The sequence below is a fragment of the Haemorhous mexicanus genome, chromosome 12 (assembly GCF_027477595.1).
Source record: "Haemorhous mexicanus isolate bHaeMex1 chromosome 12, bHaeMex1.pri, whole genome shotgun sequence".
Classification (NCBI taxonomy): domain Eukaryota; kingdom Metazoa; phylum Chordata; class Aves; order Passeriformes; family Fringillidae; genus Haemorhous; species Haemorhous mexicanus.
In genome coordinates, this window is record NC_082352.1 from 3,099,684 (window position 1) to 3,224,047 (window position 124,364).

Genomic DNA, 124,364 nt, shown 5'->3' on the forward strand with positions numbered 1-124,364 from the left:
CCTCTCCTGGAGAAGACTCCTGCCAGCAGCTGAGTGAGATTTGGTAACAGATGGTGAAGGACAAACTTCAGTCCTGTTGCCTGTATCCTGTTTTCCACAGCCTATGGAATTGCCTCGTGAGAAATGTTAAATTAACCACAATTCACTGCACATATTGGCCTGCCCTCTTCCCTCTACAAGCCCAAGCAAAACAAAACAAGATTGTGAAAGCCCCTGAAACCTTTTGTATTTTTATTGGGCATTCTGTAAGTGCTCAGAGATATCACACAAGACTGTATGGATCATGTTGTCCACATATGGCACATGTAAGAGGCAGACAGATCCCCAAAAGTTTTCATAGGTTAACTCAGACACAAATTCCATCAAATAGTATTATCTCATTCTAGACAAAGCAAAGCACAGAAAGTATCTCTGATCACATAGAAGAAAGGCACTGAAACTGAGAAGGAACTGAAACAGACCTTTTCAAAGTCTGTTCCACAAAAAATATTGTGTGCTTCTCACAACTCTTAGATTAAAAATTGTATTAATCTAGTTAGAGATTGTCATCTTGAAGTTCCCAATTCCAAAGAAATTCAAGTGTAGCTTTCAGAAAATAGGTACAAAGGAAATCAACCAACCTCCTTTTTCCTCTTTCAAAATAAATAAATTGCCAGACCAAGTCGTCACAGATTACTCTTCTTTCCTTCATGTACAGATGCATATAAATTAATAAAGTCATTCTCAGAGGATGAAATTAAGTTGTCAAGATCATAATCCACTTCAAAGGTAGGTCTCTCTCCAAAAATTACAAGAGCAAGAAATACAGCAAAGTGTGCAGTCAGTCCCCATATCTTGAATGACCTTTTATGTTCCTGGTCATGGTATATGAAGCAGTGTACGCGAGTTGAGTGACCTGAGGAGGTTTTATAAGAGAAGGTCTTGTAATTTAAGGGCTTGACAAAGTACTCCAAAGGCACAAGAAAAACCTCGCTCACTTCATCTGGGTTAGGGGTGGCCTGGAATGTATCCTCTATAAATCCCACAACTGGTGTCACCAAGTTATTCATCTAAAAAGAGAGAAAAAAACCTCCATTAAATAAGTAAATTTTTAACAATCAACAAAACCCTCAAACACTTATGCTTGTACCAAGTAAAAATGTTCATACTCAAAAAAAACATTTCATTGTTACAAAATGAGTACAAGAAGCCTATGAACTATTTTCAACTGCAATGCAATTTAGTCCCCCTAATGGCAAGCTATGTAATTTGACTTGAAGAATTTGAACCCATATTTTTGTATTCCTCAAAAATGACATAACAAATACTCAGTTCATCCTGTATAATCATAGAGCAGTTAAAAAGGCTTGCCAGTTTGCTACAGAAGTAAAAAAGCATGCCTGCTTTCCCATGGCTCTTCCTTATTGACATTTTCTAATTCTGATTTTAATCCAGATTTTCCCTATCATTCATCACATTTCTGTATTGTTTTCCCGGGATATACGAATTTTCCAGAATATGGAAGTATTTTTCTAAAGGTACAGAAATATTATTGCAATGTATTTAGCCATAAAATGTAACAATTTTTGAAACACCTTATTTATGGACATTTTAATTCTAAATGTAATCCTTTCTTCCATGGGAAGGCAAAATCACTGAAATCATACCTTGCATCAAGGGAACACCAAAATTCTCTAGGATACATTGCTAGTTCTGTTTATTCACACTAACAAAGACCACTGTCCTGTAGAAAGGAGGAAGAGCAAAACAGTGTTTGTGGTATTTGATTCAAGTCTGGAAAGACTCCGTCCAAGTCAGAAGCACCTGGAATGTATGTACTGAGGAGCCAGAGTATCATCTGACATGTACAATATTCATGGTTCAAACCCCACACCATCTCTCCTACTGACTGAAGTAATTGGCTGGAAAACAGGGAAAATTTGATCCTTTTGACACACTACCTCTGAGCTATGTGATTTTAAGGTTATCTGTACAAAAATTATAATTTAAGAAGTTAAATAAAGCTTAAATAAAGCTTTTTGCAGTACAATTTCAAAAGTAGTTTTTTCCTTTTTTAATGGGGAGAGGATATTGCCATCAGATAGAAGAACAGGATGCATAGTAATAATGTGCTACCTGGTGAACAAAAATAGTCTTCAGAAGCAGCAATTCCTCTGTTCTGTGGGAAAACTGATCCTATGTAACACTGAACTCTGCTACTGAAATTGAGAACCTGTAATTTACAAACGGTGACCCACACTCCAAAGACACCTCGGGGAGTCTCCCTGCTAGAGGAAGATGATGCACACAACCCCAGCGCACATCCCCTCTGGTGCTCCCTCTCTGTCTGCACAGCCCTGGAGTCAGCAGACACCACACGAGACAGCTGTGAGGCTGCAGCAGCCTGCTGTGACCCTGCCTGGGTGAGCGAGCTCTGCACAGCTCCAGGGGTGGAGATGATGCAGCCTGTCAGGAACATCTGCCCCACTTCTGGGCTGACCTCATGGTGAAGAGGATTTCTTTCTTGCATCTCATCAAAATGTCCGTGCTGCTGCTCTGTCCATTGCCTCAAGAAGAGTTCTGGTATTGCCCCCTCTCTGACACCCCAGGAGAAGAAAGCAGCCAAATCCCCTGGTAGCCTTCCAGCTGGGGAAGCCCACCTCCCTCAGCCTGTCTGCTCAGCACCCACTCGCTGCAGCCCCGTGACTGCGCTCACGGCTCTCTGCTGGACCTGCCAGGGCAGCGCTGTCTGTGGGGGGCTCCAGAGCCACTGATGGTGCCCCAGAGCTGCTCTCACAAACACCAAACCCTGAGCCAGAGCCCTTTCCTGGGCTCTGCTGGACACACGGGCTGTGCACGCGAAGAAGCGGCGCCTCTTGGCAGTTCCAGGTTTGAAAAGGTCACTGCCAACCACACAAAAGAAAAGCACCCAAACTTATTCTGTACTGATATGCTGACTTACTTTATCAATTCCAGGCATCAGCCTACAGATGACTTCCACCTTCTCTGGCTGAAGACCCACTTCTTCTTTAGCTTCTCGGAGAGCAGTGTCAATGTCATCTTTATCAGTGGCTTCCCTTTTGCCTCCTGGAAAACACACTTCCCCTGGTGATCTTCTCAGCTAGAATGTAAAGGAGTACTAGTGTTAAATAGAACAAGGTTTTTGTTTCTTATTGGATCCACACAGATGCATGTTGGTATTGCAGCATCCCTTCATGTTTATCTTTCCAGTCAAAGAAGCTAGAAATGGTGGTTAAGGATTCTGCAGACCAGAAGAAACATGCCTTGGCAAGAGGAGCTACCTAAGAAAACACTGAGGCTATCCCCTGCTAATCCATAAATCCTCACTATCAAAAAAACCCCTGTACCTGGACAGCGTTGTGTAATTCATACAAAAACTTCTGCTTGAGTATGTCAAAGTTCACATTTTGCATCATCTTGTTTACATAAATGACTGACAGATGAATCTGGACAGACAACTTGTAGAGCAAGATTAAAATAAGAGCAGAAACTTTTGAAAGACACAATTAAATAATGTACCCGTGAGAGAGAAAATAACATTTTGCTTCAGCCCAAAAAGGTTATGGAGCAATAGAATGGAAATGCCTTTTTCTGTTTCCTATCTGTTGTTGTCTATAGTTAGGGTGTGTTTTGTTTAATTGGTTGAGTGTTGTTGAGAACTGGGAGAGGGCTGGGTTGAAGACATGACCAGAACAGGAAGAAGGATGAGAAGGGAAGGGACAGAAGAGTTGGTAGAGCCTGAGTTCCTGAGTAGCCATTCAATGGGAAAGGGGACAGGACCAGCCCAGCCTCGAAAGGGGATAAAGATCACCGTTCTGTCAAAGTGTGTGTGTGTGTTTTCACCTCTGGGGAGGGAGACACGCACCCGACTCAGCTGGCTCATTACAAATTAAATTATTTAGTTATTACTGCAAAGACTGTGTCCCCTCCTGACTGTATCAAAAAGTGAGTTATTTCTAAGACGCCTTTAAATACATTCCAGTAGTAGGCTTGTGCATCATGGATCAGTAACAAACACATTTACAATCAATTTAACAGCGATGTTACTGTGATTATTTGATTTTTAAGCAAGACCCAGCAACGGAAAAAAGTAATTCCTGAGTACAGGCAGTTGATGTGACACAGGGATGGAAAACCAGAGCTGTAATAGAAAACAAAATGCTGGAGAAAGAGTTCTGGCAGTCTTGGGTTGTTGCCTTTTATGCACTAAAGGGAGAGAAGAGTAATATTAACTGCAGACTGAAAAACCTCATTTAATAAAGCTGCGCTCCAGGGTCGGTTTCCTTATTTAAGTAAGCAATCCTTGCCGACTGTGCAAATGATAATTTCCTGTCACGGGTTTCCGGGATCCCGGCATGTTCCTGGCACGCAAACTCGGAGTCACGGCAGTGTAAAACCTGCCGGCCGTGCCCTTGGATCGAGGGGCGGCACTGGGGGCGCGCAGATGGCGGGAGCGCGCACGCCGCTGGCTCCCGGCAAGGACCGCGCCCCCCGGAGCCCCCGGTACCTGCAGGGAGCGCACGGGGAGCAGCAGCTGCAGCCGCCCCCCTCGCACCATCAGCGGCAGCAGCACGGCGGCTCTGGGCAGCGGCAAGCGGGAGAACCTGTCCCCGACATCGAAGTCCCTCAGGCGGTGCCGGGCCTGCTCCATGAGCCCAGGGGCGGGCAGAGCGGAGCACCGGCACCCTCCGGCCGCGCCCCGCTCATCCCCCGCGGCCCCTGGGCAGGGACAGGGCCCGGCTCCTCCCGCTCCGCCGCCCGGCACCGCCCCCGGCCCGGCAGGGACGCGGCTCCGCCAGGCAGCGCTCGATCGTTCCCTTTCCCTTTTCCCTTCCCGCTCCGGGCCGGTCCCTGCGCCGGGAGCTGCGGGGCCGCGCTGCCCCAGACATGCGGCGGCTCCACCGGTTCCGTCCCGTCCCGCCTGAACCCCGGCATGGAGCGGCTCGCAGCGGGAGGAGGACCGTGAAAGTGCTGCCTTCGTGACCAGTCATAGAACCATAGAACATGGAAGGGACCTTAAAGATCACCTTATTCCTCCTCCATGGTGTTAGAAATGCACTAACTTTTGGATACAATTCAATTGGGAGAAACTGTCGAAGCAAAAAAAAACCTCTTTATTAGTAAAACCTCTTTATATGCTTCAGCTGAGCCAGGTGTGTCTCCCTTCCCCAAGAGACGAACACACACCTTCTCTGAGAAGATGGTTTCTTTTTATACCTTTTCCTGGCAGGGGTGGTCCCTGTCCCCTTTCCCATTGGATGGGTACTCGGGAACTTGCGTTCTCTACCGACCACCAACTTTTCACAGAATCACAGAATTAATTAGGTTGTGTGTGATCATTGTGTGTGATCATCTCGTGCTACCTATAACCTAACAGCTCCTCATCAATTAAACCATGGCACTGAGTGCCACATCTAGTCTTTTTTTAAACGTGTCCAGGGTTGGTGACTCCACCACCTCCCTGGGCAGGCGATTCCAGTGTGCCATCACTCTTTCAGTGAAGAACTTTTTCCTAATATCCCACCTAAACTTCCCCTGGCGCAGCTTGAGACTGTGCCCTCTGGTTCTGTCACTTGTTGCCTGGGAGCAGAGACTGACCCCCACCTGACTACAACTGTCCTTTCAGGGAGTTGTAGAGAGTGGTAAGGTCACCTCTGATCTCCTTTTGTCCAGGCTGAGCACCCCCAGCTCCCTCAGATGTTCCTCACAGGGTTTGTGTTCCAGCATCCCAACGTCCTTCCCAAACTGAGGGGCCAGACTGGACACAGCACTCCAGGTGTGCCCTCACCAGTGCTGAGTACAGGGGCAGAGTGACCTCCCTGCTCCTGCTGGCCACACCATTCCTGATCCAGGCCAGGAGCCATTGGCCTTCTTGGCCACCAGGGCACACTGCTGGCTCATGTCCAGCCTGCTGTCCACCAGTACCCCCAGGTGCCTTTCTGCCTGGGCACTCTCCAGCCACTCTGTCCCCAGTCAATTTGTAGGCCAACGTGCAGGACTCGGAACTTGGACTGGTTAAACTTCATCTGATTGGACTCAGCCCATCTATCCATCCTGTCCAGGTCCCTCTGCAGAGCCCTCCTTCAGCAGATTGACACATGCTCCCAGCTTGGTATCATCTGCAAATTTATGGTCCCCTCCCCTCTCATCCTACTTCTTTTTTAGTCACTTCTTCAACCCCCCCCCCCCCCAGCCAATGGCAACACTCAACCAACCAACCAGAACAAATCCAAACAATTCAAACAACAACACATAGAACCAACACCTTTCATTCTTTAGCTAATAACCTTTTGGCTTCAGTAAAATATCACCTCACTTCTCACAATCCACCCTTTCCTTGTATCATCCATTTTACCTGAAGCACTTGATTTCATTATTCTGTCTGGTCAGCACAAACTTGTGGTATTCACATGCCCTATGAACAGAGAGAAGCTGTGAGAGAAGCAAAGAACGATCAAAACAATTCTTACCTCATTTCCTGCTCCTGTGTTTGTGCACAGGTGGAATGTGTTGGAAGATTGATTATCTGAAGGAATTTGGTAATTGGATTCTGCTGAGGATTGTTTTGTTTCCTTGGCTATTGGAGTAATTTCCAATATAGCCAGCCAGGATTTGCCTGAGCTTGTCTGGCCCTCGCTGCTGCACCAAAAAATGGCAACTGTGGTGTTTTCACCCCAGAGACACTTTTGGCCAGCTGGGTGCTGCAGCTGTGTGCTTTGAGGCAAGTCCAGGCATGCAGGAGCTCCAATGGCTGCAGGATGGAGCTTTCCCCCATAACAGGGTCTGCTCCTCGGGTTTATCTCTGGTGGAGAAGCTTTAAAGCGATGGTGAAGGAAAGGAGTCGGTTCTGATGGAGGGTTTCAATCCAGAGCTTTATTCTGGCCCACAGGCCTCTGAATCCAGCACCAGCTCCAACAGAACTCCTGAACCACGTGGTTGCTGGCTCTCTTAACCCTGGGGAGAGGGGGAGGGAAGGACTAGGAAGCCACCAACCAGGTACAGGAGAGCAGCTCTTAAGGGACAAAGGACACCTGGATGGCCTAATGCCCCCCCAGAGGTAGAGGGCATCCTTCGAATCTGCCCAATCACTCCACGCCCTTCTGGAATGCCAGGACTGACAGACAGCACTCAGCAGGGGGCAAGGGAGGGGGAAGGAGAGGTGACTGACACACCTGGCAGGAAATTATCAGGGGAGGGGCCCGAAGTTCTGAGGTAGATCCTGAAATCACACCGCAACACTTGGCCAATCAGTCAAAGCTGTGTCCTGACTCTCGGGCAGAGAGTCATGAGTTTTCTTTAGTATTCTTTAGTATTCTTAGTAGTAAGTATGATAGTATAGTAATCTCTCTTTAAATAGTTGTAATGTAAAATAGTATAGTTTTAATAAAGCAAGTGTTCAGCATTCCGAAGCCTTGGAGTCAGATGCCAGTCATTTCCTTCATTGGGGGTCGCTTGTAATTACTCTACAAACTGGCTCCTTTTGTGAAGTAGTTATAAAGAAGATGAATCAGTCTTTTATTAGGTTGGTGTTAAATTCAGTCTGTTTAAAAGTTCCTGAGCTTTGGGATCATGTTGCTGTCCATAGTTCTCTTCCAACTCAACTAAAGTCGGATGTAGATACACTTGTGTGCAGTGCCTTCCATAGCAGTTCCTCTGTGCTTGCTGGGATGATGCAAACCTCAGATTTTAACTGTAGCATCAAAGGTTACCTTCGCTCCTGCTTCCCAAGCTCTGTGCCCTAGAACAGCACACTGCAGGGATATAGAGGTGAAGCACAGAGGCCATGACACTCCGCCCAGCAATTTCCAGAGTCTTAGAATATCATTTCCTATTCCTCTTTAGTCAAGGTCTGGTTTGACTTCTATTTCCACTGCTCAACACCCAAGGGATTGCAGCCCACAGTGGAGCAAAAGGCTTTCTGGTGGCAAATACAGAGGTCAGTCCAGTCTTGCCCATGATTGTTTACTATTAAGTCATCTTTTGAATATTAACTTTGAAGGGTTATCTTGTTATGAATTGAAGCAAACTCCAATAAGCTTAGTCCAATTGGAATTTATTAATTACAGCAAGCAAGGCATAAGCAAAATCAGCGCTGGGCGACAGGGGAGCCTCCGCTCGCCAAGGACTGCCCACCCACTGTTCGATCCAGTCTAACTTTTATACTGTATCTCTTCTCGTTGGGGACGGGTCCAGAAAGTTCTCTGCCCATGTGTCTTCTTGGTGCTAAGGGGTCCTCCTCTGCTGGTCGTTGTCTGATGAAGGCTGCTAGTCCTCCCCGGCTGTCCTCCGGTCGACTCCTCCTCCTCTAGTGGTCATACCTAAAATTCTAGAACTTATGGTTTATTGAGCAAGCATTTATTAAGCAAGAATATACTTGTGATTGTATGCGGTTTTGGTTACACTTGGTTTTAGGTCTAAGTGTTTTATTCCCTCTATCTTTAGCCCTTTAGTGAACAGAACATGAACAAAACACACCAGGTTCCACCACAATCTCCTTGTACCACTGTCCAAATTTGCAGAGGAGTTTCCACTGGCCCTTTGACTTGAGAGGAGTTAGACCAACCACTCCTTTTCTGCACTCCTGGTAACTGTTTCAGTTGTTAAAAGTACCTAAAAGGGACCTTCCATGCTGCTGTTAAGGTATCATCATTCCAAGATTTTATTAGAACCCAATCTCCTGGTTTTACCTGGTGTATAGAAAGTCTAGAGGTGATGTTTGGGGTAACTACTCTTTTCTTCTAAGATCCGTGAGAGAAAGTGCAATTGCCTGCAAATAATTTTTGAGATGTAAGTCATTCGTTTCAGCCACTGGCAACCCCTCCTCCCTTCCCAGATAAGGTAACCCAACTAACATTTCATTGGGAGAAACTCCCATGTCCTTTCTTGGAGCAGTTCTGATCCGTAATAATGCTAATCTGGTTCAAAAATTAATTTGGTAATATGGTTCTTAAGGATAGCATTCATTCTCTCCACACATCTAGAGCTTTGAGGGTGCCATGGGGTATGGAATTCCCAATTTATGTCTAATACAACACATAGAATGCACAATTTTTGAAGTAAAGTGTGTTCCCTTATCTAGTCCATTCTTTCAGTTATCCCATATCTGGGAATGATTTGTTCTAATAGCATCTTAGCCACTTTGGAGGTAGTTGCAGTTGAGGTAACAAAGACTACCAGTGGGTGAGGTGATCAACTCTTCCAAGAAGATATTTCCATCTCTGTATTTTGGGGAAATCAGTGTAATCTATTTGCATATTTTGAAAGGGTCTAAGGGCTAGGGCTCTTCCCTCACTAGGGTGTTTTCTCATTACTTATTTAACAACTTGAGCATTGTCCAGTCACTATTTGGCTACTGTAGAGACTCCCTCACAGCAATAAGTTCTTCAGAATTGATCACATAGTGCTTGAGCTCTCCAGAGTATTCCTTGGTTCCTTACTCCTTAAATAAAATTTCTGTAGCAATTGCTTTATTCATTATTTGCCTCCCTTTCCCAGTCCAGCTGTGACTGGAACTGCACCAAAAAGAAAGTGCCTGCAGCCAAGGGAAGGCTGAGGTTGGGTATCTGGTTCTGTTTGTTTTTGCTGCCAGCATTGTTGTTTGTTTGCCTTGTTGTACATACTGGCAAAGAACTTCTCCCTTATCTTTGCCTGAAAGCCCCTTAATTTCAAAGTTATAATAATTTGGAGAGAAGGAGGTCACATTCCCCATTCCACAGAGGTCCTGCAGACACCTGTCTTTTAAACCAAGACAAGCTGACAGTTAGCAATTTATTAACGATTAACAATTTATTGACAATCATGAATTAATTATCAATATAATAACCAGTCAATAACCTAGGTAATTAAAGGTAAGATTGAGGTGTTCACTGGAGCTCAGAAGAGTAGCTGCAGAGGTCTCTGGTGAAGGGTGGGAGACCATGAGCAGCAGAAGGCACGATGTTGCTGGTTCCTTCAGGAGACTCCAGCTGACGCAAATGCTGCCCCTTAGGTGCTGGTTTCCAGAGCCCCTGATCCTTGGCTCCCTGGCCTTTCTCTCTCTGCTTTATCAAGAATCTTCTGCTCCCGGGCTCTGCCTTTCACAATCACCTGCTTCATCTTCTGATTTGGCTTCATGTTAGGAATCCTAGGAAGAAAGGGACTGGTATTAGCCAGACAGACATTCTCAGCCAGTTGCTCTGCAGCTTGCTGCATCCTTTCCTTGTGCAAGCAGCGAGCAGCAAATTAAACAAATGTACTCGCTGCATGGAAGCTGCAGAGGTGCAAGGGCAGGAACATGACCAGTAAAGTGCCTGGGGACCAACTACAGCACTCAGGGTTCCATGTAGAGAAGCAGGCCTTGCTTGTCCCAAAAGAAAGCAGAGCTAGGGACTTGCTGGTTCCTGGATCTCTTCTTCCAGATTTTGCAACCTTCCCAGTGTCTCCCTACCAAGGCCAGATGATCTTTTTCTGCTCCTGTGGGTGTTTCTGCCGCCTCTCTGGGGCTGCCTGTCTCCAGGCTCACCTCCTCATCCCAGTCAGAGGGACTGAAGGGAGGGTATTAGGGGATGAACCAGGCTCTGCTTGGTGGTGCCCAGCAATGGGACAAGAGGCAATGGCAGAACCCGAACAGGAAATTCCACCTGAACCTGAGGAAGAACTTCTTTCCTGTGCAGGTGGCAGGTTGCCCAGAGAGGGTGTGGAGTGTCCCTCACTGGAATTATTCCAGAGCCCTCTGGACACAACCCTGTGCCATGTGCACTAGGATGAGCATGCTTACACAGGGAAGTGGGACCAGATGATCTACTGTGGTCCCTTCCACCCTGTCCCACCCTGCGATCCCCCAGCGATACCCATCAAAAGCATGAGTTGACAAGTGCTAAATGTTTCCCACCTGCACTGCAGGGTGGTCTCAAACGTCCCCTCACACTTTGGGGAGAACCGCACTTGAAAGGCCTGCTTCTGGCCAGGGGCGATGATGCCGTGGCAGGGCTTGATGGAGAACAGTGGCAGGTCATGGAAGGGATCTGGCAGGATTTCCAGGGCGGAACCAACACGCCTTGAGCGGCACAGCTTGGGATGGTCCTGCTGCTCGGGCTGCTGCTGCTGCTGCTGCTCAGAATCCTGCTGCTGCTGCAGCCGCTTGGCCAGCTGATGCAGCAGCTGCAGCCCAGAAGATTGAGTTTCAAAAGGACGATCCGGCTGCCACCCAAAACGATGCAGCATCTTTCTGCAACGCTTTAAAGTTTCAGAGGAGAGGAAATGACCTGCAGAGAGGAAGAGGACACCTTTCAAAGATAAAATCCTGTCATTGGAGCGCCAGCAACTCTGCCTCCCACTGCAGGTAGTTGGAGGAGAGCTGGGATGCACTTGGAGCATCTCTGGCCAATTACTTTCAGCAGGAAATAGAGCATCTGGGAGCAGGGTCTCTGCATGCAGCACAAACTCCTGTGCCAAAGCAGGAGAGTTGGTTTTAGACGGTGACTTTGCATTTGCCCTGGAGTGGGGAACTGCACACAGACAGTGGCTACAGGTCAGCTCACTTGTTACACCATTGTTTTTCCCAGTCTCAGACTTTTCAAAGAGTCTGAGATGTCCCTGATGTCCCCCTTCCCAGTCCTTCCCAGTCCACCCAGCACGTGGCTCTCCCCAGAGCCTGGCTCAGCTCCTCTGCAGAGCAGAAGTGGCAGAGGAAGAACAGAAGGGAATGAACAGCAGATAGGGACAAAAACTCTCCGGCTGCAGCTGGGAAGATGCTGATGAAAGTGGACGTGTGGGCAAGGATGAAAGAGCAATTCATGTTTTGGAGTGAAGTGGCAGAGTCTTCTCCCCAGGCCCTCAGCTACCAAGTGAAATGCCCTTACGCATCAGAGCAGATGAGTATTGCTTCTTCACTGCTTCACTGTCTTCAGCTTCCTCCCAGGAGTATTCCAGGGCTACCTTCCCTGTGTTGGATAGCCTGAAACTGAAAAGCCAGAAGGAGGAATAAAAAAAATGTCCAATAAATATAAAGGAAATAGTACAGTAACATTGTCTGATGGACTCCTGGTACCACTTTCTGCTGAGGAGCATCTTCTACCCCAGGCAACCCTGCCATGCTCAGATTGCTGTCCCAGGTGGCCCAAAAAAGTATTTTAAAGCCTGGAAGTTTAAGAGGAAAGGGCCAACATGGTACCCAGGACACTGAAGCTAAGGGGCTTACTCTGGACTTTAGGTCTTGGTTTGACTGCAAACTTATTCCTGAGCAGATGAGGACAGGTGACATGCAGTGAGGGCAAAGCCATGGCTGTCCTCAGCAGAAAGGTGTGGCAGCACTGAGGCTCTCCTGAGCACCTCCACCTGCTTGGCTTTGTGTGCACATAAATGGGCCTGTGCTGGTTTGGGCTGGGGCAGAGTTCTGGCAAGCAGGCCCTGGGCCAGCCCTGGGCAAGGTCAGCTGCTGTCCCCAGGGCCCTGCCTGGCCTCCAGCACTCACGTGGCTATCCTTGTCTGCAAGGGGGAGGTATCCTTGAACTGAACCACGGTTGTGCTCAGTTTGAACTGGGTGTAGAAAACAATGGCACTGAGGTACACCTCAGCCTCCTGGCTGCTCTTCTCCAGCACAGTGTGAGCTGGTTCCGGGACTGTCTCGACCACCTGCAAACAGAGGAAGGAGAAATCACTAAGCAGAGCCCAGAAGGTCAGGCTGAGAAGGGAATCTTCTGGCCTCCAAGATCAGCCTCCTAAGGGACTAGAAAGGACCATTCACTTTTACTTCCCTGGAAAGATGACAAAATTGGGAGTGTTCTGCTCGGTAGTTTGTTCTACCGACTGATCCAAGCGATCACTACCACAGCTGTTAATATCCCCATGGAGACTATAGCTGTGTTCTAGTCCCTGTACTTCAACCTTGTAGAGGGACTGGCTTTTTTCCTGTCCCCTATAAATCCAGCAGGTCTCAAAATAGGGATAAGTTCCCCTGCTGGAGCTCTGTGGATGGAGACTGAAGAGCTCTAGAGAGCACCTTCTTGTCTTAGGGGTAAGTGCTCTCCAGATGTCATGTCTGGAGCAACAGCCACGCTGCTGGGAGCTGGGGATGGGCATTTTGGGGTGTGAAAGATCTCACTAGGAAAGTCTTCAACCGCAGATGTTCTGATAGAAAAGAGGATGGTTTTTAGAGGCCTTAAAATGGTCCAGAAACCCAGAAAGAACCTTCACCCACGATGAGTGTTTGTGGCAATAATGGCAATAAAAGCAAGAGTCTCTGGAGATGGTCCTTCTCTGGACTCCTCCATAGTCATACAGTGCCTGGGCTACTTCATGAAGAGATATCCCACACAATACAGAGACCACAACCAAATTCTCTGGTATCCATGCAGACAAAACTTGGAGTTCACCAGCATATGCAGGAGAAGTGTATTTCTCTCCACTTTAAAAGAAGAGACAGAGTGCAGCAGACTTAACTCCTTGTTGGTGAAAAGGCACCACATGAGATGAAGAGATTTCAAACACCATAAAATGGGATAAAATCATAAAGCATTGCCTTCCATTCAACATGGGCTGCAACACTTGTGCTTGTGGCACAGCCTGATAGTTGAGTGTGGCTAAAGGTCTCTTGTCAAAAGGCTTCCCCATCTTGTGTGAGTGTATCTGGTCACTGTGCATCCACCTCTCCCCTGGAATGCACTGCTGGTGAACCTCTTGGCTGTCCAATGTCAGAGGAAGCAGGAGCTGCTCAGCCAGCAGTGATGGTGCTATGGTGGTTCTTTCTGTAAAAGCTGGATTGCCTTTCTTTGCTGTTCTGCTTCTTACCCTCTCTTTTTTAAACCATCTGGCTGCCAGGTCTTTCCTGGGGATATCCTTCCACGTCACAATGCACATTTGGTCATCCCAGTCTGGAACCTTCCTTCGTGGCCGCTTGAAGTTGATCTTGGTCACCTTACATTTCACAAGGCGCCTCCTGAAGGTGCCTGGGACATCTGCTTTCAAGGTCACTGTGATGCCCTTGGCACAGCCAGGATGGAGGTGTCCCACCTAGGGAGAATCAGGGAGGGAGTCGGGACCAAACTGGAAGCACTGCCAAAGGCAGGCCTGACAGCAAAAGGGACTGATGTGGTGAACAGCTGTGCCAGGAATCTGCACCTCAGAGAGGATTTATGTGAAATTTGACAGACAAAAGTATAAACAGAAGGTGCCACCTCCCATAACATGAAGCCTTTTCAGCAAGGCTGGCTGCCTTGGTCCAGCCAAGCCAGGGACTGCATCTCCTGCGTGGCACTGGAATGGGCTATCAGTGGCATGTGAGGATTCCCTGCCAGCTCCTGGGAACACCAGGAGCTTGAGCAATGGGGAAAGGAAGAGCAGTCCATGCTCACCTTGGGGGAGAACTGGAATATGGCATCTGCGTCCCACACAAAGCGCATGAACTGCGTACGGGTGTGGTTGGTGATGGTGAAGGTCCTGCGGCAGCGCTTCCCGACAGGACAGTGCCCAAACTGGATGTGATTTGCTCTGACAGCTGTAAAGGAGGAGAGCAAGGGATCTCAGCATGCAGGGAGCTCCACCTGCCTCCTCACGTGCACAGACACCTTTATGTTCAATGCTTCCTTACTCCAAGCCTTCCTCCCTCTTGAGGGAGTTCCCCAGGCAGTTCCCCATCCCACCACCTTCAGGGAAACACCCTGGCACACCCCTAAGCCAGTGATGTGCAGCACAGCACTCACTGCTCTGCATGCATGGCTGCCACCCCCACAGGCCGGCAAGTCCCATGGGTGACAGCCCAGGCCTGGCTAGAGGGAGGACACACGTGATCAGACGTTGTCCTCTTCCTTGCTCCACCTTGGCAGCCTCTCCTCTCTTACCATCAATGATGTCTTTCTTTAGACTGCTCTTGGCATTCCTCTCCTGGGGGTCTTCCTTTAACCCATCAAGGGTGAATTCATCCATGTGGCCTTCACCCACCAGCTCGGTTAGGGTCAGGCGGGAGTCCCCCACTAACAGACAAATCTTCCCTTCCAGACGTTGAGCCAGGGTGGGTTTGAAAATGACATCAAACTCTGCCGATTGCCCATGACGCAGAAGAAAGAAAGGCTGCTTTGCGGGCTTGCTCTCTGCACAGCAATGGAAATCAGAGTTAATTAATACAGCTGTACTGAGGAAATATTTCCATAGGATAGATGAGGAATAAGAGGTGAAACCAGCTGCCTTCTAAGCACAGATTCTACCCACAGTGGTTCCAGACCCTCTTCCTATGTTCACAAGACTGCCACCTCCAGTTACAGCACCGCTTAAGCAGCTTAACCTCAGGCTGATGCCCAGCCCTCATTCCATCTACTTCCAGCCAGCTCCAGCCATATGCCAAGCTCAGCCAAAGAGTGCTTTTGGCTTCTGCTGGCTGGCTGTGTGCTCAAGGGCTGTGTCTGTTCAGGCTGGTACCTTCCCACATGCAGCAAATGCCTCAGAGGGTCCACTGAGATAGTGACAGTCCCCCACAACTCAACCCACCACGTCTAGAAGAACAGAACAACTTCCTACAACTTGCCAGGAGAAGACCCTGCAAAAAGCCCCCAAGAAAAGCTTGGGGGACAGAGAGCCCAAAGAATGAAACTGTGCCTAACACCTGGCTGCTGCTCAGAGAAGCCAAGAGCAGGGCACACGTCTTCCCTCTGCATGATCACACTTCATGGTTAATGAATTTACCGTTTCTGACGGAGTCCCCTTCCACATTTCCAGTTTGGAATGTCTTGAATGTGGAGGCCCTGCCTTTCAACAAGAACACTCCATGCTCATCCTCCAGGTGTAACATAAACTGAGAAAAGGGAAGCCAGAGCACAATGATGCTGGTGTGAGTACAGGACGGCACAGAGACTGACACCACAGTGCTGCTGGTCCCGCATGGCAGCCCAGCACCTCTCCCACTACAAACAGCACTTAGCACAAAAGTTAAGTCAAACCAGCTGAGAAAAAAGGGTGTTCAGAGGCATCTGGATAGAACTGACACAGAACCACACAGGACAGAAAGTAATGAGCAGAGTGTGATTAAACCACAACTAAGTTTACTTAAAATATAGTAAACTGGGATTAAATACAATCTATGGAACTGGGAAACCACACATGTTCATGAGAACAAAAGGTGACCTGAGAGACAGGAAAATACTCCACCACCTTTCTTGTGTTCAACTTAAAGAAAAAGGACTGGATGGAAAATTTCCAAGAACTCCCTTTTTGGAGATGTCAGCTACACGCTTAAAAAGAATTTCTGACACCTCTTCCCTGTGGCTGACAGCCTGGTCAGAGAGCAAGAAACGACATTAGTTTCTCACAGTGGACTTGTGAGACTTTTTAGGGAGTTGTAGAAACGATGATAACTTGTTAGTATAAATGACCTGCAGGTGGTGTTTTTCTACTCTGTTTTTCTGTTCTTCTCAAGGATTGTTTGTGAGAAAGACGTTTCTGTTAATTAGCCAATCAAGAAGAATGTGTCAAACCTGTCTATAAAAAGAGAGAGCTTTTTGTATTAAACTTCTGCAATTCAGTCTCCTGGTGAATTTGCGTCATTTCGGGCTCAACGGAGACACCTCTTCCCAGGTCTGCCATGTTTTTTGGGACCCTTCCCCTGTGGGACAAGCCTTTGTTCCCAACCAGATCCTTCCTTGAGCAGGTGCTCCTCACCTTGACAGGTTTGATGCCGTTGTTACGGATGACCAGGGGGAGCATCTCTGTATCCTCCAGCTGGAGCCTTTTGAAGCGCAGCACGGCTATTTCCCTCTTGCTGCGAGCACTTGGGCGCACGACTGTCACCGGCAGTTCCTGCCCCTTCCCACTGATGGTGAAGGTCAGGATTTGGGGTTTCACTTCCACAGAGCTGCAGGAGAGGCGCGGAAACAATTTCAGCTGGCACTAACCCATTTCCCACTGGGCAAGCGAAGCACCAAGGGCCACCCACCTACAGTGTTTTCCCTGCCTGGTACTCCTGTACCCCACAAAACACAGGCCCCCACCAGCCTCTTCCCAATCCACTCAGGACCATTCACAAGAGGAATCTGCTCCAAAGAGCCAGAGCCTTCCACAATAACAGTTAAAAATAATTTCATTTAATTGAATTATGCAGTACAGCAGGTAAATAAGGAGGCACCAGATGAGATATGGCAAATCCCCTTGCTGCAGTGAGATGAGACTTATGAAACAAGCAAAGGCACAGCACGAAAGCAGTACAAAAGCAAGAAGGCAGAAATAAATCATTGTCACCATCAGTAAAGATCATTTCCAAGAACAGTAAAAAAGCAATTGCTTATTAGCAATTGGACTTGTCTTGTTCCAATTCAGCCACTAAAGGGTTGAGGAAGGGCAGGTCAAAGCCCCAGTACACAGGTCCCAGGGCAGAGGAACTGGGCTCCTCTTTCATATCAGCTCCAATCACTCACATAAAATAGCCTAATGAATGCCAGGGAACCACAGAGGATCACTTAATTTTACAGAAGCAAAGAGGAAAATGTGACTGCTGTCTTGCTGGCACAGAAACCGCTTCTTCTAAACCTTTGTCCGTGGAAACGCCCAGGTCAGCTGCAGCACATCTGGGTAACTTCCAGTTGGCTACCTAGTATTTCCCTGTCTTGACAGTTCTTCATACAGAATAAACCATCAGCCTCATTTTTCTACTCTAAGAGTTACTCCCAGATCATCTCATGCCTAAGGCTACTGAAAGCATTACAGCTAACAAGAGGCCTGTGCCTTCCCAGGGGAGAGAGAGGCAGCTATCAGTGAGGCCTCCCCCAATATTTCACAGGGTCAGTTACCCCTTGGGCATCTCAAGGGAAGCCTCAAAGGTGCAGTCGTAGCTCTGCTTGTCTGGCGGAGTGAAGGTCACCGTAGCAACGGCAGAGGACGAGCCACGAATGGACATCTTGACTGGATCCAGCTTGAAAATGTTGTTGATAAGGCTTTGTTCCTTGGGGGAACCCAGAGAGCAGTGTTAGGAGAAAACACCTTTCAACATGACACAGTTTTATTCATAAATGCATTACTGAGAACAGCCCCAGACATTGTGTCTTTCTTCCTGCTTCCCCGGGCAGGCTCCCATCCTCCCGGGGAATGCTGACCTTGTGCTAAAGCATTGGGTGTTTGAGTGCAGGAGGCTGCCCCAGCCTATATGGGAGATGGGCACTGCGTGGAAGACTCTGCAAATAACCCAGAACTGGCCTTCAAAGAGAAGGAAAAGCCAGGGAGCCTGAGGAGATGCTCTGCTTTGAGCCCTGACATGTCAGTTCATAACAGCCCCTCTCTGCGTGTGCTTCCAGGAGAGCTTCAGAAGGATTCACTTCTCCCACCAAAGACCCAGAGGTGTGAGCCAAACCTCTCCTGAGACATGCAGAATTCTACACAACTGTTCCCTGGCTCTGCTGCTCTCCCCTGCAGTCTGACCTGCACTGAGCTAGACTAGTCTGGGCCACAGGCAACAATGCATCTGGAGAACAAAACAGGCACTCGCACAGCCCTTAGAGGGCAACCACCACCTTGGCCTCCTGTTCTTACCTCTCCAGGCAGGGGTTTGATGGAGAGGGCCACGTCACATGGCAGACGGCAAGCATTGCAGATACTGAAATGGGCTTCTGCCTCTTGCCCAACCTGAACCTTGCTGAAGATGAATCTATTCTCATCTCTGACAAAGAGGCCCGTGCCTTTCACCGACTGCAGCTGGTGGCTGAGGTCGGCGCTGCTGCAGATCGGATACTCCTTGAAGATTGACGTGACATTCTCAACAAGTCCTGTGGACACACCAGAGGGATGAGCACGGAGAAGCCTCCCTGATGAATTTGTCTAGACCCTGCTGGCCTCTCAGAAGGCTCGATAAGCCCTTTCTGCCCGGGTGACTGCTAAACCCAGCCTTGGGTGGGGGAGCTGGCTGTGAGGATGGAGCCCAGTCAACCTCAGTCTTAGAGAGCACTGCTTTCCTTTTATCCTTCCATGCATCCCTCCCAGCCTGGGAGGGATAATGAGTGAACTGGTGGACTTGAAGAGGGCTGGAACCTCTGAGGATTTTAAGGTGGGACACCAAGGCTAGCGTGCCTCTCTATCCAAGCAGCAAGTTGAGGTGCTGATCAGCAGCAAGTGTGACCAAGGGCACTGTGGGCAGTATGTACCTGGGACGCAGGTCTCGACAATCAGGGTGAAGGGAATGCCGAGGGGATTGTCTGTGGGGTCTCTGTCCATGATGTCAATGTAGATCTGCTCCTCCCATGTCCCCTCCTGCTCTGCGAGGCACTCCACTTTGATCAACTGCATGCGCGACGGATGGACGGAGCCGGAGCAGGGGGACACTGTGAACATGCCAAGCCTGAGGTGACCCTGCAGAAAAAGTTCCAGGAGAGGCTGATGGCTAATAGCTGTGCCTTGAGCACCCCAGTAAAGAGTACGTCCTGCCTTGGCCTCCAGATGGGCCCAAGCAGCCAGTCCCAGGGCAGGGAAGGATGACTCCATGGCCCAAAGGTAGCCCCAGGCTGAGAGCAACAAGCCAAGAGGAGCTGCAAGCCTGTCCCAAGTGGCAGAGAGAAAGGAGTTGGGAGTGTAAAGAATGAACGTGGTAGCTGTGATCCTTCAACCTCAGAGGTAATACAGGAGAGCAGAAATAGCTGTGAGAAATGATGGGAGACAGATAGGGGACTGGGAAGAAGAAAAAGTAATGTCTGAGCTCTGTGGACTGGGAGTTCAGTGGGGGATGTTTTTGCTTCTGAGGTGTTCACAGACCTATGCTGGCTAGCAGCTACCAAACACAGGACCTGCTCCCCTCTGTTGACCCCATAACTCCAGGTCACAGCCAGAGTACAGGACTGTCAGTAGGACTGAGCAGATACTGGTCTTGTAGACCACATCCCACCCTATGGCGATGAGCCCCAGCCTGGGCAAAGCAGCATCTTCTCACATCCCCTGCAGCAGCAGCAGGGCAGCAGGAGTCACCCACCTGTGTCGAGGAGCCTGATTTCCTTCCTTTTGAGCGCTTTTTAGCTGATGGAGCAGATTCCCCTTGCTTTGAACTGAGAGGAGAAAACAGAGGTATCTGTCATGCTGAGCTCCCCTGCCTCAAAGGCCAAAGCTGGCCTTCCTCCTCACAGAGGAAAGCCTTCCTGCTCCTGATGGCTCCCAGAGAGCAGCCAGCAGCTCCTATTGCTGGACTGAGCAGCTCAGTCACCAGCTTTGTACTATACATGGGGATACTGAGGTGTTTTTTTGCTCCCTCTCCCCAAGCCAGGGACGCAAATGGACGATAGCCCAAGTCTCCTGGCTGCATGCCACATACCAGCTGTGGCGTGTATGACAGGAAGGGTGGTGCAGGGCTTCTCATACCTTTTGCTTTCCAATGCAGATGCAAGCTTGGGTTCTCGGCGGATGTGGAATTTGAAGCTGAGCGTGCCGTTGTTCTTCAGCACAACAGTCCGGCTCTTCTTGGTGCCCTTGATCATGGCTCCGAAGTCGGTGGGTGAGGCAGGCACAATGCTGTACTTGCTGTACTCGGCTTTGGCCGACACTCTTATTGGGATGTTGGTAACAGCCTGGCCTCCTTCACCTGAGCTGGCATCTATCACCTGTGTCCACAGGAAGGATGGTAAACAATAAAGATGCCGGCCAGAGTCTCAGCTCCACTTAGGAAGCCTCCCAAATGGTGCTGAAAGACTTTGTTTGTGTACGTAGGAGAGAGGATTCTCCAGTAAAGCCCTCCTCCCATTAGAAACCTATCCTGTTTACGCTCCCAAAACACCATGTGATAACACAGCCTGGCCCAGGCAGCTCACCTGGCAGTACAGGATGGGTATGTTCTTGAGGAGGATTTCACTTGTGGGGTGGAAGATTATCTCAACACTCGCATCAGGGTGGGAGGCATTCACCATGCCCGACTGAGGTGTAACAGTGAAGTAGGATGCCAAGTCTTGCATCCTGGGACCTGCACCCTTCAGCGTGAACCTGGGGAGAAAGGGAAGGAAGGAGAGCTCTGCAGTTACAAGTACAGGTGCCACCAGCACAGCCAGGACTTTGCATAGGACCAGAAAAAAAAGGGAGAGTCCAGCTCTGCTCAGGGAATCCTGGATCTTGACAGAGAGTGCAGACAATCACAAGATTACTGCAAAAAATTTTTCATTCACTTCTTTACAGAGTCTCAGAAAGAGAAAGGAAGGAGGTGACCACCAAAGAACGGCAATGAATCTCAGCATTTCAGTGGCTGAAATTTCTGGGGCTCTCCTTTGGCCTCCAGCTGAGCTGTGAAGAACTGCTGGTTTGTGGCTGAATTCTCTGGTAAAATAATTGAGATCAGAGAGCCCAGGTTTTGTATATACCATGAGGTAGCCAGCATGGAAACAGGTTCTAGCCATTGACAGAGGGAGAATGAAGGCCTGGGAAATGCTCACTACCAGGCAGCTGGACTCACCTGTACTCAATCCTGTATATCCCTTTGATCTTTAGACTCAGGACTTTCTTCACCTTATCCAGGACATTAATTGTTCCAAATTCCAAGCTTCCATCTGCACCTGCAGAAAATCCACAGCGTGAGGTCAAACACAGTATTTGTGAGCTGCTGCAGAATACACCAGCTCACAAGCAACATGGAGGTCTCGGTGCAAAACCCTTTTCAGCAAGTTTCCATTCTTGAAAGTGTTTTCCAACTACTTGTCTGCCCTTTCTCTTCTTACCCAAAGTATCTGCAGGCTTAGTAGCAAAAGAGCTCGGCTCCCATTTCCTCACTCCCAAGCACAAATCCAATTACTTTATATGCTGCACTGAGCCTGTGGGCGTTGCCTGTTCACATCACTGTTGTTTCAAAGCCCCCAAATCCAATCTGCACATGAAGCTGCACACTTCAAAGTTCAGAGGGGAAAGACTTAGGGCTGTCAGAGCCCTGACAACGCTTTATTCCACGCAGCTTGCAGAGTATGTGCTTTACGTATCCGTGCCTTCCTTGCATGCTGTCCCATCCCACCCCATCCCATCAAGTGCTTTGGTTGCCCACCTCCCAAGATAATGCAGTGCACCTGGACTGCTTTGTTTGGGAGGCATCCACTGACCTTCAGGCATGTCAATGCCCAGAGAAACATCATAGACCTCTGCAGAGATTTTGATGTTTTCTGTCTGAACAACCCCCAGGATGTTTTCTGCATCTGAAACCTGAGGCAGCAAGAAACAAACATTGTTCAGATTATTCTTCTGGTAGACAGCCTGTAAAGTCCTTGTCTCTGCTGGCTGCTTTCCCTATGGCCTCCCTGGCTTCACAACCATTGGCGGACTCCCAAGCTTTGTTAACCTGTTCCTCTCATGGGCTGTCCCAGTGGGATTCTGCTGCAGTAAAAAACCCTATCAGCCCAACTCTGCACTCCTACAGCAGGGAATGCTGCTGCTAAAGCATCCTTGAGAGGCACAGGGGTGTAAGAACAACCACAAGAAGTATGAGGTGTCTCAGAGCAGTGGCATTGACAACCCTCCCAAATCACCTAGCACCCTGTCTGAAGGGCAGCCCCTAAACAGGGGGCCAGGGAACAAAATCCCACAGGGAGAGTTTGTTGTACTATGCAAGAGCTTCAGACAAAGTCCAGGAGGAATACAGAGATCACGCTGCAGTCTGTACAACCAGACAACAACCTTCAACCATTCACAGGGACGAGGTGGTTGTGGTACAGGCTCAGGATGCAGTGTCTGCTTGTCTGGGGGGATGTGGATGCACTGCATGTTCTGGCAAATGCTGTGTAGTGGCAGAAGTTGGGGTCACAGCACCCTTGTGTCTGGCGGGTGCAGCTCTTCCTGACTCTGTCCCTAGCAGCACATGGCTGCTCACTGTGCCCTGCTCTGCCAGGCAGGCCACAGTCCCTCTCACCTCTAGTCGGAGGGTCTTCTCAATGCTGCCAATCTGCTCAGCCTTGAAATGCAGTGTCACTTCAAACTCTGAGCGGGGATCAAGGATGCCATTATTTTGTGACAAGAAGAAGTTCTCAACAAGGTCATCCAGCCCACGGAGCTGCCAGGCCATGGGCAGCATGCTGTTGTTTTTCAGGACTAAGGTCCTGCAGTCAGTCCTGCAGAGACAGGAGGGCACTTGGCATTAGCTGCTGGATGGTCACACCGGCCTCGCCACTGAATGCAACTTGGGGCAGCTCCATCCATGCCCCAGAAACCAGAGTCAAACGTTTTCTCTTTGTCACAAGTTTTGGATTGCTACCTTCCCTGTGTTGCATAGCCTGAAACTGAAAAGCCAGAAGAAGGAATAACCAAAATGTCCAATAAATATAAAGGAAATAATACAGTAACATTGTCTGATGGACTGGTACCACTTTCTGCTGAGAATCATCTTCTTCCCCAGGCAACCCTGCCATGCTCAGACTGCTATCCTGGGAGGCTCAGAAAAGGATTTCAAAGTCTGAAAGTTGAAGGGCAAAGGGCACACATGGTGCCCAGGACATTGAAGCTAAGGGGCTTACTCTGGACTTTAGGTCTTGGTTTGACTGCAGACTTATTCCTGAGCAGATGAGGACAGGTGACATGCAGTGAGAGCAAAGCCATGGCTGTTCTCAGCAGAAAGGTGTGGCAGCACTGAGGCTCTCCTGAGCACCTCCACCTGCTTGGCTTTGTGTGCACATAAATGGGCCTGTGCTGGTTTGGGCTGGGGCAGAGTTCTGGCAAGCAAGCCCTGGGCCAGCCCTGGGCAAAGGCAGTGGCTGCCCCCAGGGCCCTGCCTGGCCTCCAGCACTCACATGGCTGTCCTTGTCTGCAAGGGGGAGGTATCCTTGAACTGAACCACAACTGGGCTCAGTTTGAACTGAGCAAAAGTAACAACGGCACTGAGGTACACCTCAGCCTCCTGGCTGCTCTTCTCCAGCACAGTGTGAGCTGGTTCTGGGAGTGGTGTGAACAGAAGGTGCCACCTCCCATAACATGAAGCCTTTTCTGCAAGGCTGGCAGCCTCTGCCCAGCAAAGTCAGGGACTGCATCTCCTGCGTGGCACTGCCACAGGCTGTCACTCGTATGTGAGGATTCCCTGCCAGCTCCTGGGAACACCAGGACAGGGCTTGAGCAATGGGGAAAGGCAGAGCAGTCCATGCTCACTTTGGGGCAGAACTGGAATGGGTCATCTGCCTCCCACTCAAAGCCCATGAACCGGTGACAGGTGTGGTTGGTGATGGTAAATGTCCTGCGGCAGCACTTCCCAACAGGACAGTGCCCAAACTGGAAGCGATTCCCTCTGATAGCTGTAAAGGAGGAGAGCAAGGGATCTCAGCATGCAGGAAGCTCCACCTGCCCGCTCACGTGCACAGACACCTTTATGTTCAATGCTTCCTTGCTCCAAGCCTTCCTCCCTCTGGAGTTTCGGGTGGCGTCAGCTCGGGTCTGGAAGGCATCCTGCGCAATGCGGAATTCCAGCAGGCGGCCGGCAACTTTGTGCCTCAGGCCTCTGAACAAGACTTCAGGCCTTTTCCCCAGGAAACAACACTGACCAGTGCCGGTTCCTGGTGGCAGTTTGCAAGAGGCACTTGGCACTATCAAAGCAGCTTGAGTAGGCAGTGGTGGCAGCTGGGGTCTGGGAGGCATCCTGCGCAATGCGGAATTCCAGCAGGCAGCCGTCCACTCCGGGGCACCGGCCTCTGAACACCACTGCTGGCCCATTTCCCTGGGAAACAAAACATACCAGCTCAGGTTCCTGGTGGCAGTTTGCAGGAGGCACTTGGCAGTATCAAACCAGTCCAGGTTGGCACTGGTGGAAGCTGGGGTCTGGGAGGCATCCTGTGCAATGCGGAATTCCAGCAGGCAGCCAGCCATTTTGGGCCTCAGACCCCTGCACAACATTTCAGGCCGTTATGCCAGGCAAACAAAACTGACCAGCCCAGGGTCCTGGTGCCAGTTTCCAGGCGGCATTTGGCACTGTCAAACCAGCCATAGCTTCTAGTGGTGGCAGCTTGCGGAGCATCTTCTTCCCCAGGCAACCCTGCCATGCTCAGACTTCTATCCTGGGAGACTCAGAAAAGGATTTCAAAGTCTGAAAGTTGAAGGGCAAAGGGCACACGTGATGCCCAGGACAATGAAGCTAAGGGGCTTACTCTGGACTTTAGGTCTTGGTTTGACTGCAGACTTATTCCTGAGCAGATGAGGACAGGTGACATGCAGTGAGGGCAAAGCCATGGCTGTCCTCAGGAGAAAGGTGTGGCAGCACTGAGGCTCTCCTGAGCACCTCCACCTGCTTGGCTTTGTGTGCACATAAATGGGCCTGTGCTGGTTTGGGCTGGGGCAGAGTTCTGGCAAGCAGGCCCTGGGCCAGCCCTGGGCAAAGGCAGTGGCCGCCCCCAGGGCCCTGCCTGGCCTCCAGCACTCACATGGCTGTCCTTGTCCTTGTCCAGTTCAAACTGAGCCCAGTTGTGGTTCAGTTCAAGGATACCTTCAAGGATACCTTGCCCTTTGATAGTTGGCACTATCAAAGCAGCTTGAGCTGGCAGTGGTGGCAGCTGGGGTCTGGGAGGCATTCTGCGCAATGCGCAATTCCAGCAGGCAGCCATCCACTCCGGGGCACCGGCCCCTGAACACACCTGCCGGCCCATTTCCCTGGGAAGCAAAACTGAGCAGCCCAGGTGACAAACAGAGGACGACGCCCCCAGCGGCTGTACTGGAGCACAGAAGGTTTCCGCATCTTCCAGCGCTGCACTCGTCCCCCTGGCCATTGTGGCCCCAAAAGCAAAGATGCTTCCCAGATCCCCAGACCTGGCAGCCCCGTGTTTAAGCTGTGGCTGCTGCAGGTGGACCTGCGGCCAGGCCAGACTGTGGCCATGGTGCTGGAAGGCTGCTCTAGCACTGCCCAGGTGAGGCCCCTGCCAAGGGCTGAGCCTTCCCCATCAGATCCCCTCCACTGCAGCTGCTTCTGCAGCCCCTTGACATTTACCTGTGAAAAGGAGCAAGTGGCTTCAAGAAACATTTTTAATGCCAGTTGCTTTCCTTGCTGGCCACCATCAGTTGCTAAGGCTCTTTTGTGTTTCCCTAGCTACCATAAACCCAACTTGCTGATCCCAAAATACAGGCTGAAGGAAGTACTGCTCCTTTGGGCAAACACTGCTTACCTGTGTCATGTGCTGAGGCAGAAAGGAAGAGCAGGGCAAAGAAGTTGCACTTAGACTAGAAGTCCAGGCAGGAAGCCAATTAAATTACTGTCAAGTGTTTTTTCTGAGGGAAAAACCCTTTATCCAGGGAGTAAAACAAAAGCCCTGGGAATGGCAGGAGTGCCTGGGAGTAGCATTGCTTTTCCTCTGAAGACAAACATGGGCACAGGGCTGCTCTAGCTATGAGTCCTGGAGGGGGAAAACGCAGTGTGCCAGCTCTAATGATCAGTGCGATGTCCATCCAGGCAGGAAACTGTTCCCAGGGTTCATCAGAATTGACAAATTGACTTTGGTCATCTTTCCTATTCCTGCTTGCCCCAGTCTCTCAGCCAGCCCTGGTGTCCCAGGGGCAGCCAGGTTTTGCAGTACCCCTGGAGAGCAACTCATAGGGGAGATTTCAGCAGAGTCTGGGAGCGTTCTCCTACCTGGACCTTTCTTTCCAGGGGAAATGAAACTCTGCAGAGAAGCTGCCAGCTAAGTCTGGTATGCATTCCCTGGCTCCAGGACCCCTGGGCACAGATATTTAGAATAAATAGGTGGCAGCACAGAAGAAAAGAGAGCCATTGAGGAGAGCAGAGACTAATTACAGTCCCTAATAATAAGTGACAGGAATAGGGCCCGTGGGTGGGTGACAAGCCAGTGTGGGGTGTTGGGCCTGCCAGCATGCACTGGGAGACAAGTGAATCTTGGATGCAGGAGGTGAAGGAGCAGCTGCTGTGTCACGCTGTGGTGGGGAAAGAGACAGCAAAGAAGCAGATCATGCAAGTGGATGTCACCTGCAACTTCATTTGCCCTGTTGTGGAAATGTCTTCCAGAGCAATCACTTTCCATGTGGAAAAGGTAAGTCACTAGATTCCATCCTGGCATTTAAAGGTGCAACTCTTAAATTGGCTGGAAGTAAATAGAAATATATGCACTTTTGGTGTTGAAAAATGTGAAATGCATTGGAAGGGGAAGGAGGTCTATGGCACTTGACATTGCTTTCCCTTGTCTCCTGTTTCTGTAGAAACCCAGCGATGTCTTGACACTGCAGCACCAGCCTTTGTCTTTAAAAAAACACCAGCTCCCTGCCACTCAGCATTGTGCTGGATGTGGAACAGCCATTCCTGATCTGCAATGTGCACAAGCGACCCCTCCCTGCAGATTCCAAGGTGAGCCTCTGTGGGCTTGTTCAGTGGGGTTTGAGGAGGAGGGATGTGGTGGTGCACTTCTGTTGGGAGGTCTTCAAGTTGAGAAGTTTATTCTATAGTGTCAGCAGTGGATTGGCCTGAACCAAATCAGCAGAGCTGCTGAAAGAATCAAAATCTTATCTGAATTGGTAACATCCATGCTGGCTCTAAAACATGAGGAGAGGGAAACAGGAAAGCAGATCGAGGAAAGCCATGCAGTAAAGGTGTCTCCTGGAAAGCATGCCAGCTCTTCAGCAGCCACTCCCTTGTATTGGGGCTGAGCACAGAAACGGGAGCCTGAGGGAATCCTGGACTGGACTGTGGTGCCTGCAGACAGACTCCTGCTGTAGAGAAATGAACCATGAACTGAGAATCCAATGCTGGGGTCACACTTTGAATGTTTACTGTTTCCTGCTGTCAAGACCTTGGGACATCATCCCAGAGGTGATTAATTACTGTTCCTGTCCTTGCAGCCTGTGAGAGTGGATGTAGGGGAGGAACTTCGTCTCTGGATCCAGTTTAACCCAGCTTATAAAGACAATCTGAATAGCTGGGTGGCAAAGAAGGTTTTCAGCGTGCGCTTCATGGAGCATCCTCATGTGGAGAAGATCCCTGTTCGGGGAGAAGTCTACTTCCCAAATCTCCACCTCCAGGCCGAGGCTGTGGACTTTGGCTGCATCATAAATGACACAGAACAAGTTCTGCACATGGAGATGACCAACTGCAGCCCACGACACGTCAACTACCCCGGTCATTCCTGACAGACAGCCGGGTGAACACCATAAGGTACGAGCATCATCCCTGTGCTGCTCTGAGCATGGACCTGCTCCAGCCTGGTTTTGGAGTGGCTCTTACTGAGCTCACCACACCAGCACCCAGCCAGGGGCTGCATTGCAGGGAGGAGCTGCTCTTGCAGGCACCTCTCTCTCCCACTACAGGTCCACCATCGTAGTTATGTTATTTTCCAGGTTCATCCCTTCACCACCTAAATTCAAACCACAGTCATCAAAGAGGAAGGGAGTGTTTCCATGGAGATACTACAGGACTGAAAGTGTGGAGGAGCCAACCGAAACCCCGGAAACAGTGCAGGATTCTGCCCAGGAGGATTCTGCCCTGGAAGATCCTGCCCTGGAAGATCCTGCCCAGGAAGATTCTGCCCAGGAGGATTCTGCCCTGGAGGTTTCTGCCCAGGACGATTCTGCCCTGGAAGATCCTGCCCTGGAAGATCCTGCCCAGGAGGATTCTGCCCAGGAGGATTCTGCCCTGGAAGATCTACCCCGGATGATCCTGACCAGGAGGATCCTGACCAGGAGGATTCTGCTCAAGAAGATCCTGCTCAAGAGGACTCTGATCAGGAGCCAGCAGATGCAGAGCATTCCCTGGAAACAGAGGTGGATTTTCTTGCGCACCTACCACTTGCTTTGCCTCCTCAACTTGCCACCAAAAAAATCATACTTGTGCCAGCCTCCCTTTTTGCTGCCCTTCTGTCCTGTGCTCTGAAAGTGGCAGTTGGACATGGGGTGTCTGGGGAGGCAGAAATAGGAAAGTGTTGCTTAGAGAAGCTCAATCAGATCCTACAGACCTATGCTGAGTTTGGGATTTTTTGGCTTATTTTCTTTACAGTGTAAAATGAGGTCTTTATCTGCATCATGATGAGAAGGCTTCCAGCCTCCAATGTGTGTCAGTCCATGAAGAGTCCTGATCTCCACGAACCCCCTTCCCAACCCAGCTAGAGTGCTCACATCTCTGCCTTCACCCAAAAGCTGGTATTGCACTGACAGCTCCAGAGCTGTCTTTTATAAAGCAAGACTTTGCAAAGTCACTGTCTCTTCCTCCAAACAAGGAAAAAGGCCTTTGATCTGCCAACTTGCCTGGTGAGCATTACTACTTTGGAGTGGGAAGTGGCCCCTTGTTCTGCATTAGGGGGAACAGAAGCTGCTCATGGGGCAATAAAAAAAATACGTAAGGAAGCAGAAGAGTTTCTCAAAAGCCCAGTGTTGGCATTAAGTTTATGGAGAATGGTTGTACCTGCTCACACACAAATACCAGTTGTTTAAACACTGCACAGTTTTTCTGAATCAGGAGAAACAAAGCCCTATAGGTGCAATGAACACTATGGCTGAATGTTTTCAAAGAGAAGCACAAAATCATCTTTATTTCCTGGTTGTTGCCATGTATACACAAGTAAACCAGGGAAATTCAAGTGGCCATCCTGGAATCCTGGAATGGTTTGGCTTGGAAGGGACTTTCAGAGATTATGTAGTTCCAACCCTCCCTGCCTGAGTGCTGGGGACACCCAGTTCCCTCAGGCAAGTTTGATGTAGGAAGTGCAGATGGAGCCCAGGTCTCATCTGTGGGTGGGCTTGGACCCGCACTTGTCTGATGGCCTGGACATTTTCACACTTGATTTGTGCCCAGGTCCCTTTTCAGCTGCTCCTGGTGTGGTGAGGTGCTGGAGCCTGCAGCAGAGTGATCTTGCTCAGACCAGCCAGCTCACTGCAGCCCGTGGTGCTTGTTCTCCAGGTGCTCTCATCCACTCCTGGGGAGTCTCAGACGCCGGTGAGGATGCGGGCGTTGAGTCGGTTGACAGAGATGGAGCACCCCAAGGTGGGAATGCAGGAGGTAAGTGGGAATTTGTCTCATATCCATGTATCCAATGTGGGAAGAGGTACTGTAGGCCCACTGCCACTGGTGGCCCTCAGCACTGCTCACAGAGGGGCCTCACATCCCTCCAAGTCCATCACAAAGCTCTGATGAAGCAAGTGGTCACTGGAGAGGCCATGTGGGACGTTTTGCAGGGCTGTCCCAGGATGCTCCCAATGCAGCACCTGTGGAGGGCATTGCTCCCATTTACCTCATCAGGTGGTTGACAGGACATTTTTCTAGGAACTTTGGCTCTAGCAGCTTGAGAGAACAGCACATAAGTCAGAGAGAGGGAGAAAGGCCTCAGAAGTCAGATGAGCCTTCCCCCAGCTCGAAGGGCTCCCACCTCCAAGTCTCCTGTTTTTCTGAAGACATTGAGAAGGGTTTCCAAAGACAAGTTCTGCAGCAGAGAGAATTTCTTGCTGCCAGGAGACATTCCAGTTGGCTTTAATGTAGTGTATACTCATGGAAAAGTGATTATGGGAGATTTTCCCCATGGTCCCTCCACTAGTCAGTGGGATGGACACAGGATGAGATTAGGATGATTCTGGCTATGTTTGGGGAATAGGCCCCTCCAGCTATGACTCCACTTTGACACAGCTGCTCTTCTGCATCCATTTCCACTCTCAACATCTCGATCTCTCCTCCTCTCCCTCCAGGCTTTTGATGTCCTGCCACTGTGGGGTGAGCTGCAGCCAGGAGAGAGCCAGCAGGTCACCTTTACCTTCTTTGGCTTTGCCAACATCGTGGCCCGTGTCACGGCGCTGTGCCACGTGGAGGGAGGCCCCACCTACAAGGTGGTGCTGACCGGGCAGGCTTCGTGCCCCAGCTACCAACTGGACGTGGAGGAGATTGACTGGGGGCTGCAGGTACCACAGGCTGCTCCTGGCACAGCTCCTTGTCTCAGCACCATGGCCACCTCAATCCCAGGCTCTCTCCCTTTCTCAGCTCCTTTGCTGGCTCTGGGGCTTAGAGTACAACCTTTGAGAGACATGTCAGCATCCAAGCTGGTTTAAAATGGCCATCCCCACCCCTCTCCTCCCTTCCCCCTGGCTGAGGGACATGACACTGTCCTCTTCAATGCACCTGAGACATCCCTCCACTGATCGGCTCCTAAAGCTGAGCTCCAAGGAGATGCTCTTGTCAAATGCTCTTGCTTGATCCACAGAATAATCCAGGGAGGAAGTTGGCCTTTCAGTCACTTCAGTAGCTGAAAACAATGTCCCAGAATAATCCCCACTTTACTTCTTTTCACTTTAAAGTCCAAGATACTTCTAGTTGCTGGCACTGCCTGTGTTGTCCTGTGTGTCTCTCTTGTCACCTGTATGTTTCTTGCCAATATTTGCATGCAGGTGCCTTTTCTTCTGGAATGCCTCTCAGAAAGGCACTAACTTTTAGATAGAATTCAATGGGGACAAAGTTGTCAAAGCAAAACAAGACTGTTCATTAGTAGTGCTTCAGCTGAGCCTGGTGTGTGTCTCCCTGCCCCCAGAGACGAGCAAACACACCCTCCAACGAAAAGGCAATCTTTCTATCCCCTTTGTACCCAGCTGGGGCAGTCCCTGGCCCCTTTCTCCCTGGAGGGGTACTAGGGAGCTTCCACTCTCTCTGATGCCAACTTTTCTGTCCCCTCCCCTCTTATCCTCCTTCCTTTTGGTCAGGTCTTCAACCCCGTTCCTCTGGCAGCTCACAGCAACACCCAACAAACCAACCTGAACAAATCCAAACCACAAACAACAACATGGAGAACCAACAACTTTCATTCTTTAACATGATAAGCTTTTGGCTTCATCTCACACATTTCAGTGCCACCTCCTCTGTTTCTCCTGGCTGTTGGTGACCCCTCAGAGTGCAGAGGACCCGGTCCCCTGGTTCATTTATTACTGGCCTTTACATGGCTTTACCACCTCTCTGTAGTTGAGTGGTTGCATTGTGGCTGTGTGCTTTCAACGCCATGAAAGAGGAAGGAGACTGCCAGCATCAGTATCTGTAACTTCTCACTCCTCTGTCCTCTCCCCAGGTGTTTAACATCTGTAACTTCTCACTCGTCTGTCCTCTCTCCAGGTGTTTAACATCTGTAACTTCTCACTCCTCTGTCCTCTCCCCAGGTGTTTAACATCTGTAACTTCTCACTCCTCTGTCCTCTCCCCAGGTGTTTAACATCTGTAACTTCTCACTCCTCTGTCCTCTCCCCAGGTGTTTAACAAAGTCCTCAAAGCAGAAGTCACCCTGCGGAACACCGGGGTTATGGAATTCCCCTACATGGTGCCAAACTCCAGCACTGGCACTGCAGCAAAGCCTCTGCCTGGTGTGCCCATGGTCGTGCCCAGCACAGTGAGTAGCACAAGTCCATGGCTCTGGCCCTGTGTCAGGCGGCCCAGGAGAGAATTAAAGGAAAAAACTGGGGAGGAGAAACCCCACAGCTGTGCTGGGGCTGCAGCCTTGTGAGAGTTCAGGAGGACACACTGCACCCCAGGGTTGGAGGTGCAAGTTTTTGGGCACAAGGAAGGTAGATAGTGATGTGGTCTGATGGTTTCTTCTAGATGAGAACCCGTCTTCTCAGCCTGTCTGTCCCCTGAGCCATGCCACATCAAAGCTTTGATGCAGTCCCTTCCTCCTCTCCTGTCCCTGCAGGGTTCCATTGCACCCGGCGAGAAGCAAGTGCTGAAAGTCTATTATCTGCCAGGAGAGCTAGGAGTCTTCCACAAGACTTTCCAGGTCCAAGTGGCTTATCTGGAACCAGCAGAAATCATCCTGAAAGGAAAGGGGACCTTCCCTAGGGTTACCAAGAACGTCCCCAAGGTGTTGGAAGGTGAGCACTATCTGTTGTCTCCCAGGAAGATCCCCTGGTTTTTCCCCCTACCATCGCACATCGGGCAGCTCACACCCATCTCCACAAGTCTGGAAGTTGCAGGGATGACAGACCAACACTTTGGCCTCTCTGGTTGCTTCCTGAGTTTTGAGCAGTTGAGTCCATTGAGGCTTTTCCCCAGGACCTTGCCAGCACATTGTTGCAGGCCTGGAAAGATGATGGCTAGGCAGAAAAGCTGGGGAAAGCTGTAAGAGAGGCTGGCAGGGCTTTTGGCAGGGTTGGATGTGCGTGGCATTGCAGGGGATGACATGATCCCCTGTGAGTGAGAGTGAACATGAGGATTCAGAGAGGAGCAGCAGCATCCATTGTTTCTGGGAGAGGCCAGTGTTAGGGAAGTGGGACTTCTCAGCTTAAATAGGATTGGCAATGTGCCTGTCTTCTATTTATGGATCATTTTTTCCTTCAGAAGAGGAGGAGATACTGCAAGAAGAAGAAAAAATCCCAGAGGAAGAAGAAAAGGAAAGGGATGAATCATCATCGCCATCTATGGTCATGGAGTCTCTGATGGAGTCATGATTGTCACAGCTGAACAGGCTAGTGTCCAACATCTGCCCAGGGCCTCTTCAGCTGAGGGGCTCCCCCAGCAGCACACTGGTTCTGGTGGAAGAGGTGGGAGGGTTATTCCCACTTGGGAAATTGGAGGAGTAGCAGCTGTGCTCCCTCCCAAAGTTGCCTTTGCTTGTGGCCAGCCCATCCTCCATACATGGAGCTCTCAGATAGGTACTGCCATAATGAGATTATAAGATTTCTGGGCCACTTGCTGAATTTGGAGAGCTTGTGGTGTGTTCTCTTTTGTGACTGAGAGAAATATTTGTATTCAAGTGTTTATACCTATAAAGTGAGCAGAATATTCAGAGTCAGTGAAGGGCCAAGCACCAGCAAACTCTTCTTCATTTGCTGTGTAAATGGCAAGAAAGGCAACTGAACTGGTGAACTTTGTGATCTCCAAATGGCTTTATTCATGATAGCCCTCATTTACTTTTTTTATTGGTTATGATTCCACAAAGCATTTATCTCCTGTTCTGGAATACAGAGGTTAAGTGGAAAAAAATATTATTAAAAAAAAAAAAGGCAATTTCTACACCTGTATGACAGGAAAGACGTGGTTTCTTCTCCAGTGATACTGCCAGCCTTGAGATTTCAGCTGAGGATAAAGAAACTAAATCATCCAAATAAATCTTCAGAAGACGAACCTTGAGAAGACCAAGGGAGACTAGGAAGCTCTTTGAAGAACCTACTGAGCGATAAGAACCTCGAGGATTGGCAGTGGCACACCTTGTTTACCAATAAAGCAGGGAAAATTATGTCTTATGAGGAGAAATCTGTGAAGGCTGAGCTCTCTGCCCATGCATGGTGCAAATTTCATGTCATCCTATGCAGTGTTCTTCTTCTAGTCTTCTTCTCCCAGATGAAGCTTTTCAGGACAGAGAACTGGATTCTTTCCACCTCTGTGAAGCACCTGGAGCTTTTATAGCCAGCCTTAACCACTCCTTGAAGTCCCACCATGTCCTTCACCACTGGAATTGGACAGCTAATACTCAACCCCTATCATGAAGCCAGTGACACCCTGATGATGGTCATGGATGACAGTCTGATAGCAAACACATTACCTTGGATCCTTATGCCTAAACTTATGGCTAATATAGTGTCTAAACATTGTCAATGCAGTATAAAATATAAGCAGGTCAAAAGGGCTATAAAATGAGCAGGTTTGGCTAGAAACCTGCAGGTTTACAGACTTTGGAACTGCAGAACTCGCAGGGAGAAAGCAACAAAGCACCTGTGGAGCTACTTCAGGATTTTATCTCTGGACATGACTGGATCTTAGTTGGATCTGCAGTCAGAGGCACCAGGAAGCCTGCTGGGGCATGCAAGGAGCTCAAGTGACCCAGGAGGAGGGTGGCATGAGCCTTTCAGCACGTGCTCCTTGCCAGATTCCAGGGAACCCTGCAAGGCTTGGCTTGATGCTCTTCCTCTACCTTCTGGACGCTTTCCCATCAATAATGGGATTTCAGACTCCAGAAGAGCATCCTCTGTGAGGTGCACTCCCAAAGGCAAAGGTATTCTAAAGTGAAAATCACTGCTCCATCTTGTGCCACTTTGCTTCTGAGTTTAACAAGAGGAGCACCCCCACAGCACCCATTTTTGCAGCTCTCCTGCTCCCAACTAACTGCCCACGTGCCAGCTGTGCCAAGGAATGGGGATTTCTAGCTGTGATCACTTACTTGCCAGATTGTGCTATCATGGTAATTGATTTTGAGAGGAATGGCAGATTTGTCTTTACAAACAAGCTGTGGGTCTGCTAGTAGATAAAAGTAGCACTGGGAGATAAAAGAAGCAATGGGAAGGATTCCACTGATTGATGATTGGGAAAAGATATTTGCTTTTACAAATAAGCTTTAGGTTTGCTGATAAATGAAATTAGACATTGAAAGATGAAAGAAACAATAAGGAAGAAAACCCCCTAAATTCCATAAGAATTAAAAATTAAAAGGGAGGGTTATACCTTGGAGGGAAATCTTTGGGATCAGGCATATTGGGAAGTCTGAACCTCTCAAGTACCTCAGCCTAGGGGGAAAGAGAGAAGGGAAATGTAGCTGGAAAATTGGGATAAAAAGGGAGGCTGCATCCTCCAAAAATTCGAGAGACCCCAGGGGAATGCCCCATGGCCTCTCCCTTTATTCAAATAAAGAAAAAGGACTCCTCTGCCTCCTTTTTGGACATAAACCTCTGGTGTTTGTGGATTAATCTTCCTAACAACCTCTCAACTCAAATTTATACTGCTGTATCTTGTCTTCAGGTTACAGTGTGGTTTTGGCTGGAGCATTCGGTCATGCCATGTTCAGAGGCTCTTGCTGTGCACTGTCGGTCTCTGACGATTCTCCAGGGGCTGTTTTGCAGGTTCTGAACCCCTCTCTGTTGTTCTGTATTTGGTGGGTTGTCCTCGTGAATCCTCACCTCCACTGTCCTCTCCTGGAGAAGACTCCTGCCAGCAGCTGAGTGAGATTTGGTAACAGATGGTGAAGGACAAACTTCAGTCCTGTTGCCTGTATCCTGTTTTCCACAGCCTATGGAATTGCCTCGTGAGAAATGTTAAATTAACCACAATTCACTGCACATATTGGCCTGCCCTCTTCCCTCTACAAGCCCAAGCAAAACAAAACAAGATTGTGAAAGCCCCTGAAACCTTTTGTATTTTTATTGGGCATTCTGTAAGTGCTCAGAGATATCACACAAGACTGTATGGATCATGTTGTCCACATATGGCACATGTAAGAGGCAGACAGATCCCCAAAAGTTTTCATAGGTTAACTCAGACACAAATTCCATCAAATAGTATTATCTCATTCTAGACAAAGCAAAGCACAGAAAGTATCTCTGATCACATAGAAGAAAGGCACTGAAACTGAGAAGGAACTGAAACAGACCTTTTCAAAGTCTGTTCCACAAAAAATATTGTGTGCTTCTCACAACTCTTAGATTAAAAATTGTATTAATCTAGTTAGAGATTGTCATCTTGAAGTTCCCAATTCCAAAGAAATTCAAGTGTAGCTTTCAGAAAATAGGTACAAAGGAAATCAACCAACCTCCTTTTTCCTCTTTCAAAATAAATAAATTGCCAGACCAAGTCGTCACAGATTACTCTTCTTTCCTTCATGTACAGATGCATATAAATTAATAAAGTCATTCTCAGAGGATGAAATTAAGTTGTCAAGATCATAATCCACTTCAAAGGTAGGTCTCTCTCCAAAAATTACAAGAGCAAGAAATACAGCAAAGTGTGCAGTCAGTCCCCATATCTTGAATGACCTTTTATGTTCCTGGTCATGGTATATGAAGCAGTGTACGCGAGTTGAGTGACCTGAGGAGGTTTTATAAGAGAAGGTCTTGTAATTTAAGGGCTTGACAAAGTACTCCAAAGGCACAAGAAAAACCTCGCTCACTTCATCTGGGTTAGGGGTGGCCTGGAATGTATCCTCTATAAATCCCACAACTGGTGTCACCAAGTTATTCATCTAAAAAGAGAGAAAAAAACCTCCATTAAATAAGTAAATTTTTAACAATCAACAAAACCCTCAAACACTTATGCTTGTACCAAGTAAAAATGTTCATACTCAAAAAAAACATTTCATTGTTACAAAATGAGTACAAGAAGCCTATGAACTATTTTCAACTGCAATGCAATTTAGTCCCCCTAATGGCAAGCTATGTAATTTGACTTGAAGAATTTGAACCCATATTTTTGTATTCCTCAAAAATGACATAACAAATACTCAGTTCATCCTGTATAATCATAGAGCAGTTAAAAAGGCTTGCCAGTTTGCTACAGAAGTAAAAAAGCATGCCTGCTTTCCCATGGCTCTTCCTTATTGACATTTTCTAATTCTGATTTTAATCCAGATTTTCCCTATCATTCATCACATTTCTGTATTGTTTTCCCGGGATATACGAATTTTCCAGAATATGGAAGTATTTTTCTAAAGGTACAGAAATATTATTGCAATGTATTTAGCCATAAAATGTAACAATTTTTGAAACACCTTATTTATGGACATTTTAATTCTAAATGTAATCCTTTCTTCCATGGGAAGGCAAAATCACTGAAATCATACCTTGCATCAAGGGAACACCAAAATTCTCTAGGATACATTGCTAGTTCTGTTTATTCACACTAACAAAGACCACTGTCCTGTAGAAAGGAGGAAGAGCAAAACAGTGTTTGTGGTATTTGATTCAAGTCTGGAAAGACTCCGTCCAAGTCAGAAGCACCTGGAATGTATGTACTGAGGAGCCAGAGTATCATCTGACATGTACAATATTCATGGTTCAAACCCCACACCATCTCTCCTACTGACTGAAGTAATTGGCTGGAAAACAGGGAAAATTTGATCCTTTTGACACACTACCTCTGAGCTATGTGATTTTAAGGTTATCTGTACAAAAATTATAATTTAAGAAGTTAAATAAAGCTTAAATAAAGCTTTTTGCAGTACAATTTCAAAAGTAGTTTTTTCCTTTTTTAATGGGGAGAGGATATTGCCATCAGATAGAAGAACAGGATGCATAGTAATAATGTGCTACCTGGTGAACAAAAATAGTCTTCAGAAGCAGCAATTCCTCTGTTCTGTGGGAAAACTGATCCTATGTAACACTGAACTCTGCTACTGAAATTGAGAACCTGTAATTTACAAACGGTGACCCACACTCCAAAGACACCTCGGGGAGTCTCCCTGCTAGAGGAAGATGATGCACACAACCCCAGCGCACATCCCCTCTGGTGCTCCCTCTCTGTCTGCACAGCCCTGGAGTCAGCAGACACCACACGAGACAGCTGTGAGGCTGCAGCAGCCTGCTGTGACCCTGCCTGGGTGAGCGAGCTCTGCACAGCTCCAGGGGTGGAGATGATGCAGCCTGTCAGGAACATCTGCCCCACTTCTGGGCTGACCTCATGGTGAAGAGGATTTCTTTCTTGCATCTCATCAAAATGTCCGTGCTGCTGCTCTGTCCATTGCCTCAAGAAGAGTTCTGGTATTGCCCCCTCTCTGACACCCCAGGAGAAGAAAGCAGCCAAATCCCCTGGTAGCCTTCCAGCTGGGGAAGCCCACCTCCCTCAGCCTGTCTGCTCAGCACCCACTCGCTGCAGCCCCGTGACTGCGCTCACGGCTCTCTGCTGGACCTGCCAGGGCAGCGCTGTCTGTGGGGGGCTCCAGAGCCACTGATGGTGCCCCAGAGCTGCTCTCACAAACACCAAACCCTGAGCCAGAGCCCTTTCCTGGGCTCTGCTGGACACACGGGCTGTGCACGCGAAGAAGCGGCGCCTCTTGGCAGTTCCAGGTTTGAAAAGGTCACTGCCAACCACACAAAAGAAAAGCACCCAAACTTATTCTGTACTGATATGCTGACTTACTTTATCAATTCCAGGCATCAGCCTACAGATGACTTCCACCTTCTCTGGCTGAAGACCCACTTCTTCTTTAGCTTCTCGGAGAGCAGTGTCAATGTCATCTTTATCAGTGGCTTCCCTTTTGCCTCCTGGAAAACACACTTCCCCTGGTGATCTTCTCAGCTAGAATGTAAAGGAGTACTAGTGTTAAATAGAACAAGGTTTTTGTTTCTTATTGGATCCACACAGATGCATGTTGGTATTGCAGCATCCCTTCATGTTTATCTTTCCAGTCAAAGAAGCTAGAAATGGTGGTTAAGGATTCTGCAGACCAGAAGAAACATGCCTTGGCAAGAGGAGCTACCTAAGAAAACACTGAGGCTATCCCCTGCTAATCCATAAATCCTCACTATCAAAAAAACCCCTGTACCTGGACAGCGTTGTGTAATTCATACAAAAACTTCTGCTTGAGTATGTCAAAGTTCACATTTTGCATCATCTTGTTTACATAAATGACTGACAGATGAATCTGGACAGACAACTTGTAGAGCAAGATTAAAATAAGAGCAGAAACTTTTGAAAGACACAATTAAATAATGTACCCGTGAGAGAGAAAATAACATTTTGCTTCAGCCCAAAAAGGTTATGGAGCAATAGAATGGAAATGCCTTTTTCTGTTTCCTATCTGTTGTTGTCTATAGTTAGGGTGTGTTTTGTTTAATTGGTTGAGTGTTGTTGAGAACTGGGAGAGGGCTGGGTTGAAGACATGACCAGAACAGGAAGAAGGATGAGAAGGGAAGGGACAGAAGAGTTGGTAGAGCCTGAGTTCCTGAGTAGCCATTCAATGGGAAAGGGGACAGGACCAGCCCAGCCTCGAAAGGGGATAAAGATCACCGTTCTGTCAAAGTGTGTGTGTGTGTTTTCACCTCTGGGGAGGGAGACACGCACCCGACTCAGCTGGCTCATTACAAATTAAATTATTTAGTTATTACTGCAAAGACTGTGTCCCCTCCTGACTGTATCAAAAAGTGAGTTATTTCTAAGACGCCTTTAAATACATTCCAGTAGTAGGCTTGTGCATCATGGATCAGTAACAAACACATTTACAATCAATTTAACAGCGATGTTACTGTGATTATTTGATTTTTAAGCAAGACCCAGCAACGGAAAAAAGTAATTCCTGAGTACAGGCAGTTGATGTGACACAGGGATGGAAAACCAGAGCTGTAATAGAAAACAAAATGCTGGAGAAAGAGTTCTGGCAGTCTTGGGTTGTTGCCTTTTATGCACTAAAGGGAGAGAAGAGTAATATTAACTGCAGACTGAAAAACCTCATTTAATAAAGCTGCGCTCCAGGGTCGGTTTCCTTATTTAAGTAAGCAATCCTTGCCGACTGTGCAAATGATAATTTCCTGTCACGGGTTTCCGGGATCCCGGCATGTTCCTGGCACGCAAACTCGGAGTCACGGCAGTGTAAAACCTGCCGGCCGTGCCCTTGGATCGAGGGGCGGCACTGGGGGCGCGCAGATGGCGGGAGCGCGCACGCCGCTGGCTCCCGGCAAGGACCGCGCCCCCCGGAGCCCCCGGTACCTGCAGGGAGCGCACGGGGAGCAGCAGCTGCAGCCGCCCCCCTCGCACCATCAGCGGCAGCAGCACGGCGGCTCTGGGCAGCGGCAAGCGGGAGAACCTGTCCCCGACATCGAAGTCCCTCAGGCGGTGCCGGGCCTGCTCCATGAGCCCAGGGGCGGGCAGAGCGGAGCACCGGCACCCTCCGGCCGCGCCCCGCTCATCCCCCGCGGCCCCTGGGCAGGGACAGGGCCCGGCTCCTCCCGCTCCGCCGCCCCGCACCGCCCCCGGCCCGGCAGGGACGCGGCTCCGCCAGGCAGCGCTCGATCGTTCCCTTTCCCTTTTCCCTTCCCGCTCCGGGCCGGTCCCTGCGCCGGGAGCTGCGGGGCCGCGCTGCCCCAGACATGCGGCGGCTCCACCGGTTCCGTCCCGTCCCGCCTGAACCCCGGCATGGAGCGGCTCGCAGCGGGAGGAGGACCGTGAAAGTGCTGCCTTCGTGACCAGTCATAGAACCATAGAACATGGAAGGGACCTTAAAGATCACCTTATTCCTCCTCCATGGTGTTAGAAATGCACTAACTTTTGGATACAATTCAATTGGGAGAAACTGTCGAAGCAAAAAAAAACCTCTTTATTAGTAAAACCTCTTTATATGCTTCAGCTGAGCCAGGTGTGTCTCCCTTCCCCAAGAGACGAACACACACCTTCTCTGAGAAGATGGTTTCTTTTTATACCTTTTCCTGGCAGGGGTGGTCCCTGTCCCCTTTCCCATTGGATGGGTACTCGGGAACTTGCGTTCTCTACCGACCACCAACTTTTCACAGAATCACAGAATTAATTAGGTTGTGTGTGATCATTGTGTGTGATCATCTCGTGCTACCTATAACCTAACAGCTCCTCATCAATTAAACCATGGCACTGAGTGCCACATCTAGTCTTTTTTTAAACGTGTCCAGGGTTGGTGACTCCACCACCTCCCTGGGCAGGCGATTCCAGTGTGCCATCACTCTTTCAGTGAAGAACTTTTTCCTAATATCCCACCTAAACTTCCCCTGGCGCAGCTTGAGACTGTGCCCTCTGGTTCTGTCACTTGTTGCCTGGGAGCAGAGACTGACCCCCACCTGACTACAACTGTCCTTTCAGGGAGTTGTAGAGAGTGGTAAGGTCACCTCTGATCTCCTTTTGTCCAGGCTGAGCACCCCCAGCTCCCTCAGATGTTCCTCACAGGGTTTGTGTTCCAGCATCCCAACGTCCTTCCCAAACTGAGGGGCCAGACTGGACACAGCACTCCAGGTGTGCCCTCACCAGTGCTGAGTACAGGGGCAGAGTGACCTCCCTGCTCCTGCTGGCCACACCATTCCTGATCCAGGCCAGGAGCCATTGGCCTTCTTGGCCACCAGGGCACACTGCTGGCTCATGTCCAGCCTGCTGTCCACCAGTACCCCCAGGTGCCTTTCTGCCTGGGCACTCTCCAGCCACTCTGTCCCCAGTCAATTTGTAGGCCAACGTGCAGGACTCGGAACTTGGACTGGTTAAACTTCATCTGATTGGACTCAGCCCATCTATCCATCCTGTCCAGGTCCCTCTGCAGAGCCCTCCTTCAGCAGATTGACACATGCTCCCAGCTTGGTATCATCTGCAAATTTATGGTCCCCTCCCCTCTCATCCTACTTCTTTTTTAGTCACTTCTTCAACCCCCCCCCCCCCCAGCCAATGGCAACACTCAACCAACCAACCAGAACAAATCCAAACAATTCAAACAACAACACATAGAACCAACACCTTTCATTCTTTAGCTAATAACCTTTTGGCTTCAGTAAAATATCACCTCACTTCTCACAATCCACCCTTTCCTTGTATCATCCATTTTACCTGAAGCACTTGATTTCATTATTCTGTCTGGTCAGCACAAACTTGTGGTATTCACATGCCCTATGAACAGAGAGAAGCTGTGAGAGAAGCAAAGAACGATCAAAACAATTCTTACCTCATTTCCTGCTCCTGTGTTTGTGCACAGGTGGAATGTGTTGGAAGATTGATTATCTGAAGGAATTTGGTAATTGGATTCTGCTGAGGATTGTTTTGTTTCCTTGGCTATTGGAGTAATTTCCAATATAGCCAGCCAGGATTTGCCTGAGCTTGTCTGGCCCTCGCTGCTGCACCAAAAAATGGCAACTGTGGTGTTTTCACCCCAGAGACACTTTTGGCCAGCTGGGTGCTGCAGCTGTGTGCTTTGAGGCAAGTCCAGGCATGCAGGAGCTCCAATGGCTGCAGGATGGAGCTTTCCCCCATAACAGGGTCTGCTCCTCGGGTTTATCTCTGGTGGAGAAGCTTTAAAGCGATGGTGAAGGAAAGGAGTCGGTTCTGATGGAGGGTTTCAATCCAGAGCTTTATTCTGGCCCACAGGCCTCTGAATCCAGCACCAGCTCCAACAGAACTCCTGAACCACGTGGTTGCTGGCTCTCTTAACCCTGGGGAGAGGGGGAGGGAAGGACTAGGAAGCCACCAACCAGGTACAGGAGAGCAGCTCTTAAGGGACAAAGGACACCTGGATGGCCTAATGCCCCCCCAGAGGTAGAGGGCATCCTTCGAATCTGCCCAATCACTCCACGCCCTTCTGGAATGCCAGGACTGACAGACAGCACTCAGCAGGGGGCAAGGGAGGGGGAAGGAGAGGTGACTGACACACCTGGCAGGAAATTATCAGGGGAGGGGCCCGAAGTTCTGAGGTAGATCCTGAAATCACACCGCAACACTTGGCCAATCAGTCAAAGCTGTGTCCTGACTCTCGGGCAGAGAGTCATGAGTTTTCTTTAGTATTCTTTAGTATTCTTAGTAGTAAGTATGATAGTATAGTAATCTCTCTTTAAATAGTTGTAATGTAAAATAGTATAGTTTTAATAAAGCAAGTGTTCAGCATTCCGAAGCCTTGGAGTCAGATGCCAGTCATTTCCTTCATTGGGGGTCGCTTGTAATTACTCTACAAACTGGCTCCTTTTGTGAAGTAGTTATAAAGAAGATGAATCAGTCTTTTATTAGGTTGGTGTTAAATTCAGTCTGTTTAAAAGTTCCTGAGCTTTGGGATCATGTTGCTGTCCATAGTTCTCTTCCAACTCAACTAAAGTCGGATGTAGATACACTTGTGTGCAGTGCCTTCCATAGCAGTTCCTCTGTGCTTGCTGGGATGATGCAAACCTCAGATTTTAACTGTAGCATCAAAGGTTACCTTCGCTCCTGCTTCCCAAGCTCTGTGCCCTAGAACAGCACACTGCAGGGATATAGAGGTGAAGCACAGAGGCCATGACACTCCGCCCAGCAATTTCCAGAGTCTTAGAATATCATTTCCTATTCCTCTTTAGTCAAGGTCTGGTTTGACTTCTATTTCCACTGCTCAACACCCAAGGGATTGCAGCCCACAGTGGAGCAAAAGGCTTTCTGGTGGCAAATACAGAGGTCAGTCCAGTCTTGCCCATGATTGTTTACTATTAAGTCATCTTTTGAATATTAACTTTGAAGGGTTATCTTGTTATGAATTGAAGCAAACTCCAATAAGCTTAGTCCAATTGGAATTTATTAATTACAGCAAGCAAGGCATAAGCAAAATCAGCGCTGGGCGACAGGGGAGCCTCCGCTCGCCAAGGACTGCCCACCCACTGTTCGATCCAGTCTAACTTTTATACTGTATCTCTTCTCGTTGGGGACGGGTCCAGAAAGTTCTCTGCCCATGTGTCTTCTTGGTGCTAAGGGGTCCTCCTCTGCTGGTCGTTGTCTGATGAAGGCTGCTAGTCCTCCCCGGCTGTCCTCCGGTCGACTCCTCCTCCTCTAGTGGTCATACCTAAAATTCTAGAACTTATGGTTTATTGAGCAAGCATTTATTAAGCAAGAATATACTTGTGATTGTATGCGGTTTTGGTTACACTTGGTTTTAGGTCTAAGTGTTTTATTCCCTCTATCTTTAGCCCTTTAGTGAACAGAACATGAACAAAACACACCAGGTTCCACCACAATCTCCTTGTACCACTGTCCAAATTTGCAGAGGAGTTTCCACTGGCCCTTTGACTTGAGAGGAGTTAGACCAACCACTCCTTTTCTGCACTCCTGGTAACTGTTTCAGTTGTTAAAAGTACCTAAAAGGGACCTTCCATGCTGCTGTTAAGGTATCATCATTCCAAGATTTTATTAGAACCCAATCTCCTGGTTTTACCTGGTGTATAGAAAGTCTAGAGGTGATGTTTGGGGTAACTACTCTTTTCTTCTAAGATCCGTGAGAGAAAGTGCAATTGCCTGCAAATAATTTTTGAGATGTAAGTCATTCGTTTCAGCCACTGGCAACCCCTCCTCCCTTCCCAGATAAGGTAACCCAACTAACATTTCATTGGGAGAAACTCCCATGTCCTTTCTTGGAGCAGTTCTGATCCGTAATAATGCTAATCTGGTTCAAAAATTAATTTGGTAATATGGTTCTTAAGGATAGCATTCATTCTCTCCACACATCTAGAGCTTTGAGGGTGCCATGGGGTATGGAATTCCCAATTTATGTCTAATACAACACATAGAATGCACAATTTTTGAAGTAAAGTGTGTTCCCTTATCTAGTCCATTCTTTCAGTTATCCCATATCTGGGAATGATTTGTTCTAATAGCATCTTAGCCACTTTGGAGGTAGTTGCAGTTGAGGTAACAAAGACTACCAGTGGGTGAGGTGATCAACTCTTCCAAGAAGATATTTCCATCTCTGTATTTTGGGGAAATCAGTGTAATCTATTTGCATATTTTGAAAGGGTCTAAGGGCTAGGGCTCTTCCCTCACTAGGGTGTTTTCTCATTACTTATTTAACAACTTGAGCATTGTCCAGTCACTATTTGGCTACTGTAGAGACTCCCTCACAGCAATAAGTTCTTCAGAATTGATCACATAGTGCTTGAGCTCTCCAGAGTATTCCTTGGTTCCTTACTCCTTAAATAAAATTTCTGTAGCAATTGCTTTATTCATTATTTGCCTCCCTTTCCCAGTCCAGCTGTGACTGGAACTGCACCAAAAAGAAAGTGCCTGCAGCCAAGGGAAGGCTGAGGTTGGGTATCTGGTTCTGTTTGTTTTTGCTGCCAGCATTGTTGTTTGTTTGCCTTGTTGTACATACTGGCAAAGAACTTCTCCCTTATCTTTGCCTGAAAGCCCCTTAATTTCAAAGTTATAATAATTTGGAGAGAAGGAGGTCACATTCCCCATTCCACAGAGGTCCTGCAGACACCTGTCTTTTAAACCAAGACAAGCTGACAGTTAGCAATTTATTAACGATTAACAATTTATTGACAATCATGAATTAATTATCAATATAATAACCAGTCAATAACCTAGGTAATTAAAGGTAAGATTGAGGTGTTCACTGGAGCTCAGAAGAGTAGCTGCAGAGGTCTCTGGTGAAGGGTGGGAGACCATGAGCAGCAGAAGGCACGATGTTGCTGGTTCCTTCAGGAGACTCCAGCTGACGCAAATGCTGCCCCTTAGGTGCTGGTTTCCAGAGCCCCTGATCCTTGGCTCCCTGGCCTTTCTCTCTCTGCTTTATCAAGAATCTTCTGCTCCCGGGCTCTGCCTTTCACAATCACCTGCTTCATCTTCTGATTTGGCTTCATGTTAGGAATCCTAGGAAGAAAGGGACTGGTATTAGCCAGACAGACATTCTCAGCCAGTTGCTCTGCAGCTTGCTGCATCCTTTCCTTGTGCAAGCAGCGAGCAGCAAATTAAACAAATGTACTCGCTGCATGGAAGCTGCAGAGGTGCAAGGGCAGGAACATGACCAGTAAAGTGCCTGGGGACCAACTACAGCACTCAGGGTTCCATGTAGAGAAGCAGGCCTTGCTTGTCCCAAAAGAAAGCAGAGCTAGGGACTTGCTGGTTCCTGGATCTCTTCTTCCAGATTTTGCAACCTTCCCAGTGTCTCCCTACCAAGGCCAGATGATCTTTTTCTGCTCCTGTGGGTGTTTCTGCCGCCTCTCTGGGGCTGCCTGTCTCCAGGCTCACCTCCTCATCCCAGTCAGAGGGACTGAAGGGAGGGTATTAGGGGATGAACCAGGCTCTGCTTGGTGGTGCCCAGCAATGGGACAAGAGGCAATGGCAGAACCCGAACAGGAAATTCCACCTGAACCTGAGGAAGAACTTCTTTCCTGTGCAGGTGGCAGGTTGCCCAGAGAGGGTGTGGAGTGTCCCTCACTGGAATTATTCCAGAGCCCTCTGGACACAACCCTGTGCCATGTGCACTAGGATGAGCATGCTTACACAGGGAAGTGGGACCAGATGATCTACTGTGGTCCCTTCCACCCTGTCCCACCCTGCGATCCCCCAGCGATACCCATCAAAAGCATGAGTTGACAAGTGCTAAATGTTTCCCACCTGCACTGCAGGGTGGTCTCAAACGTCCCCTCACACTTTGGGGAGAACCGCACTTGAAAGGCCTGCTTCTGGCCAGGGGCGATGATGCCGTGGCAGGGCTTGATGGAGAACAGTGGCAGGTCATGGAAGGGATCTGGCAGGATTTCCAGGGCGGAACCAACACGCCTTGAGCGGCACAGCTTGGGATGGTCCTGCTGCTCGGGCTGCTGCTGCTGCTGCTGCTCAGAATCCTGCTGCTGCTGCAGCCGCTTGGCCAGCTGATGCAGCAGCTGCAGCCCAGAAGATTGAGTTTCAAAAGGACGATCCGGCTGCCACCCAAAACGATGCAGCATCTTTCTGCAACGCTTTAAAGTTTCAGAGGAGAGGAAATGACCTGCAGAGAGGAAGAGGACACCTTTCAAAGATAAAATCCTGTCATTGGAGCGCCAGCAACTCTGCCTCCCACTGCAGGTAGTTGGAGGAGAGCTGGGATGCACTTGGAGCATCTCTGGCCAATTACTTTCAGCAGGAAATAGAGCATCTGGGAGCAGGGTCTCTGCATGCAGCACAAACTCCTGTGCCAAAGCAGGAGAGTTGGTTTTAGACGGTGACTTTGCATTTGCCCTGGAGTGGGGAACTGCACACAGACAGTGGCTACAGGTCAGCTCACTTGTTACACCATTGTTTTTCCCAGTCTCAGACTTTTCAAAGAGTCTGAGATGTCCCTGATGTCCCCCTTCCCAGTCCTTCCCAGTCCACCCAGCACGTGGCTCTCCCCAGAGCCTGGCTCAGCTCCTCTGCAGAGCAGAAGTGGCAGAGGAAGAACAGAAGGGAATGAACAGCAGATAGGGACAAAAACTCTCCGGCTGCAGCTGGGAAGATGCTGATGAAAGTGGACGTGTGGGCAAGGATGAAAGAGCAATTCATGTTTTGGAGTGAAGTGGCAGAGTCTTCTCCCCAGGCCCTCAGCTACCAAGTGAAATGCCCTTACGCATCAGAGCAGATGAGTATTGCTTCTTCACTGCTTCACTGTCTTCAGCTTCCTCCCAGGAGTATTCCAGGGCTACCTTCCCTGTGTTGGATAGCCTGAAACTGAAAAGCCAGAAGGAGGAATAAAAAAAATGTCCAATAAATATAAAGGAAATAGTACAGTAACATTGTCTGATGGACTCCTGGTACCACTTTCTGCTGAGGAGCATCTTCTACCCCAGGCAACCCTGCCATGCTCAGATTGCTGTCCCAGGTGGCCCAAAAAAGTATTTTAAAGCCTGGAAGTTTAAGAGGAAAGGGCCAACATGGTACCCAGGACACTGAAGCTAAGGGGCTTACTCTGGACTTTAGGTCTTGGTTTGACTGCAAACTTATTCCTGAGCAGATGAGGACAGGTGACATGCAGTGAGGGCAAAGCCATGGCTGTCCTCAGCAGAAAGGTGTGGCAGCACTGAGGCTCTCCTGAGCACCTCCACCTGCTTGGCTTTGTGTGCACATAAATGGGCCTGTGCTGGTTTGGGCTGGGGCAGAGTTCTGGCAAGCAGGCCCTGGGCCAGCCCTGGGCAAGGTCAGCTGCTGTCCCCAGGGCCCTGCCTGGCCTCCAGCACTCACGTGGCTATCCTTGTCTGCAAGGGGGAGGTATCCTTGAACTGAACCACGGTTGTGCTCAGTTTGAACTGGGTGTAGAAAACAATGGCACTGAGGTACACCTCAGCCTCCTGGCTGCTCTTCTCCAGCACAGTGTGAGCTGGTTCCGGGACTGTCTCGACCACCTGCAAACAGAGGAAGGAGAAATCACTAAGCAGAGCCCAGAAGGTCAGGCTGAGAAGGGAATCTTCTGGCCTCCAAGATCAGCCTCCTAAGGGACTAGAAAGGACCATTCACTTTTACTTCCCTGGAAAGATGACAAAATTGGGAGTGTTCTGCTCGGTAGTTTGTTCTACCGACTGATCCAAGCGATCACTACCACAGCTGTTAATATCCCCATGGAGACTATAGCTGTGTTCTAGTCCCTGTACTTCAACCTTGTAGAGGGACTGGCTTTTTTCCTGTCCCCTATAAATCCAGCAGGTCTCAAAATAGGGATAAGTTCCCCTGCTGGAGCTCTGTGGATGGAGACTGAAGAGCTCTAGAGAGCACCTTCTTGTCTTAGGGGTAAGTGCTCTCCAGATGTCATGTCTGGAGCAACAGCCACGCTGCTGGGAGCTGGGGATGGGCATTTTGGGGTGTGAAAGATCTCACTAGGAAAGTCTTCAACCGCAGATGTTCTGATAGAAAAGAGGATGGTTTTTAGAGGCCTTAAAATGGTCCAGAAACCCAGAAAGAACCTTCACCCACGATGAGTGTTTGTGGCAATAATGGCAATAAAAGCAAGAGTCTCTGGAGATGGTCCTTCTCTGGACTCCTCCATAGTCATACAGTGCCTGGGCTACTTCATGAAGAGATATCCCACACAATACAGAGACCACAACCAAATTCTCTGGTATCCATGCAGACAAAACTTGGAGTTCACCAGCATATGCAGGAGAAGTGTATTTCTCTCCACTTTAAAAGAAGAGACAGAGTGCAGCAGACTTAACTCCTTGTTGGTGAAAAGGCACCACATGAGATGAAGAGATTTCAAACACCATAAAATGGGATAAAATCATAAAGCATTGCCTTCCATTCAACATGGGCTGCAACACTTGTGCTTGTGGCACAGCCTGATAGTTGAGTGTGGCTAAAGGTCTCTTGTCAAAAGGCTTCCCCATCTTGTGTGAGTGTATCTGGTCACTGTGCATCCACCTCTCCCCTGGAATGCACTGCTGGTGAACCTCTTGGCTGTCCAATGTCAGAGGAAGCAGGAGCTGCTCAGCCAGCAGTGATGGTGCTATGGTGGTTCTTTCTGTAAAAGCTGGATTGCCTTTCTTTGCTGTTCTGCTTCTTACCCTCTCTTTTTTAAACCATCTGGCTGCCAGGTCTTTCCTGGGGATATCCTTCCACGTCACAATGCACATTTGGTCATCCCAGTCTGGAACCTTCCTTCGTGGCCGCTTGAAGTTGATCTTGGTCACCTTACATTTCACAAGGCGCCTCCTGAAGGTGCCTGGGACATCTGCTTTCAAGGTCACTGTGATGCCCTTGGCACAGCCAGGATGGAGGTGTCCCACCTAGGGAGAATCAGGGAGGGAGTCGGGACCAAACTGGAAGCACTGCCAAAGGCAGGCCTGACAGCAAAAGGGACTGATGTGGTGAACAGCTGTGCCAGGAATCTGCACCTCAGAGAGGATTTATGTGAAATTTGACAGACAAAAGTATAAACAGAAGGTGCCACCTCCCATAACATGAAGCCTTTTCAGCAAGGCTGGCTGCCTTGGTCCAGCCAAGCCAGGGACTGCATCTCCTGCGTGGCACTGGAATGGGCTATCAGTGGCATGTGAGGATTCCCTGCCAGCTCCTGGGAACACCAGGAGCTTGAGCAATGGGGAAAGGAAGAGCAGTCCATGCTCACCTTGGGGGAGAACTGGAATATGGCATCTGCGTCCCACACAAAGCGCATGAACTGCGTACGGGTGTGGTTGGTGATGGTGAAGGTCCTGCGGCAGCGCTTCCCGACAGGACAGTGCCCAAACTGGATGTGATTTGCTCTGACAGCTGTAAAGGAGGAGAGCAAGGGATCTCAGCATGCAGGGAGCTCCACCTGCCTCCTCACGTGCACAGACACCTTTATGTTCAATGCTTCCTTACTCCAAGCCTTCCTCCCTCTTGAGGGAGTTCCCCAGGCAGTTCCCCATCCCACCACCTTCAGGGAAACACCCTGGCACACCCCTAAGCCAGTGATGTGCAGCACAGCACTCACTGCTCTGCATGCATGGCTGCCACCCCCACAGGCCGGCAAGTCCCATGGGTGACAGCCCAGGCCTGGCTAGAGGGAGGACACACGTGATCAGACGTTGTCCTCTTCCTTGCTCCACCTTGGCAGCCTCTCCTCTCTTACCATCAATGATGTCTTTCTTTAGACTGCTCTTGGCATTCCTCTCCTGGGGGTCTTCCTTTAACCCATCAAGGGTGAATTCATCCATGTGGCCTTCACCCACCAGCTCGGTTAGGGTCAGGCGGGAGTCCCCCACTAACAGACAAATCTTCCCTTCCAGACGTTGAGCCAGGGTGGGTTTGAAAATGACATCAAACTCTGCCGATTGCCCATGACGCAGAAGAAAGAAAGGCTGCTTTGCGGGCTTGCTCTCTGCACAGCAATGGAAATCAGAGTTAATTAATACAGCTGTACTGAGGAAATATTTCCATAGGATAGATGAGGAATAAGAGGTGAAACCAGCTGCCTTCTAAGCACAGATTCTACCCACAGTGGTTCCAGACCCTCTTCCTATGTTCACAAGACTGCCACCTCCAGTTACAGCACCGCTTAAGCAGCTTAACCTCAGGCTGATGCCCAGCCCTCATTCCATCTACTTCCAGCCAGCTCCAGCCATATGCCAAGCTCAGCCAAAGAGTGCTTTTGGCTTCTGCTGGCTGGCTGTGTGCTCAAGGGCTGTGTCTGTTCAGGCTGGTACCTTCCCACATGCAGCAAATGCCTCAGAGGGTCCACTGAGATAGTGACAGTCCCCCACAACTCAACCCACCACGTCTAGAAGAACAGAACAACTTCCTACAACTTGCCAGGAGAAGACCCTGCAAAAAGCCCCCAAGAAAAGCTTGGGGGACAGAGAGCCCAAAGAATGAAACTGTGCCTAACACCTGGCTGCTGCTCAGAGAAGCCAAGAGCAGGGCACACGTCTTCCCTCTGCATGATCACACTTCATGGTTAATGAATTTACCGTTTCTGACGGAGTCCCCTTCCACATTTCCAGTTTGGAATGTCTTGAATGTGGAGGCCCTGCCTTTCAACAAGAACACTCCATGCTCATCCTCCAGGTGTAACATAAACTGAGAAAAGGGAAGCCAGAGCACAATGATGCTGGTGTGAGTACAGGACGGCACAGAGACTGACACCACAGTGCTGCTGGTCCCGCATGGCAGCCCAGCACCTCTCCCACTACAAACAGCACTTAGCACAAAAGTTAAGTCAAACCAGCTGAGAAAAAAGGGTGTTCAGAGGCATCTGGATAGAACTGACACAGAACCACACAGGACAGAAAGTAATGAGCAGAGTGTGATTAAACCACAACTAAGTTTACTTAAAATATAGTAAACTGGGATTAAATACAATCTATGGAACTGGGAAACCACACATGTTCATGAGAACAAAAGGTGACCTGAGAGACAGGAAAATACTCCACCACCTTTCTTGTGTTCAACTTAAAGAAAAAGGACTGGATGGAAAATTTCCAAGAACTCCCTTTTTGGAGATGTCAGCTACACGCTTAAAAAGAATTTCTGACACCTCTTCCCTGTGGCTGACAGCCTGGTCAGAGAGCAAGAAACGACATTAGTTTCTCACAGTGGACTTGTGAGACTTTTTAGGGAGTTGTAGAAACGATGATAACTTGTTAGTATAAATGACCTGCAGGTGGTGTTTTTCTACTCTGTTTTTCTGTTCTTCTCAAGGATTGTTTGTGAGAAAGACGTTTCTGTTAATTAGCCAATCAAGAAGAATGTGTCAAACCTGTCTATAAAAAGAGAGAGCTTTTTGTATTAAACTTCTGCAATTCAGTCTCCTGGTGAATTTGCGTCATTTCGGGCTCAACGGAGACACCTCTTCCCAGGTCTGCCATGTTTTTTGGGACCCTTCCCCTGTGGGACAAGCCTTTGTTCCCAACCAGATCCTTCCTTGAGCAGGTGCTCCTCACCTTGACAGGTTTGATGCCGTTGTTACGGATGACCAGGGGGAGCATCTCTGTATCCTCCAGCTGGAGCCTTTTGAAGCGCAGCACGGCTATTTCCCTCTTGCTGCGAGCACTTGGGCGCACGACTGTCACCGGCAGTTCCTGCCCCTTCCCACTGATGGTGAAGGTCAGGATTTGGGGTTTCACTTCCACAGAGCTGCAGGAGAGGCGCGGAAACAATTTCAGCTGGCACTAACCCATTTCCCACTGGGCAAGCGAAGCACCAAGGGCCACCCACCTACAGTGTTTTCCCTGCCTGGTACTCCTGTACCCCACAAAACACAGGCCCCCACCAGCCTCTTCCCAATCCACTCAGGACCATTCACAAGAGGAATCTGCTCCAAAGAGCCAGAGCCTTCCACAATAACAGTTAAAAATAATTTCATTTAATTGAATTATGCAGTACAGCAGGTAAATAAGGAGGCACCAGATGAGATATGGCAAATCCCCTTGCTGCAGTGAGATGAGACTTATGAAACAAGCAAAGGCACAGCACGAAAGCAGTACAAAAGCAAGAAGGCAGAAATAAATCATTGTCACCATCAGTAAAGATCATTTCCAAGAACAGTAAAAAAGCAATTGCTTATTAGCAATTGGACTTGTCTTGTTCCAATTCAGCCACTAAAGGGTTGAGGAAGGGCAGGTCAAAGCCCCAGTACACAGGTCCCAGGGCAGAGGAACTGGGCTCCTCTTTCATATCAGCTCCAATCACTCACATAAAATAGCCTAATGAATGCCAGGGAACCACAGAGGATCACTTAATTTTACAGAAGCAAAGAGGAAAATGTGACTGCTGTCTTGCTGGCACAGAAACCGCTTCTTCTAAACCTTTGTCCGTGGAAACGCCCAGGTCAGCTGCAGCACATCTGGGTAACTTCCAGTTGGCTACCTAGTATTTCCCTGTCTTGACAGTTCTTCATACAGAATAAACCATCAGCCTCATTTTTCTACTCTAAGAGTTACTCCCAGATCATCTCATGCCTAAGGCTACTGAAAGCATTACAGCTAACAAGAGGCCTGTGCCTTCCCAGGGGAGAGAGAGGCAGCTATCAGTGAGGCCTCCCCCAATATTTCACAGGGTCAGTTACCCCTTGGGCATCTCAAGGGAAGCCTCAAAGGTGCAGTCGTAGCTCTGCTTGTCTGGCGGAGTGAAGGTCACCGTAGCAACGGCAGAGGACGAGCCACGAATGGACATCTTGACTGGATCCAGCTTGAAAATGTTGTTGATAAGGCTTTGTTCCTTGGGGGAACCCAGAGAGCAGTGTTAGGAGAAAACACCTTTCAACATGACACAGTTTTATTCATAAATGCATTACTGAGAACAGCCCCAGACATTGTGTCTTTCTTCCTGCTTCCCCGGGCAGGCTCCCATCCTCCCGGGGAATGCTGACCTTGTGCTAAAGCATTGGGTGTTTGAGTGCAGGAGGCTGCCCCAGCCTATATGGGAGATGGGCACTGCGTGGAAGACTCTGCAAATAACCCAGAACTGGCCTTCAAAGAGAAGGAAAAGCCAGGGAGCCTGAGGAGATGCTCTGCTTTGAGCCCTGACATGTCAGTTCATAACAGCCCCTCTCTGCGTGTGCTTCCAGGAGAGCTTCAGAAGGATTCACTTCTCCCACCAAAGACCCAGAGGTGTGAGCCAAACCTCTCCTGAGACATGCAGAATTCTACACAACTGTTCCCTGGCTCTGCTGCTCTCCCCTGCAGTCTGACCTGCACTGAGCTAGACTAGTCTGGGCCACAGGCAACAATGCATCTGGAGAACAAAACAGGCACTCGCACAGCCCTTAGAGGGCAACCACCACCTTGGCCTCCTGTTCTTACCTCTCCAGGCAGGGGTTTGATGGAGAGGGCCACGTCACATGGCAGACGGCAAGCATTGCAGATACTGAAATGGGCTTCTGCCTCTTGCCCAACCTGAACCTTGCTGAAGATGAATCTATTCTCATCTCTGACAAAGAGGCCCGTGCCTTTCACCGACTGCAGCTGGTGGCTGAGGTCGGCGCTGCTGCAGATCGGATACTCCTTGAAGATTGACGTGACATTCTCAACAAGTCCTGTGGACACACCAGAGGGATGAGCACGGAGAAGCCTCCCTGATGAATTTGTCTAGACCCTGCTGGCCTCTCAGAAGGCTCGATAAGCCCTTTCTGCCCGGGTGACTGCTAAACCCAGCCTTGGGTGGGGGAGCTGGCTGTGAGGATGGAGCCCAGTCAACCTCAGTCTTAGAGAGCACTGCTTTCCTTTTATCCTTCCATGCATCCCTCCCAGCCTGGGAGGGATAATGAGTGAACTGGTGGACTTGAAGAGGGCTGGAACCTCTGAGGATTTTAAGGTGGGACACCAAGGCTAGCGTGCCTCTCTATCCAAGCAGCAAGTTGAGGTGCTGATCAGCAGCAAGTGTGACCAAGGGCACTGTGGGCAGTATGTACCTGGGACGCAGGTCTCGACAATCAGGGTGAAGGGAATGCCGAGGGGATTGTCTGTGGGGTCTCTGTCCATGATGTCAATGTAGATCTGCTCCTCCCATGTCCCCTCCTGCTCTGCGAGGCACTCCACTTTGATCAACTGCATGCGCGACGGATGGACGGAGCCGGAGCAGGGGGACACTGTGAACATGCCAAGCCTGAGGTGACCCTGCAGAAAAAGTTCCAGGAGAGGCTGATGGCTAATAGCTGTGCCTTGAGCACCCCAGTAAAGAGTACGTCCTGCCTTGGCCTCCAGATGGGCCCAAGCAGCCAGTCCCAGGGCAGGGAAGGATGACTCCATGGCCCAAAGGTAGCCCCAGGCTGAGAGCAACAAGCCAAGAGGAGCTGCAAGCCTGTCCCAAGTGGCAGAGAGAAAGGAGTTGGGAGTGTAAAGAATGAACGTGGTAGCTGTGATCCTTCAACCTCAGAGGTAATACAGGAGAGCAGAAATAGCTGTGAGAAATGATGGGAGACAGATAGGGGACTGGGAAGAAGAAAAAGTAATGTCTGAGCTCTGTGGACTGGGAGTTCAGTGGGGGATGTTTTTGCTTCTGAGGTGTTCACAGACCTATGCTGGCTAGCAGCTACCAAACACAGGACCTGCTCCCCTCTGTTGACCCCATAACTCCAGGTCACAGCCAGAGTACAGGACTGTCAGTAGCACTGAGCAGATACTGGTCTTGTAGACCACATCCCACCCTATGGCGATGAGCCCCAGCCTGGGCACAGCAGCATCTTCTCACATCCCCTGCAGCAGCAGCAGGGCAGCAGGAGTCACCCACCTGTGTCGAGGAGCCTGATTTCCTTCCTTTTGAGCGCTTTTTAGCTGATGGAGCAGATTCCCCTTGCTTTGAACTGAGAGGAGAAAACAGAGGTATCTGTCATGCTGAGCTCCCCTGCCTCAAAGGCCAAAGCTGGCCTTCCTCCTCACAGAGGAAAGCCTTCCTGCTCCTGATGGCTCCCAGAGAGCAGCCAGCAGCTCCTATTGCTGGACTGAGCAGCTCAGTCACCAGCTTTGTACTATACATGGGGATACTGAGGTGTTTTTTTGCTCCCTCTCCCCAAGCCAGGGACGCAAATGGACGATAGCCCAAGTCTCCTGGCTGCCTGCCACATACCAGCTGTGGCGTGTATGACAGGAAGGGTGGTGCAGGGCTTCTCATACCTTTTGCTTTCCAATGCAGATGCAAGCTTGGGTTCTCGGCGGATGTGGAATTTGAAGCTGAGCGTGCCGTTGTTCTTCAGCACAACAGTCCGGCTCTTCTTGGTGCCCTTGATCATGGCTCCAAAGTCGGTGGGTGAGGCAGGCACAATGCTGTACTTGCTGTACTCGGCTTTGGCCGACACTCTTATTGGGATGTTGGTAACAGCCTGGCCTCCTTCACCTGAGCTGGCATCTATCACCTGTGTCCACAGGAAGGATGGTAAACAATAAAGACGCCGGCCAGAGTCTCAGCTCCACTTAGGAAGCCTCCCAAATGGTGCTGAAAGACTTTGTTTGTGTACGTAGGAGAGAGGATTCTCCAGTAAAGCCCTCCTCCCATTAGAAACCTATCCTGTTTACGCTCCCAAAACACCGTGTGATAACACAGCCTGGCCCAGGCAGCTCACCTGGCAGTACAGGATGGGTATGTTCTTGAGGAGGATTTCACTTGTGGGGTGGAAGATTATCTCAACACTCGCATCAGGGTGGGAGGCATTCACCATGCCCGACTGAGGTGTAACGGTGAAGTAGGATGCCAAGTCTTGCATCCTGGGACCTGCACCCTTCAGCGTGAACCTGGGGAGAAAGGGAAGGAAGGAGAGCTCTGCAGTTACAAGTACAGGTGCCACCAGCACAGCCAGGACTTTGCATAGGACCAGAAAAAAAAGGGAGAGTCCAGCTCTGCTCAGGGAATCCTGGATCTTGACAGAGAGTGCAGACAATCACAAGATTACTGCAAAAAATTTTTCATTCACTTCTTTACAGAGTCTCAGAAAGAGAAAGGAAGGAGGTGACCACCAAAGAACGGCAATGAATCTCAGCATTTCAGTGGCTGAAATTTCTGGGGCTCTCCTTTGGCCTCCAGCTGAGCTGTGAAGAACTGCTGGTTTGTGGCTGAATTCTCTGGTAAAATAATTGAGATCAGAGAGCCCAGGTTTTGTATATACCATGAGGTAGCCAGCATGGAAACAGGTTCTAGCCATTGACAGAGGGAGAATGAAGGCCTGGGAAATGCTCACTACCAGGCAGCTGGACTCACCTGTACTCAATCCTGTATATCCCTTTGATCTTTAGACTCAGGACTTTCTTCACCTTATCCAGGACATTAATTGTTCCAAATTCCAAGCTTCCATCTGCACCTGCAGAAAATCCACAGCGTGAGGTCAAACACAGTATTTGTGAGCTGCTGCAGAATACACCAGCTCACAAGCAACATGGAGGTCTCGGTGCAAAACCCTTTTCAGCAAGTTTCCATTCTTGAAAGTGTTTTCCAACTACTTGTCTGCCCTTTCTCTTCTTACCCAAAGTATCTGCAGGCTTAGTAGCAAAAGAGCTCGGCTCCCATTTCCTCACTCCCAAGCACAAATCCAATTACTTTATATGCTGCACTGAGCCTGTGGGCGTTGCCTGTTCACATCACTGTTGTTTCAAAGCCCCCAAATCCAATCTGCACATGAAGCTGCACACTTCAAAGTTCAGAGGGGAAAGACTTAGGGCTGTCAGAGCCCTGACAACGCTTTATTCCACGCAGCTTGCAGAGTATGTGCTTTACGTATCCGTGCCTTCCTTGCATGCTGTCCCATCCCACCCCATCCCATCAAGTGCTTTGGTTGCCCACCTCCCAAGATAATGCAGTGCACCTGGACTGCTTTGTTTGGGAGGCATCCACTGACCTTCAGGCATGTCAATGCCCAGAGAAACATCATAGACCTCTGCAGAGATTTTGATGTTTTCTGTCTGAACAACCCCCAGGATGTTTTCTGCATCTGAAACCTGAGGCAGCAAGAAACAAACATTGTTCAGATTATTCTGCTGGTAGACAGCCTGTAAAGTCCTTGTCTCTGCTGGCTGCTTTCCCTATGGCCTCCCTGGCTTCACAACCATTGGCGGACTCCCAAGCTTTGTTAACCTGTTCCTCTCATGGGCTGTCCCAGTGGGATTCTGCTGCAGTAAAAAACCCTATCAGCCCAACTCTGCACTCCTACAGCAGGGAATGCTGCTGCTAAAGCATCCTTGAGAGGCACAGGGGTGTAAGAACAACCACAAGAAGTATGAGGTGTCTCAGAGCAGTGGCATTGACAACCCTCCCAAATCACCTAGCACCCTGTCTGAAGGGCAGCCCCTAAACAGGGGGCCAGGGAACAAAATCCCACAGGGAGAGTTTGTTGTACTATGCAAGAGCTTCAGACAAAGTCCAGGAGGAATACAGAGATCACGCTGCAGTCTGTACAACCAGACAACAACCTTCAACCATTCACAGGGACGAGGTGGTTGTGGTACAGGCTCAGGATGCAGTGTCTGCCTGTCTGGGGGGATGTGGATGCACTGCACGTTCTGGCAAATGCTGTGTAGAGGCAGAAGTTGGGGTCACAGCACCCTTGTGTCTGGCGGGTGCAGCTCTTCCTGACTCTGTCCCTAGCAGCACATGGCTGCTCACTATGCCCTGCTCTGCCAGGCAGGCCACAGTCCCTCTCACCTCTAGTCGGAGGGTCTTCTCAATGCTGCCAATCTGCTCAGCCTTGAAATGCAGTGTCACTTCAAACTCTGAGCGGGGATCAAGGATGCCATTATTTTGTGACAAGAAGAAGTTCTCAACAAGGTCATCCAGCCCACGGAGCTGCCAGGCCATGGGCAGCATGCTGTTGTTTTTCAGGACGAAGGTCCTGCAGTCAGTCCTGCAGAGACAGGAAGGCACTTGGCATTAGCTGCTGGATGGTCACACCGGCCTCGCCACTGAATGCAACTTGGGGCAGCTCCATCCATGCCCCAGAAACCAGAGTCAAACGTTTTCTCTTTGTCACAAGTTTTGGATTGCTTGTGGGATGACTGACCTGTGCAGAAGCAGTTTGTCAAAAGACAGCTCCCGGGTGCTGACCTCCATCTTCATGCCCACCCCATAGCAGCACAGGCTGAAGACCACTGGGTTCGGGTTCTTCTCAATGCTGCAGACGAGTTTGTCTTCCAGGAAGCCAGGGGAAGTGGGGTATGCCCAAATGGTCAGCTCCTGCACATGGTCCCACAGGAAGAAATCAGAAGAGCTCTGTGTGTGAGCAGGAGAAGCAGCCCCTGGGCACTTCTGTGGTGCCTGCTCTACCTGCCCTTCTCCTACCTTCTTCTCCTTTGGTTTCAGTGTCATGCGGGGAGGGTTCAAAAGGAACGTATCTGCTTCCCCAGCATTCTCAAAGGAGAATCGGACCTTTACGTCCGTGGGGGAGTTGTTGAAGATGGTTATATTTTCAGAGTTGCCAGGACAGTTCTGGGTCTTGTACCTGTCAACAAAAGGGGAAAAGGCTGAAAAGACTGTTACCTTTGCCACACACCTAGGAGAGCACCATGTGCACCCGAGGAAGCAATGCTGGAAGACCTTGCTCTAACAAACAAGTGAGGGAAATGGATCCCAGTCAGAGGCATGGCAAGGATCCTTGCTGTACTTTGATGCCTTCCCCTGGATGAAAGCCACAGGGGCTACTTCTAGCTGGACAGCTGGGTTTCTGCAGGGTCTGTTTCCCAGGCGAGCAGGCAGGCTCAGGCCGGACAGCTCAGCCTTTTGGAGGCTGGGTGTCCAGAAAAACGAACTGCTCTATAGCCACAGCTACCTTAGCAAGCTTAAGTGATAGCCAGCTCTTAGTGATCTCAGCTCTTTTATAGTTTTCAGCTCTTAGCTTGCTAAAGGCGCTCTCGGCTAGCAGTGGCTTCCAGGCAAGCAGACGGTGAGAGAGAGAGGAGAGGCCTCGGAGATTCCACAGCGAGGGTCTATTGAGGGGTCCGTGAAGGGTTCCAGGGACAGCTCTTCTAGCCAGAATGGGCTAAAGTAGCCCCTTATATAGGGGTAGAAGGGATCAGAAACTGTCCAATTGTAAGGGTTAGGGGAAAGTAACCTATGGGGTCACAGAGAAATATGCTTAGGTCTTGGAGGACCAGAGAGAGGGCTTCTGGCTTAGTTACTATGACTTGGCATTTTCTTATCTCTAGGCCTCTGTCCTCCAAGGGACTCTAGCAAGCCCCGTGTCTGCTACACCTGGACTTGGTGCCTCCACCCCAGAAGCCTGATGATGCTCAGGCCACTTTGAGAGTTTTTAATACAACATAAATTCAAGGGTGCCTAGAAAAATAACAGTACAGCAGGCACACGGGTTCTTTCCCCTTCTTTCTTGAGGTGCCTTCCCTGCAGGGTATAAAGAAAGGCTTTTGGAAAAAGAGTTTAGCTAATCTCTCTCATAAAAGTCATGAAACTGCTTTGGATTTCATGGGTTAGCTCAAAGTCTGAGAAAGAAATATAAAGCATCAATTCCCAAGAGGAATGCAAGAAGGTAACAAATGACCCTTCTCTCAGGTGTGGAAATTCCTTCGGAGTGAAAGGGCTAAAGAGGCAAACAGAAATCCCAAACCACCCATCTACCTGGCTAAAGATCGTGTGGTTTTTTTAAACTATTTCAGTTTCATTTCCTTGGATTGTCTAAACAGACCTAACCCTCCAGAGTTCCTATGGAGACAAGAACTTAAATCCTATTAAAAAAACTAGTGACAGTAAAAGTAGAAATATACAATAGCTTCAATGGCCAAGTGTTTAGGCAGATTTTATCCAGCAGCTGGGATGCAATGTCATTACAGGAAAATGTAATTCCTGCTGTACGTTCCCCCCGACACCCATTGGCAGGTTAATAATAAAGTCTTATATAATTACAGATGAATGAAAGTTTTACAAAACCATCTACAGAATAATTGCTTGATCAGGCTACCTGCAGAGCTCAAAGCACTTAAAAAGCCACCATAAAGTTCATTTCCTAAGGGGTGAAGCTGAGATGTGGAGGGGGACAGAAGTTGCCGTCTAACACCTTTGGACTGGCGGCAGCACGCGGCTCTGGTCACCAAGGCAGCCACGGAGTAGGCAGAGCAGCTCCTCCAAAGCTCATTTGCCTCTTATCTGCTCAAGTTCACATCTGTGGTCCTTCAAACCTATGTGTCTCCCAGGACTGATCCAGGGACTGCCCTGGATTGTGCCACCAGGAAAGCATGTCTCTCCAGGCATGTCCAGAAAAGTACAAGGCCCAGCAGGGAGCACATACCACTCTCTTGATCTCCCACACAGCAGCGGTCCAAAGTGGAATTGCTTTGTGCTCTCAACATATTCCTTGAAGATGACTTCACCTTCCTTCATGGTCGCCCTCCACTGTGGAAACACCACCCTGGGCAGAGAAAGGGGGGAAGGAGGAGCTATGAGATGCTCCAAGTAGGAAATGTAGTCAGAAAGCCATAACCCTTCCTGGTGGCTGAGGTACCATCTGCCTTCCCAGCTCCCAGCACAGGAAGAGGTGCTGGGCAGCCTCAGGCAGTATGATCTGCCCAGCCCTGGCTGTGAGTTCAGCAGCAGCTGTGGTGTGGGAGGCTGCCAGGGGCCAGCCTTACCGTGGGTTCTGGCTGATGCTGGGGTACAGGCCAGTGCCACTGCAGGGCAGCTTGTACTGGCGCTTTGATGGCACAAGCTCAAAGCTCAGTGTCTGCTCAAACCTCCCTGGCTTTTTGGCGAAGAAGTTGACCTTCAGTTCCACCTCACCCTGGGCAGGCACTATCCACCGGTACTGTTTAAGCCTGGCAATTAAAGAGGAGGCTTCAGACATTGCTGAGGAGCAAACGAAACAAGGAGGGTGCACTCGCCATCCCATGAGGCACTGGCACAGGGTCACTGTGGAGCTGGGAATGATGGACCTTGTTTGGCAAGAGGACCAAGAAGTAGAGACATCACCTCCTCCCGTGAGGCTCACCTGAGGAATACTGTGGGGGTTGAGGCCCTTTCCAGCGTACTTTTGGATCTTGTTGCAGAAGAGGCGCGGGAACTTTCTGTTCTCCGTGTGGAGATCTGCTTCTCCTTTACAGATCTGTCTCTGCTGGTTGCTTTACCCGTCTTTGGTTGGCCCTTGGCAGAACTGCCCTTTGCATCTGGGGCCTTGGCCTAAGGGGAGAGAGAAAAGGGAGGGAGAGGTGAGCCCTGAGACATCCCCATTCTGGAAAGCAAAATGGGGGTTTGTTCACCAACAGAAAGAATAAATAAGTCCACCTGCCCATGGGCTTGGTCTTCCTTACTGGTGTTTGTTTTGCCTAGGATGCCCCTTCTTATGCAAGACCCTCTCCTCAAACAAGGTTGATGGTTTTAAGTAATTTTTTACCTCTTGTCTTACAGAACTGCTCTGTCTCCAGCAGAGCTGTCTCTTTTGTCCCATCCCTGACAGAAAGGAGACCTGCAGACATGGGGCCCCACCACATCTTCATTACCTCTCCACAATGATCCCTTTCCGTCCAACCTGTCCCCCATGCCCCCCATGCAACCCGGTCCCTGCCCTGGCACCTTCAGTGCTGGCACCACTGGAGCACCCAGCAGATTGTCCTGCACACGCTCTGCAGAGCCCAGCCGCTTCTCTGGGTACTCGACACTGGAGAGCACAGCAGCAGGGGAAAGGGGAGGGCTGTCGGGATGCAGTCCCAGATGTTCCAGCATCTAAAACAGAAGAGAAAATCCTGTTTATACTTCTGTCACCTTCATCCTCACAACTCCTTCTTTAAAGGCACTGAGCTTTTGGCAATGGGGTTTTTGACTTATATGATGTACAAGTGCTTTGTTATGCCCAGTGGGGTGAGCAGGCTCCAGAGCAGATGCAAGAGCTACAAGCCAGACCGGGAGAGAAACCTCTCCCAAGTGACTCAGCTGAAGAAAACAATGACCATGAGCTGCCCTGTCCTGGGACCATTTAGAATGATTTCCAGGCTGGGAGACTCTGAATAGATGGGATACTTGGACACAGAGCACGCCCATTTCCTGCCCATCTGAGGGATGGTGATAACCTCCCCATTCACATAGATGCTACAGAGTCATTGTGGAACATCATCAGGGGTCTGGACAAGGCTCTGTGCCATTAGCACCTGGGGGGGGGACACAATGCTCCAGGGCCCACAAACATGGCAAGCTCAAGATCTGGGCCTTGCAGGGTTTTACCTGGTCTTCCGCTGGCAGCTTCCCATCCCTCAGGATCTCCCCAGTCAAGGTCTTCGGATCTGTGACCTGGATGTCCAAGCACGGCAACGCAACACAACACAAACTACTTCGTTTAGGTCCTCCCACAGTATGTCAGCAGAGCTGGCTTTGCCCTGGGGATTGCCTCCATCTCCCTGGCACAAGCCTGGCAACGCTGGCGTGCTGTGAAGCTTGGGCAGCATGTACATGGGGACCAGACCTGCCTTCTCACCTTCTTCTTCTCAAGGTGCTGCTCATCAAAATCCAGGGAGTAAAACTCAATGGGAAAGTTGCATGGGTTCTTCACCACCACTGTGGCCTCCACCCCAGTGCTGTCCACCAGCATCCATCCCATCTTTAGTGCTGGAGGGCTGAACTCCAACCGCGGCTCCAGACCTTGTCCGGAGAGCTGCAGCTTTAAGCAATTGCTGCTCCCATTAATGTTAAGCTCCAGCTCATTCTTGTAAGACCTCTGTAAAGAGAAAAGTGCAGGAAACTCTTTCAAGAAGTCTCAGGTGACAGGACCCCAAATACAACAATGCTTGCCCCAAGGTCAGGGTGTTATCAGTCCCTCCAAGGTGAATGCAAACCAGATATTTACTTATGCTAGGGACTAGAGCATCTGTAGTAGTCTGGGTCTGAGTAACTGGGATGAATCTTGGTGTGCACTGTAACTGGGTATTTGGTATCACATGGATGTACAATGGACTGTCAGGCGTTTTCACCTAGTCCTGCAGGAGTGCAATGCTCATGGGAGGGGCCATCGGGGTTACAGTGTCCAGACACAGTCCTGGCACTGCTGCATCAGGCAAACGCCAACTCCAGGCAAATGAGCTCTTGCTGGCCAGAAGTAAGGGTCAGCATCTCTGCTTAGTGTTAGGCTCTGGTCCAAGCCAGACACAAGATGGTTACATTTCTTGAGCAATTAAAAGATCCCTGGGACTGTGTGTGGGCACAGAAGCACTTGTGTCCGTGCTGGGACACACTGCCAGTTTCCGAGACCCAGCGGCCACAGGCAAACCACTTTTGGGAATGCTCCATCCTTTGAGCTGAATCCCCAGCTGCACGGGAATGTGCAGGCAGGCCAGAGCCCCAGGGACTGCTGGCAGCACATCACCACAAGTGCCTGTCCTGCCATGCCCAGGAGGGTGTGTGGTGGCTGTTTGGTCTGTCAGTCCTGCAGCAGGGTGAGCCCAGACTGGCCATTCCAGGATTATCCTCTGTGAGCGGGCAGCTGCCCTGCACCGAGTGTGGCAGCTGCAAATGCAGCCAGGCAAGGGGGAGGCTGGGGGGAGTTGGGCACATCCCCCCCATGTGCCAAGGGGCAGCCTCCAAGCCCTTGGGCTCTCTGTGCAAGCTCCCTGTGGGCATTTCAAAGCACATCTCACGGGAGTGCTCTGTGGGGTGAACTGAGCCACGCAGAGTACAGGGCTTGCAGAAAGCTGCCTGTGAAGGCAGAGCTCCTACCACACTCTCTGCACCAGGCCCTCATTTCCAGATAGCCCTGACAGACCTCCTGGGCTGACATCTGCCAATCTCACCTCCTCCTTGGGTGTAAATGTGATTTGCAGCTTCTGCCACCTTCCTGCACCAAGGGTTCCTTTGGAAGGCTTCACTTCAAAGGGACAGGGCTCATCCTCCAGCGCCTGCTGCTTCTGATGTACGGCTGGTGTCATGTACATGTGCTGATTGTTCTGGGCACAGAAACCAATTGTGTGAGGTCTCCTCATGCTCCGAGACACTGACACAGTGCTGAGAGCACCCACAGCCAAACCAAGTGTGGCTCCCATAGCCTACAGCTGGAGGGAAAACCTGTAGACAGGGCAGGCAGATAGGGAACTACTGTGCTCAGAGGAAGAGGAGGAATGGGTGAAGATGGCAGAAAAGCAAAGCATCCGCTAATGGAACAGGTCCAGGCAAACCAGCCTTAATCTAGACCCTCAGAAGCTTCCTCAAACACGCTATAGACCCAAGTGCTCAGGCAGCCACAGAAGCAGAAATGGCAAGAATCACAAAGAAAACCCAACCAAGAAGTTATGGGCCTGGGCTTTACCTTCTGAACAGGCTTGATGGACCATCGGCAGGGTACTCGGAACCAGTTGTAGAGCTGGATTGTCTCAACCTGGCACTGCCCAACGAGCAGAGCAGAGAAGTGCAGAGTGTTCTTGGAGAGTTCGAGTGACAGCTCAGACACAGCGGCACGCAGACGGATGTTATATGTGGGGCCTTTTTTCACCTGGAGAAGGACAGAGAATTCAGCAGAGGGTGCAGGTGACATCTGCTGCTGTGCCCAGCCTGCTGCCTGCCCCAAGAGCTGTGGTACCTCTATGGGCAGCAGCACATCCACGTCACCCCGTGGCTGCCGGATACTTTCAAAGCGCACGTCAAACGTCCTGGTGTGGCTGTGGGGCAGGCCCTGCACCTGGTCCAGCTCCACGCTGAAACCTTGAACAGATGAACACAAAGCAGCTGAGATACACAGGAAACACAAAATTTGTCATAAGCACATTAAGACCTTACAGGTGTCCTGGCTGAGAGGTCTGGCAAAAGCCCCACGCCGTGCTGCGACCTGGACAAAAACTTAAGAGTGCACCTGAACACCCCTCAGACACAGTGAGCCACTGTGTGATGGAAGGGCAGCCTTGCCTCAAGGCCTCTTTTGGAAACCTCTTTTGATCCACCAGAGGATCTCACAGGCTGTTTCCTCAATAAAGGCTGAATACAGGTGCTGTGACAGTGTGAACTCCAAAAAAAGCGCTTCCAAAACACATCAGACCCCGCTGGATGGCAAAATAAGCCCACAGAGTGCCCAAAGAAACTTGATACTCATGGGATCCAAGGGCTGAATATGCTGAGAGGTGACCAGGGTGATGAGCCCATCTGGCCTCTGTACAGGAGCATTAGGGCTGTCACAGGCAGGCCAGGTCCCTGGGCATGGCTGGCCAGGATAGTTCTGCCTCTAAAGCTCCCTGCAGAGGCACTGAGAAGAAAAAGCTCAGAAACCTCCCCAAGTTCAATGGCTTTAGCTAATCTGTCTGAGACACCTCCTTCAAGCCCACAGAAGTGTCTCCAGCACTGCTTACCTGTGTCCTGCAGGACAGATACATCGATCTGGAAGGACACTGGGATCTGCCCAGGGTTGGTGATCTCCAGAGTGCTTCTCTCAGTGAAACCCTTACGGACAGTGCCCATGTCCAGGACATACTCAGGCAGCTCAACTCTGCAAGGAAGATTAAGGACAGTCCTTAAACCACAGCCTGGCTATGCACCCAAGTGGATGGAGGATACAAATACAGTGGCTATTTCTTTATTCACTGCTGTAAAAACTCAGCTCAAGCCCATGAAACCCATGGCCTGACCACCTGGCAATGACTTTGGGAAGTCAGGAGTGCAGGTCCTAGGTTTTTTACCACTAGTAAACGGTACCTGAAAATAAGTTTAAAATGGACACTGGCCACAGCTCCTCTGCCATGAAAACCCAGTGTAAGTGAGTACACTAGGTCTCCACTGCTCTCAATCAAACTGCTTAGCCTAGTATACAGCCTGAGCCTGAAATTGCTTTGGGGCCTAGGAACAAGATTTGCCTGCACAAGAAATCTCCATTGCTCTGCAGCCAGATCACATGATCTGTTCTGCAGAGCATCTTCTTTCTGAATTGAAGCTCCCGTGCTTGTGCTGCATCATGATGTTTCAAAGGGATGGACCAAGCCGTGCCATCCCACCAGGCTTTAAGCCATCTGACCTTGGATTTTACAGGGTTTGCTGACATGTGCAGTTCCCTTCTCCTTTTGTTTAGTGTGCTCTGTTAGTTGGAACCAAGACACCAGCTGGGAGTTGTTTCTTTCAGAGCTAGTCAGCAGGAACAGAATTTGTGCTGTCTGGAAGGGCTTGAAGGCCTGCACTGGCTCCCCCAGCTCTAGGGACAGAACCTGGGGGGAGCTGAGCAGTCCAAAGCTCAGCGGGGGGCTGGGGAAGGGAGGACACTCCACTGCTCACATGCTGCGTGTCACAGCCACCAGGACCAGACCCTTTCTGGAGTCCAGGCTATTCCCAGCTTTGCAGACACAAGGAGCTCTCAGGAGAAGGGGACAAGGCTGGGTATTCCCCACGGGGAACCTTGGAGATGGGGATGGGAGTCCCTACTCACTTGACAAGGCTCTGGCACAGTTCTTTGTCAGGGAACTTGCTCTCTGGGGAATGGGGTGTGAGCTTTTCCTGCATCTCCAGAGCAGCCTTCTCAATCAGCGTCTTCACCGTGTTTATCTGCTGAGTGTTTGGCTAAGGAAAGGGAAGACAGGGGCTGGTTAGCAAAGGTCCTTCACAAGGCCCAGCTTGTACCTGAGAAAGGATCCCAACCCGCTCTTGTTGGGAGGGGGTGTGGGGTCCTTCTGACTGGCTGCTCAGTGCCTGTGACACCTCCTGCTCCCTCAGCCAGGACCTCATCTCCAGAGAAGTAACTCCAGCATCTTTGCCTGCCCAGACACTGTAAGCAAAGCTGATCTGGCCAGGCAGACAGACAAGCCAGGAACCTTCCAGAGCTCCAGATACTTGCCTGCCCCCAGTCAGTACCAAGGCAGCTTGGACAAAAACTGTCTTGAAAAGGAACCAGGACCAAGCTGGTGCCTCTTGGAGATGAGCACCACCAGCACAGCCCCAGGCCACAATCAGGCAGCTGCTGTTAAGGTCTGTAAATCTGTCCGAGCTTGGGTTGGGACCAACAAACTTCCCAGCAATGACCTGCATCTCCTTCAAAGCACCATCAACTCCATCCCTGGAGCATGGCCTTCAGGATCTCTCCCTGGGGTAGCCAGGAAGCTGGTGCAGCCCCAGAGGAGACCACGACCAGAGTGGCAGCCCTAGGGACAATGCTGAGGTGACACAAGGTTGGAAGTGGGCAGGGAGGTCCCAGGTGTCATCAGGGCACTGGGGAGCTGCTGTGAGCTGCAAGGGGTTCAGGTGACATGGAGAGGGTGGCATGCGCCAAAGAAGGCTGCAGCTGTTCTTACTGCAATGCCAGAGTCAAGCACATCAGGATTCAGGTTCCCAGTCTTCGGACTCAGACTCTTTGCAGTCCGAGTTTTTTGGGTCTGAGACTTCAAGGTCCCAGTCTTCAGGCTTTGAGTCTTCTTCCGATCAACGGATTTCTTCCTCTGACTGTGTTCTTGCGCGAGTTTTACGAGCTGTGTCAGAGGCTTCTCATCTTTTTCATTTTCTGAAGGAAGAAAACATCCACAAAAGAGAAGTGTGAGCAAAGTGCCAGTCTTATTTAAGCTTGGAAGTCCCTGCCTCCCAACACTGGTTTCTTCCAGAAAGAAATCCCTCAAGCCATCTATGGAAAGTGGATGCTGCTGCTCCTCTCTGAATCCTCATGTTTGCTCCCACCCATCTCCCCCCCCACAGAGGAGCATCTCATCCCCTGCAATGTCACACATATCCAACCCTGCCAGAAGCCCTGCCAGCCTCTCTTGCAGCCTTCCCAAGCCTTTCACTCTAGCCATCACCCTTCAGGACCCTGCCAGATGTGCTGGCAAGCTGATTCCTGGGACAAAGCCCACGTGGGATCCTCTGCTCAAGACTCATGAAGCAACCAGGGGGCTTGAGTTGGTCTGGCAGTCCTGCAATCCTCCAGGCTTGCTGGAGGGGAGCATGAGCTGCCCTATGGGCATATGGTAGGGAACAAAACCAGAGGGGCCCTTCCTGGGGGCAGACAGGCAGTGCCCACCTTTGATGTTCCAGGGCAGGTTCATACAGATCATTGGAAAGGATGCTTCTCCTTTCAGACAAATATTTTCCGGGTCCAGGTCACCCACTTTAAGCTGGTAAGTCCTGCTGAAAGCTCCTGGTAATCCTGGCATGTAAGAGAATTCCAGCACTTGCTTCTCACCAGGTGCAATGGAGCCCTGCAGGGACAGAAGAAGAGGGAGGAATGCATCAGAGTGTTTGATGGGGATGGCTCAGGGGACAGAAAGGCTGAGGAAACAGGTTCTCATCTAGAAGAAACCATCAGACCATATCACCCTCGTGATAAACATTACAGTGTTGGCTTTCACAACTGTTAGAGTAAATACTATGTGTTTTATAGTGTTGACTTTTGTAAAAGAAGTTTTGCTAAAGTTTAGAGTTCTTTTAATGCAAATGTTGTGTTGTGATACCAATGTTGGTGAAGAGTTATTGTAATACTAACATTTAACCAGTGAAGGAATGGAAACCCGTTGAATGCGTCAAAAAGTAACAAATGACCAGGACTAGGACAACTGCAGATGCTCCAAAAAGGCGGGAGGGAGGAGGAACTATGTTAAAATATTTCAATATATATAAGCATTTGTAGATATAGATTAGGCTGATGCAATACACAGGGTATATAAGGGGTGTTGCTGTGTTGACTGGTCTGTGCCTCTGGCTAAGCACCCAAGCCAAGCACCCAGCACTGTTACTTCTGCTTTGTCCCCCATTGTCTCCTATTAAATGTTCTTTAAATTTTAACTGAGGAGTGGCCTTCATTTTTCAAACCTTCTACCTTCCTTGTGACCAAAAAGTCAAGCATCTGATCCCGGGGTGCCGTGTGTCCTCCCCATGGCTCATAAGGCTGCAGCCCCAGCACAGCCCAATGTGAGCACAGCCCGATGTGAGCACAGCCCTGCTGCTGATGGGGTTTGCCTTCTCCCAGCAAGAGCCCGCCTCATCAAAAAAAGGCTCTTCTGCTGCTGCTATGCAAAGGAAGTCCCCGCACTAAGCAGGGCCAGCAGCTCCTCTCATCCCTTGTAGGAGACAGGCATGAAAAAATGGGAAAGTCAAACACTTCCTCTTCCCACTGCAAGGAGGGGAAAAAAGCAGGAGTGCTGCTTCGGCTCAAAGACATCCAGGCAGGACTGAGAAGCTTGGACAGCGATGGGATGCTGCAAATTTTTCTCCCTGCTCTTCCAGCCCCGCTGCTCCCTGGCCCCCTCACTGCCCCACAAAGCTGCTGCACAGCAACAAAGCTGGAGGAGGCAGGGAGCAGCAAGCCTAGAAAGGGATATGTGACCACACAGCCTGGGTAAGGTGACCCTCAGAAACGCTCCAGTGACAGCACAGCCTGAGATCTCAGCCGTCGGGGTCCCCAGAGTGACTGTGAGCAACCAATTAAATTTTAAGTTATGCCACAAGATATGTTATAAATCTACTTTCTGACATGGGGAGAAAAATTACTATAGGGGCTGTAGACGTGCTGGGAGCCTTTACACATGCCACGTGTAAAGGAGATCGCAAGGAGAAAATGCAGGCCACCTCCCTGTCTGGGGGGCTGCAAGCGACCTCCCCCTTGGAGGTGGGCAGACCGCGAAGCCCAGGAAAATTTTTCCCGTCTGACCGTCTTCCTCAAATGGCTGAGTTACGGAAGGAATCTTAGAATATACAAGCAGTTAACGTTTTCCCCTGCCATTCTTGTTATTTTGTTGGGTTGGGAGCACCCGCAGGGTCCAGATCCCTGCAGAGCCTCTTCCTCCCTGTCCGTCTACGCTGCTGTCGCCGCTTCCCGGCTCACCACGGCAACCCAGTGCTCCGCTGCTTCCCCGAGGGAGCAGCCGCGTCCTGACCGTGACAAGCCGCGGCTGCTGAGCCCGGCCCGGCCGCAGCCCGCGGGACAGCCGGCCCCGCCCGGCAGCACGCACGCTGGTGCGGCTGGCAGCACACTTGCTCCATGTGCCGAGCAGGACCCGACAGAGCGCCCCAGGGCTCTAGCGGTGACGCTCTGTCCCTGTCCTCTGTTGCTCTCTCCGTTTCTCATTTTCTTTCTCGCTCTCTTTTCTATCCCCTTCTGGTCGGGACCATACCCTTTCTTTACCAATAAACAGTCTTCAGATATAACGCCGCATTTGTGCCTTATTTTCATCTGAGAAATCTATCAAAAAGAATTCTCCTCTGCTCCCCTTACAGCAGGACAGACAATGACCAACACACTTGTGTCTCCCACCGGCGTCTGCCCTGTGACAGCAGAGCCACCCACCAGCCAAGGCCGTGGGGGAGTCTGTCAGGAGAGCACTTGTTTGACCTTCTCTGGCCCCTGCAAAAATGGCTTACAGCTCTGTCTCTCTCATGGCTGGGTTTGGGGTTTTCCCCTCCGACTTCTTTCCTCCTTCCCCACCCTGTCTTTTTTCCCTTTAAAACTCTCCCGGAGCACCTGACACAGGGCTGGGGTCAGTCACTTGTGCTACTTACAGTGGTGGGGTTGACCAGAAACACTCCAGGCAGCTGCTGGTCGGCAGTGCTAGGGTTTAGCACCCAGCTGAATTCACTCCTGCAAGTGTTCTCCAGAGTGACCTTGCTGTGATGAATTTCGTTAAACATCTGGAGAGAAGGCACAGAAGAGGGAAGTTACAGACCTAGGGCTGCTGCTGGGAATCACCTTCCTCTCTCCTGGGGCTGAAAGCAGACACATCATGGGAGCAGGCACCACGGAGGAGACAAGGGCACTTGGGAACCTGGGGAAGCCCCAAGCACAGGGCACCTGTACAGGACCAGGGAGCTCTGGCAGCACACAGAGGTGTGGTAACAACCATGTGAGGGCCAGCAATAAATGAACCAGGGGACATGGGCTCTCTGCACTCTGAGGAGTCACCAACAGCCAGGAGAAACAGAGACAGCACTGAGGCATTCCAGAAGAAAAGGTACCTGCATGCCAGTATTGGCAAACAACACACATGCAACAAGGGAGTCACCCAGGGCAACACAGACAGGGCCAGCAGTTGGAAATATCTGTGGGCTTTCAACTGGAAAAGAGTGAAGTGGGGATTATGCTGGGACAGTCTCTCCAACTGTAGTGACAGGAAGCCCAACTTCTTCCCTTGATTATTGTGTGGATTAAGCAAGAGCTTTAGACAAGAGCATCTCCTTGGAGGTCAGGCTTTAGGGCGGATTAGCAGAAGGATGTCTCAGGGACACATCCCTCAGAGCAGCCCCACTGGGACCCTGCCTGCCTCAGGAGGCAGTCTTAGGTACCCTGGAAAAGAGGCATTCCCAGCATTGTGGAGAGGGTTGGAGATGGCCATTTTAAACCAGCTTGGATGCCAGATGTGTCCCCCAAAGGTTGTACTTCCAAGCCCCAGAGCCAACAAAGGGGCTGGGAAGGGGAGGGAGCCCTGGAGCGAGGTGGGCAGGAACCCACCAAGGCAAGGAGCTGTGCCAGGGGATGTGTGTGCTACCTGAGAGCCACAGTCGATCTCCCGGGGGCTCAGGGAGTAGCTGACACAGGAGGTCTCCCCGGTCACCACCACCTCGTAGGTGGGGCCTCCCTCCACGTGGCACAGTGCCATGACATCAGAGATGGTGTTGAAGCCGCTAGAGAAGGTGAAGGAGACCTGCTGGCTCTCTCCTGGCCGCAGCACACCTGACAGTGGCGCGATACTGAAAACCTGGATGGAGGACAGAAGAGATTGAGATGTTAAGCGTGGAAATGGATGCAGAAGAGCATCTTGGAGCAAAGTGCAGCTGTAGCCAGAGGGGCCTATTCCCTAAACACTGCCAGAATCATCCTAATCTTATCCTGCATCTGTGCCACTGACCAGTGAAGGGACCATGAGGAAAATCTTCTCCCATACTCACAGATCAATGCATTAATTAATACACTACATTAAAGTAAATGTCTCCTGCCAGTAGAAATTCTCTCTGATGCATGATTTGCCTTTAAAAAGCCTTTCTTACTGCTTTTAGAAAAGGTGGACACACAGAGTGAGAGCTCTTGGAGCTCAGGGAGCTCAGAGAAAAACTCCAGCCCAGCTCATCTGACTCCTGAGGCTTTTCCCCTTTCTCTCTGAAATATATGCTGCGTTCTCAAGGTGCCTCAGCAAAAGCTCCTGCAAAAATTTCCTATGAGATGAGGTCCAGGGGAAGCAATGCCCTCCATAGGTGCTGCATCCTTGGGCAGCCCTACAATGTATTCTGCACGGCCTCTCCAACAACCAGTTGCTTCAGCAGCACTTTGTGATGGGCCTGGAGGGACATGAGGCCCCTCTGTGGCCAATGCTGAGGGCCACCAGTGGCACTGGGAGCTCCAGCCACACTGACAATGTGCAAGTGAGACAGATTCCCTCTTACCTCCTCCACTTCGAGGGGAGTGTGCAGTACATCCATGGGGGATTTGACTCCCACGAGCCCTAGTGGGATGTAATACCGTCCACGGCTTTCTGGTGGCACCTGAAAACAAAGCCATTTTCTATGCTAGGAGGAAGAGACAGCCACTTTGCAAAGTCTCAGTTTATAAGACAGCTTCAGGGCCACCAACACCAGCTCTTGGGTGAAAGCAGAGACCTGCACACAGGTAGTCTGGGTTGGGTTGGGAAGAGGGTACATGGAGATCAGGACTCATCAGAGCTTGCTCTGGGAAGGAAGCTGGAAGTCTTACCATGATAAAAGCCTCATCTTACATTGTGAAGAAAACAAGGCAAAAAATCCCACACTCAGCACAGGCCTGTAGGAGTGAGCTTCTCCAAGGAAAATTCTCCTACTTCTCCCTCCCACTCACCCCATGTCCAGCCACTGGCCCTGCTGCCTGACCAGCCCTCAGGACACAGGACAGCAGGGCAGCAAAAAGGGAGGTCGGCAGCACAAGCATGACTTGGTGCTGGCAGGCTGGGGAGACAGCACAAACACTGGGTGGACAAGAAAATCTACCTCTGCTCCTGAAGATTGGGCAGGATCCTGCGATTCTTTCAGGGCCGTGACTGGCTCCTCTTTTCTGATCCTGAAGCGTCTCCTTCGAGATACTGAGGATTCCAAACTGGTTCTCTTCTCCTTTGGTGGTTTGGGTTGGAATTTAGGTGCGGAAAGCTCATATCTGGAATATAACATAACTATGACCAGGGACCTGCAGTGGGAGGGAGGGACACCTGCACCAGCAGCTCCTGGTCAGGATGCAGCCCCTGGCTGGGTGCTGGCATGTTGAACTGAGAGATGGTTTGATCCAGCCCTTCCCAATCCAGGCTGGAGCAGCTCTGTTCTAAAGGTAGCCCAGGGATGACACCAAGGTAGCAGTGGTGCAGCAGCTGCAACTGCTTCCATTGAGGAACTACAGAGGACAGGGATTAACACCTTGTGGGAAGGCAAAAAGCACGGTGGGAGCAGAAAAGACAGAGAAGGCAAGCAAAAAGGTGAGATTTGAGGCACCAAGAGGCAGACCTGGCCACTGAGGAGCCAGCACAGCCCCCCCAGTGCCCAACGCCAGAAACTCTGCAGCTCCACCAGGGGTTTATCAGGAATGTTTCCCTGACAGTGTTGGGGGGGCTTGGTTGACATTTTCCAACACTCCCAGGTGACTCAGGTCACATTCCCCATTTTAAATAGAAGCAGGTGCTCAGGGTAACTCTGCTTGTGTTTCTAATGCCACGTGAGGGACATCGTTGAGCCGTGCCTGCCTGTCACCCTGCTGAGCTGCAAGCGCTCCCCACAGTCAAACGCCACCGCCAGGATGCTCTATTCCCAGACAGGCATTCAGGGCCTGCAATGACCTGCTCCCCAAAGAATCACTGTCTTTGGCTTTGTAGCTTGTTATCTATGGCTGGGTTTCTTTTCTGGCTCTCTCATCATAACCCCCAAGAGATCCCTACTCATCTATTCCACTGTCTTTAGTTTTAATGAATGGTTTGAGGCAACTTCCCAGGACCACGGTGCCCAGACAATGACATTTTTCACTCTAAAGTAGAAACTCTCTAGGAGGCAGGGATAGGAGATCATGTGATGAACAAGTCCTGCTGTCAAGCAGTACAGAACCCATAAGGGATATGTTGCAGTGAGGAAAAGTCAAAATGAGTAACAAGTGTCACAAAAAAAGGGAGTGAAGAATCCGAGGTGTCCACTGAAAGCTGACCCCTGGGAAAGAAATCATCGTGGCAGTAAAGGAGTTGTCTCAGCAAAGAAGGAAAGGGAAGGCTGTTAGCTGGCTGTTCAGCATCAGCCCAGGCACTAAGTAGCTCTTTGTCTGGTGCTGGGACTTTCTGGGCATCCTCCAGCACAATGCAAGGGAGGAAGGCAAGGAGCAGAGAGCAGCTCCTGCAGAGAGGACCCATCCCAAAGCAGAGGGGCCAGAAAGGCCTCCAGCAGCACTGTGGGAGCTGGGACTAGGAGCCCTTCATCAAGGTGAACATTGCCTCAGGCCACAGAGGTCTGAGAAAGCAGCTTTCACCCCAGCTTTCCTTCCCAGGGGAAACCACTGTGGGGGCTACGCAGCACCAAATTGGTGGAAAACCTATTCCCTGAGCATCCAGCCTGAGCACAGCTGGTCAGTGTTATTTGCACAAGAAAAAGTCAGAAGCAGTCTGTCAGATCCTAGGCAAACAGCTTTCTTCTTTGCCAAGTACAAGCAGGACACCAGGAAGAAGAGCTTCGAGGAGAGGGCAAAGGTGCACATACCTCAATCTGTAAACCTGGCTCTTGGAATGGAATGTCCAGTGGTACTCCACGGGAAGGGAGCTGCAGTTGGTCATCTCCAGAGAACGCACTTCTTTAGTGCCAGCCACGATGCAGCCAAACTTTAGGGTGCTGGGTTGGATTTGGAGATTTGGGAAGTGCACTTCTCCCCGAAGGACGATACGCTCCACAAAAGGATGGCCCCTGACCATGTCTATGTTCAGAATCTTCTCTTTTTTCCAGCTCTTAAAATCCAGTTCATAAGCTGGGTCAAATGCAACGTAGAGATGACAGGTCTCCCCTACACCCACTCTCACAGGCTGCAAGGAGATGAGCAGTAATTAATCAACCCTGTGGCATGATGCCCCAAGGTCTGACAGCATGAAACAGTAAATGCTCAAAATGACCCCAGCATTGGATTCTCAGTTCATGGTTCATTTCTCTACAGCAGGAGTCTGTCTGCAGGCACCCCAGTCCAGTCCAGGATTCCCTCAGGCTCCCATTTCTGTGCTCAGCCCCAATACAAGGGGGAGGCTGCTGGAGAGCTGGCATGCTTTCCAGGAGACACCTTTACTGCATGGCTCACCCAGACCCAGCTGCCTGCTCCCTTCTCCCTGTGCCTTAAAGCCAGGATGGATCTCCTCAATTCAGATACTATTTTGATTCCTTCAGCAGCTCTGCTGATGCAGCTCAGGCCAGCCCACTGCTGATGCTACAGAATAAACTTCTTGACTCAAGGATCTCCCAACAGAAAGGCACCACCACATCCCTCCTCTTCAGACCCCACTGGAGGAGTCCAGGGCTGCTCACCTGGCCATCTGGGAGGGGTTGCTGGTCCTCATCACAGACCAGGAATGGCTGCTCCAAGTCCAGCATAAGGTCCAGTGGCAGCAGGCAGGTGTTTTTTAAAGCCAAAGGCTGGTACTGCAGAGTCAGGACATCCCTGGGTTTCTATGGAAACAGGATAAGGAAAAACAGATAAGGAAAACCAGCCTCAACTAGCCACAGACCTTCTTCTGCTTCTGCTGCATCTCACATTCTTCAGCCCCAGAAGTGCATACATCTCTATTTACCCTTTCTATTTGTTTCTACCCTTCCAGGAGGTTTTTCTTTATAGCAGATGCTTTTCATGTTTAGAAACCACAGCATCATCTGGGGGCCAGGGAAACACTCCCACGTACAGATGAGGGAATAGGCTCCTGAGAGGAGGTGGCTGCTTGAACAAGATCTAAAGCAGAATGGGAATCCAGCCCATTTGTCTCCAGTTTTGTCTTTCCGTTGGGCGGAACAGCACTAGATGGTCCTCACTCACATACAGTCATTTCTCACAGCCTTACAGGCTCTAGCAGCCTCAGAAAAGCCCAGGCTCTTCCTTCCTGTCTATGCACTGTGCTGGGCTTCCTGCATGGTTTAGAGAAACCAGAGACTTTGGGAAGCTAGTTCTGCATGTACTCATATCAAACAGGTGCTATGCCCTAGTATGCCATAAATCAGTTTGTGTGTGTGGCAGGTAGAATCAGAGAGAGCTGAAAAGATCCTAAATTATATCTGAACTGCCTGTTCCAGGGGGGATTCTGTACTTCAGGGGAAGCCTGGAAACCACAAGAGGGGTCTGAAACTACGGAAACCAAAGGATGAAACATCTTCTCTTTTTCAGACAACTTTCAGGGGAGGGAAAGGTCATGCTGGAGCTGGGATCCAGAGACTAAAGGGCACCTGCTCTGCCTCAGTGTTATCACTGCAGCTTCAGGATGTCTGGGGTCCTTTGAAGCAGGTAAGACTTAGGGAAATGCACAGAGCTGTACTATATAACTATCCCATAAAACATCCATGCCAACAGCAGATGGCAAAGAGACACAGGAGATGATGGGTTTTTCCTTGTCAGCCTGAGGAATTCACAGGAATCTCCATTTTTCCCAGCATCCCTACAGCATCGGTGTACAGACATCAACATGCCTTGGAGCATCCTCCAAAACCTCCCTTTACAGTGAGCAGAGAAATTGGCATTTCTCTGGAAGTGGCCATGATCCCCCTTGGCAGTGCAGCTGTAACTGCAATTTTACTTTGGGGAAATTAAATACCAGTCTCATCTCTAAAAGCATCTTCACTCACTTTACAAAGTGCCTCAGGAAGGGTAAAGAGGGGCTTTAACAAAAGCACACAACCCCCTCAGCCATGCTGTTAAATGCCAGGATGCAAGCCAGACTTACCTTGTTCACAAGGAAAGAGAATTGCCTGGCTGACACTTCTATAGAGGGGTGAATAAACTTGCAGGTAAGGACTGTTTCTATTATCTTCTCTGTCCTCCTGGTTATCCCACTGACAGCTTCACACATCACATAATCGTGCACCTCCTGCATGCAAGAGTCACTTGTCAGCAGTAGGTGGTGGCAGGGCATCCAGCAAATGCCCTGCATTGGTCAGCACCCACCATCCACCCCAGGCCCTACTCCTGCCACAGAGTTATGGTCACTGCCCCCTTTTCTTCCTCCCCCCTTTTCATCCAGCAAATGCCCTCCTCCATTGGCTCAGCACCCACCACCCACCCCAGGCCCTACTCCTGCCACAGAGTTATGGTCACTGCCCCCTTTTCTTCCAGTGATGCAGCTTATTTATTCTGTGCTCAATTGTATCACTGCACCCCAATAACCACAAAAGGCACTTGTGAGATTCTCCCTACCTTCACATGGCTTTTGTTTTACTCCATGCTTACCCCAGATAAATCACTTGGCACTTGTTTAATTCACTTTCTTTTTGGGCTCTTAGTCTAAGTGTAACCTATTTCTCTGCCCTTCTTTGCTGACTAAGCATGCAGTACTGTTTGCCCCAAAAGAGCAATACTTCCTTCCATCCCTGCTTTGGGAGCAGCACTGGGTTTTGGTAGCTGTGCAATCACAATAAAGCCTTAGCTGGTCTGATGGTGGCCAGCAAGGAAATCAGCTGGTGCTGCCACAGAAACGTGTGGTCTTACATCAGTTTCTTGAAGGCCTCTGTTCATTTCCCCAGGCAAATGCCAAGGGACTGTGGAGCAAGCCCAGGGGAGGGGATCTGATGGTTCCACAGGCTCAGCCCGTGGTGGGGACCTCACCTGTGGGATGTGGGAGAAGCCTCGCAGCACCATGTCCTCAGACTGTCCTGGCTTCAGGTCCATCGACACTGGCTCCAGCCCAAACACGGGGCTGGCACGTTCGGGGCTCTGGGAATCATCCTGGGAGCTGCTGAGGGCTGAGACACTCTGGCCCTCCTGCTCAGGTGGCCTGTAGCATTCCACACTCCAGAAGAGCTGATAGAAGTGGTGGCCCTTGTTTGTTACTCTGAACTGATGAATACTGGGAACGAGGCTAGAATAGAAGGCAGGATGCAAAATCTGCTATTTCCCTGGTCATCAGATTGCTCCCAGTGAGCAACCTGAGGTGTTAATTGCTTGGAGACTGTCTACATTTCCAGCTCTTAATGTGGACCAGAAATAGTGTCTGATAAGGTGCCCTTTTGATGTTATTATTGCAAAGGGAAATATGTTTATAATGGTAATATAATGTTTTCCAGGTGAGGCTAACAGGAGGTGGTGTTTTCCTCCAAAATGTTTGTTCTGGGCTGATTCATACTGTTGCTGTATTTTGTATTAATCTGTGCCTGAAACTGTAAGTGAATCTTTGAGATCCTGCACTTGGGGACTTTGTGTGTGGGGGTATGATTGCAGACATTTCTAAAAGCCGGCTCGGAGGCAGTTTCTGGATGACCCCAGCAGCAGGTAAAAATCATCTGCCTGCTCCAGGAGAGGACAGCGGGGGAGCAGAGCCTCTCTCATTCGTAGTAGCTTTGGTTTTGCACTGCTAGCCATTTGTAGAAACTTCATTTTGCATTAGAAACTGTCTGAAAGTGAACTTTGCCAACTCTGCTGGCAGTCGAGCGAGGTCCTGGGCAGAGCAGGGCAGCAGCAGAGCCCTTGAACAGCACGAGGAAGCGGCAGCAGCGGCGGTGCAGACCCCGCACAAACCAGAGAGTTTCCATCTGCCTCTGGAACTGCTCTGTGGGCTCCTGCCTTGCCAGTGGGGGGTGTCACCCTCCTGTCTCTTTGCTCCCGAGGCCCCTGCTTGCCATTTTGGAAGGGAAGGGTCTGATGCCACCTTCCCTTGGTCCCTCAGCCACACGGAGGGAGGGACTGCCTCATCCGGGCGCCATTTCAGGAACCTTTTGCTCTGGGGGAGCCTATGAGCTCATTACTTGATCAAGTGAGGACATCAGTGTATTAGAACTAAAGACAATTCAGTGGCAATTTAGCAACTGGTTTCCCTGTCAGTGGCTTTTGAAGGTGTCTAACAACTCTCAACTGGCCATCACGTGTTTCTAAAGGAATCTCTGCCTTCAGGGAAGGAGTCAGGGCTTTGAACACTGAAGAAGACCTTGCCTGAAGGACTACAGCAAAACTGCTCCTTGTTGAGACAGGAGGAGAGGTGGGAGTGGAGAGATCTCCTACCTGAATTGGTATCCCAGGTTGAGCTCCGGGGCGAATGGCTTGTCTATGACAACCGTGGTGCCAGTGCCCAAAGCCACCAGCCCGAAGGCGGTCCAGAGGCTGTTCCCAATGAACAGCTGGACAGGGACAGCAAAAGGCCCCGTGTCATCCAGGGTTACTGTGACAGACACAGGCACCTCACCCCCAGCAGGGATCACTCCTTCTCTGGGTTCAATGGCACAGCAGTGGGGTTTGCGAGCCTGTAGGACAAGCATAATTTGCATTTAGGAAACCATACACCCTGGTGTCTTGTGGGGTACAAGAAAAAAAAGACTAAAGAGGGGATGATAAAAATCAAAGGCTTAAAATCCCCAAAACACAGTATTGGGCAACAGCAGAGCTCTTACATCCTGTATTTTCCCCTCCTTTAACAGACTCACCTAATTAACCCAGTTTTGCCCAACCCAAGGGATGCTTATCCTCAGGAGAGTGTTCCTTCCCCATCTTTCTCTGGAGTGTGTGCCAAGGAAAGCTGCTTTCTCTCTCCTGGCTTCTCACAAAGGCTCAAGGCCAGAGGAAGGCAGGACTGCTCAAATCCCACCGCAGAAACCACACAGCTGGAAGATACTGCTGAGAGCCTGAAGAATACCTCTGCAAAACCAGTTGTGCAAAACCCCAACACCAAACTATTCTTTCCCAAGGGGCCATCAGTGCTTCTCAACATCCCCTAAAGGACTGAAGCCCTCACTCCCCACCCATCATCAGCTGTAAAGAGGTGCCCCAGTGCCCTCTGCTTTGGAAAAGTCACCTCCAAATGGTTAGAGCAGAGCAGGAAAGCAGGAAGCAGAAAGAAAACTGGATGCATGTGCTCTGTGGGCATGGCCCACTCTTCCCAAGAACTCTTGTCATCTGCTTTCTCATGGACTTCACAGATTGGGCAAGAGAGCTAGAAGCTGCCCGAAGGAGGGAGGAAAGGCCTTGCACCAGCACAGCTGTACAGACACAGCTCTGCAGGTCTGACCCTGGTAGGAGCATGTGAAACCCAGCCTTTACACACCATGACCACCCAGCCAAGGTGCACTGCTCCCTGCAGAGGCTGAAAGCACAACTCCATTGTGGGAGTCAGGAAAAGCTCTCCTGGAAAAATCCCTGACTTTAAGGTTACATTTATCTCCCAAACAGCTGGAAAAGCAGCAAGAGGAAATTCACACCCCTCCTCCTTGGCCCAGGAGGCTGTGGCTGGACTCTCCCACATGGCCTGACGCTTTACCCACAGACACAAACAAGTCCTTAGTACAGGTTTTAACCAGCTCCACAAGTTCAACACAGCCAGCATGAAAAAGAACAAACCTCAAGCTCCTCACAGATCTCCCCCTCCAGCAGACATCCCACTCAGCCCCAGGCCCAGCCCTTCCTGGCTGCACCAGCCCTGCTCCCCCTGCCAGGGGAGCAGCCCCAGCTCCTTCTGCCCTATGCAGCCTCCACATATTGAACAGCCCTTCTCTGCAGCTGGTCCCCAAAGATGCTCTTCAATAGCACAGAGATCCCAGGTTGGGGGGGGTGCACAACCCCCACACTTGTCTTTGTGTGGACAGCCCAGCTGGCTTGACCCACAGGAGGTGTGAAAATTGCCTCCCCACAAGCAGTCTGAGGACAGACCTCACACCCTGCTCTCTACTATTAACAGCAGTGTGGCACAAAGCAAATGGAGATGGACAAGGAAGCCACAGTGAAATCCATGCTCTGGGGAGCAAAGGACCACAGGTTTCTCTTGATTGCAGAGTTCCAAAAATGTGACACACAAAGCTAAAGACCTTCTGTAAAATTAAGGGAGAACTTGTCAACACAATCCAGATTAATTTCTGCTCCAACATCTCTGCACCTGACTTCACTGAGGGGTGCCCCATCTAAAACCACTCCAGACCAGGTTCCTCTTGCCTTGCTCAGATGGAATATTGGGAGTATCCTGCCTCCTCTCACACAGGGCAATATGGATATCTTGCCTATAAAAACCAAGTCATGGCTGCTACTGACCAGTCCATTTCCCTGAAAAACAGCCCCACAGATACTTACGACCTCCATCCTGAAGTCTGCAGGGACGAGACCTTCGTTGAAGAGGGTAAAGCTGCGTGAAGTAGGCTGTAGTGCTGGGATCTTGCCAAACTCTATCAGCCTTGTGCTTGGGTAGATTTCTGCCAGCTTTCCAGAGCTCCGTAATTCTACTCTCTGTTCCAGGAAGCAGGCAAGAAAGATTTCAAAAAAACCCCAAATCATACCACAACAGGGAAAGCTAAATGAACTTTAATAGCTCAACCCCACTCAAGTTATTTCTTTAGGGACTGCTTCCACTCTACAGCTGAAATGCTAGGCTTTTGGGAAAAATAAAAAAATTACATATGCACCTCCAAATGAAAAAGGATTAAGGTATAAGAAACATTCCAACCACAAATTATTGGCCCAAAGCTAAAAGCTTTGCAAGGAATTTCTAGTTAAGATGAGGCTGACAGTTAAACAACTGGTTATTCTGGTGGGGAGAAACCCTCCTCTTTAGGGTAAGCAGACTGATGGTTGAAAGCAACTGTTTTGTCAAACTTCAGCTTGCACTGCCTGTCCTGGCACAGCTTGCATTGTCTGTCCTTCCTGGTGACTGGTTTACATACAGTGCCACAATGGCCCAGGTTCAGATGTTTGGTGCCATCCAGGGAATTTAGCATCCTCATTTCCATATGTTTTAATATTAAGTTTAAATCCTTCTCCAACCAATCTTCAAATGCCAGCTTTCCTTTCTTTTACAGAAAGCTCAAGGTTCCCAGAAGTCTTCTGACTTCCTTTTTTGTGCTCAGAGAGATGACATTTTAAAACAGATGTTTCCAAAATTAGTAGCATTAAAGATTAATTAACTAAAATAATCCTTAATTCCAGCTTAGATGAACTACCTTCTGTGTCAGACACTGAGATTACCACCTATGAGGCATGAGCTGTTTGTGCCACCCATCCCTCCTGTCCTTCTCCACAGCAGCCTGTGCCTGTTTTCCCCAGAAGAATCCCTGTCCCTGTGCCCCCTGCCAGGAGCAGTTGCCCACAGGCACACAGCTCCCCTTGCACTCACCCGTGGGTTTCTCTCATCCCCGAACACGCCAATGAGAACATTGGTGCGATGCTCCCCTAATGTCTGCACCTCGATCACAACTGGGATCTCTGCGAAGCTGTGAGGCTGGACTATCCCACAGGGCTTGGGGCTGGAGTAGAGCACAGGAGAGTTCTCCTTGCGTTTCTGGAAGGGACAGAACCAAATACAACTTTAGAGGGACCTCTGAAGAAACCTTAAACTCCTTAACATCCACCGCAACAGCAAATTACACTCATGTTTAAAAATCCCCAGGACAAAGGTAAAAGGCACAAACAAGATGCAAGAATTGGAGGCTTAGCACTCCCAGGGGATGCTGCAAGGAGGCTGCCAGCACAGGCATTGGTGTCTGTGGATGCAGCAGCTTTTCACAACCCTCTAAGATCTCCCACAGGAAAACACCATGAAGACTAGACTAGAACATTAACTGTTTCCTCAGGAGGTTAAACTGCCTCCTCAAGTTTACATTCGGGTAGGATCCTGTTCTCAGCAGATCTTTAAGATTGAATAGAAATCAGCAAGGCCTTATCCAAACCCTTTTTTCCCCCAATAATCTCCTCAATAATATTTGACAGGAGGAAGTGGATGTGATGCCAAACCTGGGGAATAAGCCCATAGCAGCCAGGAAGGTCGGTGTTATTTGCAACGAGGAACTTCCTCTCGTAGGGCACCTTCAGGTGGCACTCATCGTAGAGCAGGATTTCAGGGTACACTCGCAGCTCAGGAACGAGACATCTGGGCAAAGAGATGATCCCAAGGGAATCAGAGATACTGAGAGAATGGAGAACATTTACCCCCAAAGATTGTAAAATGGAGCATAACACTGGTCACTATCAAATAGATATTTAACAGCCCTACAGTGATAAATTGCCTTCTAAGTCTTCCCACTCAAACAGGTCTTGTCAAGGAGGGGCAAACCCTGAGAGGCAGCACCCAGAGGCTGCCAAGTGCCCCAGGCAGAGCACTTTGTGCCACAGCTGCCTCAGCCCCTCCTTTGCCCAAGAAGGCTTGCAAGGACTCCTGTCACAGTCCCAGTGATCCACGAGCCCTGGGCGAGCCTTCCCAACAAGGATCAGGGCTCACTAAGGCTCAAGGAACACACAGCTCTGGTGTCTCAGGAAAAATGACTCTCTTCTCTCCCATGGTGCTGTTACCCTGCCTGAGAACTCAGCTCTTTACCCCAGCCCTGGAGAGCACGAGACACCAGCTGCCCTCCAGAGTGGCTGATCACCCCCTCCCAGGTCCTATAGCTCCCTTGGTCCTTCACTCCACAGCTCCATGCACTGACTGTCCCCTTGCTTGACAAGTTCCTCTTGCTTTAGAAAATGGCAGCCCAGGCACTGACTGGATGGCTCTGCCTGGGACAGGGAACAGCACCAGGGAGCTGCATCCCTCTGGGCATTCAACTGACACCCACAGCAGCACAGCAGGATGGAATTCTGCTGCAGCAACAACGACTTTTGGTTTAAGTCTGAGAACGTTAAAGCTCAAAATGGGAAGCAGAGGGAAGGAGAAAAACTAGAGCTGACCTGCCACATCAAGGGCTGCTTTCCCCTCATAAGATCTTGCCCTCACCACTCTTGCTGTGAGCCACTTTCCCCTGCCATGTGCTCTCATGAGCAGAAGGAGACCCTGACTCTCAGCAGGCTGCCTGGTGTGTCCCAAACCAATGCATGGTGGCTGCAACCAGCACAACTCCACCTCTTGCAGGCAGAAGGAGAGGAGGCCCTTGGGAAATTTGCTGCACCTCAAGCACCAAAACCCAGGCCAAGAAATGATACCATTCCTGGTCCCTTTAGAAGAGGGCCCAGGACCGTGCTGGGCTGTGAGCAGGGCTGCTTTTCACCACAGGCTGCTGCCCAAGCCCTGCTGTTCTCATGTCCAGCTGGCACAACATGAGGCCATTAAGCAGCACTTCTCCTTGGCAGCTGCAGCCAGCAAAGCCTGTGCAAGGCAGGGGCTGGGGGAGGCCAGGCAAGGGCTGGTACCTGGCTGTGATGAACAGTTTTGCCACTCCCTGGCCAATGCCCTCCAGGTCCACCAGCAGCCTCCGGCGGAAATCCATCACAGTGTTGGAACACAGGGTCACCTGGTGGAAGAGAAGAACAGGAAATTCTTCCTTACAAAACCTCATTACCCACATGTGATATCCTCCAGTTCTTGTTTCATGGTAAGGAAAGGGCAGATTTTGCCTTAATTCTTCTGCTGCTCCATGTGTAGAGCACAGTCTCTGAGAGTAGCAAAAGCCTTCTGGCAATACCAGATGTGTTAAACACACCTTGCTATCAGGTCATAGGTCAGTTACATTAAAACATTAGACTAAAGCTTTATGCACCACTGTATTCAAATTAAGGGGCCAATTCTTCATCTGACAATTACATAAACACAGAGGAAATCTGCTGACTTGAACAGAATGAGTTCAGCTTTACAGCAGGAAGCGGAGGGCAAAGTGTGGCCCAGCAGGTGCTGGGCAGTTCATGGCTACAGTTTTTTGTCTCTACTGGAGCTTCCTGCAGTGAACACAAATCATTCTGCTCCCCAGAAGGGGGGAAATGAGACCAAGAAGAAAGGCTAACTGCTTTATACAATGACATCTCTCTAACAGCCACCTTCTGCCCTCATCCTTGCTCTGCCCACTTGCAATCAAATCAATCGCTCTCAAAAACACAAGAATGGCTTCAGTACTTGACCATATGGTATGTGACCTCAGCAGATGATTTTGGAAACCAAACAGTGCTCCTTGAGGAACATCCAAAGTAACCCAGCTAGCAGAGGCCTCCCAGCAGTGCAGATCTCTCCCTCCCACCATGCTCAAAGCTGGCACCAGAGCTGAAGCCCTCCCACACTCCAGTGCAGCTTCAGCCCTGGTGCGGCAGCGTCTGGGGCTGGACTCTGGCTGTACCTCGATGTCCTGGTGTCCCTGGGGAAGGATGGTCCCTCGGCTGGGATTCATTGTGAACTCCTTTGGCTCCACATAAAATTGGATTCCCTTCCTCCAGGATGGATCACCGTGCCTGCGGATCTGATCCATGCTGTCGACAGCCGGCTGTGTGCCATCGTCCGACATGCGGAGCTGGAACGTCAGCGGCACTGAGGAGATGTTAGTGAGGCGACAGCACTGGGTGTAGGGAAAGCCTGGCAAAGGACACAAATATCCAGTCAGGCACCCATGATGGCATGATCCTGGGGTGAATATCCTGGCAGGATGAAAGTGGGATTAGAGTTTAGCTCTTTATTATCTGAACTACAGCCCACCGAGAAGCTGCGTGAGGAATTAATCGTCACTTAGTTCCCTTTGACACTAATTCCAGACTGCAGCCTTGAAAATGCCCCCTCCTAGCCCTGCTCAACACTGCAAGTGCTCCCTCATCTGCCTCAAACCAGCACCACTTATCTCTCAGTGATGGGTGTGCACCCAGACCCAGCATTTACTCTGAGAATTCAAGCTGTCAAATTCCCTGTTAAGTCTGCCAACACTCTCACAGTTTTCAAGATATACAAACAGTGAGTTGTCACTGGGAAGACGCTACAGCAAAAGAAAGTGAGGATGGAATCAGGAACTAGAACATGAGGCAAAGCACCCTAGTGCAGCTTCTCTCTGCAGCATCCTTTAGGCATCTCGTGGTTTGGGCCAAACCGACTGAGCACGGGACAGCTCAGAGCCCACTCAGCTGGGGGCACACCCAAGCCTTGCTTTGAGATTAGCAATTAGGAATCAGGTCCCACCTCACCCAGCAAACAGGGACATCACAGCCATGCTGCTCACTGGGATTGCTGCCTGCAAGGGTTTAGCCCACTTTAGCTCTGAGATTTGCTTTCCATCCTGGAAAGCCAGAGATACAGCCACTCATGGTGGGGATGTCCTGCAGAGCCCGCAGAGCAGCCACAACCTGCTCTGCAGTGCACACCTGGCTGGGCTGGCCAGCTCTGTGGGGAGGAGACTTCTCCCCAGGCCTGCTCACCAACAGTCCCTGGAACACAGATGGGGAGAAAAAACAACTTCAGGCGCAGCCCAGAGCTTCTCTGGGCCCATCCAAGTGACCACTGCCAGCTCCAGCAGTGACTCCAGCAGGGAGGCAGGAGAGGCACAAAAAGGACAAACCCAGATGTCAAAACCTCAAAGGAGACTGAGCTCAGCACATGCAGACAACAATCAACAGTTACAAAGAAGCAAAGATACAACAGCTGCCTTCAGCTGGAGAGACCTTAGGAATGAAATCGGATTCAGCAGGATCAATCTCCTGTTTCAGAACCATATTTCCATCTGTTGCCTTTCTTCTTTCGTTTGCTCAAAAGGCAACTTAACAAGTGCCTCGGTGGTGATGCAGGGTGGGGAAGAAGCAGCTCAGGAAGGGCAATTAGTTTTCTTAGAAAGTTCATGAACTTCATTATTACGGGTTTAGACTTCATAGTGAATATTCCCCTTGGTCTGGGAAGGGGGACAGGGGTTTTGGGGGGGTTTTGGCCTTGGGGGTGTGTGGAGGCCCTGGGGGGCTTCTCCTAAGTTACACCCCCTTGGCTCCTTCCCCTGTTCCCGTCTGTCCCTATGTTCCTGAGCCACTCCCTCCCATTTCCCTGACTGGCTCTTATCTCTGTACTGCCCCGAGACCAGGGTGAGCCCCCAGGCCCCGAGAGAGTGAAAGCTGGCCTCTCCACGCGTGTGTGCTGGGACCTGAACATCTCACCGCGCGGCTGAATAAAACATCTGTGGATATTGTGCAAAGGCCCTGTTTGCTTCTTTACCCTGGACTTTACTAGCAGCAATTCAGGCTGCAACAGGGCTGGGCTTTTCCGTTTGGGGATTTTTTGGGAGTTGGGGCGTGATGCCGTGGGCGGCCGTGCAGTGGGAGCTGAGCTCGGGCAGGGAGCGGAGCTTCCCTTCCTCCCCCTTGGGGATCGAAGCTCGGCCGCTGCTGCTGCGGGAGGTTGTGTGCTTGGCCCCGGGACTGCCCTGGCTGCAGCTCAGCGCTGCCATCGACCCTGCCTGCCTGCCCTGCTCCTGCCTGCTGCTGCTCCGCACTGCCGAGACCCCCACAGCTCCTCCTGCCTGTGATCACAACTACACCAAAGGGGAAAAACACTACTTGGCAGGTTGGAAATTCCTGGTATTGTGTTCTTGTTTGTGCTGTCCTGATATTTTCTAGTAAAGAAATGTAATTTCTTTTCCCATATTTTTTGCCTGGAAGCCCTGTAATTTCAAAAGTATAATAATTTGGAGGGAGAGGGTCCTCTTTCCATTCTAGATAGATTCCCACCTTCCTTGGCAGACATCTGTCTTTTAAAACAGGACAGAAACGCCAGAAAATACTGACTTTCTGTTCCTTAGTTCTATTTGATCTCACAATGGCAAAACGCTACCTGAGGCACCAGCAGCCCTGCAGTTCACACCCTGAGGAGGCTGCTGTGGCAGACCATGAGTGAGGGATGCTTTTCTGTTGGAAGGCACAGATCCCTCACGCTGCATCCCAGCCCAGGGAACACTCACCAAAGGAGATCTCACCGAAGTTGATCTCATCGACATCGAACTGTAAACTCGGTCCAGAGACGCTGCCCCTGCATGGACAGAGCAGGAAATGGCTCGGTTAAAGGAATTGCAAAGGGCCGGCTGTCCTGGCTCAGGGGCACAAAACCTGGGCTCAGGGCACCCTGGGCTTCCAACCAACACAGCCCCATGGGCTCAGCACAGGGCCCCGTGCACAGGAGGCAGCTAAAGCCAAGTGGCCAGCAGCCAACAGCCACTGATGGGCTCTGGGCACAGGCAGGCAGGAAAAGCCCCCAAGTTGCTGGTGGTCCCACAAAGGACCCTGAACACACCCAGAACATGGCTCTGTGCCTCAGTTTCCCCATCTGTAAAGTGATGGACATAAAGGTGTCCTAACAAACTTCTGTACTTTCCTGCTTTGCTACTTCTTAGCTGTAACTGCTGTTCCCATGGAGGAGCTTTCTCAGGAGAGTTTGACCCACACAATCATTACAGACAGAGTTCTGAGACATAAACCCAGGGGAGCCCCAAATATCTTCTGAAAAGAGCAGCAACAGTTCTACACAGTGAACAGATGAATCCTAGAGGAGAGGACCAGCTTGTCAGCAGTGCACCAGCTGGCACAGCCAAGAGCAATAGCTTCAACAACCAAACCAGGGTGTCCTGAATCCAGCCCAGCACCTCAGCTGTCCTTGAACTCAGCAGACAGACTCCAAAAGTCACCAACACCCACTGAAATCAGCACTTGGAGCTGCACAACACTCACGAGTTGATTTCATGGTTGCTGCCAATCAATGCCCACTCTGCCTTTTGGTTCAAACTCAAGGAGCAGTGACCTGGGCCTTCTGTTGTATTCACAGGACTGCCCTGGCTCTGCTTTGCACATCTCAACAAGAGACACCTGCCCTTGCTCAAGGAGAAAGCTGCTTATGCAGAAACACCCCATGACCACTTTGGGGGAGGCACAGAGGAGAATCAATTATTTGATGGTGAAAGGTTCCCTGTGATTTCCAAAATAAAAAAGCAGCATTTTTCTGCCAAAAACAAAGCCAGCATACTTGTTTCTCCACTATGGGCAAACCTACTCACCACTTTTCTTTTGCTAAGCAATAACTTAATTGTTCTTTTTAATGCATCTCCCTTATCTCATTGGTATAATCCCAGTGCAGATTGCTTTCATTTCTTTACTGCCTTGAGCCAGTGCCTGCCAACAGCAGCAGCCCAGCTCCAAAGCTGCAGAGCAGCCAGCATCAGCTCTCCTGCTCCCACTACATTATCCCAGCAGCACATGGCTCAGGCTGCCAGGGACAAGGCCTCACGCTGCTGTGGTGCTGAGGACTGAGCTCTGCCTCCCCTGTGATCAGCCCTTCTCCCTTGTGCTGGGCCAGGATTATCTCTTGCCATGGCACCACCCCCCAGGAGGATGCCCAAGTCCTTGGGACAGTTCCTGCTGCAGTTCCCTGACTCCCAATCAGCCCTTTCCTGGCTGTGCCAAGGAGGCACCAGAGCACTCTGTGCACAGCAGCTGGGAGCACAGCTTGTCCCCCCCAGCAGGGCTGGCAGAGGTGAGCTGAGGCTGCTGCTGCCCACCTGGCATGGATTATTAACACAAGTTTTTACAAGCACTGCTGCTGCTGCAGAATCAGCCAGGCTGGCCCATCTCCAAAGCCCTGGGGGCCTTGCTGGGGGTTCAGGTGGGACATCCCAGAGCAGCTGCTGCCCAAAGCTGATCCATCCCACTGCCTGCCATGGCCCAAGGCACAGGGAGATCCCTGCAGGGAGGAGTCATTACAGCTCCCAGGTACCACCCAGGGCAGGAGGCATCCTCACACTAAGGTAATGCCAGAATCAGAGCAAAGATTAGAACCTCAGGAAACATCTTTTTTCTCTGGTCCACCCCAAAATGAGGTAGGTGGGGGATGTCCCAGAGACAGCTACAGATGTGCCCACAAGCTCTCAGGGTCCTTACCTGATGGTCAGGATTGCAGGCATAGGAGTTCCAGTCACACTGAACTGGAATTCTTCCTCAAAGGTCCCCAACACGGTGGCCTTGAAGGGGATCTGAACAGTCTGGATCCCACCTGGTGCAATGATGCCCTCCTTGGGTAGAAACTTGAAGCAGGAGCCCACGTTTGTGGTTGAGGGGATACAGGTGAAGGGAGCATCAAGAGCTCCTTTGTTAATCAGTTTCACCTGCAGCAGCAAGAAAGCAAAGTGGAAATACATGTGGAACCTTCCCTTCTTGGGAGTTATTGTCTAATGATGCCATGAACACCCAGAAAAGGGAGAAGATGCTTTGTGCTGCTGAATGGCAGCAGCCAAAAAAAAAATCACAGGACAAGTTCTGCCTTTGGGTTTTCCTGCAGAGCAGAGGTAACTCCCCAGAACTGCAGTCACCCTGGGGTGATCCCATGGACACAGAGCTGTGCACCTCTGCTCAGCATCACCAGGCTCATTGAGACCTGGCCCTGAGAACAACGTGGGCTGATTGCAGCTGTGCAGGGAATCCCCCCAGAGCTGCTGCTGCCCCAGTTAGCACAGCTCCACCAGCACCATCTGCTCATTCACCTTTTCCCCTGTCATGAAACCAATACATTGATTATGAGGCATCAGCATCAAAATGCATAGACAGCATCATCTTTTGGTAAGAAAGTTCAGCATGTCTTTCCCTTCCACAGCCAAGCTTTTGAAAGTGTCTGGCATGATGTAGTGCCTCCTTTTCTACCTCTTTCAGTTGCTCTCTCTTGATTTTTTTTTTTTCTTTTGCAAACTTGACAATACTGGAGGGGGAGGCAAATAGGTAGAAAAATCCTTTGCTTTATTCCCAGGAACATTCTTCTCTTTCTAGGGTCAGAGATGCACCAAGGCCAAAGTGTGGTGAGGGACTGGTCAGCAAGGGAAAGAACTCCCAAGCCTTTAGCAAGGGCCATCACTAAGCCAGGAGGGTGGATGGCTTTCCTGTGACTTCCAGGAATAAGCAGGAGACACTTGACTGGAAATTGTTTGCAGTGGGCTGAAGCTCAAAGGCAGCTAGTTTGTTCCAGCTGCTTCTGTAGAGCCCAGGCCAAAGGAGCCTTGTGTCTGCACTGCCACAAAAGCCTCTGAACATGCAGCTTTTGGAGCCAGTGCTGGTTTCATGGGTCAAGGGGCTGTTGTGCAGGAAGCCTCCCAGCTGATCCCTAGGGAAGGCTGCCCAAAAGCAGGGACTGGGGCTTCAGGAACAACAGACACACCTTTCTGACCCCCCAGATTTGAGCAGTGCATCAAATATTCCCTGCTCATAACTGCCCAGGTTGCCAGGAATTCCACAGCTCCAGCAGGCTTGCTGCTGCCTCAGGAGCCATCAGGGCCCACCCCAGCCCCTGCTGCTCACCTCAAGCATGTGGGAGGTGTCAACAAAAACGTTCCCAAGGTCCAGAGTCTGAGAGCTGAGCTCAACCAAGGGTCCTTGGCCTTCCCCTCTGAGGCGCAAGGGCAGCCTGCTCTCACGGCCTGGGGAGAGATGTCCATTGCAGTACAATCATTCCCTCTGTTACACTGCATTTTCCAGGCTGCCTCAGCGCTAGTCCCTGACTCTGAGCTGGATGCAACCAGCTCCTGATGCTTCAGGAGAAGATATAGACCCTTCTCTTCCCTCAGGAGATATCCTTTTGGACTGACTTGCAATTTCTAACCCATTCCTTGGCTGGTTTCCAATTTTAGCCACCAGTTTGCTGAGTTTAAAACATCTCTGATGTCCTGTCGTGGCAAGCCAAGGTGTAATGGGTATAAATTGAAAGAAAGGAAATTTAGGTCAGATATTAGGAAGAAATTTTTTACTGTGGGGGTGGTGAGACAGTGGGGCAGACTCCCCAGGGGCGAGGCACCAGCCCTGAAAGTGTTCAAAGCCAGGCTGGATGGGGCTTAGAGCTACCTGATCTAGTGGGAGGGGACTAGATGATCTTTAAGGTCCATTCCATCCTGAACATAGTATAATTCTGTGGTTTCTTTCCCATGCACTTAGAGAAGCTTTGAAATCCATTCAGTGAAGGCACAAAGCTCATAAAGAGCAAATTTCCAGGCAGCAATTACCAAACTACCAGTAGCACACGACTTTGTTGTCAAACTCCTCAACTTCTGACACTCAGCATTGTGTTCTATTTCCACAGACTGAGAGCTGCAAGGTGACAATTCCCACACAGGGACAGAAGCAGGTGCTGGCCAAGAGTGCTCCTTCTACAAACACCCTGGGCTCAGTGGGGCTCAGCCCCCTCTGGTCTGCTGGTGTCAGGGCAGTGGGAGGTGATCCAGGCTCAGGGAGCCCATTTCTAACTCAGCTCCTGCTGCCTGATGATGGATCCATGTCAAATGGACCATCCTGGAGGTCTCTAGAGGGGCTTAGTGCTTGTTCACTAAAGCTGTTCTGCTCTGTAGCTCTGTGGCCTTTGAGAAAATGTTGGCAAAGCCATGGCATGAAAACTTCTCCCTGCGCTGCCTGGGTTGTTCTGGGATCAGTAAGCCAGACACGGGTGTTCTGAGCCCTGGCCTTGCACAGGAGACTCCCTGCAAGCTGTAGGGCCAAGGATGATGTGCCAGCACTGCCCTGAACCCTGGCGACACCCTGGAAGCTGCAGGGCCAGGGTGGATGTGCCAGCACTGCCCTGCTGACCAGGGATTCTTCCCAGCAGTTACACAGGAGCCCAGGCTTGCACCATGGCTTCACTGTGGGTGAGAGAAGCAGGGGGAAGGACTGTACCTGAGATGTCGCAGTAAGCCATACTTTGGTACCCTAGTACCTCTAAGGGTTTGAAGGTCACCTTGATTTCAGCCAAACAATTTGGCCCAATTTCTCCCTTCTACAACAGAAAGAGACAGCAAAACATTTCTCTTCAAACTTCATGTTTCTTGTTTTCAACCACACTCCTGTAAGCCTTTGTTTAGAGCATCAATGATGAGTGAACAACACAAGGAGCCCAAGGAAACACTCCAAACCCAGCTCAACACAGCGCTGGAAGCTCTCAGTGCTCAGCTGATCAGCTCCCACTCTCCACAAGATTCCTACCACTCTGACACAAGTTCTTGGTCACATCATGCTGCTGTCAGCTACTGTGGGATGTAACTGCCACTGTGCACTTGGCCTTAGATGGGCCATGGGAGTAACCAAGAAGAGAACATGATCCCCTTCCTTGGAAATAAAAATATTAGTTTAACCTGTTTTGAAAGAAAGCAGAGGTTGGCATTATTCTAGGGTTTATTCCAAGATGAGAAGAGATTTTGCACTGTGCAGACACCAGACACTCATCATCTCTCACAATGCCAGCACTCAGAATCAGGGCTCTGGTTGATGGGAGCACGTGGCAGTTTGCTTGCACAAACAGAAAAGGAAAAGATTTTGTGTCCGTGTGTGCAGGAGAACTCCAAAGGCCCATTTCACCCTTCCACCCTGGTGTCCAGGCTCTCAGAGGACACTGGAAGGCAGACTCAGAAATAGTGCAAGGCGTGCTTACACGAGGGGATTGGCATTTCTGTCATTAACCTTGGGCTGAATTTGGCCTCCTTTTGCTTGGGAACCATGGCAAGCTTCAGGTCAGTGTGTGAGCTGGCAATGCTCCAACAGCCTCTGCTGAACCCCACGTGTCAGGGGAGCCCCTACCTACAGTAACTGCTCCCTGTGACACTGCAGGGACACACACAGAGTGCCCTTGAGCTCGAGCCTGGCAGCAGAGCTCAGCTTTGTCAGGCTCCCAGCCCTGCCCTGAGCCTGCAGGGCACAAATGCTTTTAGCAGGGAGCTCTGCAGCCACACCAGAAAGAAGGAGGAGGAGCAGGAGGAGCAGGAGGAAAATGAGGCTCTCAGCTATCACTTACCATTGGCTCAATGAAAAAAAAGTCACTGGAGAACAGCATGGAGTCTTCTTGCACCTTTGCCATTTTCTCCTGGACCATGCTTCTCATGAGGGCAATGTGATCTTCAAAAGAGCCCTTCTCCTTCTCTGTTTTTTTCTCCTCCTTGATTTTTTCCAGCCGCACCTTAGTCAGTGGGTGCAGCAAACGACGCTGCCTGCAGCCCCAGGGAGAGACAAGGCCAGCAGATGCTTTCATAAAGCCACATATTTGCAGAGAGAAGTGTGAGTGCAGGAGAGCAAAGCACCTGGGGAGGAGCAGCAGCAGCTCCCCAGCAAAGGCTGAGCCCAAGCCACAAGGGTCCCAGATGGATCAGAGGATAACTTCTTCACTGGCACAGCAGGTAGTTTTACTCCACACTTGCAAGCTCGGGAGAGGTTTCCAAAGCCAGCAGCCCTCAAGAGAACCTTCAGGCTCAAAGTCTCTGCCAAAACTGAGGGAGAATCCACCAGCCACTTCAAGTGGCATTTCCTACCACTGAGCTGCTTGGGGGAAGCAGATAAAAGATCAGGGAGCAGGACTTCCCTTGGAAGGGGAGGTGAAGCTGGTTTGCAGCTACATGTTACTAGCATCACTCTTTGTTTCTTCCATTTTGGACCTGCCCTGTTTCCTCTGCCTTTCAGAAGAGCATCGCAGAGCACTTCCAAATGAAACTGATGAATTCGGGCACCACACCCCTTCAGTGCCATTGCAGGTTTTATATACATGAAAACAGAGGCTCTGAGAGGGGAAGGGACTTTGTTGTGCAAGAGGGAGACAGCAAACTCCTGGAGAGACCTTTTCATGATCCAGAGCTTTTTGGGTCCCATCCCAGTGCATGGTAGTAGAATGTCCTGAAATGGTCCTGCACTATCTCCTCTCATTAAAAAGTCCTCTTTGCTCTTAAGATTTCAAAAGCTTCTCTGACAGCAGGACAGAGGCCTTGGAGCTAAAACCATTCCTATGACTGGAAGTAAGGAAGAACAACATGTCCTGGTGATAGTCTAGGACACAAACTGGCATAAAAAGAGATGAAACTGGAAGAAACCCCACAAAACCAAAATCAGGTTGAAGTTTACTTTGGGGAAACGTAGTTGCTTCTGAGGGGAAAGTGGATCACATGGGGTCCAGGCTGAGGCAAGCAAGTGGGAAAAAATGGAAATAAACAGCCCAGGGAAGTTGCCAGAGAAGGTCACGGGATTTTCTTCTAACACACAGAGCTTGTATGGAAGTCAAACGCTGTGTAAGGAGATAGAGAACAGTGGAAAACCAAGAAGCCCAGGGCACTAAAGAACCTTCTCACCAGCCATTCAAGCAGGCAAGGGTCCATCTCCTGGTCCTTTGCAAGCAATTTAAAATGGCTCTGGGGAGTGCAAGCAACCTGGCCCACAGCAAACAGGGGCTTGCCACAGCAGTTTTGCCCCAGCAGTTTTGGCCCAGTGTATTTTCAGTTTTTGCCTGGCAGTTTGCACAAGCAGGCTGAGAAGAAAGGGTGCAACGACCCACCCTCCTTGTGTAGTGGATTTTGTCCATTGGCTGGTTGTGAAGTGCAAGCCTTTTTTTTCCCCTTCTTTCTTCTTTCTGCCTTTTTTTTCCCCCAGCAATGGTTTACAAATTATGAAAAGCCATTGCTGCTGCTGCTGCCAGCAGAAGTGTACTAACTCAAAGAGAACCCCCCAGGAAGGACACAGCTGTCCAGGCCCCTGGCTGCAGGGAGGGTCTGAGCCTGGTGTTAATATCAGAGGTTAGTGCAAAAGACACCTGCGTGTGGTGTGAGCAGCTGAATAGTCTGCTCTGTCCAGTGGCAGAGCTTAAGGAAGAAGTGGAAAGGCTGAGGAGCATTAGGGAGAGCGAAAAATAAATTTACTGGTGGAATTATACCCGTCCAACCCTGAGAGAAGCACAGCAGGAACCAAGGAGCCCTGCCCTTCTTGGGATCAGGCAGAAGGAGGAGACCTAAGAGACAGAGGGGAATGGAAATGGGTCTCTACTGGGGAGCTAATAAAATTCTGTCCTGACCCCCATCACCTACCCAGGTACCCTGACAGAACAGGTATGAGGCCCTGGCTCCAGAGGGTCAGGCAGAAGACAGTAAAGAAAAAATTCTGTCTGGAGAGTCTCCCAGTTGGTCGGTCAGACAGATCACAGCTTCAAGTATTAAGAAGGGTAGTGGTAGTAGCTGACTCCCTTCTAAGGGGAGCTGAGGGCCATGTACATTGACCAGATCCATTCCACAGGGAAGTGTGCTACCTCCCTTGAGTCCAGATACTGGATATTACCAGGAGATTCCCTAATGATGAATTAGGGAATTTAGTTCCCTAAATGAACTTGATCTGTTCACCATTGTCTGGGGTACAGTGACCATGAAATAATAGAGTTCTCAATATTTGGTGAAATCAAATATTGGGCATCAACAAAACTTCCACTCTGGTCTTCTGGAGGGCAGACTTTCACCTGTTCAAGGGACTGATCTGGAGAATACCCTGGGAAACAGCCCTTAAAAACAAAGACGTCCAAGAAGAACAGACATACTTCAAGAAAGAAGTATTGAAGGCACAGGAACAAACTGTCCCTGTGTGCTGAAAGACAAGCTGACAGGGAAGACAGCCAGCCCAGATGGGGAAGGAGCTCTTGAAGGAACTAAGGGAAAAAAAGAGGATGTATCACTTTGGAAAGAGGGGCTGGCAACTCAGGAACTGTTTAAGAATGATACCAAGTAGAGAGGCAAAAGCCCAATTAGAACTTGAGGAAATCCAATCATTGCAACCAACCTTTCTTTCCTAAAATGCCATCCTTGATTAGAGTATAAATGGAACTGGAATGCTGAGTGCTGAGCTCTTGAAGGCCAGGGACACTCACGCTAGTGCCAGGGATGGTTTACTTGGCCTAAACCATTCAAAAGCACCAACACCCCCTAGAAGCCACACATCAGTTTCAGTTTTGGGCCATGTATCTCACTGAAATCTATATTTCAAACCAACCTCTTCTTCTCTTCATTCTCATCTTCCTCTGTAGGAAAAGCCTTCCACTGGAAGTGGACTGGGATGTTACTCCTGTTTTCAATGAAAACGGTTTTGTGTCTTGTCATGGTGATGAAAGTCTTGTCAACGTCCACGGAACTGGTGCTCAACCTGACATCGACATCTACAGCTTCTCCAAGGAGCTTTGTGTGGATACTTTCTTCCCCTGGAACAAAGCAAAGGGGAGTCTTTGCTCAGCTCACTGGCTGATGGAAGCACAAGGAACAGAGCAAACCACAGGGCACAGAAGAAAGTGTCACAGCTTTTAGCTGCATTAGCAGCTCTGTGGATCAGTGCATTTATCACACCCTGACAGCTCTGTGTGTAGAGTGTGGGGATGTCCTGGGCAGCTCCTTAAACACCTTATTTCTGTGGGTGTTTGTGGAGATTTGGCCCCAAGGTGACAGTATGGACAGGGAGATTGGTCCATGTGCTCTGGTGACCCACTCAGATCACACTGAGGAGCCCTGCTCAGTCCTGCCTTGCCCAGGCTCCCCCCCGGCATCCCATGAGACTCCTGTCTCTCCTGATCCCTTGGATCCCTTGTTGCTGACCAGCAAACATGCCTGGGGGCATGTGGGCAGCAAAAGGAGGCCCAGAGGAACAAGTGAAGTGACAGCCCACAGCAAGAGGTGACACAGCTGAGGAAACACAGCCAGCCTGGCTCTGCAATACGACAAACCACTACAAAATGAACACCATGAAAATCATCATCATTTCCCTGTCCAAACCCACAGCCACATCAGTCTTGAAATATTTTATATTGTTCTGATCTCAAAAACCAAGCTGGAGCATTTAAATTAAATAAAAAAGGGACAAAGGAAAGATTAATAATTACAGAGCAGCTTCTTTATGAAGACTGAATGGGATTCCTCAGTCTAGAAATCAAATGGGATGTGAGAGGATGGCAACAGCATATGAACGACCTGGGAAATGGGGATGAGGAAAAATTTGTCTTGACTTGTCACCAGCCAGGAACTCGAGGGCCTGAAAATGTTATTAGACAGAAACTACATATATGTGTAGAGGGCAACATAGAGAAAGGGTCTGTGGCAAGCCAATGGAGAAGCAGCATATGGGACAGAGGTGTGCAAGAAATACATTGCATTGGAGAAAGTCTGATGGAAACCTCACACCTCACACACAACACTGCCCAGGAATGAAATAAAACTTCACCCAGGCATAGCCACCTGGTAGTGGAGAATTAGGATTCCTCCTTCCTCCACTCAGCATCTCCCAGCAAAAGAGGAGTAAAAAAATCCCTTGTTAGAGGGGGTTTTATCAAGCCCCTAAACACCAAGGAGTTCTCAGTTTGCTTTGGGGTAAATCTGGAACAGGGGAGGTACCTCTAGAGGGAATAGAGGGAGATGGGACAAGAGGGAGCCATGGTGGAGAACTGTTCTGTGCCCGTGCAGGGCCCAGCACTCACCTGTTTTGCAGCACAGGGACCCGCAATGGTCACCGTTGGTCAGCGGGTGAAATCCCACTGTCACCTGCATGGTGCAACCAGCGCCCAGAGTTCCTGTGGCCGGCACCACGGAGAAAGGACTGCAACACAAAGAGAGGGATCAGGGCTGGAGGGACATCTGGCCATGAGATTCCTTCTGCACTGCAGCTCCCTTGTGCAAGCAGGGAGCAAACCAAGCACAGGCAGCAGAAGACAGCCAGAACAGACAGCATCAGAAACAGCCACTGGGCCACCACTGAGGAGATCCAGCCCTCACAAGATCCTGTGGGATAAAATTACTTCATGTCCCCCATACTCTGCATCCAGCCCTCTGCAATGAGACTCAAGGGTCCAACTGCCAGCAATCCCATCAGAGAATGGTTTGTGACAAGCACAGAGAGGGTTCAGAGCTATCTGCATGCACAACTTGATACTGACTGCCTCAGGAATTTCTCTTTTCCTGCTGCCTACAAACCTCATCTGAAGAGATGCAAATGTTAGAGCACCATGTGTCCTGTGAGATTACAGCCTAGGAATCAGACAGGGAGAAGGAACTTTTCCTTGAAGACCAAGGAATAATTACTGTTGAATTTGCAGTGTGGTTCTTTGGTTTATTTTACCTTGAAAATATGCTCATTAAGCCTAAAAAGGGCACATTTTATCAGCATTTCAATGAAAGCTGCTCTAAGAAAAGGAGGAGTCAAAACTCTGAAAGAGTGCAAATAGAGTGCAGATTGTGGGAGGATGGATTGTAAGAGAATAGAGATGGTGCAGAAGGCAATCTCGCCCCTGAGGAGTTGCAGCTGTACTAACTACCAAAGAGTAAGAACAGCATTGCTCTTAATAGGTCATCACTGTGTCCAATAAGGATGGTGCAATGAGGGTGGGTGTTATAAAATAGTGGATTAGCTGGTCAAGGGGAGAGTTGGAGTTTGTCAGCTGTGCTGTGATGTGTAAGGGTCATGCAGTTGTGTTAGGGACAGTAAGGATTAGTATGTGCTGTGAGGGACAGGAAGGAGTCAGCTGGCCATGAGGAAGAAAGAGAAAAGGAGTCAGTGTTGCAATGAGCTGCCTGTGAGAGCTCACAGAGAGAAGGTATGAAAGTTTTACAGTGGGATGATAAACTGATGGTGGCAGTCTGTTCCCATCCACCGTTGACTGGTGCCAAGCACCAACACCACCAGCAGATTAGAGCAATACAGCTACATGGAAACAAGACCCAAAAGGAGGATGCCATTTACAGTCTGAAGGATCTAATCCCAGCTAAATGAAGCACCATCAGCAGGAGCACATCAACGAAGCAGAACAGGAGGTTTCTCTCTATTTACCAGCAATGCAGTCTGGGACTCTGGGTTGTCATGCAGGCTGGTAATTGTTTGCTTGGCCCACCAGACAAACTCTGTGCAATGTGTTGGAAAGAATTATGCAGGTGTGTTGGTGCACTTTGGATTTACCAGGAGTAATCAGGATTGGTCACCAGGTAAAGAGCTCTTGCCTGACAAACACAAGACTCTGCTTTGATGCTCAGGGACAGCCCAGGTGAAATGTGCTTCTGACCAGCAGCTGCTGGGCTTTGTGCTCTTCTACAGCCCCACTGAGGAAAGTTCCTGGCCTTGGTGCTTTGCTGGTGGACAATCTGTCACTTAAAAGTGTGTTCTGGGGAATTTGGTGATGAACGTATCACACACAAAAATAAAGAGAAAATCTGGCAAGCTGAACTTTGTTCATGTCAGTAGTGACAGCTGATGAACTTGCTTGAGGTTCAGCTCATGAAGGACCTCTTGCTGCAATGACAGGCTGAGCTGTTCCCATTGTCACTGGGGAGAACATCACTGCTGGCTGGTGGAGAAGCCTTGGGCCAGCAATGTTTATGTGCTGGATGTGAGACTTTGGAGGAAAGACAAGGCCCCAGCAGTCCCAGATCCAGATCAGTGCATGTGCTCCTGCATCTGCCCCGGGGCTGATGCCAGCCCTGCTGCAGCTCTCTGCTGGGGCTCGGGGGATCAGTGCCTGCTGGGAGCAAGGCACAGGATTCTTCCCTTAGTCTTTTGCCAGAAACTTCATCAGAACAGAGAAGCTGCCAGTTAGGGGAATCCCTGGCCAGGCTTCAACACTACCTTCCATTCCATTCCCTTTCCATTGCTGCCCCATGTTACATGCTCCTGCCCTCAAATGGCAGGATGGAAATAATATTTCTGGGGGTGACTTCAGGGCTTGCCTGAGAAAGAAGGTGTCTCCTTATTTTCAAATTATCAGAAGAAGAAGAAGATCCAGCCAAGTCCAGGACTCAGCTGTCAGGCCTGAAAAACAGAGTGCAAATCAGCCCCTGCATCTCCTACATCCCCAGGCTGTACCCACCAGACTCCTCTGTTCCTGCTGTAGCAGTCATCTCTCACACAGACCTGGCTCCCCAAGAGTCAAGGACACAAGCTCTACTCCTCTGAATTTCAGCCAACAGCACTAAGATGTTCCCTGAGCCCACAGAAGAGCTGTGAAGGAGATATCCCTGACACTGTAATAACCAAATGAAAACCACTGCCAAGAGATGGGGCTGGCAAGCTCAATTTTGGCCTTTTATCTGTTGTGAGCTGCTCCTTAAGACAGTTCTCATCCTCTTAGATCCATCCTCACTACTGCACCTGACAGGCAGAAAAGATAAGGGATGGAGGGGGTTTTAATAGGTGGTTTTCTTCTGCTTTTTAACTGGGTCCATTGGTATGTTTGTTTCCTTGTATGGCATCTAAAGACAGGTCCAGATCTCCCAATGGCACCTTGCAATCCCCAGACACTGCTCTTGCTTTTAGCAGTGTGTTTGCTCAGATGATTTCCAGAGGTCCCCTCCAGCAAAAGTTATTCTATACTTTTATCTTCTAAATCAGCCCAATTGCTTTTCACATATTCACTAAATGTCTCCTATTTCCTTGAGACCTGTGCAGGTACCTATGGGCATGTGGTATATTGAGAGGCATTGGAGGAGCTTGACCTTCATGAACGTTCCCAATGAAGAATGCATGATCTTTTGGCAAACATTTAACACAACACAAAAAGAGAAAACAGCAGAAACACAGGAACCTCAAAGCATTTAAAAAGAAATCTCAATGAAAGGGGCACAACCTTATTCAGAGATTTAAATAATCTGTTTGAAATTTTGAACTCTTTCAAAGGTTCATCATGGAACAGAAGAGGTGACTGATGCCCTCAGCTGACAGGGGAAATCAGATCAGCTTTAAGTAACAGGAACTGCACTGGCTGCCTGCAGCACAGCTCATGTTGGGCATCTCATGAGAGGACCACAGGAAAGCCACATGCTTTTGTCCTCCCAGAGAATGGGTCTGACAGTGCTGAGAAAGCATTTCAGAAGCTGCTTGTGCTCAGGAGGGTGCAAGCCAGCTACCAACATGTTCCAGCACCCTTGAGGAAATCTGGGACAGAGAAAGCTCCAAGGCCACTGAAAGCAAGAGCAGATGCCATCCATCCTGCTCCCTTCCAGCCAGGCTGCAGGGCAGCAGCTGCAATGCTCTGGTTCCTTTTGTTGCTCTTTCCTAACTCTGTTACCACCCAAAGGTGTTTTGCACAAGGACAGATGAGCTGCCTCACCTCTGGGTGCTCAGCTGGTAATGAGCTTCCAGGTTACCAGTGTTGTGGACCAGAAGAGTCTTCTGGGTGCTGTACTTGACTGGACACACCGAGAAGTCCAGCTGGGCAGGGAAGTCCAGGACAACTGGGGCACCAATGGCCCGGATGGGCACAACGATCCTTTCCCTTGCAGTGATGCAGACAAGCTTGTGGGAATAATTCTGCAGGAAAAGACAGTGGATCAGCACAGGACATTTAGTGCCATCCCCATGGCAGAAGAAAAAACATTTCCTATAACCCTTCAAGGACATCAATTTACCTATTCCACCCTAAAATGAACACTAAGTTCTACTAATATGTCACATTTTAAAGGCACCAGTGCACTTTGCGAGGCCTGTCTCTGTGGCATTAAGCTCATGTGTCACTTGGGTCATATGGAGAACTACCCTAGGCCACCATAATTTTTACTCAAAATTTTAAAGATGTGAAATAGTTCCTAAGTCCCTTCTAAGGAACATGGAGCTAGGGAACACAGGACATTCCTCTTTAGGTTTCAATATTCCCACTGTTTGAGAATAGGATAAAGTGTTAAACTGACTCTAAGCAGCAAAAGGAAGATGAGAAAACAGCTACACCCAAAGAGATCCTGCACCTCTGGCCTGGTGCAGAAACATCAGATGGCTCAGAACTCCCCTCTAACTTTGCCTCTCCAACCAAGTTAGGAGAAGAACAGTGCCAAGAGGTAGCAGGATGCTGTTGGAAAGGGCCTCTCCTTGCTTCCCTGCAAGGCTTCCTCCCTTCCATGCCATGTACAAACTCTTCTGTATGAACAAACCTCCAGATCCCAGCACTGAGATCAGACTTGTCAGGGCCTCAGCACTGCTGTTCAAACCTCCCCACAAAAGCACCTCTGGCATGGGATGGGTGCCAGCTGACAGAGCAAGCACAGGGACAGGCATGAAGACAGAGCCCCAGCAGTGTCACTGCCACGGGCTCTGGGCTCACAGCTCTGCCTGCAGCTTGTACCTGCCCTGCACGAGCTCCTTCAGGCAGGTGTCCCAGTCCCCTGCAGCTCAGCAACCTCCTGCTGACCAAGGGCACCCAGAGCCCAGTGTGCCTGTGCCAGGCTGGGCTGACAGGCACAGCACATCCTCTGCCCTGGCCCTGCAGCTGTACCATGCTCACTTGTGCTCTGGGACAGCACAGCTGCAAGGCTGGAGAGCAGAGGGGGTGAAAAAGCACCGTCTTTGCTCCAGCCCAGGGTGAAGCAGGGAAGCTGCTGGCAGTCAGGAAGGAGGAAAGCTCTCTGACCTCTTTGTTCCTCTGGTGTTTTCCATCATAATGAAACCCCTTCCACTGTACCTAGAGATGGCCCAACATCTATCAACAGCCCTCTGTCATTTCCATCCTGTTCCCTCTGCATCTTCCCCTGGGAATGCTCAGGAATGTGCAGCGAGGGGAAGCAGAGCCTGTCAGGCCTGGCTGCAGTGTGCCAAGGTGTGACTGGCTGCAGGCTGCCTGCCCACGGCCTGGAGCCAAGCTCACAGCATGCAATGGGCTGGAGCCAGAGTGCAGGGAAAACAATGGCTGTGCAGATCATTCTGTGCTTTGGCTCCTCCACTCTCACCTTGTTCTCGTCGGGGGTGAAGCGGATGCGCACAGGCACAGACGCGCCCGGCAGCACCACACGGTACGCGTCGTTGGAGCACATGAGCTGGAAGTAAGGTGAGCTCTCCATGGAGACCTTCACCATCTGAGGAAACTGCAGCAAAGACATGAAATGATGATTGTGCCACTTGTGGAAACAGGACGAAAGGAGACCTGTCTGTGCCCTGGTGTCATCCCTCCTTGGCCCCTTTCCCAAAGCACTTTCAGCTCTGCAGGCACAGGCACATCATTCACAAGGCTGAACTGGAATCCCTTCTGTCTGCCTCCAGCATTTTGGCCAGGGGCAGTTGGGCAGTGCCTGGTGGGAAGGAAGGGCCGAGCAGATCAGCACCAGCAGGATGGAGTCAGAGCACCTGAACCAAGTCATCTGCATATTCAACAAAGCCAAAAAACCTGCTGGCTTCTGCCTGCACACAGCCATGCAGTTGTCGTGTTCCAGAGGGGGATTGTGCTACCTGAAAGCAAACCAGCACATTATCCTGGGGGAAGAAAGAAATTCCCTTTTTCAGCTTTGGGTAGGGATGTTGTGGGGATACAGTCAGGCAGGCAGACCAGCCAGAGAGGCGACCAAGCCCTGTGGTCTTACTGGGAATAAAATCAAATCTGAAAGGCAAAAGAAGGAACACAGCAAGACAATCCCTAAAACAAGGAGATGACAAAGAGAATTGAAATGGGCAGTAAAGCAGCAAGGAAGAATCATAAAACTATAAGAGCAATCAGCTTGCCAAAAGTGACAGAAACACAGACAGGCTGTGCCTGTTGACTATGGGCTTCAAAGGCCTTTTCTGCCTGGAGAAACATGACCAGCACTGACTGACAGTGTGGTTCCAGTACTGAAAGCCAGTATTGGCTCTCCAGGGCTTCTTGCTGCCTGTGCAGGCAGGCTGGGCTGCTGGGCATTCCTGCCTGCAGCCAGCAGGCCAGGTTCTGCGCTCGGGCATTCACAGACACAGCAAACATGCATTTTCTAGCACACTGATATCAACCCCTGAGCACCAAAATGCTCTCCAAAAGTCTAAACCAGATGATTTGGACTCCCTCCTGTCCCTTCTCACCAGCCCACACTTGGCACAAGCCTCATTTGAGAAAATGTTTCCCTGACTGAAATTCAAATGGTCGCAGTTTTCCTCTTTACAGTGGAACACAACTGCTGACATTTTTCAACTTTTTCTCTCTCAGCTGTCTTGGGAAACTACAAAACAATCACAATTACTTCAAGTGAAGGTGAAAACCTCCAGGAGCAGATGGCTTTGGATGTGCTCTGGTTCTCCAAAGGGAAAGCAGAGCACCGTGTTGCTTTTGGAAAAGCTGAGCAGAGCTGGATGAAGCTGAGCAAGAGCCTGAAGTGGCACCTAAAGGCCTCTCACTGCTTCTGCTCCATCAGCCTGATTGCAGGGCTCTTTCAGAACACATTTCCTGCAGTGCCAATGCCATTGATGAGAAGTGATTCCAGCACAAAGTGCAGAAGACTCAGCCCCTGAGCTTTGATTGTGAGCTGCACAGAGGGAGCCAAACAGGTTGAGAGAGGCAGAGATTCCTACCAGGAGCCAAGATTAACCAAGGAGACACAGGGTGTGATATAGACTCGAGGCAAAGCATGAGAGCTGGTAAGAACTCTACAGCCCTCTACATTCCTATCAATCCAGAGCTTTCAAGAGAAGGAAACTCCTTTGAGCTAGATACCATCAACGCATGGCCAAAATCATAGGACAATTCCCAGCACAGGAAGATTTCCACCATCTTGCAGAATAAAGGTGCTGAGACATTTTCTTCTGCATGTGCTGTAGCAGAGAACTTGCTTTGCTGTACACTATGGAAATTACACCACTGTTCTCTTCCAGCACAGTGTTAAAGCTCCAGGTGCCAGCACTTACCTTGTTCTTATTAATGAGAGACAGCACCATTTCAGAGACCTCATGAGGGACGAAGTTCTGAAATACCATCTCTGATGGGGAAACCCCAAGCAAGCTCTGTTTCGGAGGACCTGACAACAACTGGAGAGGAAAGGGAGAGCATGGAGAGGTTCAGCTGCTGGGAGGAAGGTTCATGAAGGATCCCTTACACCGCTCCCCAGTAAAGTACAGACTCTGGGGAGCACATCTGCCCAGCCCATACTGGGCAAACAGTAGCTCACGAACCTCTGCTCTGAGCTGATTGAGAACTGCTTGATCAGCTTAGAGCAGGCTCAAGCCAAGCTGCTCCTTCGGCATGTATTTCTCCAGGTTTCTTTCTCCACAATGCCAGGCAGCACTTCCCTTAAGCACAGCCCTGTGCCCATGTGGTCACAGAGCTCTGGGGCACTGACTGAGCACTCATGGAGTAAGTAAAACCCATGGATTTACAGGAGACTCCATGGGAAACAATTCTGGGATGTCCTTTACTCTGAGACAGGGAAACCCAGGCCCACACAACTGCAAACACCTTTTTTGCTCTAGAACTTAGACATCAGTAGGAAGAGAACGGTACCAGAGGAGGTGTGAGAGATGAGGTGATTTTTGCTGAAGCCAAAATGTTATTAAGCAAAAGAATGGAATTTGTTGGTTTCATGTGTTGTTTGTGGTTGGATTTGTTCAGGTTGATTTGTTGGGTGTTGCAGTGAGAGGGACGGGATTGAAGACCTGACCAAAAGGGAGTAGGACGAGAGGGGAGGGGACAGAAAAGTTGGTGGTCAGTAGAGGATGGAAGCACCTGAGTACACATCCAATGGGAAAGGGGACAGGGACCGCCCCAGCCGGGTGTAAAGGGCACAGAAAGATTGCCATTTTCTCGGAGGGTGTGTGCGTGCTTGGCTCTCCACGAGGGAGACACACCTGGCTCAGCTGAGTAGTTACTAATAAACTGTTTTCTTTTGCTTCAATGATTTTGTCCCCTTTAATTTACTTAAAAATTAGTGTGTTTCAAACACAGGGAAACGCAAAAATAAAAAGACAAGTGAGGTGAATGCTGAATGAGGATGAGGTGAATGCTGAATGAGGATAAGGTTCAGTTGTTTTCTCAGCAACTTGGGTCAAAGTAGAGTTGGTATTTCCTTTTTCCATGAGCTTTAAATGGGTGCTTTCTTGGAATTATTGCTATCTTATTTGATACCATTGTAGAGGCACGTCTGGAATGACATGACAACAACAGCAAATGCTTCTGGAGCAGAGACATTGCTTTGAGAAAACTCTCCCCTGCTTTGTCTGCCTGCTCCAGCCACACTGCTGTCACTGCAGGGACACCAGCAGGTCTCCCGTGTGACTGCACAGCAGACACATTCTGCCGAAGGGAGTGGCTGCAGCACACTGTCCCTCAGTTGTGCTCTTCCCTGAAGTGCTCACAACGCCCCTCTCCAGGGCAATCCTTAACCAGTGTGTTACATGTCTCAAGCTGCCAATTTCCTGTGTGTTATGCGTCTCTTGCTGCCAATTTCCTGCTCAACAGCCCACCTCAGTCCCCCACCCCTCTGGACTGTGCTTTATACTGAGCCAGTACTGCCAGAAAAGCAGATTTAAACACACCTCTAAGTAGGCACTGATCCAGATAAAGTACATCCATTCCCCTCTGCCCAGGGCCAGTCCCCTCTACACCTGGCAGCCTGCAAAATCTAACACCCCATCCAGGTCCCAACACATTGTTCCAACTCCAAGTATTAATGCAATTAATTCATTTTGTTAAATCCAAAGTAATTCCTACAGGTCCTCGGCCTTCAAAGGTCAATGCTGCCACTCTGGAGGGAATCTTGTGGTCCCGAGCATTTGATGGTGACCATACCAAAGCAAGAGGAGGCTATTTCAGCAGGAGAATGGCAAATGGCAATGTTGTCCCTTTGTGTCCCCAGCAATGTGTCCCTGTTAGCAATGGCAGCTACACTCCAGCACACCCCAGCAGCCTCAGCAGAGATTATTTGTTTTGCTTAGTGCAGATCAGGACTCTTGGCAGTTTGCAATGACAACAGGCCCTGCACACTGAGGTATTTTCCTGGAGGCAAGCCTGTCAGAAGCACATACCCTCTTCAAACTTTATGTTAAACAGAAAGGAAAAGAGCAGGAAAAGGCTACCTTTTGACGAGCCTCACTTGTGTCTTGAAGTGGGCCAATTCTGGGCAGCATACTCTTCCCAGTGTTGGCCTCCTTCTTTGTGCCGAGAAGCTTCTCCCTCAGGAACTTAGAGGGAAGCAGCTGAAAGGCAAAAATACACCAGCTAGAGCCTCAGAGATGTGCTTGTCCAGAAAGGCTTTTCTTGAACAAGTGGCACTGGTGAATAACTTGTGATCACAGCCACTAGGACAGTTCTGGAAGCCCTGGAAGTTTCCTGCTGAAATACCTAGCACCAATAAATTAATAATACAGAGTGCAATACACATATTCCAACCACATGGCTCTGTCCCGTTAGTCTCTCCATGATTGGATGGGACATGGTTGGGGATTTCTGCTCTTTGGGCATTTGTTTCCTCTTGCGTTCCATTGGACTGAGGCAGTGACCTTTCCAGAGAGTGGGGAGGAGCTCTCAGAACTGCCTGAACTCCATCCCTGCACAACACTCAGAACTCACAGTGAGGAGACAGCACTGCTGGCTGAGTCCAAGAGATGCAAGAAAACAAAGGCGTACCAAGAGTGAGGTGCACGGGAATGTGTCCAAGTTTTAGTTCTATTAATTGTTTTCTCTGTCTGGGCTGACAGAGCCCTCCACAGAAGAAAACAGAGGCATCTCCTTGACAGAGCCTCAGCAGTGGGACATCTTCAGCCAAGTGAGCTGCAGACAGCAAGGGACCTTTGTGGCCCTGGCTCCAGTGCTGCCTGCAGGGCTGGATCTGTGCCCACACAGGAGCTGGGAGAGAACAGCTGCTTTGGAAGCTCTTCCAGCTGGGACCAGCCGTGGCTCTCAGGGCTTTGGGCAGAGTTTGAGCTTTCCCCCCAAATGCCCAGGTGCCCAAGGGCAGGATGGTCAGAGCAGCACAGGTGAGGGCCCATCCTGACAGAAGGAATTCCTGTGGCAAAGGAGAGGGAAAGAAGCCCATGCTGAGGGCTTCCACTGCCCCGACACATCCCACAGCGTTCCCTACTGCACCAGGACAGCCCCCAGCAACAGCAGCACGGCACAAAGAGCTGGGGAGGGGGTCTGCAGCTTCACAGTGCTGCTGGACAACAGGGGCAGGGAGAGCAGGGACACCAGGGCAGTTTCCAGTGGGTACTTACAGTAAAAGATTTCAGCATTTCCCGGGTCAAAAGACGAGGTGTTGGTGTCTTCTTTTGCAATCCAGACGCCATTTTGAAGGGAGGATGTCGCAGATGAGCGACAATGCCTCAACAAAACTGGAAGGAACAACAATGGAACTCTGAAAATCCAGAACCCAATTCATGGCAGATTCAAGGGATAGACTGGTGCTAAAAATTTTATATTATTTGAAAGTAGTTGAGTGCTTGTTTGGCATAAGTAGCTAGTGTTTTTAGGCCTCTAGTTGGACTTTATTTGAACTATATGGCTATGTTGTGCAATTCAAAGATGGATCGTACTGAAACCTGGAGCTAAAGAGCTGAACATTAATAATAGTTGGCACAGACAAAGCTGCAGCTTAAATATTACCTAAAAATAGCTAGAGTGGGCCTCCTCTTCTTTAGGCTAAACCATCTCTGCTCTCTCAGCTGCTCCTCACAGGACTTGTGAGAGACTGGAATGTTATGGCTAATGGCTTAAATTTTGTTATAAAGGACTTTTTGCCCATTCTGACAAAACTGAATAAAGAAGCTGAGACCACTGAAGCCCAGCCCTCCCTGAAAATGCCTCCTGACTGGAACTTGGCACTGTGAGTTAAGCCACCTAAGGGAACTTGAGACAAGATCAAGGTGACACTATTGTCCTGTTATCGCAGGTCTGGGGAGAACTAAACAAGGCTAACGGAGAAAAATGTATCCACAACAAAGCCAAACGCAGCAGCTGTCCTGAAAATCAGCTCTGTCTGCCTTCAGGCTGGGGGAAGTCATAGCCACAGACTCGTCTGCTGAGGCCAGGTTTGCACACAAACCTCCCATCAACAGAGGGGGAAGGAGGAAATTTTGGGGTGTGGCACAACCTCTGGTAAGGGGCAGTGGACACCCATCCTCCCTCAGACAAACTGGCTCAGCTCTAAAACCCCCCAGCCCCAGAAGGCCACATCCAGGGGACATTCCCATCAGGGGCAGCTGAGGGGGTGTCAGAACCCATCAAAGACCTCCAGAGTGCCCCCAGAGCCATTCCTGAGGCCTTGCACCAGATGACTGCATGGCATGCAAAGGAACACAACAGATCTGAAAATCCACAACCCAATTCACAGCAGGCTCAAAGGGGTATACTGGTGCTAAAGATTTTATATTATTTGAAAGTAGCAAGAGACAGAGTCCAACTTGCCCCGCCCTAGGGAGCTACCTGGGCAGTCCCACCTTGCCCAAATCTGCATTAATCCATTGGAGTCTCATGTTTTGTGACACCTCACCACAGAGAAGACCAGAAGAGGATTTAATGGTATGCCAGTGAGATCCATGCGATGGTGATACTTTCTACTTTCTATTTAAACTGTCACTCTATATTTCTCTTCCCCTCCCCAACCCCCTTCTCTATTTCTCTCTCTCTCTCTTCTTCACATTTACTGTTACATAAAATCCAGACTATTGACTTTGGCACATTGGTCTTGTTTGCACCTTAATTCAGGGGCATCTCCCTAATAATTTTAATAACTGGATCATAACAACCCACTGAAACTTGAACAGAACTCATTCACCTTTAAGCACCTTTAAGTAATCGCTATAGGAAAAAAAGGTATAGAATAGTACATTTAGTAAATTCTGCATTTCTTCAGTGAAAAAAAAAAAAAAAAAAAGGCACAATCTGTAGACCATATAGTGCATCCACTCAGCTGTACATGCCACTGAACTGCTGTGCCAGAAGACTGGCCTTATCCCATCCTGTATTTCCCTTTGGAATTCTCTTTCCGAGCACAAATGTGACAAAACCAAAAAGTACAACTTCAGTCAATCTTTACCTTCAAATGAAATTCAGTACACCCTCGCAGAGACCAATGCTCGCGAGTTCAGAGACCAAAGCTCACAATGTCCTGTGAACAAGTCACTTGTCAAATCGCTGAGCGCAGCCGTTGCGCGAGCCCAGGCTGCGAACAACTACCGCGGAGCGCGCTCTGCGGCAACTGAGGCGGCGGCGCCGTCACAGCCGCTGTGGCCGCGCCCGCGGTTCCCCGGCAACCGCAGCACCCGATCGTCGGGGCCGGGCCGGGGGCGGTGACGTCGGGGGGGCCTCGATCCCCGCTCCTTCCAGCCCTGGTGCCCCCCCGGTCCCCGGGCGGAGGGGGAGGAATCCGCTCCGGGGCGCGGAACGTGACGTGCACGCTGGCAACGCTCCTCGTTGCCAGACCCTCGGCCCCAGCTCCGGGCTGCACCTTCGCGACGGGAAAAACCCAGGGTCTCAACAGTTGGTGTTCAGCGCATAGTACAAGTGGGAATCAGCGAGCTGCAGGTCCTGGACAGTAACAGGTAGCTTCTGGTTCTTAGGGACACACAAGGAGCAGAAGTAATTTCCTGGTGTAATGGTTTATCACCTAATCAGCAGCCAGGAATTAGTGCTCCAGAAGACTGACATTATGATATCCTGTATTTCTCTTTTGCATTCTCTTTCAGAACACAGATGTGCTAAAAGGAAAAAAAAGAAAAACCAACCTACAATATTTATCAACCTCTATCTTCGAATGAAATGCAAGACTGATTTTCAGTTATATTCCAAACATTTTAATAAAAACACGCTAGAACCGTAATTGTTGCAAGTTTCCTTGCAGTAAACTTGAGATTCTAATATTCTTTCCAAGTTTATCTGTAATATATAGGATTATATATTCTAAAGAACTTAGGTTTGTTAAATTACTGCATACACCTCCTGCTGCTGAGCAATAGCACAGATTGACTGTGTCTTCAGCAGAACTGGTTTGTCTTAGTAGAAAGACTTAGAAAGGAAAAACTTTCTGAGTTTATCAGAATTAAGAAAGTACTTTTGGAAACAAAGGAGGGAAAAAAGACCAACCCTCTTAGTTTATGATGTTTCTAAGTCTACTACTCTGTGCAGCCTAAGGAAGCTGTAATGGAATAAGGGAAGAGAGATCTTACAGCCATGTTATCCATGAGTGTGTGGCAAACCTTCACACAGAGTGCCTGCACGGCCGCTTTGAAGACCTGGTGACAGAAGAGCAACATAGGATTGAGCTGAGACAGACAAATATCCAATTCAAGTCAAATGACAAGTGATTTCATTTTCAGATGGGGCCACAGATTGTACGCTGCTCACCATCCTGGGGCTTCAGGATGTCCTGCAGCATGGCTGAGCCATGAGACTTGTGGAGTAGAATTATAAAAAGCACAAACATTTCTTATGCATCTATATTGCATTACACTTAATTTTTCATTAGTGTCAAGAGCATATCCAACCACAAATTTATCTGGAATTTCAAAGCCAGTATCTGTAAGAAAATACAGTTCTTTTTATACTTCAGTGGTGTAAGTAGCTTTGAAATGCACAGTTGGTATTCAACACATACTTGAGCTGAGAGTAATAGGCATCATCTCCTTCAGGGTGCTTTCTTAAAATCTGAGCTGTAAATTGATGACAGAGGTTAGAATCTAAACCATTCCCATGAGTCAGTAATATAATGAAGGTGTTAAGAGAATGATTTTTATTAACAAAATAATTGTTTAAAACCTAGTTATGAGTTAGTCCTGGGAGAGGACACAAGGAGTGAGATTTTACTTGAGTGAAAGTAGATGAACTGTGATTCAGTAGGACTTTTCAGTTTGGAAACAAGGCAAGTTTAATAATGTGAAGTCAAAACAAATGCCCTCTAGGGTCAAAGCAAAGCCAAACATAGTTAAGGTTTGATCTGTTTCTGCTATCTAAATTTGTATATCAAATAGCTAAACCTGCACTCAGGCCAACCAGGGGAAAAAAACAAGGTGGTCACGAGGTCTCAGGATAGCATAGCTGTTCATTAGCTGTTTATGTGGTTTCTCCCCATTTCTCTTGACCTTCATGAAAGTTATGTGCCAGCTGTCAGATGTGCTGCCTGAATTGAAGTTGCAGGACTGCTTTGGAAAATACAGAAAAAAAAAACCAAAAAAAAACCTGAGAAAACCACGATACTTACAGTCTGGTCTGTTTCCTGGATTCTGACATGTCGTTTTAAGGAGCAGGCTGTAAGGCAGAGCAGAGAAGGTTGGTTTTTAAAATGCCTTGCCCTAAGCTCTAGACTTCCATTCTCCCACACCTCCCCATAAGCGTCTAAAATCATTCACTTAAATGAAAACAGTGAGATGATTGCACAGAAAGGAGCAGCGTTCAGCCTTGAAGTGGAGGGAGAAGCAAAGGCTCTGATCTTTCTGTCCAAGTGGCTCCACTTTGTATTCAGTTCCCTTCAATCCCGTGTCTCAGATCTTCGCCCTTCCATGCAGCAATGCCTCAGCACACTCAAACAGCACAGAGGGGGAAGCATGTCCAAGTGGCCAGTAATGATTTTAGTGGGGAGGGAGGGAGAAAAGGACAATTTCTTCTGCAAAATTACATCTATTCTTGCTTTGCCTGTGCACTTCAGAAGAAACTAAGAACCTCCTGGACAGTCACTAGAAGGACTGTCTGGATAACTGATGCTTAAAGCAACTGTTTTTATAGAGCATTGTGGTTACTTGACAGACACAGGGATGTTCCACACAATTTCTTTAGAGATCTACTAAAAGCAGATCTAGAATGCTACTTGAAGTCATCTTCCCAGGGCTGACAGACTCAGATTCTGAAAACCTCTATGGTTGAGGGTATTAAGAAATCTTCAGAGTGCTGTCATTCTAGTATTGAGGCAACTGAGGTGGTGTTAGAAAACCTATGGAAAGAGATGAATTTCCTTCAAACATAAAGTAAGAAACAGGGAATGCATCAGACTTCATGGACTACATGGAAAGAGCCATAAAACCTTTTTTTATTAATTTGAGCAGTGAAGATGGTAGTGCACAGGTAAATTTCCCACTTTAAGAAACACTTAATTTTTCAGCAGCTGGATAAGGATTACTTCCTGCATTTGCTTCCTCCCACTCCAAACTTCAAGCCAAACAAGCACCTGTCAGCATACACTGCCTATTGACCCAAATGATTTGAAGATGTCAGTTAGGGGCTTTATCCTTGTACCTTACAGGTATATACCTTTTACTATCGTTGGTTTCTTGTCTTTTATTTTTGAAAGCAGAGCTTTCATTGTTCTACCAGTCTCAATAATGTCCTGAAAGAGATAAAACAATAATTATTATAACAATCCTTCAAGTTGGAAAGGAAAACCAGACTGTCAGTGGATTAAATGAGAACATACCAACCTGGCAGCACAGTAACATACTTAATTATTATATGTAGTATGTATTATTTTGAAAAGAAGGGAGAAAAAAAAATCTGTATCATTCCACAACTCCTTCAGTCATTACCTACCTCTACTACTAACACATTCTGAAGGAAGGGAAAGGGAAAAGAAAAAGAAAAAGGAAAAGGAAAAGGAAAAGGAAAAGGAAAAGGAAAAGGAAAATACTTAAATTGCAATTTGCAGAAAATTACACAGGCAAGAAAAGCACACTAAAACACTCAGTTAAAAAAAATTGCACTGATTTTCAAAGGAGATTGTTGCTTGAACTACTGACTTTACTTTGGTGCTTTCTGAAGAGTCTCTCTGTTAGTATTTATGAAAGCTTAAAATGTGGTGATAAAGGCACCTATGTCAGGGCCAAATATTTCTCCATGTAGAGCACTAGCATTCTAGAGCCACACTGAATGAGTCAGTTTAATATGGTTCATTTCTGGGCATTCTGGGATAAAATGGGGAATAGGCTCTTTGGGAGCAGTCATCACTGATCACTTCAAGTTTCCACTGAGATCAGGGGGAATTATTCACTGTTTCAAAGCCCAGTAATTTAAATCAGTGTTAAGTGGCTGGAAGTATGCAGTATCAAATCCATCTTAAATCCATCTTAATAAAGATGGATTTCCTGGAACATACACAAGAACAGTTGTTTCCCTTTAAAAGCTGAAGATGCTAATTCACATCTTCCCATTTAGTGCAGACAGTTCCTCTCCAAAAAAAACTGATTTTTTTTTTCAGAAGAATCATTCTAGAAGGAGAAAGAAGAGATGGAAGTCATATAAAGTATGCCCAAAAGGGTTATCCTTATTTGAAAGGTGTGCTGCTCTTGCTTTTTGAAATAGGATGGAGTTTGAGCTCTGCCCCTGACGTTGTCATGTTGAGTGTTCTGCTGTATGTTTATTCCAGTGAATGTACAATATCCACCCTTTGGGGCAGATCAGCAAATCAGTTCCCACAGCTTTACAACCCTGAGCATTTCATGCATCCAAATATTAAAATTATGGGTTTGAATGTCCAGCAATTAAAAATTAACTCAACTTCTTTTTCTATCTCATAGAAAATCTGGGGTTACAATAAACAAGAATACTTCCCACAATACGGATGCCTCCATTCTCTGCACACCTGCAACTCAGTCTGATCTGCAGTACTGATAAAAGTTGCAGGTTGTAGTTTCACACAAATCCAACGTTTTTTCCTGGGATTTTTGCTCACATGGAAATTATCTAAAGGATTTACTTTCATTTTCTCCTTAAACTCTGGAAAGATGTGGTTAGTTTTATACTATTTTGGTAAGTAGGCCAACCTCATCATCCTGTTTTTCAATTGAGTTTCTTCTGTGTAAAATTTCTTTTGCTTTCTTCCAGTAGTCTTGCAAACATCTTTTTCTGACTTGCACATCCAATTCTTCTGCATTGTTCACATTTAAAGAGTTATCATATAAATTCAGAGACAACTGTTCAGCTTTATAAAATACAAAACAACATTAATATTTAAAATTTTATCAAGTAACATTTTTAAAGTATTTATTATATTTTAGTATGCTGAGGGACAGCCCCAATAATTTAATGCAAAAAACCAATTTTTATAAAATTTAGATTTATACATAAATGTCAACATACTTGAAATATACTCTGCAGTTACAAGAGGTGAGCTTACAACTATAGTTCCTATAAACTGTTTTCACAATGATGCCGTGGGAAAAAAAAAGCTTTTTCATTGAATTAATTCTGGGTTCTTCACCAGTATGAGTCTCTGCTTTTTTAAAAAAACAATTCCATATTAATGGACACTACCAATCTCCACACCTCCTCAATCTGACACAAACCTCTCAGTTGTGCTTGCAGCACAGAAATGTAGATACCTGTTTGTTTTTCCTAATTACCAACTGCACACCCTCCACATGCTGGAGATTAGGGGACAAGGTCTCTGTGTTTCATGGGAGGGATTGTACACATAAGTAATAAAAAACTAAAACAGGGGACCCAAAAATACATCCTATTTTAGAATAAAAAGATCAAGATTTCTTAATATTAGAAATTAATGCAGACACAGTGATTTTGGGCTTGATTATCTCCTGGTTTATTCTCTCCTTCTAGTGGTACATCCCCAGGAAGAGAGTATCCAGTGGGTGTTAAATGACAATGTTTGTATTTTCCACACCATTTAGAGATGGGAAAGCTTTAAGAACTGGCCCTACGTGGAGAGGTTTCACAAATGCATTTTTGCAACACTCTTGGAATTTTTACTTCCCTTTTTTCTGCCTAAGTCAGTTCTTGATGACAAAAAGGCAACTTTCTGTGCAGAAAACAAACATCTTTTGGAGTACACAGAATTACAAAGCTGCCACTGTTAAAATCCCTTGGGGAATCAGCAGAACACGGAGATGGAAACAATCCCTCTCCTTTTTAAAGCAGTCACAGCAAGCTTACTCATTTGTTTGCAGTTCTGCAGCACAAAAGTAGCAGCTTTGATGAGTTCCTTGTCCTGAGACTCTGTCAATACCTGAATCATGAGTGGCAGCCCATTGTTCTGAAGCAGCTCACGCTGGTTCTCCTCTAGAACAAGACAAGGTAAAGGTTTGGTTTGGTTTCAGCCCCACACACCTTCACCTTACAGCCATTGTAGGGGCCAACACTGGCAGCTATCTGCACGTTTCTGTAGAGAGAGAGATTTTCATTCCAGACCCGAGCCTGCTGCAGTGACAGCAGGAGAGCTTTACATCCCACAGGATGATGTGACCAGAACTCAGGTTGCTGTAAGAAAACTGAAGGATGACTGAGACAAATTATACAACGGAGTTCCAAACTCATTTAATTGTGGCCTAAAACATTTGAATAATGACTCCTGTATTTCTTCTCTTCCATTACCTGCTCTTGGAGTAGATATGTGACATTTCTGTGAGGTCTGAGATGCAGAAATATCAAAATCTCAAGGTTTATATTTAACAAAATAAAATTAGTAGTTTAATCCTGGTCTAGCCAATCTGTTCCTTCTCATTTATTATGTAATTAGCTGAATTTTTATTGTGATCTCATTCCCATATGGATTCATATAACTGATAACTTGCTAAACATAGTTCTTTCTTCTTGAAACTTAATTAAAAAAAAGAAAGAAAAAATTTTAACATATTTATTTTGACAGTGTTGACATTTTAGGAGAAACCTTTCTTCTGTTTGTTTAATATTTTTTCTATTCAAAAGACATTTTCCATTAAGTTTTGTGTCACTAATTCTTCATGAAAAAATGTCTGCTAAAATAAATTTCTGACCTATTGAGCTAATTATTGAACATGTTATTGGCACTCAGAGGATGAAAATCAACCGGGATTTTTGAACATAAGGCCTTTTTCTTGTTTCTCTAAACATACATGAGAAAAACCAGAAGTACAAATGAATTTCCCTTTCTCTTTGCTTGCACTACCACAGAACACCAACTGAAGTGCTGTATTTGTACCAGGTATGCTTGGGCAAGCCCTGAGTAACTTGACAAAACCATTTCAGGTTCTTGCTCCTGAAAACCAATGCACTTACATGGCTTTTACAAATATTCCTGGCCTTGTAAGCAGTGGACAGAAGCTGTATGTGCCAAGGACCACGAAAAAGAGAGCTCAAGAGAACTCTTTTGCTGGGCCTGGAAAGCTCTGTGTCCAGAGCTTTCAGGTCTGGATTAATTATTCCCTGTGACACCTAAGCCCAGCTCTGAATTCTTGCATATTTAGTCTACTTTTTCAAAGCTACTAAAGACACTTCCTGCTAACAAGCTTTGAAATTTAAAGATGGAACGTTATAGAACATAGACATTTTTGTCCACATACTGAGATTGTATTATTTAATAGAACAATCGTGTCCCAGCCTTGATGAAGTGACACCACTGGAGGAGTCAGTGGATGAGAATTTAGGAGAAGCTGACAGACAGGAAAAAGAAAAAGCAGATCTTACCACAAACTTCAGTACAGTGTCCAATTGTTAGAATAATACTGATTTTTTCTCCTGTGCTCAGTGTCTCATTGGACAGCAGCTTCAGCAGCTCTGACACAGTGTGATACTTTGCCAAGACAACACCCATGGCAGCTGTTTGTTAAAATAATTGGAAGAAAATAAACAAGATCATGAGTGTACAGGAATTATCCAAGGATAAAATCCTGGGTTTTGAGGGAACTCTACAAAGCCCTCAAAGCCTTGGGCCTGCTCAGCCCTGCCCTGCTCCACCTTGAACAGCTCAGATTACCCCACGCCTCCTGTGCTGCTCCCAAATCCAGCCCTGCCCATCCTCCCAGCCTGTGCTCCACGGAGAGGAGGCAGAAGATCTGAGGAATGAATTGGCACTGTGCAAGTTTTGGAGATCCCTGCTGAGTTTCTCCACGTCCTTTATCAGCTCCAGCACGGAGCCAGAGAGAGTTGAATAAGACAACAGAGTATCTGCCATAAGAAGAGCAGGGGGCAAGCCCTTGCTGGCACTGGCAACACCACTGCTAGAGCATCCACGCTGAGGCCCAGTCCTGTCAGACCCAACTGATCTGAAACTTCCCCCACAACTAGTGCAGGATGATGCTTTTCAACTTTTGGGAACTTCCATTTGAAGCTCTTATGGCAGAAGTGTGAGATACAGCAACCATGGCCACAGCACAGGCTCGTCAGGATCACAGGTTTCTGCAAACCTTCTGTGGAAAACACAAAACCTCATCAGGAGAGCAGTACCCGGCCAGCAAACCAGAGCAGAGTGTGCTGTGCAGAAACACCACGTCCGTTCAGCTCCACCTCTAAATGACTAAAGCTTCCTAAAGCTACACAATTCATTACTGAGGCATAGGCCTAACGCCAGGATCCAAACTGACTGGTCAGATCCAGGCCCAGAGCTCAGCTCTACTTACCCAGCACGGGCTGGAGCATCTTATTTTTAATTTTCAGTTGGGTTTAAATTTCACTGTATTTATTTTAGCAACAATGGGACAGTAACCCATCTCAGATGAACTGAATCATCCCCCACTTACACCTCTGAGTTTTAAAAAACTGCAACATCCACTGGGATGTTTTCATATCTAGGAGCAAACACAAAAAACTTCATTAAGAATGTTATATTTTCCATATCTTAATCAAGTCAATATTAGAATAAACCTGTCCAAAATGTAGTGTGTATGTGTATTTTAAAAAAGAGGGAAGAGTGAGCCAAAATGGAGCTACATCACTTCTATTCAGCCACAAACAACAAACCTAGAAATATTTCTGTCCATAGTTTGTTATTTGAGCATGATTTCCTTTGCACAGTAGCAGCCTTCTTTTACTATTTCTGGCCTTTCATTACTAGTAATTCTTAGTAAGTCTGATGTAAACTACTAAATATTAAATTCACAATTGCAAGGTGCATTAAGTGTAAATAATACACAGCCATTCAAGCATTCAGAGTGCAAATAAAATTCAGAGTGCAGTTGAAAATCTGTGGAGTAGTAAGGAAAGAGTCCAAGAGCACAAGGCTGCTCCGTGGTACTGAGGTACAGGAGACAGAAACCATGCAGCACAGCAGCAGAGCCCTCAGTCAGGTGGGTGGAGACATAACAGAAAATATTCTCTGGGCACCTACAGACAGCCCCAGGTGGGTAAAAGACCTGGAAAATCTGCTTCTTAGTCTTTGGGCTATAATCAAAAGACTTACTTGATAATTATATCTAACAGTGACAGAAGGTGTTGTTTACTGTAAACCCTTACAAGGTTCGAGGGTTCTTAAAGAAGTTAAAATACAATAAAAATGCGGATAAATATTAGCAAATTAAAAAAAAATTGACTTTGTGGTGGTGTGTTTTACTATGTGTGTAGGTTTGGCATTGGATCTACCCTTTGCATATCCAACACAGTATCCAAAATTTGGCAACTAGGAAAAAGCACGTGTTCCCAACTGCTCACCACCCCACAACAGGCCTATCACTACAGTCTACTAAAACTTTGTAAAACTGATGCAGATTATAACAACAAATTATATTAGATATCTTACCACACTGATTTATCTGCACCTTTTGAGTGTTCATTTTTGTTTTATCTCTGTTCTTGTTCTACAACAGCAAGGAAAAAGTGTTTTCAGTTCTGTTCAGATTAGCAGTGTTTATAACAGATGCAGTAGAAATGGCATCATTTTTCTAAAATGCACTTTTTCCAGTTTTTCTGCTTTTACTCTGTCATCTCTCACACACACAGTTTAACTGTTGTATGGCAAAGTTTTCCTTTGGAAATACAGCATTTTATAACAGCCCTGCATTTATAACTACCAGGTTATCAGCTTTTGAGAGTGGACATTCTGCAGAAATCAGGTCACTCCATGTTACCACTGAGGGGCACTGTCAGTAAAGAATGTCCCCTGCTCTGTGTCACTGATCACAACAAAGCTGATCCAACTTTCCTTACCAGAGTGGCCAACTCTGCCATCAGCCAACAACTGGCACTAAGACCAAGTCATGTCACTTAGGGGGTGAACACTCTAAAACACTCGGCCTCCAGCTGCTCAAGGAGCCACCAAACCATCAGCATTGTTCTGGCAGCACTGATCAAACCAAGGGCAGTGAGCACAGAGACATGTTCCTTACAGGGAGAACCCATTGAAATTCCCCAAAGACACTGGCACATTACATGAACCATGTAACCCACCAAACCCCACAGCATTGCTTCTTCACAAACCCCACGGGGCAGCCTCAAAGCAGAGCAGCAGAGTGACATTCAGCTTTGGAGGCACAAAGATGCTCCCTCAAACACGCCCCAAGTCCCAAACAGGGAAGGTTGATGCAAGCATCACAGTAACCTCTTACAATTTCTCCAAAAATTACTTCGCTCCAGGTAGAAACTTTAAATCAGTGGCAAATGCAGCTTAAGAATGGATTCATTTTCCTTCTCCAAGTGGAGCAAAGGCTCAAAGCAGAATCATTGTCATCCTAATGAAGACAGCCAGTTCTGCTTTCTCTTGGGAGTTACTGATCGCCCCCATTCCTTTCCTGCTTCCCTTAGAGATTGAGAATTGAGAGTTCCTCTCCCTGCAGCCTTTCAGAAGTGATAACAGACATGCATTTCATTTTCCTGCAAATCCAACCCTGCCACAACAAGGAAAAGCTTGCGAGCCTTCCTCACCTCTTTTTGTCCTACTGCCACCACCCTGCCAGCCTAAGAAAAAACACAACTCACCCAAACAAAAGGAAGGCTGTAAAAATGAGTTTGCTCTGGAGCTAATTGCTTTTCAGAAGAGTTTAATTTAATACATGTTTATACAATTATACAATATAAGAAGCACAAGGGGTTTAAAACTGTATGCATACAAGGACACATCTTGACCTTTACCTGGATCTTTTTTACTTTTGCAACCCACAGAAGGTACACAAAATAGTATTGATAAGCCAGCCTACATTAATTAGAGGCAAACAGCTCACCTCGCTTGCTGCATCACAGAGCAAGGTGGAAAGACAAGCAACTAGATTTGCTTCAACAAACAGCTGGCAAATGTTGCATCTAAAACTCTTCTCCATCAGGTATGGAAAATAACCCAGTAACATTGCTTCAAACCTCAGAAACCACTCCTGGAGAAGTGCAGATCTGTCAACCTGTGTGCTCAGCAGCACCAGAGCACATGGCTGGCACGGTGAGCAGACCAGCCAGCCTGGGCAGGACTTATCCCTCGAAACCCAGGGAGCAAAGGCCAGAGGGGAGAAGTGCGGGTTGTTGGCGTCCTGTGGAAACCAAACCCCACAGCAGCAGCTGAGGCCGTGAGGACTCTACGCTGTGGAACGGGACTTGGGGCTGTCCTGGCCTATTGCAGCTCCCTCGCATCCTCCTCCCTCAGATGGGCCGTGTGTGATTTACAGCTCCTTATCAGAGCTCCCCTCTGAAGTCTTAGCAAGCACCCCAGATCAGCCCAAATATAAGAGGGAAAGAACATAACAAAATTTAAAAAAAAAGGGGGGGGGGGGGGATGGGGAGATTGGGCGGTTGGAAGGCAACAGTCTGAAGATGAAACAACAGCAGCTGCATTCTGCTGTGGGAAGGCTGGGGAGTCCCGAGGGGGGAAACGGGGCACGGCTCGGGTACCTGTGATCCAGTGGCGCGGGTGGCTCCGGGCAGACCCCGAGGCGAGGCGGGTGCCCGCTGCCGAGCGCTGTCCGGCTGAGGGGTGGGAACTGCGGGCTGAGGGATGGGATTGCCGGGCTGAGGGATGGGATCTGCGGGCTGAGGGATGGGATCTGCGGCCGGATAGATGGGATCTGAGGGCTGAGGGATGGGATCTGCGGCCGGATAAATGGGATCGCCGAGCTGAGGGACGGGATCTGCGGGCTGAGAGATGGGATGTGGGGGCTGAGAGATGGGATCTGCGGGCTGAGAGATGGGATCTGAGGGCTGAGGGATGGGATGTGGGGGCTGAGAGATGGGATCTGAGGGCTGAGAGATGGGATCTGCGGGCTGAGAGATGGGATCTGAGGGCTGAGGGATGGGATGTGGGGGCTGAGAGATGGGATAGCCGGGCTGAGAGATGGGATCTGAGGGCTGAGAGATGGGATCTGCGGGCTGAGAGATGGGATCTGCGGGCTGAGAGATGGGATCTGAGGGCTGAGGGATGGGATGTGGGGGCTGAGAGATGGGATAGCCGGGCTGAGCGCTGGGATCTCGCGGAGCTGAGGGCAGAGCCCGGCCCCGCCCCTCAGGAGACGCCGCAGCCGCAGCGCCGCCCCAGCGCCTCAGGGTGCGGCCGCCCTCGGACTCGGGACAGCCCTGAGCCTTCCCCTCAGCCAGGCGAGAAGCATTTGGAATTGTAGAACCGTCAGGGGTGAAAGAGATCTTTAAGACCATCAGTTCAACGTCAGGCCAACACTGACACTGCAAACCCTAAACCACTGAACCATTTCCCAGTGTCAGATTCAGAGGCCTCTTTAACAGCTCCAGGGATGGCAACTCCACCACCTCTCTGGCCAACCTATTCCCAGGCCTGAACACTTGAACAGTGAAAATTATTTTCTAAAGTCTAACCTGAATTTCCTCTCAACGTGAGGCCACTTCCTCTGGCTCTCAGTGCAGGCCCAGCAGAAGAGAGCAGCCCCCCCTCAGTGCACGCTCCTGTCAGGGAGTTGAGAGAGCGGTGAGGTCCCTCCTGAGCCTCTTCTCCAGACTGAACAAACCCAGCTCCCTCAGCTACTCCTCATGGGACATGTTTTCTAGAGCCTTTGGGAGCCTTGCTGCCCTTCTCTGGACACACTCAGCCCCTCAATGTCCTTTTTCCCGAGGTGCCAGAGCTGACACAGCCCTCGAGCAGTGCCCAGCACAGAGGGGCAGGCACTGCCCTGGTCCCGCTGCCCACACTGCTGCTGATCCAGGCCAGGTGCCATTGTCCTCTTGCCCCCTTGGGCACACTCTGGCTCACACTGAGGCAGCTGGTGACCTGCAGGATGTGGCACTTGGCCTTGTGGAACCTCACACCCTTGTCCTTGGCCCATTGATCCAGTCTGTCCAAGTCTCACTGCAGAGCCTTCATGTCCTCCAGCAGATCCACACTCCCACCCAACTGGGCATCTGCAAATTTACTGAGGGTGCTCTCAATCTCCACCTCCAGATCATCAATAAAGATGTTAACCAGGATCAGCCCCAAAACCGAGCCCCAGAGAACACATTTCAGCGCAGCTCACTTTGCATACTCTGCAGTTGGAGGCTGCAATGCCCCCACAATAGAAAGAGCTGCCATCCCTTGGCATTGGCCACACACAGAGGTGCAGGGAAAAACCTTTTACTAGGTGAACATGGCTGACAGAACTGAGCTTTAGGCATACACTCCCTTTCCCTAATGACCCCAAACTCAAAAAAAGGTATTTCACCTTCCAGTTCTTTCCACCATTGGATCCTCAGACCATCAGAGCGAGCTCCACCAGCCTC

At 49.2% G+C, this 124,364-nt stretch overlaps 10 protein-coding genes and 1 long non-coding RNA gene across 11 annotated transcripts; all 11 read right to left on the reverse strand.

Moving 5' to 3' along the window:
- Positions 1-201: 201 nt before the first annotated feature.
- LOC132332991 (peroxisomal coenzyme A diphosphatase NUDT7-like) lies at positions 202-6,053 on the reverse strand. The gene is made up of 4 exons (XM_059857718.1): positions 5,991-6,053; positions 4,508-4,975; positions 2,942-3,100; positions 202-1,049 (listed from the first exon to the last, which is right to left on the reverse strand). Exons 1-4 carry the CDS (start codon positions 6,051-6,053, stop codon positions 666-668), a joined length of 1,074 nt encoding a protein of 357 aa, XP_059713701.1. The 3' UTR covers positions 202-665.
- A 3,725-nt stretch (positions 6,054-9,778) lies between these two features.
- Positions 9,779-17,359, reverse strand: LOC132332992 (hydrocephalus-inducing protein homolog). The gene is made up of 10 exons (XM_059857719.1): positions 17,262-17,359; positions 16,627-16,819; positions 15,655-15,763; positions 14,817-15,065; positions 14,331-14,473; positions 13,768-13,989; positions 12,452-12,612; positions 11,841-11,941; positions 10,871-11,243; positions 9,779-10,123 (listed from the first exon to the last, which is right to left on the reverse strand). Exons 1-10 carry the CDS (start codon positions 17,357-17,359, stop codon positions 9,985-9,987), a joined length of 1,788 nt encoding a protein of 595 aa, XP_059713702.1. The 3' UTR covers positions 9,779-9,984.
- A 144-nt stretch (positions 17,360-17,503) lies between these two features.
- LOC132332994 (hydrocephalus-inducing protein homolog) lies at positions 17,504-25,747 on the reverse strand. The gene is made up of 12 exons (XM_059857720.1): positions 25,681-25,747; positions 24,037-24,179; positions 23,685-23,749; positions 22,811-23,009; positions 22,008-22,107; positions 21,374-21,473; positions 20,742-20,910; positions 20,296-20,534; positions 19,913-19,985; positions 19,050-19,299; positions 18,487-18,719; positions 17,504-17,902 (listed from the first exon to the last, which is right to left on the reverse strand). Exons 1-12 carry the CDS (start codon positions 25,745-25,747, stop codon positions 17,747-17,749), a joined length of 1,794 nt encoding a protein of 597 aa, XP_059713703.1. The 3' UTR covers positions 17,504-17,746.
- Positions 25,748-35,924: 10,177 nt separating this feature from the next.
- On the reverse strand, positions 35,925-41,776 carry LOC132332995 (peroxisomal coenzyme A diphosphatase NUDT7-like). The gene is made up of 4 exons (XM_059857721.1): positions 41,714-41,776; positions 40,231-40,698; positions 38,665-38,823; positions 35,925-36,772 (listed from the first exon to the last, which is right to left on the reverse strand). Exons 1-4 carry the CDS (start codon positions 41,774-41,776, stop codon positions 36,389-36,391), a joined length of 1,074 nt encoding a protein of 357 aa, XP_059713704.1. The 3' UTR covers positions 35,925-36,388.
- Positions 41,777-45,501: 3,725 nt separating this feature from the next.
- LOC132332996 (hydrocephalus-inducing protein homolog) lies at positions 45,502-53,082 on the reverse strand. The gene is made up of 10 exons (XM_059857722.1): positions 52,985-53,082; positions 52,350-52,542; positions 51,378-51,486; positions 50,540-50,788; positions 50,054-50,196; positions 49,491-49,712; positions 48,175-48,335; positions 47,564-47,664; positions 46,594-46,966; positions 45,502-45,846 (listed from the first exon to the last, which is right to left on the reverse strand). Exons 1-10 carry the CDS (start codon positions 53,080-53,082, stop codon positions 45,708-45,710), a joined length of 1,788 nt encoding a protein of 595 aa, XP_059713705.1. The 3' UTR covers positions 45,502-45,707.
- A 144-nt stretch (positions 53,083-53,226) lies between these two features.
- On the reverse strand, positions 53,227-54,647 carry LOC132332997 (hydrocephalus-inducing protein homolog). The gene is made up of 3 exons (XM_059857724.1): positions 54,557-54,647; positions 54,210-54,442; positions 53,227-53,625 (listed from the first exon to the last, which is right to left on the reverse strand). Exons 1-3 carry the CDS (start codon positions 54,645-54,647, stop codon positions 53,470-53,472), a joined length of 480 nt encoding a protein of 159 aa, XP_059713707.1. The 3' UTR covers positions 53,227-53,469.
- A 142-nt stretch (positions 54,648-54,789) lies between these two features.
- LOC132333037 (uncharacterized) lies at positions 54,790-56,131 on the reverse strand. The gene is made up of 3 exons (XR_009488040.1): positions 56,019-56,131; positions 55,636-55,708; positions 54,790-55,022 (listed from the first exon to the last, which is right to left on the reverse strand). It is a non-coding gene; the product is annotated as an uncharacterized LOC132333037 (long non-coding RNA).
- Positions 56,132-56,413: 282 nt separating this feature from the next.
- LOC132332998 (hydrocephalus-inducing protein-like) lies at positions 56,414-69,111 on the reverse strand. Its single transcript, XM_059857725.1, has 19 exons — positions 68,786-69,111; positions 68,070-68,275; positions 67,211-67,341; positions 66,147-66,283; positions 65,387-65,508; positions 65,117-65,299; positions 64,605-64,757; positions 63,296-63,535; positions 63,046-63,111; positions 62,401-62,550; positions 61,820-62,007; positions 61,464-61,646; positions 61,124-61,243; positions 59,167-59,326; positions 58,889-59,061; positions 58,534-58,732; positions 57,731-57,830; positions 57,097-57,196; positions 56,414-56,633 (listed from the first exon to the last, which is right to left on the reverse strand). The coding sequence occupies exons 1-19, from the start codon at positions 68,916-68,918 to the stop codon at positions 56,414-56,416; spliced, it is 2,964 nt and encodes a 987-aa protein (XP_059713708.1). The 5' UTR covers positions 68,919-69,111.
- A 2,127-nt stretch (positions 69,112-71,238) lies between these two features.
- LOC132332999 (hydrocephalus-inducing protein-like) lies at positions 71,239-86,321 on the reverse strand. Its single transcript, XM_059857726.1, has 14 exons — positions 85,927-86,321; positions 85,013-85,113; positions 83,624-83,759; positions 83,007-83,171; positions 81,971-82,123; positions 79,919-80,157; positions 78,530-78,782; positions 77,652-77,795; positions 76,252-76,392; positions 75,445-75,761; positions 73,711-73,873; positions 73,135-73,233; positions 72,243-72,452; positions 71,239-71,388 (listed from the first exon to the last, which is right to left on the reverse strand). Exons 1-14 carry the CDS (start codon positions 86,089-86,091, stop codon positions 71,239-71,241), a joined length of 2,436 nt encoding a protein of 811 aa, XP_059713709.1. The 5' UTR covers positions 86,092-86,321.
- A 2,156-nt stretch (positions 86,322-88,477) lies between these two features.
- Positions 88,478-95,077, reverse strand: LOC132333000 (hydrocephalus-inducing protein-like). The gene is made up of 6 exons (XM_059857727.1): positions 95,064-95,077; positions 94,353-94,545; positions 93,242-93,341; positions 91,880-91,998; positions 90,476-90,699; positions 88,478-88,577 (listed from the first exon to the last, which is right to left on the reverse strand). The coding sequence occupies exons 1-6, from the start codon at positions 95,075-95,077 to the stop codon at positions 88,478-88,480; spliced, it is 750 nt and encodes a 249-aa protein (XP_059713710.1).
- Positions 95,078-97,287: 2,210 nt separating this feature from the next.
- Positions 97,288-104,223, reverse strand: LOC132333035 (hydrocephalus-inducing protein homolog). Its single transcript, XM_059857767.1, has 4 exons — positions 104,038-104,223; positions 102,432-102,631; positions 98,817-98,935; positions 97,288-97,553 (listed from the first exon to the last, which is right to left on the reverse strand). The coding sequence occupies exons 1-4, from the start codon at positions 104,185-104,187 to the stop codon at positions 97,339-97,341; spliced, it is 684 nt and encodes a 227-aa protein (XP_059713750.1). The 5' UTR covers positions 104,188-104,223; the 3' UTR covers positions 97,288-97,338.
- Positions 104,224-124,364: the final 20,141 nt, after the last annotated feature.

Bases quoted from the DNA above. Each gene is read 5' to 3' on its own strand.
- LOC132332991 (XM_059857718.1), bottom strand. From the start codon at position 6,053: ATGGATAGATGGGCTGAGTCCAATCAGATGAAGTTTAACCAGTCCAAG. The intron at 3,101-4,507 runs GTACCGGGGGCT...TTTACATTCTAG, and splicing joins TCCCCGTGCGCTCCCTGCAG to CTGAGAAGATCACCAGGGGA. The intron at 1,050-2,941 runs GTAAGTCAGCAT...CTCTCTTTTTAG, and splicing joins TGATGCCTGGAATTGATAAA to ATGAATAACTTGGTGACACC.
- LOC132332992 (XM_059857719.1), bottom strand. From the start codon at position 17,359: ATGAAAGAGGAGCCCAGTTCCTCTGCCCTGGGACCTGTGTACTGGGGC. The intron at 15,764-16,626 runs GTGAGGAGCACC...CCCTTTTCTCAG, and splicing joins ACGGCATCAAACCTGTCAAG to TTTATGTTACACCTGGAGGA. The intron at 14,474-14,816 runs GTAAGAGAGGAG...CCTCCTTTACAG, and splicing joins AAAGAAAGACATCATTGATG to CTGTCAGAGCAAATCACATC.
- LOC132332994 (XM_059857720.1), bottom strand. From the start codon at position 25,747: ATGGCCACAGTCTGGCCTGGCCGCAGGTCCACCTGCAGCAGCCACAGC. The intron at 23,750-24,036 runs GTGAGCATGGAC...ACTTTTGCTCAG, and splicing joins CATTCCAGTTCTGCCCCAAA to TTCAAACTGAGCCCAGTTGT. The intron at 22,108-22,810 runs GTGAGAGGGACT...TTGCTGCCTCAG, and splicing joins AGAAGACCCTCCGACTAGAG to GTTTCAGATGCAGAAAACAT.
- LOC132332995 (XM_059857721.1), bottom strand. From the start codon at position 41,776: ATGGATAGATGGGCTGAGTCCAATCAGATGAAGTTTAACCAGTCCAAG. The intron at 40,699-41,713 runs GTTGGCCTACAA...CTGGTCACGAAG, and splicing joins CCAAGTTCCGAGTCCTGCAC to GCAGCACTTTCACGGTCCTC. The intron at 36,773-38,664 runs GTAAGTCAGCAT...CTCTCTTTTTAG, and splicing joins TGATGCCTGGAATTGATAAA to ATGAATAACTTGGTGACACC.
- LOC132332996 (XM_059857722.1), bottom strand. From the start codon at position 53,082: ATGAAAGAGGAGCCCAGTTCCTCTGCCCTGGGACCTGTGTACTGGGGC. The intron at 49,713-50,053 runs GTGAGCATGGAC...GATTCTCCCTAG, and splicing joins TATTCCAGTTCTCCCCCAAG to GTGGGACACCTCCATCCTGG. The intron at 46,967-47,563 runs GTAAGGGCATTT...TCCTCTCTGCAG, and splicing joins ATACTCATCTGCTCTGATGC to GTCATTTCCTCTCCTCTGAA.
- LOC132332997 (XM_059857724.1), bottom strand. From the start codon at position 54,647: ATGCATGGAAGGATAAAAGGAAAGCAGTGCTCTCTAAGACTGAGGTTG. The intron at 54,443-54,556 runs GTTTAGCAGTCA...GTGTGTCCACAG, and splicing joins GCTCCCCCACCCAAGGCTGG to GACTTGTTGAGAATGTCACG. The intron at 53,626-54,209 runs GTAAGAACAGGA...GGTTCCCCCAAG, and splicing joins TCAAACCCCTGCCTGGAGAG to GAACAAAGCCTTATCAACAA.
- LOC132332998 (XM_059857725.1), bottom strand. From the start codon at position 68,918: ATGCCAGGATTACCAGGAGCTTTCAGCAGGACTTACCAGCTTAAAGTG. The intron at 61,647-61,819 runs GTGAGCCTCACG...TTTAATTGCCAG, and splicing joins ACCCCCACAGTATTCCTCAG to GCTTAAACAGTACCGGTGGA. The intron at 56,634-57,096 runs GTGAGTCCAGCT...CTTTCTCCCCAG, and splicing joins ATATACAGGATTGAGTACAG to GTTCACGCTGAAGGGTGCAG.
- LOC132332999 (XM_059857726.1), bottom strand. From the start codon at position 86,091: ATGTCGGACGATGGCACACAGCCGGCTGTCGACAGCATGGATCAGATC. The intron at 85,114-85,926 runs GTACAGCCAGAG...CTCTTCCACCAG, and splicing joins AGGGACACCAGGACATCGAG to GTGACCCTGTGTTCCAACAC. The intron at 71,389-72,242 runs GTAGCACACACA...CCTTCTCTCCAG, and splicing joins AGATCGACTGTGGCTCTCAG to ATGTTTAACGAAATTCATCA.
- LOC132333000 (XM_059857727.1), bottom strand. The intron at 93,342-94,352 runs GTAAGTGATAGC...TTTCTGTTGTAG, and splicing joins TTTTTTTCATTGAGCCAATG to AAGGGAGAAATTGGGCCAAA. The intron at 91,999-93,241 runs GTACAGTCCTTC...ATCTCTCCCCAG, and splicing joins GGCTTACTGCGACATCTCAG to GCCGTGAGAGCAGGCTGCCC.
- LOC132333035 (XM_059857767.1), bottom strand. From the start codon at position 104,187: ATGTCTTTGCTGCAGTTTCCTCAGATGGTGAAGGTCTCCATGGAGAGC. The intron at 102,632-104,037 runs GTGAGAGTGGAG...CTTTTCCTGCAG, and splicing joins TCACCCCCGACGAGAACAAG to AATTATTCCCACAAGCTTGT. The intron at 98,936-102,431 runs GTGAGGCAGCTC...TTTGTGTTGCAG, and splicing joins TACCAGCTGAGCACCCAGAG to TCCTTTCTCCGTGGTGCCGG.